Source organism: Podarcis liolepis (assembly GCF_965112155.1).
Source record: "Podarcis liolepis genome assembly, chromosome: 6".
In the NCBI taxonomy this organism is placed as follows: domain Eukaryota; kingdom Metazoa; phylum Chordata; class Lepidosauria; order Squamata; family Lacertidae; genus Podarcis; species Podarcis liolepis.
Genome location: NC_139559.1, coordinates 90286228 through 90430406, shown reverse-complemented (window position 1 = coordinate 90430406; position 144179 = coordinate 90286228). Strand labels below are relative to the sequence as shown.

The 144179-nt window shown below is 44.3% G+C and overlaps 2 protein-coding genes and 1 long non-coding RNA gene across 4 annotated transcripts; all 3 read left to right on the top strand.

Moving 5' to 3' along the window:
* Positions 1-47516: 47516 nt before the first annotated feature.
* LOC310709861 (prostaglandin G/H synthase 2) lies at positions 47517-58643 on the top strand. Its single transcript, XM_083509905.1, has 10 exons — positions 47517-47736; positions 49592-49708; positions 49800-49943; positions 50664-50807; positions 51640-51821; positions 52486-52569; positions 52917-53163; positions 53960-54246; positions 54573-54720; positions 55626-58643. Exons 1-10 carry the CDS (start codon positions 47685-47687, stop codon positions 56027-56029), a joined length of 1809 nt encoding a protein of 602 aa, XP_083366031.1. The 5' UTR covers positions 47517-47684; the 3' UTR covers positions 56030-58643.
* Positions 58644-61739: 3096 nt separating this feature from the next.
* Positions 61740-79288, top strand: LOC310708445 (prostaglandin G/H synthase 2-like; the record flags this gene model as incomplete). 2 transcript variants are annotated; one of them, XM_083506808.1, is made up of 10 exons in its annotated part: positions 61740-61791; positions 66366-66482; positions 67739-67882; positions 69108-69251; positions 70403-70584; positions 73754-73837; positions 74415-74661; positions 75237-75523; positions 76731-76878; positions 78869-79288. In XM_083506808.1, 10 exons carry the CDS (start codon positions 61740-61742, stop codon positions 79270-79272), a joined length of 1809 nt encoding a protein of 602 aa, XP_083362934.1. In that variant the 3' UTR covers positions 79273-79288. The 2 variants fall into 2 exon arrangements, with proteins under 2 accessions (XP_083362934.1, XP_083362935.1); XM_083506809.1 differs by lacking the exons at positions 61740-61791; positions 69108-69251 and having other exon boundaries at positions 66278-66482.
* An 8193-nt stretch (positions 79289-87481) lies between these two features.
* On the top strand, positions 87482-133568 carry LOC310708496. The gene is made up of 4 exons (XR_014527052.1): positions 87482-87564; positions 95075-95155; positions 118004-118083; positions 133445-133568. It is a non-coding gene; the product is annotated as an uncharacterized lncRNA (long non-coding RNA).
* Positions 133569-144179: the final 10611 nt, after the last annotated feature.

Here is a 144179-nt window from a genome sequence, read left to right as displayed (position 1 = left end):
TCTGAAGCAAAGTTCTTAACCTGAGGTACTATTTCTGGGTTAGCGGAGTCTGTAACCTGAAGCGTCTGTAACCCGAGGTACCACTGTAGTGATGTCAGGTTCGTTGCCCAAACAGAAATAAGAAGTTAGTATCAGCATCCTTGAAGGAATACATATTTTAAAATAAACCAAGAGGACAAATATCCTTATGAGAACTGAGTACTGTGAGTAGATCAGGAATTTCACATTTGAGTTCCTTGAGCTCTCTCAGAGCCCTCTGCGCCCATCAATTTTGTCAGTTTTTATTCTGTCTATTAGGCTTAGAGCTTCATCTCTCGTCACCCCGATCTGCCTCAGTTCCTCAGACTCCCTCCCTGCAAAAGTTCATTCAGGCACTGAGCTCTGCTCAATATTTTCCATTGTGGAGACAGATGCAAATAATCGATTCAGCTGCTCTGCAGTATGGAAGCTGACCTGTGCTTTTTGGCTTGGCTTGTGTTTTTGAGTGATCTGTTCTGCACATGTTTTGAGTTCCCCTTCCCAGGGCTGCTGGCAGCTCTTTGCACTAGGTTTGGCCTCGCCTTCCCTTTTGTACTGTGTCCCTCTGAACTGCCATAACAGCACAGAAAACGCTATGCATGGTACTGCTCATTGACAGCTCTGGCTCTGCTCACCATCAACTTCAGCTCCCAGTTTGATTCCCCTCCTCCCTTTCTCTTTCGTTTTTAAAAAATATTTTTATTTGCAATTTCAACATAACAACTTATCAACACATATCGTATTCATTATTTTCCCCCCTTTTCTCCCACCCCCCTCAAACCCTCCCTTCCCTCCCCCAGAGACTTCCCTCAGCTCCTCTCTCTGATTTCTCAATACATATTATTCTCTGCGTGTTATAAAATTATGCAAATCCTTACATTATCTATCTACCATGTTATCAATCAATAAATTTGTGTGTGTTTATTCAAAACCCGCCAAGGAGTCCAATTCATTTTGTTGTGTTTTTAAATAATTTGTATAAAGTCCCCATTCTTCTTTGAAGTCACAGTTGTCCTTGTCTCGCAATTTGTATGTCAATTTAGCCAGTTCTGCATAATTCATCAATTTCTCTTGCCACTGTTCTTTTATCGAGATTTCCTCATTCTTCCATCCTTGTGCTATCAAGACTCTTGCCGCTGCTGTTGCATACATCCCCCTTTCTCTTTCTCTCTGTGTGTGTTCCCTGCCTGCAAATATATCCAGCAGCCAAAATGTTTTATTTCAACAGATGATGAAGTGATTTCCTCTTTTTGTCTCAATTTCCTATCCAATCTGTTTGTTTGTTTTTTGTTTTGTTTTTTTTAAATCTCTCTTGGAATCCAGTAAGTGTCCACAAAACCCTGAGGCAGATGCTTACACAAGCATCTTTTGCACATTAGGGAAAAAGGCAAAATACAAAAAGGAAATACCGCTTTTGCTCTGTAAATTTTCAACTAACACTGACAAGGGAGACAAAAAGGTCATAATGCACCGAGGGTCTCATTTGCTCAGCATTTTAATCTCTGGACTAGCAAAAGCTAGAGAGGAAGGTTATATAAAATCCTTGCTTTCAGATAACACCATTTTCAACTACTCAACCAGAGCAAAGTTCACTGAGATAACCACATGTGAGGAAAAGCTGAAATGTTTCTGGACAAGGATGGCCTTGCCATCCTTTATCTCACTGCCACGGGCCTCCATCTAACTAACAGGTTTCCGTGGAGCGCAACCTAAAAATATTCATCTCGAAGCTACTTCAACCTGAGGTATGACTGTACTTAGTTCCTGAATCCAGGTCACAGGCTCACCCTATTCATACACAAATACGCCTTTAAGTCAGGATTTGTGAGCAATGGGGAGACTTCCCTATTTCCTTCCTCACTGAAGAGGATTATTTGAGGTCAGTGAAAGAGTCAAAGGACTCCTTAATGGTTAAGTTCTGTCAAAAGTGACTATGGGGTTGCAGCGCTCATCTCACTTTTCATGACAAGGGAGCCGGTGTTTGTCCACAGACAGCTTTCTGGGTCATGTGGCCAGCAGGGCTAAACCGCTTCTGGTGCAACAGGACACTGTAACAGAAACCAGAGCACAAGGAAACGCTGTTTACCTTCCCGCTGCAGCGGTACCTATTTATCTACTTGCACTGGTGTGCTTTCAAACTGCTAGGTTGGCAGGAACTGGGACAGAGCAATGGGAGCTCACCCCGTCGCAGGGATTTGAACTGCCGACCTTCTGATCGGAAAGCCCAAGAGGCTCAATGGTTTGGACCACAGCGCCACCCGCATCCCCAAATCCACATACAGTGCACTGGACCCTGAAAGCCCTGTTGGCACCTCTGCTCAGGGGATATTATTATTTATTGGAGCTGCTTCTACATTTAAGTATTACAGTATACTGGAGTGTCTGTGTAGCTTTCTGCAGCGAGTTCAACACTTAATGTAAAGAGAGCAAATTGCCAGTCTGCAGGGATGATTTGACCCACTAAGTTCCCCCAGCTCCCCCAAATCGATTTTCCATTAGCAATGGCACAGGTGTTGGGGTACAGCACAGGTAGGCAAACTAAGGCCCAGGGGCTGGATCCGGCCCAATCGCCTTCTAAATCTGGCCTGCAGACGGTCCAGGAATCAGCATGTTTTTACATGAGTAGAATGTGTCCTTTTATCTAAAATACGTCTCTGGGTTATTTGTGGGGCCTGTTTTTACATGAGAATAATGTGTGCTTTTATTTAAAATCCATCTCTGGGTGATTTGTGGGGGAAAGGAATTTGTTCATTCCCCCCCAAAAAAAAATAGTTTGGCCCCCCACAATGTCTGAAGGACAGTGGACTGGCCCCTTGCTGAAAAGGTTTGCTGATCCCTGGGGTAGAGGATGGGGAACCGAAGAAGACAAGCAGAGCCAGGGCAGTTTCCATCCTAAACATGTTTCTGGACTAGGCAAAGAGATTTAAAACCCTCCACCCACGCCAGCACTCTGGTGCAGATGTGCATTGACTCTCCACACTCATCAGACAGATCAACTGATGGGTGGGGAGGAGGAAATACCATATTTTTTGCTCTATAAGTCTCACTTTTCCCCTCCTAAAAAGTAAGGGGAAATGTGTGTGCGACTTATGGAGTGAATGCAGGCTGCGCAGCTGTCACAGAAGCCAAAACAACAAGAGGGATTGCTGCTTTCACTGCATAGCGATCCCTCTTGTTGTTCTGGCTTCTGAGATTCAGAATATTTTTTTTCTTGTTTTCCTCCTCCAAAAACTAGGTGTGTCTTGTGGTCTGGTGCGTCTTATAGAGCAAAAAATACGGTAATCCCCTTCCTCTCCTCAGTTGTTTTTATAATTGGCTAATATATAGTATAGCTAAACAACAACAAAATAGTATAACTTATAGCAGAGGTTTTTTAAAAAAAAAACTTAGAAGCTGGAGCTACTCAATCCCACCACCACCCGTTCTGTCTCATTGTTTAAAAAGAGTAAATAAAGGTTCCATTAGTAAAGGGAAAAAATGTTATTTCCTTACATATTTACAAGCACAGCTTCAGATCCTAAGCCCACGGGCCAGAAGCTAGTTACATGGCTGCCTCATATAGGAGGGGAAAGAGAGAGCAAGGCAAAGGGAGAGAACGTGGAAATTTAATGGAAAACCTTGAAGTGTATTTTCTCCAGAGTCCAGACTATCTGTTAGTCTCAACCCTGCCCTCTGCCGACGGGAAACATGCAAGGTTGCTTCTACCCAACACATTTTGAAGGGCATTAAAAGATTAATGGACACAGCAGAAGGAATATGCTCTGAGCTGCAAGCTAGAGATACCATTTCCCAACACTACTTTGAAACAAACTAGTCATTTCCAGAGTTATTTTTTTAAAAGAAAGAAAGAAAGAAAGAAAGAAAGAAAGAAAGAAAGAAAGAAAGAAAGAACGAACAATCCTTAAGCTTTGCCCTAGGCTGGAAACGGTTCAGTCAGACCATTAGCTGTTAAAAACACACATTTCCTGGGTATATTACTTCAGAATTTCTTAGAATGCAGGTAACAGGTGAACAAGAAAGAAATTGGTTCTCTAAGTTTATTAAAGTTATAGCATAATGGGATGCCTCTGTTTTTATCAGAGAAAGGTTGGAGGGTATGGTTTTGATACTAGTTTAAGTGCCATGGAATAAAAGATTCCTGGAACCTGTAATTTGTTATGAATGTGAAGAATTCTGTTAGGGCGGTCCAGCCTTCTCCATCAGCAATACAATTCCTAGGGTTTCCCGAAGAGTGGAAATGGCTTAAATAAGTTTACACCTGCAGATAATCCCTAAGTGAGCTTTTCTACTTGAAAAATGGGCACATTTCCAGGATGTATGTATCCAGTCTTTCCAATTTTCCTTCAGCTGGTTGCTAGTTGCAAGCAGGAGTGGCCCAGCTCCTTTTGCCACCAGAAGCTAATGGGAATATGCTGCCTTCCACCACACCCTGCCCACCCCACCGGAATGCCACCCTCTCTCTGAAACTCAGTGAGAGGGGAATGTTCCAGTGGTGGTGGAAGCAGTTGGGCGGGTGGGCAAGGTCTTCTTCTTCTTTGGCGATCACTCGTAGCCGAGTAAGATTGTCTTCCATAAGTGACAGTGGAGGCCAATTCTGGATCCACACGTCCTTCCACAGTGGGAACATAGGTTTCCAGGTGGGAGTTGATCACGGTGAGGGTTTGCCCAACATGCCTTCCTCTTAGCACATTTCTCCCTTTCGTCCTGAGTTTGAGCGTCTTCAAAGCCCATGGCACCTTTGGTAATTCCAATTCTGTGAGGGCTAAACTGATATCTAAAATGCCCTCCCCACTCCATAGCCCCCTGCTTGCTCACTTACCTGCCTGCTATTCTGTTGTCATGTTGGAGTGGCTGTCTATCAGTGGCCATGCCAACTACAGCGTGACAACAGCCTTACATTTTTATGTATATAGGAAGAAATGTCAATAATTCGGGGCTTGTACCACTCTGATAGTCACCTTCCACATCTATTGCTTACCAGTTCTAACTACTTATGACATTGACATTGAATTTTCCTCCCTTAGCAGTCATGCTGTGACATATTATCCTTCTACGTGCTCCTAATATTCCATTGGTGTTCTCTGATCTGTAAGCAGACACACGTCTGATGGCTAAAACAATTTCAGGCCGAAGGAGCTGGCGTTTGTCCACAGACAGCTTTCTGGGTCATGTGACCAGCAGAACTAAACTACTTCTGGTGCAACGGAACACCGTGACAGAAAGCAGAGCTCACGGAAACACTGTTTACCTTCCTGCCACAGTGGTACCTATTTATCTACTTGCACTGGCTAGGGTGGCAGGAGCTGGGACCGAGCAATGGGAGCTCACTCTGTCACGGGGATTTGAACCGCCAACCTTCTGATCGGCAAGCCCAAGAGGCTCAGTGGTTTAGACCATTGCGCCATCCGCGTCCCAACTTGTACTACAAGTTGGCTTTGGAGAAGGTTGTGCAAAAACTATACATACGGATCATTTTGTCCTTACCAATATTTTAGGAGCAAATTTGCGGAAGCCAGCTTCCATAACCATTGGCAGAAGGCACCAAACGTGCTTTCCCTTAGTAGACCAGAGTTCCCGGAGTAGATATTAGCTGGCGGCAAAGAAAGAGAAGAGAGTGGTAGGGTTTGGCATTTATGTCCTAAACATAGTGCACCCTCTAGTGCTAACTCAAAGGAAAATTTTTATGTTGAGGTCAACATCTATCCAGGGCCTTTTGCAACACAACTGCTTTTTCCTTGATAAAGGAACACCTGCGGGGGGGAAAATATTGTTACCAAAGCTGGGTGATTTAAATCTTTTTCTTCTTCTTTTTACAAAAGGACTCATTCTTGCTGGTATAATCGTAATACAGTGGTGCCTCGCAAGACGAAATTAATTCGTTCCGCGAGTTTTTTCGTCTAGCGAATTTTTCGTCTTCCGAAGCACGGTGTCGGGAAAGTTTTGGAAAAGCTTCAAAAATCACCAAAGTCTTCAAAAAACCTCCAAAAAGGCTACCACACCGCGTTCTATGAGTTGCTCCTCGAAGTCAAGTCGCAACTGTATTAACGGTGTTAAGAAAAAGGAAACAAACTTGCAAGACGTTTTCGTCTTGTGAAGCAAGCCCATAGGGAAATTCGTCTTGCAAAGCAGCTCAAAAAAGGCAAAACCCTTTCGTCTAGCGAATTTTTCGTTTTGCGAGGCATTCGTCTTGCGGGGCACCACTGTATTTACAACCAGATGAAGGTTTCATTTTTGGAATAATAAAATTTCAGAGTAGTTTTTACAGTTATATCAAAAATTACTGATTTGGTTATACTATTAGAAATACATAGACAGATAAGTATGAAATTATGGTGAAGTGTAATAAGTTAACTGTTTATATTTGGAAGACTTTTCTGCTGTACTTTATTGGAAGGATAAAAATGATCATTTCCTGAAGAACAATTTAAACAATTTATTTAACTAAAACAGTAACATTATAGCATATGTATCCATGTTTGTTAACTGATGTGGTTAAACAATTTTTCCAAAACAACAACAACCTTAGTCTGAGTTTTAGCACACATGAAAAAACTTAAAACAAATCTTTATTTCCTGATGAATAACCTTTGCACTATAATGCAACTTACCGGTAAATAGAAAACTATCATTAGAAAGATTTTTCCTCCAAAAGCATTTTGTTTTAAAAATCCAATTCTAATAAAAAAAATTCTGATTTAAATAAAAAAATCCAATTTTTTTATTTTTAAAAAAATCATTGATTTTTATCTACCCCACTAAAAAATTTCCTTTCCTATCACCTCACAACCTGGGAACCTTCCAAACCCCCAGTCTCTGTTCATACCCCAGGGTAGGGAGAAGGACAGTCAATGGCCCTCATTTTGTCAATGGCCCTCATTTTTTTCTTAATGACGCTAGCTTGGCCAGGTCATTCTGCATAGGCCAGCCCAGGAATTCCTCTGCAGTTTGTATTTCTCCCTTCACGTCATCAAAGTCCTGCCATTTATTAATTTCTAGCATTTGGGGGGGGGGGTCCTCCTCCCAAATCTATAACAATATATTGGAATGCAAAAAAAAATCTCTTGAGGAGGATACTCACGTCTCTTCCAATTCCTGTTTATGGACATTTTTAAAATAAAATAAAATAAAAAATCAACATGTGGATTGTCCATGGAAGAAAATGTAGAATTTCTATTGCTGTAGAATGGCCACATTACCCAGGAGTTTTTGTAGAAAACTACTCTTTTGGGGAACTTTACGGAAGCTTTTAATGTTTGATGTTTTATCTTGTTTTTAATATTATGTTGGGAGCCACCCAGAGTGGCTGGGGAAACCCAGCCAGATGGAAGGGGTAATTAATTATTATTATTATTATTATTATTATTATTATTATTATTATTATTATTATTTCAGCGGAGAATTTGCTAAGCCTGTGGTTCTCAAACTACAAAGTACCTTGGGTTAAATACGCTTCAGGTTACATACGCTTCAGGTTACAGACTCCGCTAACCCAGAAATAGTGCCTCAGGTTAAGAACTTTGCTTCAGGATGAGAACAGAAATCGTGCGGCGGGGGCGGGAGGCTCCATTAGCTAAAGTGGTGCTTCAGGTTAAGAACAGTTTCAGGTTAAGAATGGACCTCCAGGACGAATTAAGTACTTAACCCGAGGTACCACTGTAACGTGCTAAGCACCTGGAAATTGGCTTCTCTGATAACTGACATCACTTAGAAAACATCTGTTGCTGGTTTTTGCAACTTCCTGTTTAATACAGCTAATGTTTTGATTTGGGCTAGAGATCTCAAGAGCCCTCTGAAAACTTTGTTCACTTTTGTTGATATGTATGGATACGTAAATCCTAATAGCAAAGAGATATTTAACGAGAGAAGGGAGAATAACTTGAATCCCTTTACCAACAACATGGCAATCGTGTTAATTGACCCACTGGCAGCGCTCCCTCCTTATGTTAAGCAAGAATTAGTTTTACTACACTCCCCTTAGATACAGTTTCAATATCTGGGGGTAATAGCACCCCAAAAGCTTAATAAATTATATCAAGCCGACGACATCCCTTTGATGAGGAAAAAACAAAACTGAAGGATGTTAAGCAATGGAAGAAAATGTAGAATTTCTATTGCTGTAGAATGGCCACATTCCCCAGGAGTTTTTGTAGAGAACTGTTCCTTTAGGGAACTCCTGGGAAGTTTTTAATGTTTGATGTTTTTAATGTTTTTAATGTTTGAGCCGCCCAGAGTGGCTGCGGAAACCCAGCCAGATGGGTGGGGTATTATTAATAATAATAATAATAATAATAATAATAATAATAATAACTCAGAGGCTGAACCTGAGGGATCCCAGCCTGCACAGGAGTCCCCGTCTCCAGAACCAGCTGAGCTGGGGCTGGGGCTTGAGCCTGAAGGATCCTTACCTGTGCTGGATCCTCAGGTGCAGGCACCAGCTGAGTCTGCTCTGGCTCCTGAGGTGATGGGAGGACCCATTGCCTGCAGGTCTCCATTCTCAGCCCCGTCAGAGGAAACTGAAGTTGCCTCTGGGTCCAGTAATCCTCCAGCCTCTCCTGAGCTGCAGAGGCTTAGGGCAGAGAGGCAGAGGGAACTAAGTTCTCGCAGGAGGAGTGCTCACCTCCAGGCCAGGAGAGGCGAGTCACCAGAGGATTGGGGCCGCCCTATGCCTTGGGGCAGATAAAAGCTGGCCAGCCCCAGTTCCAAGTTGTGGGAGCAACATTGTTGGTAGCCTGCTCCTGCCTGCACCCTGTCCTGCTCTTCTGCCAGAGTTCCTGACGGCACCCGACTCCCTGCCTTGGACCCCGCTTTAGCTTTGACGGACAGCCTCCATACCGCACCCTCGAACTCGGACTGGACTCGGACCTCGCCGCACGGTTAGCCCTCAGGACCAGCACAGTGAGACTCAAACCCACGACCCTAGAGACCTAGAGTCTCATGCACTGCCAGTCAAAGTTAAGGGGCCTAGTTTAGTCATGCTCTGTAACTTTAGTGGGTCTATTTGGAGCAGGACTAGCACTGGATACAACACTCTAGCCCAACCTGGGAAACATTTGCAGTAGCTATCTCTTCCAAGTGGGCATTTAAAGTTTTCCCATTATAACGCCTCGGCTTTGTTTTCCTTCCCTGACATCCATCTTCATGGAAAGCCATTACAGAAGTGACAAAGGTTAAACCAGCAGAAGAATGCCCCCACAGTCTTATTCTATCGGAATCGTGCAATCCTGTTTGACTGAAGTGTGCCATAACTACCCAAAACACAATTGCACTCATGGAAATTCTAAATCTTTATGGGCTTCCTGCGGAAAAGATTCCTTGTCTAACATTTTGTCGTTCCACTGGATTAGTGAAGGACAATTAGCTCTATTATTCATGTTTCAGTCTCCGGTGGTATTTAGCACATAACGAATGTAAATAGCTGGGAGCCACAACTGTCGGAAACGATAAATAACGGCTGCGCTATGAGTTTTGCCAGAAAGTGGGCAGGTGGCAGGGAATCAAATGCATTTATAGGACTTAGCGGAGAAAGTCCACTGTTGCGTAATGCCATAATGGGGCAGAGATGTAGGTAAAGGGGCATGATATGAAACATAGATGCCATCATAAAAGTTTTCCAAGGTATGGTTGATTCCCCCCCCCCCCTTGAAGAAATATGATAAAATGGTGTCAATCTGCTGATTAACAAGCCATATGTTGTTGTTGTTTAGTCGTTTAGTCGTGTCTGACTCTTCGTGACCCCATGGACCAGAGCACGCCAGGCACTCCTGTCTTCCACTGCCTCCTGCAGTTTGGTCAAACTCATGCTGGTAGCTTCGAGAACACTGTCCAACCATCTGGTCCTCTGTCGTCCCCTTCTCCTTGTGCCCTCCATCTTTCCCAACATCAGGGTCTTTTCCAGGGAGTCTTCTCTTCTCATGAGGTGGCCAAAGTACTGGAGCCTCAGCTTCAGGATCTGTCCTTCCAGTGAGCACTCAGGGCTGATTTCCTTCAGAGTGGATAGTTTTGATCTTCTTGCAGTCCATGGGACTCTCAAGAGTCTCCTCCAGCACCATAATTCAAAAGCATCAATTCTTCGGCAATCAGCCTTCTTTATGGTCCCAAACAAGCCATAACAAGAAAAAAAAGAAAGAACACAAAACAGATATAAGAATCCATTGAAATGAATTTCGTCTTGCAACAGGATAAGGCATATTTGAATAACATTCTTTAGATCAGTGTAGTGACCCATCACAATTTCCTTCAGACGGGGGGGGGGGGAACTCTTCCATGTTCAACAATATCCTGATAGGTAAGAAAGTGAATCACAAAATGCATTACACAACAGATTCCATTCTACCAGAAACCGCACAGGAAATTTGAAGTGCACCTTCTGAAATATGCACTAAGGAAAAGGAAAATAACTCTTGCTTGCTACTGAAATTCATGCCCTGCCTTTCCCCACACGAGTGAACTTACAAAGTAGCTTACAGCAGAAGAGCGTAACACCCTAAATAAAAATATACCCACTATAAAATTACTCGAGAGCCAGTGCGGTGTATTGGTTAAGAGCGGTAGACTCGTAATCTGGGGAACCGGGTTCGCTTCCTCGCTCCTCCACATGCAGCTGCTGGGTGACCTTGGGCTAGTCACACTTCTCTGAAGTCTCTCAGCCTCTCAGAGTGTTTGTTGTGGGGGAGGAAGGGAAAGGAGAATGTTAGCTGCTTTGAGACTCCTTAAAGGGAGTGAAAGGCGGGATATCAAATCCAAACTCTTCTTCTTCTTACAAAAATAATAATAATCAAATATCACGAACATCAACCATGGAGAGATTGTACTAAAATAACACAGCCAAGAAAACAACTGACTAAAACTCTGATAAAGACGTGTTTTGGCTAGGCACCTTAAAATAAGAGACTGTCAGTGCTGTAATATGAAAAAGAAATTACTCCTTGTAGCGACCAAAAATATCTCATTTGGCAGCAGGACCTTGTGAAAGGCCTCGGCTGTTGAATGGAGTATGTGGGGAAGAACATGCAAAATATGGCTGTCTTTGGCCTACCAAGGGGCCAGGCTGTTTAAGACATTAAATGTTAAAACCAGCACTTTGAACAGAACCTGGAAACAAAAATGAGCCTGAAGGAATCCCACCTTCGTCGCCAGTGTTAAATTGTGGGTGAACATATCAGACAACACAGTGATTCTTCAAACAGCTCTTGTTTATTCACAGGCCAGAACAGAACTGAACTAAAGGGTTCAGCCCTTATATAGAGGTTATATAAGAGCTTATATAGAGCTCCACTAGAATGCAACAGTGACCATTTTCTGTAACTATCCAGTCACTGAACGGCACTTTCAATCCCTTATTTGCATATGTGGACCTGAGTGAAAACTATCTACAGTATCCCCCTGCTGGCCCAGGGCGAGAACTTCAGTACATAACACCTAACTCCAACCAGCCAGGGGCGTAGGAAGGGGGGTGGTTGGGGCAGTCCGCCCCAGGTGTCATCCCTGGGGTGGGTGACAAAATGCCCCCTGGGTGGATCACCGCACTGCCCCCCTGGGCACCAATCACTGCACCGATTGCCCCCAATGGGCGCCAATTGCCACACCAATTGCCACCCTGGGCGCCACACACCGCACCAGTTGCCCCCAATGAAGGTCAACGGAGGACCTTATGGTCTTCAAATAAAAATATCCTGGAGATCCCAGGCCGCAGGGAGATTAGGCTGGCCTCAACCAGAGCCAGGGCTTTTTCGGCCGTGGCCCCGATCTGGTGGAACGCTCTGTCACAAGAGACTAGGGCCCTGCGGGACTTGACATCTTTCTGCAGGGCCTGCAAGACAGAACTGTTCCACCAGGCCTTTGGCTAAGGCACAGTCTGACCCCCTCTCTCCTTCTGTAATCCTCATAGGACTCTAGCCCAATGGTTGCCATTAATTTGATTCTGAATTGATTTTAGAATGTATTTCAATTAATTGACTGTGATTTTATGTAAACTGTGCTATTTTTACTGTTGTTAGATGCTCTGAGCCCAACTTTGGCTGGGGAGGGCGGGATACAAATAAATAAATATTATTATTATTAACCAGCAACCTGGTGGGATATAAATAAAATATTATTATTATTATTGTTGTTGTTGTTGTTGCTGTTGTTGTTGAAGCAACCCCAGATTCTGATCCCGGAATCTCCCATTTTTGTTGTTGTTGAAGCAACCCCAGATTCTGATCCCGGAATCTCCCATTTTTCCTTAGGACGCCCCTATTTTCATCAGAGAAATGTTGGAGGGCATGGAAATAGGCTGTGGAAATGAAGGAAGTCTGGAGGGAAATAAGGAATGGATTTTTGCTTTTTATTTTATTGTGTTGTATTTAGTTGCCCTAAAGAAAGGAAGGCAGACCCTCCAGCTTTCTAGACAGGCGCTCGAGGAGTCTTGGAGAGTTGCTACCATAGCACATCTTAGCAGATCCAGAGAGTTCATATGCCTTGCTATCGCACCTTTAATAGGAGATGGGCACACACATTCATTTAGCAATTAAGCAGATGACACTTTCTCCATAATTAAAAGTTCAGGGTTTTTTTAAAAAATATATGTAGAATGCTGGCACGTGTTTAATTTGTTTGTACAGCATTTTATTGTTCATTTTATTTCCTTTTTGAATGTTTTAAATGGTTGTTTCTAACTATTTTTAGGTGTAATTTTATTCTTTGAGCAAACAACTCTTCGGTTTTTTAACACAATACAGCTGTATGCAGTGGACGCTTGCAGTGGCGTAGCGTGGGTTGTCAGCACCCGGGGCAAGGCAAGTAATTTGCGCCCCCTAACCCGTGGATTTGCGCCCCCTAACCCTACCCCCCAGATGTTGCGCCCAGTGCGGCCGGCCCCCCCTGCACCCCCACGCTACGCCACTGGACGCTTGGGCTGAGAACGTGATCCGTGCGGGATGCACGTTTGCAACCCGCAGCATCCGCAACCTGCAGCGCACGTCTGCACACGCGCGGGTTGCAATTCTGTGCATCCGCAAAGCGCGATTTAGTGCTTCTGCGCATGCACGACCGCCAAAACCTGGAAGTAATCTGTTCTGATACTTCCAGGTTTTGACGATCCTCACCCCAAAAAATGCAACCTGAAGCGTTTGTCACCCAAGGTATGACTGTATAAAGTTTATGAAATAAATAAACATCAGGAAAAGCTTCCTTTGCTCAATTTCTATGTGTCAAGCAAGGTGAGGAGCCACAAATAAGTTGACAAGTGAACTTCTACGCTTACTCAGGAGTAAGCCTCACTGCATTTAGTGGGCCTTGATCGCAAGTGCATAGGACCATATAATAATGAAATGCAAAGTGTAAGAAAGAACGAATACAATAATGGATTGTTTTTCTTTCAGCTGTATTTGCTTGCATTTGCTTAAAAGAGAGAGAGAGAGAGAGAGAGAGAGAGAGAGAGAGAATTTGGTTCGTGATCATTTGCAAAAGAAATTCTGTATGAGAACAAAGGAAGAGTTTGAATATAGCGCTCAAAATCTTGTCCTCTGCTTCTGGATAATTATTGCAGTAAAAATAGGAAATAGCAAAGAAAGCAGGTAAGTGAAGCTGGAAACCTTAGCATTAATCTTTTCTGACCTAATTTTTCCCTGCCAGGCCCCGAAAGGTAACAAACACAAATGATTAAAAAAACAACAACTTGACAGTTTGAGACCAGAGTTAAAGCTATCTCATATTGGTTCAAGCTCTACAAAGCCAGAAAAGCAGAGGCCAAGGAAAATGCCATAATAGATGTTCCCCACAATCAATAATGCTTGCTTGCAACTCAGATTTCATCCAGTGGCGTAGCGTGGGTTGTCAGCACCCGGGGCAAGGCAAGTAATTTGCGCCCCCTAACCCGTGGATTTGCGCCCCCTAACCCTAACCCCCAGATGTTGCGCCTGGTGCAGCCAGCCCCCCCTGCACCCCCCACGCTACGCCACTGATTTCATCCACTGACTCTTTCATGCCCAAATCTAGACAGGGAGGATAGTGTGTTTAGCAAAGAGGCCTCACATTGACTTGGTCCTGTATTTCCACATGAAGCATCTGTGCTGCTGTATTGCTCAAGGATTAACAATTTGTACACACAAACACAATTTAATGCCATGGGTTACATCTTTATTATTAATAATAATATTGTTAATAATAATAATTTTTATTAGTTTTCAATTACAATAATCCAATAATAGCCTCATTATAACAATGCCAGAATATAGTACAATTACTAATACCAATCATTCAGATACCAAATTACATTTGTCGATTTATTTTATTTCCGCCTTCCCAAATCTGATTAATTTCAATTACATTCCTGGCAAAATAACAATCCCTTATACAACAACTGCAATATTAACAACTTCCATTTGTGCTGACACATTAAATGATTTCTAAATCTACAGGTGAGGCACTCAAACTATATCCTATATCTTCCTGTGTGTGGTAGTTATTCTGTCTGTGACGGTTCTTCCTGTCCTTTTAAAATATTATGTCTATTTTTCCCCAGTTGTTGCTGTTCTCCATCATGCCTTGGGTGGAGCTAATATACCATTGTTGTTTCAGAAATTCTCCATTGCTCCATCCCGTGATTCACTGTTTTGCAACTTTTACAACGGCTGCAAAAATCACACTTCGTTATTCTTAATTATTCACAAATTATACTGCCTAGATAATCCTATAGTGGATAAATGATGGGCCAAAAAGCCTGGCGCAGTATCTGAGCAAGAATATTACATTCTGCTTTAATGTTTTCTTTCTAAATTTGGAATCACAGTTAGTACCTTAAGAAAGGACTCCACCGCCTTGTGGCATTGCTGAGAATGCAGGGGGGGGGAGCAGATTGTTTGTTCAGGTAAGTCAAGCAAACCATATTTGAGAATCTACTGTATTCTGACTTCTGTTCAGATTGTGAAAGTCACACCTTGGGCTCTAGCTATACCTCAAGAGGTTCTTACACATTTATGTATTGCAACAAAGGGATGGAAAAGTACAGGCTGAAGAAATATATCTGGTCATGCCCCAAAATGCCTGTAACATTAAAAGATGACGAGTCTCCGACTACAGTAAGAAGGAAATGAGAAACAATGGAAGCCTTATGTAAACCTGTGGAATTTTTTAACGCCACATTTGCAGAGCTGTCGTGAGGACAGCCAAGATGAAGACGGCAACGTATTTGGGGAAAGTAGCAGAAAATTGACGATACTGATGCAAAATTCAATGTTATCGTTCCCGTGGTATCTCACACAACAAGCTAGCATTTCCAGTTCCAGCCTGTAAGGGAGACTTAAGAGCTAAACTGAAGACAAATTCAGTCATGTATCTGCAGCTGGGAAACAAATGCTTCTGGTGAAATTCTCCATTCCATTGAGCCACTTAAATCTAAATAAATCCTCTCAGGGTTTCGACTCAGGACTTCTGCTGATTCTTCCTTGTTATGATATTGATCATATCATCTTCCTTCAAATTCAAAGTCACTTCTTCCGAAACAGAAAAAGGCTTCATCACTAATTAAGGTAGCAAAAGAGGCTCCAGGACCTTTAATAGATGCGTGGAATAGAGAATTTCTGTGGCTGTAGCTTCATGACAATTCCTTTTTCTTCTCACCTGTTAACATTGCAGGAGCCCAGCTTTCTTTTTCACCTGTTTCTCCACAAATTAAACATTCCAGATGCTGTTAAACTCCTTTTTCCATCCCCACACTTCCTTTGTTTGATTCCATCCAGGGGTCCTTTTTTTTTTTTTTTGCTTAGGGTTGGGAACCACCTTTTTTATTTGTGAAAAATGTCCATTGCCCCGATTGTAACAGCAACAAATAACCTAGACAAACAGCTTATCCTTCCCGTTCTGTAACTCCACCTGATATTTTAAATAGCACCCCTATAGTTAGCAGAATAGGGACGCGGGTGGCGCTGTGGCTTAAACCACAGAGCCTAGGGCTTGCCGATCGGAAGGTCGGCGGTTTGAATCCCCGTGATGGGGTGAGCTCCTGTTGCTCAGTCCCTGCTCCTGCCAACCTGGCAGTTCGAAAGCACATCAAAAGTGCAAGTAGATAAAAAGTACCACTCCGGAGGGAAGGTGAACGGCGTTTCCGTTCGCCAGAAGCAGCTTAGTCATGCTGGCCACATGACCCGGAAGCTGTACACCGGCCAATAAAGCGAGATGAGCGCCGCAACCCAAGAGTTGTCCATGACTGGACCTAATGGTCAGGGGTCCCTTTACCTTTTAGTAAACAGACTGAATTTTATGAAACCACATTTTGTGAAACCAGTGTGATTTTCCAGACTCACTGCAGTAGCTGTGAGGTAGATTAATCTGTGACCCGCCAGGTTAAGCGGGAAATAGGTTTGTCATTGGTTTTCATATAAAGATGCCTTATATCAATTTGGACCATTGGTCCTTATACCAGGGGTGTTGTTTTGGGGTGGCCCAGATAAGGTTTAATCCTGAGGTCTTAAAGGTAAAGGGACCCCTGACCATTAGGTCCAGTCGTAACCGACTCTGGGGTTGCGGCACTCATCTTACTTTATTGGCCGAGGGAGCCGGCGTACAGCCTCCGGGTCATGTGGCCAGCATGACTAAGCTGCTTCTGGTGAACCAGAAGTAGATAAATAGGTACCACTCCGGCGGGAAGGTAAACGGCGTTTCTGTGCACTGCTCTGGTTTTGCCAGAAGTGGCTTAGTCATGCTGGCCACATGACTGGGAAAAACTGTCTGCGGATAAACATCAGCTCCCTCGGCCAGTAAAGCGAGATGAGCGCTACAAACCCATAGTCATCCACGACTGGACCTAACGGTCAGGGGTACCTTTACCTTCATATACAGTATTATGTGCATGTAAACTTCTGCATATTTGTGTCATGGGCCAATAGACTGAGTCCTTTGTCCCTGCTGTATAGCCTAGCACTGTATTCACCAAGATTTTTCCTAGCCTACTTGGGATCCTCTGTTACTAGGACCTTTGGCATGAAAATTAAGTCCTGTGCTAGGAAGCTAACACTTCTGCTACCTAACTTCACTGTCTTCGCCCTTGCCTTCTCTTCCATGACTGCTTCCAATTAAGTATTAACAGGTGCTTTGAATAGGACTGTATTTATGGTCCCCATAAACTTCTAATCTGTTCCACATGAATGCTGTAGTGGAAATGTACAGAATTCAGACAACCACCAGAAGTGTAGAGTTGTATTTCAGCAAAGTTTATCAGCTGCGTCGGGGGGGGGGGGCGTTGGCGTGCGCAACCTTGTTTAGTTATATGTTGTCTATGACTGCATGGAAACAATGAAAAAATGTTAAATTCAGTCCCATTTTAGCTCAAAGGCTAGTTAAAACCAGGCATTCCTTTCAATGACCATCATTAAGTTTGTTATATAAGCAGGGGATTATTGGACTTTTCAGTAGCTGAGTCATCTGAAGAACAACGATGTGGCTAAAACACAGAAAATAAGTTCTGCATGAAAAAACTAACTGCCGGGTATCGCTCATGAAGACGAAGAACAGAGACATGAATTTAAATATGCATCGCTGGCGACGAGTGAATCCAGACTAAGCTAGTCACATTTCAGTCCGATGGAAATCAATAGAGCAAATTAGTAATTACTGACTTACTCTCATTTCATTGAACTCAACAGATTGCGTATGAGTAATTGTCTGGGTCCGCTCCAGCCTACGTAGAAGACATAACAAAATCTGGACCAGGAAATAGAAAAAGTGGCTTTCCACAATTACTTGCCACATCTTTACCACTCACTTCCCTAGTGGCATGTGAAGGGACCTCATTACATGGTCCAGAAGTGTTTCTGGTCTACGTTAGGACAAACCATGAGATTTCCCCCTCAGCATTCCTTAATTTAATTAAATTTAAATAATGAGAATATGGAGGGGCAAGAGAAAAGCTACGCGTAGCCAGCATGGATTTAATGTCAGACGCGAGTGGCGCTGTGGTCTAAACCACAGAGCCTAGGGCTTGCCAATCAGAAGGTCGGCGGTTCGAATCCCCGCAATGGGGTGAGCTCCCGTTGCTCGGTCCCTGCTCCTGCCAGCCTAGCAGTTTGAAAGCATGTCAAAGTGCAAGTAGATGAATAGGTGCCGCTCCAGCGGGAAGGTAAACGGTGTTTCCGTGCGCTGCTCTGGTTCGCCAGAAGCGGTTTAGTCATGCTGGCCACATGACCCGGAAGCTGTATGCCGGCTCCCTTGGCCAATAAAGCGAGATGAGCACCATTCGTGACTGGACCTAACTGTCAGGGGTCCCTTTACCTTTACCTTTAGATGAGATTTAATCTTGATGGGCTAGTTGTTTGGACTGTGGTGATGGTAATGAAGGAAAGATTATTAGACCAGGGGAGACCCAGGGGAGAGAACTTTAAAGTTTTGTAAGAACTCTGAATCTACAGAGCAAGGCAAGGTGAAAATCAGCATGAAATAGGTAAATGGCAAGTATAAAATAAATGAAGTAGTTCAGATACATAAAGGGAGGGAAGTAGCTTGAGGTAGGCAGATTGTTTTACCAAACATCTGGAAAAAATATAATATAATTATTTGGGTTCTTGAACCAATAGACTTTGGTCTGTTGCTGCTACCATTCCTGTTACCCCAGCTTGGCATTTACAATTATACAATTAATGGCCTGGCATTTATTATAGTCTCTAACACAAATGTCAAATCGAAAAGAGCCAGGTTCTATAGTGTACAAAGGAAAAGTATGCTTCAACCTTATAAGAAATGTGAGTTATATAGACAAATAAATGTAGACGATTGAACTGCAGGCACAATGGGAAATGAGTCGAAAGCAGCAACTGCTTTTTTGTTGCCATCACTTAATGCCTTGTCCAATTAAAAAAGAATAAAATAAACTACCTTAATCAGAAGGGGGCAGTAACAATCTTTGGACTGCTCTTCAACTGCAAGTTTAACCCTAAACGGAGAACAAGGATTAGGTAGCAGAAGGTCTCAAATGTCACACAGAGAATAGAAAACTCCACAGAATCTCTTTGAGACGTGATGCAATTGACAAAAAAGGGATGTTTCTGAAGAAAAACCAATGATATACTTAGTTGAATTCTTGGTTCCCCCTGGTTTTCGGAGTGGATGGACTGTTTTCATTTTAAAATTTCAAATGATATTGCCTTGTATTTTGATGGTTCAATTCTTAGTGCGTTTCTAAAGACTTTGGTCACAACCTTCACCCATGATTGAGTTTATCTGAGGTAGAGTATTGCATTTCCAGATAAAAAACAAAGCTGAGTCATCGCAGCTGAAGAGACAGCAGTCTAACTGGGACTTGGTCACATCAAGAAGAGGAACTGCTGGTGCGTGCAGACAGAGATGAATAAAATGAAATGGACATTGTCAGCATTTTGGCCATATGCTATGATCTGAATGTGGAGCATCCAGTCTATGCTGTTTTCTCACTTTGCCATCAGCCCAGCATGTTTGTGCTAGCTCTTTGATCCTGAATTCCTTCCCTGCCAGAATGATGATAATAATTTTATTATTTATACCCTGCCCATCTGGCTGGGTTTCCCCAGCCACTCTAGGCGGCTTACAGCGCGTTAAAAATTGTAAAATGTACATAGCTATCATACACAGGTGACTGCAATTACGGATCATAGATAGATAGATAGATAGATAGATAGATAGATAGATAGATAATACAGGGCTCATACACACTTCCACATGTGCTGTGCCTAGAAAGCACAAGTCCTGGCAGTTTCCTACTTGACCCACGCTTTCTAAGCATGGGTCCAAGGAGTTTTCCCCTTGCCCTGCTCCTCTCCAAGGGAAAACCCGCTCTTTAGTGATACATCAGAACAAACGGCAATCTGGGGGAAACCCAGATTCCTGTTAGCTCCAATTGAGCACCAAAGAGCAGTTTTTTTCCAGGAGGGTGACAAAAGCAGCAGAACAAGGGCAGGTGGGGGAAGGAAGACTGCTTTCATCATGGACTTCAGTCCCACTCCCTTGCCTCAGAAAACCTGGGAGGGAGCTGCTGCCTGGACCCAGACCAGGACCACAGCAGGGGCTAAAGGGCTAAAGGCCTCTTAAAAAATGGCAATGAGTCCTTCCTACTAGAAATTTGTGTTTTCTTTTCTTTTCTTTTTTTCTTTTCTTTTCTTTTGTTTTGTTAAGCAGCCTGAACTTAAAGGCACAGCTAGATAGTTAAGGCAACATGTAAATTGTCAAAAGAATTATAGAATCTTAGTGCTGAAAGGGACCCAGGGGTCATCTAGTCCAACCCCCTGCAATACAGGAATCCCAGGGAAAGCATCCATGGCAGATGGCCATCCAAGCTCTGTTTAAAAACCTCCAAGGAGGGAGAGTCCATCACCTCTTGTGGGAGTCTGTTTCGCTGCCGAACAGTTCTTCTTTAACGTGTGATATTTTACTGTATTTTTGGTTTTTATGGAAGCCGCCCAGAGTGGCTGGGGAGGCCCAGCCAGATGGGCGGGGTATAAATAATAAATTATTATTATTATTATTATTATTATTATTATTATTATTATTATTCCTGTCAGAATGTTTTTCTGAATGTTTAGTCAGAATCTCCTTTCTTGCAACTTGAAGGCATGCGAAGCACTTTCTAAGACTTCTTTATTATTATTATTATTATTATTATTATTAGATGACTTATTATTATTATTATTATTATTTGAATTTATATACCATCTTATACCTGGGACTTTCAATTCTCACCAACTGTTAACAAACGAGTGTGGCCAGAATTTCAAGGGGGGCATGTGCTTCAGTTGTGATTCAGAGATATAGTGTGTAATCATCTTCTCTCACTTTTTCTGATATTTATTGGATTTTCTTCATTTTTTTTTAATAAAAAGTGTTTAATTATAGCTGTTATTCAAACTTGTGATTTGGGGTTTGGTTTGGTTTGGTTTCCGAACATTTCAAAGGAGCTTGAGAGTTGCATCTTTCAGAAATGAGCAGGAGCATTTTAAATCCTCCTCAAACAAGTGGATGCCTGCAAAACATTCCTACCAATGGAAGCACTTAGAGATTTAGGCAAATTAGGCAGCTGTAAGAATGTCCCTGCTTGGACTACATGGAACTGGCAGAAATGACTGGCAGAATCCGAGACCTGGGAGAAGAGATAGTGGAAGAGGACTGGAAGAAATTTAAGGACTATTTGCAAAAGTATTGTAAATTGTATGAATGTTAGAACGATGCAGGATATAAAGATAATATGGCATTAGTGACTTAGCCGAAGGGAGTATGAGAACAACTGAACTATAAGAACAAAGGTGAAATTTGAATAATATTATGTCAAGCTTAAATATTTGATAACAAAGGGTAAAACTGGAGACGTAATAGTTGAAACATACAACTTAAAATAAGTCTTGAGAGAAGGTGAAGCATTGCTGAACAAGATTTTGTAAATGGGAACACAGAAAAGGGAGATGTGAGGGAGTCAGAAAAGAGGGTTATGGAAATTTTGTTTACAAAACTGAACTATTTTTCTTGTTTTTTATATGATTTTTTGTCCGTTGTCTTTTTTGTATGTCTTTTTACGTTTTTTTTTTTCTTTTTGTCTATGTGACCGATGGTGATGGTGTTTTTCCTTTTTTGGGTTGTGTATGTGAATGGTGTTTTATTGTTTAAAACTTTTAATAAATATTTTATTTAAAAAAAAAGAATGTCCCTGCTTGGCACTCAGAAGGTCCCAAATTCATCTCTACATTTAATATCACTCTATGTTCCCAATAGATTTTATCATAGTACCTGTGCACTGTTTTTATTTAAGTCAGGCAACTGAAAAAGTACCGCTCCCCACACAATCTTTTTGTATAAAATATTTTTTATGTTTTACATAACAAATTTAAATTCGAACATATCATTCCCCTTCACATTTAGGATTCTCAGAATCCCTTGACTTCCCTCCGTCCTTCCACGGTTACCATTATCGATCCCTTTTTCATTTTGCTTATGTTATTTTTTCTAATTTGTTTTTTTTTAAATCCCCATTTTCCCATTGTATTTTGTACACTACAAGCATTACTCTAATCCTGCCTAAGTTTTTAGTTGTTTACAGTGTTCTCTTAGATATATTAAAAACTTTCCCCATTCCTTCATAAAGTTCTTCTTTTCCTGGTCTCTGATTTTCTCAGTCAGTTTTGCCATTTTGGCATAGTCCATCATCTTCATCAGTCTTTCTTCTCTGGTTGGACTCTGGTTGGACCTTTGTCTTCTTTCTATCTTTGGGCCAGTAGTATCCTCACTGCTGTCGTCGCGTACATAAATCATCTTTTCTGCTCTCTCGGAATCTCTGTGCCTAAAACGCCTAACAAAAAAGCCTCTGGGTTTTTTCCGCAAATGTTATTTTTTAATATAAAAAAAAATAGTCCAGTAGCACCGTAAAGGTAAAGGGACCCCTGACCATCAGGTCCAGTCGTGACCGACTCTGGGGTTGCAGCGCTCATCTCACTTTATTGACCAAGGGAGCCGGGGTACAGCTTCTGGGTCATGTGGCCAGCATGACTAAGCTGCTTCTAGCAAACCAAAGCAGCGCATGGAAACGCCGTTTACCTTCCCACCAGAGCGGTACCTATTTATCTACTTGCACTTTGATGTGCTTTCGAACTGCTAGGTTGGCAGGAGCAGGGACCGAGCAACGGGAGCTCATCCCGTCGCGGGGATTCGAACCGCTGACCTTCTGATCAGCAAGTCCTAGGCTCTGTGGTTTAGACCACAGCGCCACCCGTGTCCCTTAGAGACCAACTAAGTTTGTTCTGGGTATAAGCTTTTGTGTGCATGCACACTTCTCCAGATACATTTTCTTTAACTCATTATAAATCATTTTCCAGAATGCTTTAATTATCTTGCCTTTCCACTGTCCCCATGTGATTTTGTCAAAATTAGTCTTTATTTTTTAAAAACAACAACTCTAAATGCAGCAAAGAAATGGAAGGTAAATGTAGAAAAGGGTTGCAGACCTACTGCAGGCATCTCCCAGACAAGTGGGGCCCTTGAGAGAAATTCCAATTGTTTGCAGACCATTCCCATTTATTTATCAGAATATCTGCAGCCCACATCAATACTGGAAGTAAATATTGGAATATGTATGAGATTTTTGTATTTGCATTGCTTCTCCTCTGTCTCTTGAGATGTGCCTGGTAAAAGTAGCAGCCATTCCCCCCCCCCCAACCTCCTGCTCACAGGAAACCCCACACAAGTGCATGACCTGCTCGCATATGAGACTCCTTTGCCATATGGTTGCCTTGTGCTGCAAAGAAGAAATGTTGAAATGAATGCAGAGAGTGTGAGCATGCTGTGAAAATACAGGAAGTTTAAGAGAGCGGGAAGTTCTGGCATAGTGCAGAAAGAGAATTACTGAATTAATATTGCATCAGAAGTGCCTTCTGGGTAAAGGGAGTGGGTAAAGGGAGCAATGGTAAATGGGAGTGGGTGGCGCTGTGGTCTAAACCACTGAGCCTCTTGGGCTTGCCAATCAGAAGGTCAGTGGTTCAAATCCCCGCGACGGGGTGAGCTCCCATTGCTCTGTCCCAGCTCCTGCCAACCTAGCAGTTCAAAAGCACGCCAGCACAAGTAGATAAATAGGTACAGCTGTGGCAGGAAGGTGAACGGCGTTTCGGTGCGCTCTGGTTTCCGTCACAGTGTTCCGTTGCATTAAAAGTGGTTTATTCCTGCTGGCCACATGACCTGGAAAGCTGTGTGTGGACAAACACCAGCTCCCTTGGCCTGAAAGCGAGATGAGCGCCGCAACCTCATAGTCGCCTTTGACTGGATTATATGCTAAGGTTCCCAGATGTCCCCATTTCCCGGGGACAGCCCCAGGATTTACAAATCAGTCCCCTTACAAAATCCATTGAAGTTGAAAAGTGTTCGCGGATTCATTGAAAAAAATCTGGTAACCTTATTATACACCATGGGGTCCTTTACCTTTTTACCTTTAATACACCAGAGAAGTGAAGAAAAGTGGCTGCAGTGGCTTCCAAGAACTGGCAAGTCTCATGAGAACACACAAGATATTGCTGGAGCCCTGGCAGGCAAGGATTTGGCAGGGGTGGCAAGGGGCTGCACACATAGGGCAGCCCTTTCCCAATTCACCTCAGGCTGCGAAACAGGATGGGCTGCTCCTGAATACGCCTTAAGTAGAAGATCAGTAGCAGGATCTTTTTTTCCTAGTGTGGTGTAGTGGTTAAGAGTGGTAGACTCATAACCTGGTGAACCGGGTTCACTTCCCCGCTCCTCCACACGCAGCTGCTGGGTGACCTTGGGCCAGTCACACTTCTCTGAAGTCTCTCTGCCCCACTCACCTCACAGAGTGTTTGTTGTGGGGGAGGAAGGGAAAGGAGATTCTTAGCCGCTTTGATACTCCGTAGGGTAGAGATAAAGCGGGATATCAAATCCAAACTCTTCTTCTTCTTCTAAACAACTGCAAATCAGACACATCTCTTCTGGAAATGACAAACCTACAGCAGCCTCTGAATTATGTGGGCATAGACTCTGGTGAAGATTAGCATTCTTTACAGCACAATCTCAGGCATGTCTACTCAGAAGGAAGTGCCACTGAGCTCAGTGGGGCTTACTCCTGGGGAGGTGAGATAGCTAAGACTACCACATAAACTGATGGAAAAGCCTTTATTAGAGCTAAGCTTTCAAGTTCACCAGAATTCTTATTCAGACTGGACGTTACTTACATAAGAAAAGAAGTGGGCGTGAAGAAACAATGTTATTTGATGTGATGTCAGATTTTGTAGTTCATACCAGTGTTTTTTCCCATCACACCCATTAACAGTCTCTGTTTTCTCATCCCCGCCCACGTTTTTTTAATAGCCAGAGTGAATGGGTGCTAATGAGTTCAAAAGCTTTCTCACTGCTTTGTGACCTGTCACTTAATTCCGCTTCTGATGGACAGAACACACCTACCTGCCATTGTTCTCCAGAACTCTAGTTCATTTCAGGGAATGTCCTAATGAACTTTGCCAACTACTGCACCAAACATTTCCAACTGAAGTCTTGTGGAACTAAATGGTTATGCAAGAAAAGGTAAAAAGGTAAAGGACTCCTGGACGGTTAAGTCCCGTCAAAGGCAACTATGGGGTTGCGGTGCTCATCTCACTTTCAGGCCGAGGGAGTCGGCGTTTGTCCACTAAACCGCTTCTTGTGCAACGGGAACACTGTGACGGAAACCAGAGGACACAGAAACGCTGTTTACCTTCCCGCCACAGCAGTACCTATTCATCTACTTGCACTGGTGTGCTTTCAAACTGCAAGGTTGGCAGGAGCTGGGACAGAGCAATGGGAGCGTCGCAGGGATTCGAACTGCCGACCTTCTGATCGGCAAGCCCAAGAGGCTCAGTGGTTTAGACCATAGCGCCACCTGCGTCTTGCAGGGATCCACAAGTATTTCAAAATGGTTTCTTCTGCTTCATAAAGGTAGCAAAACTTTCAAGTCTCATCATAACGTGGGGAGCACCCGGAGGTTTGCTGCATATTCAGTCTTGGCAGCTGTTGCACCATGTTGACCCTGTCCTCATTCAGGTAATCACAAAAGCCTTGAATGGAAAACCAGCTACTGAAATGTGGGCTTTTTGGTAGTTTCCAAGGCTGGCCCACTTGTTCTCTCCAAAGGTCAATCCAGTTATAAAAATGGATTTTGCAGGTATTTAGAAAATTCATTTCTCATGGAGCGTCCAGAAACACTCACAAGGCATTGCAGGAAGAGCAATCGCTTAGGCTAAACAGCCAGGTCCTTTGAGTATTGAAGAAAAAGTAGCAGGCCTTCTCTTTCCTAACCAGAGGTGCCTTCTAGGGGGGGCGAGGGGCCCCAAATTTTCATGGAGGGAGCCAGGTCCCCTCAATATTCCCCAGATCCCTGTTCTGGTCCGTCAAAGTTTACCGTCATTCACACATGCATAATGTTTCTCAGAAAATGCTTAATGGCCTAACGGTCCACTGCCATCAGAACCAGTTACAAAATACGTAAGATTAAAGCTATATCAAGTTTATCCACAAATTCAGTGTAAAGGGAGATTGGATAGCTAACAAGAATCATGGAAATTTTGAGACTTTCTCCAAAACTATCACAATGCACAGAGATACATAAGTATCGGTACTTCAGAAGTCACACGGAACCTGTTCCGGAAGTCTGTTTGACTTCCAAAATGTCTGGAAACCAAAGCGCGGCTTCTGATTGGCTGCAGGAAGCTCCTGCAGCCAATCAGAAGCCCTGTCGGACGTTCGGCTTCCAAAAGAACGTTTGAAAACCGAAACAGTCACTTCTGGTTTTTGATCATTCGGGAGCCAGAACGTTCGACTTCCAAGGTGTTCGGGAGCCGAGGTACGACTATATGCAGAAAGGCAGAGCTGGACTTTGGTAATCTTTTGGAATATGGTACCGAGTGTGAGGCCAAAATTTGGCGCCACAAAATGGATTGTCTCAATTTTGGATCTTCTCAATTTTGCACCCCTTTGGCCCAGTGCCCTGTGCAGTGGAACTGCCCACACCACCCAATATCTGGCACTGATACAGGTGAAGGTCCACCTGAAAGAATATATGGACAGAGAAGGCAAGGGCCTCAGTCACCAGAATGAGAATGAAGATTACCCAAGACAGCAATGCTCTCTTAACACACTTTGAAACAAGGAAAGTAATACAAAACATTGAAAAAACAGCACACCTCTGGTAAGACCATCAAGCCCAGAGTCTAAAATTACTGAACTGTGCCTCTAGCACATAGCGATGCTATGTGTGTTATTAGACTCTGCAGATTTTGTGACAGATTACAGACACACAGAAATGTTTCTAAAAATTCATAGCATCCAATCTAAAAAGTTCATTTGCCTGGAAGTAGGTCTGCTTCCTGGTTTTCTAGAGAAGTGAAGCATTTCTAGAGAAAATGATGAAAGTATTATTTCTTCTGTAATCAGCAAAATGTAATCCCATGGTGGTTTTTTTCGTTACAGAGAATATTCTCCACAGAGAAAGTGTATTGCTTTAGAATGTACAGTTAGATGGAAATCTGTATGCATGGTCAGCCTGCTCATGCAATACTTACCTTAGAAAAGAGATGGGGAAGAGGCGGAACCAGGTGGAAACTAGGGAGAGAATATTGTTATTGTGGTCTCCAACTTGCAGATCAGATAGATAGACAGACAGACAGACAGACAGATAGATAGATAGATAGATAGATAGATAGATAGATAGATGATAGACAGACAAAGACTTCAGTGGGAAAGTAAAATGAAAGAAAAGAAAGGGGGAACCCTGTAATTGTGAGGCGCTGAGGGAATTTTGGTGAAATTGTGACCCTGAAGGGTTAGCGATTTTTTCAAAAAAAAATTGTGAGCGCGCAGGTTGAGGCGTCAAGGGCTGATTTTTTTGGTCTATGATAAAACGTGCTGTTTGCATTGCCAAATGTTGCAAGGGAGAATTTGCAACAGTTTGGCACCATTTTTGAGGGAATTGGATAATGTCAGATTTTTGGTGAAATTGTGACCCTGTGGGTTAGGGACTTTTTTCAGAAAAAAAGTTTTTCTGTGGGTTAAAACACTGAGGTCTGCCTTTTTTGGTCTATGATAAAACGTGCATTTTGCACCGCCAAACCTTGCAGGGGAGAATTTGTAACTGTTTGGCACCATTTTTGAGTGAATTGGGTAACGTCAGATTTTTTTGTGAAATTGTGACCCTGTGGGTTATGGATTTTATTCGAAAAAATGTCTTTCTGCGGGTTCATGCACCGAGGGCTATTCTGTTTGATCTATGATAAAGCGTGCTTTTTGCACCGCCAAACCTTGTAGGGGAGTATTTGGCACCATTTTTGAGTCAATTGGGTAACGTCAGATTTTTGGTTAGGGATTTGGGATTTTTTCACAAAAAGGTTTTTCCACAGGTTATGGAGATGTTTTTCTGTGTCAACACCAGGTGAATAATTAAGCATACTAATAATTTGCAAGCTTTTGATTTTTGAAGGCTTTTTAAAATTTGCCACTGAATCTGATTAAAGTGTTTGTTATTGAAGATCTGATAATTTTGATTTCACGATATATTGTGAACTGCCCCAATATATTTTTTTCTGAATGAAAGGATAGTATAGAAATGTTCTCCATATACATACATGTCTCCACCTGCATTCTAAAATGTTAGCTGTAGCTTCATTTTGATGTGTGGATTGGCTCTAAAAGCATGCAATGAAAACATCTTTACTTCAGCTGCTTTTTGTTTTAAATTTCAAGAACATGCTGGTCCGGTTTTGGAAAGGTTAGCTATGTGGTTTTAAATCCTTCACGTTCCTCTTCAAATTCCTTATTGCCAGTGCATGCTGTCTTTCACTGTTTCCCCCTTGCACTGTGATATAATTAGGATGCTGAACACGGGAGGCGCTGTGGTCTAAACCACTGAGCCTCTTGGGCTTGCCGATCAAAAGGTCGGCGGTTCAAATCCCTGTGACGGGGTGAGCTCCTGTTGCTCTGTCCCAGCTCCTGCCAACCTAGCGGTTCTAAAGCACGCCAGTACAAGTAGATAGATAGGTACCGCTGTGGTGGGAAGGTAAATGGTGTTTCCATGCACTATGGTTTCCGTCACGGTGTCCCGTTGCACCAGAAGCGGTTTAGTCATGCTGGCCACACAACCCACAAAGCTGTCTGTGGACAAATGCCGGCTCCCTCAGCCTGAAAACGAGATGAGCGCTACAACGCTAAAGTCGCATTTGACTGGACTTAACCGTCCAGGGGTCCTTTACCTTTATGTTTAACTAGGATGATGTTGTTTACTGTGATAGGCCAGCCCTGGTATAGAGAAGCAATATCTCTGCAGGCTTCATGGGCTTGGCTGCCCACTGACAGTCCCTGGGGGTAGTCCCCACCCTACCTTGTGCACCCTGAAAGCTTTGCTCCCCTCGTAGTCTGGGACTTTCTCAACTTTGGGTCCCGAGATGTTGCTGAATTGCAGCTCCCATCAACGCTAGCCAGCTGTTAGGGATGGTTGGAATTGTGGTTCAAGAACATCTGGGGACCGAAGGTTGAGAAAGCCTTCTCTGGGAACTAGAGGAACAGTCAATGTCTATGAGCTCAGAAAGCTCTCTGCATCTGTGCATCTCCAATATGGCGCCCTGTTCAAAGCCAAAATTTGGCACACACACCCCCTCCAGTGGATCTTCTCAATTATGGATCAATTATGGATTTTAGCACATCCTTGGCTCATCACCCTGGGGGAGGGGGGACTACCTTGACTGCCTAAACCTGGCGCTAATCCCTGTTGGGAATTGCTCCCCACCCAATGAACCGTAATCCCCAGATTCCTAGCTTTTTTTTAAAATATATATATTTTTTAAAGTATGTTTCTAGCATTTATAGAACCTGAAATATGAAGCAAACTGTCCAAGCACCATTGTCATTTGTATTATGAGAAACTAGTTGTACAATAGGTTTAGTTCAGGGGTCAGCAAATGTTTTCAGCAGGGGGCCGGTCCACTGTCCCTCAGACCTTGTGGGGGGTGAACTGAAGGGTTCAACCAACCTGCTTATATAGAGCTCAACAACAACGCAACTGTAACATCTTTCTGTAACTATCCAATCACTGAATGTCACTTTCAATTCCTTATTTGCATATGTGGACCTGAGTGAAAACTATCTACAGTATCCCCCTGCTGGCCCAGGGTGAGAACTTCAGTATATAACAAATACCTTCCAGAGAGCAAGAAGAGGTACAACTAGAGAGAGTAGGTGAAGGTAAGGGTAAAGGATCCCTGGACAGTTAGGTCCAGTCAAAGGCGACTACGGGGTTGCAGCGCTCATCTTGGTTTCAGGCTGAGGGAGCCGGCGTTTGTCCACAGACAGCTTTCCAGGTCATGTGGCCAGCAGGACTAAAACGCTACTGGTGCATGGATGACCGTGACAAGTGCCAGAGCGCCCGGAAACACCGTTTACCTTCCTGCTACAGCAGTACCTATTTATCTACTTGCACTGGAGTGCTGTCGAACTGCTAGGTTGGCAGGAGCTGGGACAGAGCAACGGGAGCTCATCCCATCGCGGGTATTTGAACCTCCGACCTCCCAATCAGCAAGCCCAAGAGCAGGCATAGACAAACTCGGCCCTCCAGCTGTTTTTGGCCTACAACTCCCATGATCCCTAGCTAGCAGGACCAGTGGTCAGGGATGATGGGAATAGTAGTCCCAAAACATCTGGAGAGCCCAGTTTGCCTAGGCCTCCCCAAGAGGCTCAGTGGTTTAGACCACAGCGCCACCCGCGTCCCGCTAGACTTGCAGCGGTTCTCAACCTGTAGGTCCCCAGATGTTGTTGGACTACAACTCCCATCATCCCTGAGCTCTGACCTTGCTAGTGTGGGAATGTTCTAGGGTGCAGGAGAGGATATATTGACTAATTATTAAGAGAGTTTGTACTGGTCCAGTAAACACTTCCGCTGCGCCACCAGCAACAGCTCTCTTTGCAGAGTATTAATTAAGTCCAGTGCAGAGATTCTTGTTGCAGTACAAGCTTCAGAGTCTCAGCAGCAAAGAAATAACGACACAGAGAAGCCTGTCTTTCCAAAGACAGGTTTATTGCAGAAAGATAACAGAAACACCTCCGGAGCTTTCAGACATTTTTGCTTCACGCCCCACACACAGAGAAAACAAACACTCTTTATATACTGAGCAACTTAACAACTTAACGAGCTTGACTACTTAAAGTCACATGACATTGCTAACTTGCCAGCGTCTTAGGTTTCACACCCTAACACCCCCTCTCGCTGGCAATACAAAAAACAAAAATTACTTCAGACCCATTTCTTCACAAAAGTTTTCATGCCGCTGAAACCCAAGCGGTTTTGTAAAACCATCAGCTTGATTTTCATGACTGGGACAGTAATTTAATTTAACAATTCCTGCTTTTACCGTTTGACAAACATTTTGAAAGCGGATATCCAAATGTTTTGTACGACCTTTAAACTGCCCATTTTGTGCTAACTTAAGACACGGTTGATTATCACCCCATACAGTGATTGGAGTGATGGCCTTTTCATACATCTCTTGTGCCAAGCATTTGTAAAATTCTAGATCTCTACATAACTCAGATAAGGCACAGAACTCAGCTTCTGTTGACGACAAAGCAATTAGGTTCTGTTTCTTGGATCTCCACCCAATCAGAGAGTTACCAAATTTTATTACACAGCCAGACACTGATTTTCTATCCTTTAAATTTGCCCAATCACTATCTGCCCAACAAGTAATCTGTGCTTGTCCTTCCGAAGATAATTCAAGGCAAAAATCTTTGGTGTATTGTAAATATCTTAACACTCTTTGAATTCCTTTCCATGCATTTACACTAGGTTTCGAAGCTTCTCTGCTGAGTAAGTTAACAGCATAAGCAATATCTGGTCTACTCCATTGCGAAAGATGAAGTAAGCTTCCCAGTGCTGACTGAAAGATTTCAGCACGCTTGAATTCAGCACTATCCTTGAACTCATTGTCTTTTACAAAACCCATTTCCATTGGTGTTCTAACACCTGCACACTCCGCCATGTTAAACTTTTTCAACATTTGCAATATCTTGCCTTTTTGATTCAGTAGAAAACTGCCATTTTTGGTCCTATCTATCTGAACACCAAGATAGACCTTCACATCACCAAGATTCTTAACTTTGAAGTGTTTATTTAACTCTTTGGCTAGTTTTTTTACTTGTTCTTGTGTCTTTGAAGTATAAATCAGGTCATCTACATAAACAAGCAAAGATTCTTGAGCATCTCCTGAATTTCTGAAATATAAGCAATTGTCAGCCTTGCTTCTGCTAAAACCAATGCCTACCAAAACGTCATTCAAACACTCATTCCAATTATGAGCAGATTGCTTGAGTCCATAAATAGATTTATGTAGTTTCCATACCTGATTTGATTTACCAACTTTCAATCCTGGCGGTAGCTCCATATAGAGCTCTTCAGCCAAGTCTGAATGAAGATAAGCTGTAGAGACATCAAATTGATTCACTTTGAACCCTTTCTGAGCAGCAACTGCTAATAGTGCCCGTAGGGTTTCACTCCTTGAAGTGGGTGCATAGACTTCGGAATAATGTAACCTCTTTCTTTGCGTAAAACCTCGAGCTACAAGCCTTGCTTTGTACTCTGGTTTCCCCATCGCTGTTGTCTTTATCCTGTACACCCACCTACAACTTACTGCCTTGGCACCTTCTGGCAGTTTGGTGATGGAAAACACACCCAGTTCTTTCATAGAATTCAACTCCTTTTGCATGGCCTCACGCCACCTACTGGCCTCCTCCTGGGGTAATTGCTCAACCTCCTCAAAACTTTCAGGTTCACAATTTGCCAAACCAGCCCAAACACTAATAGCTTGGTACCTTTCAGGAGGTTTACCTTTGTTGGTACGCTGAGAACGCCTTAACAGTTCCTGCGATGTTCCTTCAGTTTCCCCCTCTGACCCAGAATCACTAGTCGTCACCTGTTTGTCACTAGTAGTTGAAGAACTTTCTGATTCTGACTTTACACGTCTCTCTTGCTGTACAGGTGAACTTTTAGAGCTAGAAGATTCTGACTTTACAGACTTGGGTGAACTAGGCGATTTCTCACCCTCATCCTCAGACTCAAATTTCTCAGTCTGTTCTGGAACTAATACCTGCCCTGGGGCCTGAGTTTCATTGTTACTGTTCACCACATCAAATAGTATGTCAGGATTTCCATGAATTTTATTCCAACCATCCTGTTCACAAAATTCCGCACTTCTGCTGATTGTGATTTTTGTTTGATTGCCTTCTACATTCACAAATCTCCAACCTTTTGTGTTTGCTTGATAACCACAGAAAAACATTTCTTTAGACCTAGGATCGCCTTTCCTACGTTGTGCCCTAGGCACCAGCACATAAGCACGACATCCAAAAACTCTTAGATGATCAATTTTTGGTTTTTTCCCAAATAGCATGAAGTAAGGAGTATTGCCTACTGTACTATTGTACACTCTGTTAAAAGTATAATTCGCATACAGTGCAGCCTCAGCCCAAAAACGCTGTGGAAGTCCAGAATCAAACAGCAAAGCAGCAATGGCTTCCTGTAATGTTCGAAATTTTCTTTCGGCAACTGCATTCTCCTGTGGTGAATAGGGATTGGTAAGTCTATGAACTATACCTTTCCTTTTTAACCACGTTTCCAGCGTGTGGTTCACAAATTCCCCGCCACGATCTGATTGTATTTTACGTACCCTGGTGTCAAATTTACATTCGACTTCTTCAATCCAATCCATCAGGATGGAAGCTGCTTGTAATTTTTCTTTCAGAAAGAAAACCCAACTAGCCCTTGAAAAGTCATCCACCAAAATTTGCATAAATCTCGCACCTCCAAGCGATTTGACTGGCATAGGGCCACACACGTCTGTGTGCACAAGTTCAAAGGGTTTCTTGCTTACTCTATCAGATCTAGGATAGTTACATGTCTTAACCTTAGCATGTTTACAAGCACAACAATCCAAAAAATTTGGACAGGGTTTAATGTTACACTCCTCAGCTAAATCTGGCATCTTGCTTACATACTTAAAGCATATATGAGCTAACCTTCTGTGTAGTAGATGTGCACAACCTGTATGAGGAGCCTTATTTACACACTTAGCTTGCGCTTCACCTGTTGAACATCTACCTGCTGCTAACTGCTCTTCAACCAAAACAAAAAGCCCATCCTCACAGGGAATTTTAACTAGCTCCTTCCCCTGTTTTGAAATGATGCACACATCATTTTCAAACTCAACCTTAAAACCACTTTTTACCAGGCATGACACACTCAAAAGTCCATTCTTCATTCCTGGAAGAACAAAAACAGGAAGGTTAGTTTGCAAACAGTTAACATAAATTGTGCCTTTAAGGTTCATTTCTCGTTTACTATTGTCGGCTATAGTCACAGTTTTTGCAACTGGCAATGTCTTGCAGTTCATCAAGCGGCCACTAGATGTCGCTGGAACTAAACTGTGACTTGCTCCACTGTCAATTATCCACTTCAAGGTTTGTTGGCTCCTTTTAGGACTCTTTTGTGCTGCCATTGCAGATAGCCCCTTATCAGCACCTGCTCCCCCTCTGGATCGTTGATTCTTGTAGTTCTCACATCGTCTTCCCCTGTAACTCCGGAAACTGGCCTTGGACTGTTGAAATTCCTGTTGCTTTTCTGGACACTTTGCTATCAAATGAAACCTGCTGCCACATCGAAAACATGACTTGCTGGCCATAGCAGACACTTGTGAGGCTTCCTTACAGCTCTGCCTGCTAGTTTCCCCATGCTGGGAATTATCTGAACATCCAACCCTTGGGGTATTTGAATTATCAATACGTTTTCGATGATGTTGATATTCTTGCTCACACAATCTACCAGTCACATAATTCATATTCAGCTGGTCCTCTGGCAAAACTTGTAAAGTTAGTACTAAGTTTTCAAACCCTGCATGCAGGCTGCTAAGCAGAGTATAAACTTTAATATTTTCAGGAAAATTCACACCTAAAGATGACAGTCGGTTGAAATACTCAGTCATCTGTGATGTGTGTTCAACCACACTATCCCCTGGCTTCAGTTTCAACTCATACAAAGCACGTATAATGTTCACCTTCTCTCCGGGCGTGGCTCTATGGTGAATTCGCCTAAGAGCTTCCCAAATTTCAAATGCAGACCTTAAATTTTCCACATGAGGTAATTGGGAATCGTCTATCGATACCATCAACATGCATCTAGCTTTAGTGTCCATTTTATCATGTTCCCTGTTCCGAGCATGTGCAGCAGCCTGTTGCTCTGCTGTGGCATCTGCTGCAACAGCCACAAACGGCTTTCGCCTCTGGACATAGTCAGCCCACACTTCTTTGGCTTCCAACCAGACTTGAGCCCTCTTAGACCACTGCACGTAATTAGCAGAGTTCAACTTTGTAAAGGGAACCTGGAAATTTTCCTTTGCCATTCTTGGGGTCTGCTGCTACTCCCTCTGTGTGCCCTTGCTTCTCTTTCCCCTTGGGATTTGTTTTACTCACTTTTCAGACGCCTCCAGCCTCTCAGTTCCTTTAAGAGCTGGATTTACAACCAAGCCGGTCTTCTCTCATCCGAAAGCTGCTTTCACTTTCTCTGCACACAATACAGCTGTAGAAACGTAGAAGGATCCATAACCTAAGAGAGTTTGTACTGGTCCAGTAAACACTTCCGCTGCGCCACCAGCAACAGCTCTCTTTGCAGAGTATTAATTAAGTCCAGTGCAGAGATTCTTGTTGCAGTACAAGCTTCAGAGTCTCAGCAGCAAAGAAATAACGACACAGAGAAGCCTGTCTTTCCAAAGACAGGTTTATTGCAGAAAGATAACAGAAACACCTCCGGAGCTTTCAGACATTTTTGCTTCACGCCCCACACACAGAGAAAACAAACACTCTTTATATACTGAGCAACTTAACAACTTAACGAGCTTGACTACTTAAAGTCACATGACATTGCTAACTTGCCAGCGTCTTAGGTTTCACACCCTAACAATTATATCCTTATCCAACTTGTGCTAACAAGTTCCCAAAATATCAGCAGAGTTCATATACATTCCCTTTAAGTTCGCAACGGTAATGTGTGCACAGGTAATGTGTGTACAAGACACAACACAGTCTTTATAAAAGTATAAAAGAGTTTACTCACGTTCTGTTCACAACATGATCCCAGAAGGCAGACAGGCTTAAAAAGGTTACATACACTTATAATCTATCTTGTTGCAAGATAGACCTTATCTCCTCTCTTGGCTGAGAGCCAAGAGAGCATCTTTAGATGCTTCCTCATCGAAGGAAAATGGCAGAGAGAGAGAGATGGCTGCCTGCCCTGTGCTTTTGTCATTACCTGCACAGGTGAGGCCACACCCACCTCTGGTCACATGCGGAGGAAGTCCGTCCCCAGGAAGTTTACCTGCTTGCTGGACAGACATCCCTCCCCATGTTCTAACATGTACACTCTAGGAATGTTGTCATTGACTGCTCCTGTGTTTACATCCCACAGCTAGCTAGGGGTGATGGGAGTTGTAGTTCAACAACATCTGGGGACCCACAGGTTGAGAAAGGCTGCACTAGAGAGAGAATAAAGAAGCAATAGCCAGTCACTGAGGCACATTGTCCTTGGTCCTGGATGTACATTGGGTGTTTGCAAAGAGGTGTGGGAGAATTGCGATTGGTGCCTCCTCATGCTTTTGTCAGGAGGGTGGGAACATGAGAACGAGCCTGTTCTGCGGTGGCACCTCATTTGTGGAATTCACTCCCCAGGGAGGGGGGAGAAGGGGCTCTCTCCTTCTAGCCATTGGTCAGCAGTCATGGCTATTTAACATTTGACAGGAAAGGGGAGACTATAAGTGTTAAGTCGTGGGTTGACATAGCAGCCGGCACAGCGATCTCTTCAAGTAGCTCTTTATTATGGTAAGCTGGAATAGAACTGACAGCGAACAGCTCAGCCGGCCTGTATTTATAGTCAGCCGGCTGTCAACATTGTAACCACAACAGCTCAGAGTTCCCGCCTAAAATAACGGACGCGGACCTGAGTGAAAACTATCTACAGACCTGAGTGAAAACTATATACAGTATCCCCCTGTTGGCCCAGGGTGAAACTACACTACATAACACCCCTCCCCACCGAGATAAGGCGTTAGTTACAATCGTAATGGTTTCCTTATATACAGCACTACGCGTAATGGTTCAATTAAGCACAAAAGCATATCGGTTACATTTCCCATACTTAGACCAACAGTGATACCTGTCCAACAACATAGTCCTTTAAATAAGTTGGGCGCTTGGAAACTCTGCCAGACCGCCAGGGACTGGTAGCCAAGTCCGGAGGGCCACACAGTTCTCGCTGAGGCTGTGGTGCGACCCTAGGTGGCGTTGGAACCAACTCCCCTGGATCCGCTGCTGTGGGTGGAGCCTCCGCAAGTGGAGTGGTCTGAGTCTGTTCTGAAACGGCTTGGTTCGGCTCCACGCTGGCAGTTTGCGAGGGAGGTGTAGGTGGGGCCTCGCCATCTGTACGTGTCTCTTCTGGAGCCGCAAGCGCAGTTGGGGGCACCTCGGTAGTGTCCAAGTCCCCAACCCTGCGCCTAAGCTGGTCTATGTGCCGTCGCCACAAGCGTCCGTCTTCGAGTGCCACCTGGTATGAGCGAGGTCCAGTGACTCCCACTACTGTGGCTGGCACCCAAGGGATGTCCCCCACATAGTTCCGGGCAAAGACCTGGTTTCCTGGGACAAATGACCGTGGTGCATTGGCACAGCCTGGGGGTTCAGCCACGGCAAAGTCTGGGTGTAGCCGGTCGAGCGGTGACCTGAGGCGGCGGCCCATAAGCAGTTCAGCAGGGCTCCTCCCTGTGGCCGCATGAGGGGTGATGTGTTGCACGAACAAGTATTCGGCGACCCGCTCATGCCAGTCTCCCCGGTCCAGGCGCGCCAGTGCCTCTTTTGTCGAGCGCACCATTCTTTCTGCTTGCCCGTTGCTGGATGGATGAAAAGGTGCCGTTAGGGCATGGCGGATGCCCAGTCCCAAAAGATACCGCTCAAACGTGCCTGACGTGAACTGCGGTCCGTTGTCAGAGACCAGGACATCAGGACACCCATGCGTTGCAAACAGGCCTCGCAGCACCCGGATGACAGCTTCGGTAGTGGTGGAGGGCATCAGGGCGACCTCCAGCCATTTGGAATAGGCGTCCACCACTACCATAAAGGTCCGGCCGTGAAAGGGGCCAGCCAGATCGATGTGCACCCTCGACCAGGGTGTCTTTGGCGTCTCCCAGGTGTGTCCCTTAGCTGCCGGTGGTGCAGGCCTCGACTCTTGGCACGCTTGGCAGGCGGACACCCAGGCAGTGATGGCATCGTCCATATTAGGCCACCAGACGTAACACCGAGCCAACGCCTTCATTTTGACAATTCCTGGGTGGCCAACGTGCAGAGCCTCCAGGACGCGCTGACGGAGTCCCTGGGGAATCACGACGCGGTCTCCCCACAGCAGACAGCCACGATGAGCTGAGAGTTCATGTTGTCTGGTTGCGAAGGGCTGGAACTCCGATGCAAAAGGCCCTTGTGGCCACCCCCTCCACACCCAGTTGAGCACCCGGCTGATGGTGCGATCCTGGGCAGACGCGGAGGCCACAGTGGCAGCCGATACAGGCGCTGTCGGAAGATCCTCAATCAGAAGGAGCGATGAAGCTGGAGCCGGGTCTTCCACAAATGCTGGAAGAGGGCAACGGCTGAGGGCGTCGGCATGGCCCATCGATTTCCCCGGGCGATGGATGAGCCGGTAGTGGTAGGCAGCCAGGAAAACAGTCCATCGCAGCATGCGTGGTGAGAGGACCGGTGGAGTTGGACGATCACCGGCGAGGAGGCCCAGGAGTGGCTTGTGGTCAGTGATGAGGTCAAAAGTCCTGCCATAGAGGTATTCATGGAACCTCTTCACCCCAGCCACAAGTGCCAATGCCTCCTTGTCGAGCTGGCTGTAATTCCGTTCCGTCGGAGATAGTGTCCTGGAAAAGTAGGCGAGCGGTGCTTCTCTTCCATCTGGAAAACGGTGACTAAGGACAGCACCGATGCCAAAAGGTGAGGCGTCGCAGGCAAGGACCAGCGGCCTGGATTCACTGTACTGTACCAGCACACTGTCTGAAGAAAGGAGAGCCTTGACCGCGTTGAAGGCCGCCGTCTCCCGATGACCCCAGGCCCAAGGCGTCTTAGTGCTAAGGAGTCGGTGAAGAGGCTCAGCCACTGTGGCTTTGTGGGGCAGGAACATGTTATAAAAGTTCAGCAGCCCCAGGAATGCCTGCAACTCCGTTTTGTTCTTTGGGGTGGGGGCCTGCTGGATAGCACGGATCTTGGATGTGGTTGGATGAAGGCCGGAGGCATCGATAAGATAGCCCAGGAACTCTACCTGTGAAACGGCAATCTGGCACTTCTCCCTCTTTACCTTGAGCCCGGCCTCCTGGAACCTGGTCAGCACGGCACGGAGGCGCTCGAACAGCTGCTGGTGTGAGTCTGCAGACACCAAGACGTCATCAAAATATGGTACCACGCCCGGAAGCCCTTGCAGGAGACGCTCCATAAGGCTTTGGAAGATGCCAGGAGCCACACTCACCCCGAACTGCAACCGGCGGCAACGGAATGCCCCCCGGTGGGTGACGATCGTCTGGGCCTCAGCAGTGGCATCATCGACAGGCAGTTGTTGATAGGCTTGGGCAAGGTCCAGCTTAGCGAAGACCTTACCCTCACCCAGGGAATGCAGCAGGTGGTGGACAACAGGAACCGGATAAGCGTGCTGCTGAAGTGCCTTGTTAATCGTGCACTTGTAGTCAGCGCAGATTCTCACCGACCCATCTGGCTTGACAGGTGTGACGATGGGGGTTTCCCACTTTGCGTGGTCAACCGGCTCCAAAACTCCTTGGGCGATCAGTTTGTCCAGTTGTTCGTCCACCTTAGCCTTGAGAGCAAAGGGAACCCGGCGTGGCTTTAGCTTGATGGGGGCGACTTGTGGATCAAGGCTAAAGGAGATGGGCGTACCTGTATATTGCCCCAAGGTGCCGTCAAAAACCTCGGCAAAGTCCTTGACCAGACCCTCAGTCTCTGCGTTAGAGATGCAGTTGATGCCGGTGATTTCCAGGCCGAGGGCATCAAACCAGTCTAGCCCTAGGAGGCTTGGCCGCTGACCTTCGACCACCACCAACCGGAGCAGGCCCGAAAAATCCTTGAAGGCGATCCGGAACCGGCCAACGCCTACCACGGGAATGTCGTTTCCCTGGTAGTCTCTCAGGTGTACGCGGTGAGAGTCGAGTTGCCTTTTGGACACTCTGGGTACCAGTCTTTTGAGGGTGCTCCATGACATGATGGACAGGGCAGACCCGGTGTCGATCTCCATGTCACATGGAGCTCCTTCAATGAGCACCGTGACGTTCAGCTTGCGTCGCGTCGACGAGTCGGTTTGGCCAATCGTGGTTCCAGACGGGCAGCGGCAGTGGGTGAGTGCGAAACAACTTTCCTTGGCAGACTGGAGTGAAGACTTGGACTTGCGAGTCGATGAAGGGGGGGTGTCAGACGGAGCCGATCGGCAGACCTTAGCGATGTGGCCCCTTCTGGAACACTTCCTACAGATGGCGTCTCTGAATCGACACTTGGCACGGGAATGGTTGCCTCCGCAGCCAGCACATTCTGGTTGGCCCTTGGACTTCTGTTGGAACTTCCTGCGCTCCCGCTTTGTCTGGTGCACGTCATCGTCTTCACTGGAGGATGCCTCCTCACTGCTGGCCTCTTCATGATGCACCAGAACTGGCTCCCTAGCAAGACGCGGGCTGCTGGACTTGCGGATCTCCTGGGCGGAGCGTTCAGCAGCTTCTGAGGCCACAGCCTCCTCAATGGCTTTCTGTAGCGTGAGGTCTGGCTTGGCTAGGAGGCGCCGTTGCAGATGGATGTCCCGGACCCCGCAGACGATTCGATCCATCAGGGCATCGTCTAAGTCTCGGAACTCACAGTGCATTGCAGCCTGTCGCAGGGCGGTGGTGTAGTTGTTGATTGACTCCCCCTCTGCCTGGTTCCGGTGGTAGAACGCATGGCGGGCAGCAATCTTGGACGGCTTTGGTGCGTAGTGGTTGCGGAGCTTCTCTTGGATCGTGTCCCATGGTGTTGTCTGGACTGCTTCAGGCGCAACCAACGCTCGGGCCGTCTCAAACACCTCAGGCCCACAGAGGCTGAGGAATAGGCCCCGCTTCCGATCCTTTGATACTGCTGTCAGCTCGTTGGCTTGGAGGTAGCAGTCGAACCGAGCGAGGTAGGAGTCCCATGATTCAGATGCTGGCGCAAACGGCGGTAGAGGCACAAGTGAAGCCATGATTCCGATGCCGGCGTGAAGGGCGATGGATGGAACACAGTGCTCCAGCCAGAACAGTCAGCTCTGAATTGGTTCTGCCCAGTGATTTCGCTCAGTGATTTCGCTCTGTGATTCAGCTCAGTTCAGAGGCTGGCCGCATCTGGCTGTGCTCTGATGTCCATCAATCCCACCTTCGTCGCCAGTGTTAAGTCGTGGGTTGACATAGCAGCCGGCACAGCGATCTCTTCAAGTAGCTCTTTATTATGGTAAGCTGGAATAGAACTGACAGCGAACAGCTCAGCCGGCCTGTATTTATAGTCAGCCGGCTGTCAACATTGTAACCACAACAGCTCAGAGTTCCCGCCTAAAATAACGGACGCGGACCTGAGTGAAAACTATCTACAGACCTGAGTGAAAACTATATACAGTATCCCCCTGTTGGCCCAGGGTGAAACTACACTACATAACAATAAGCACATGGAAGTATGCATGAAATATACTCGGAGTCGAGTGTGAATTTCATGCTCTTTATTCAGCTCGTAGGAGCAATGAATCAAACTTTCCCCAAAACGTCTAGCTATATATACATTATTCACACAATGGGCCCCACGTGATTGTCTAATTCCAGGCTGCTCCTGCAGGCCAATCAGGTTGCTGATTCACTTCCTCCAGGAGCCTGATTGGCTGCTCCTGCAGGCCAATCAGGTCGCTGATTCACTTACACCTGGAGCTGGATTGGGTGGCTCCTGCGGACCAATCAGACTGCTGCATGCTGGATCCTACTGTTCTAGGATTCAGCTCAGTACATAATAATGCATCTACCTTGGGGGGGGGGGGGCTGTACTGAAACACTCTGCAGTAGATGTCCGATCCCCTGCATGCCAACAGAGAATTTAGCTGCATGTGAGCATTAGTGAGTCAGACATGGTTTTCTCTTCTGTAGGAACAGAGGAGAGTGGATACCCAGTTCGGACAAAACAGATTGTGTACATACACTCTACCCTTCAAGCTCATTTGGAGCACATTCATTCCCCTCAAAGAATTGTGTGCCAAGAGATGAAGGTCATGGACTACATGGAATTGGCAGACATGACTGGCAGAATCCGTGACCAGGGAGAAGAGTTGGTGGAGGAAGATTGGAAGTTTAAAGATTACCTGCAGAAGCACTGTAAAATTAAGGAATGTTGAAATGACGTTTGATTGAAAATAAGTGGTACTGGTAAAGAGATGCTTAAGAAAATGTAAATAGGGAATGATAATTGGAAATGGATATTTATAATAATAGGTTAATATATGGAGTAAGGATAAATGCTAGAGGGTAAGGATTTGCTGAATTTAATATTTGAACTGGAATACAAAATGGGAGGTGTGAGGAGGTCAAGAAACTAGTGAAGAAAATATAAGACTTGAAAATATTAATTCATTTTTAGCTTTGTTTTTTGGCTTTTCTTCTTCTTACTCTCCATTTTTTACTTTTTTTCTCTCTCTCTCTTTCCTCTATCAACTGTTTTTCTACTGTGTATTTTTATTTGTCTTGTTTTTGTAGTTTAAAAGCTTAAACGTTTAAATGTTGGATTTTGTTTTTATTGTTTGTGAAATATTAATAAATATCATTTAAAAAAAAAAGAATTGTGTGCCAAGGCACCCTAGCCACAAAGTTCCCAGCAGAACAATAAAACACACCAACACAAAGGATTTTGGTTTATGGGTTCAAGCAGGCCACAACTTTATGGGTTACAGATGTGAGCAGTTTGGCTTAGGCATTGGGGTGAAGCCAGGCTATATCTTGACTCCTGCCCATCTGCAGGGAGTCTACTTAAGGGCAAACCACCGATAGGGGGCGCCCTATGACTTACATCAGATAGTGGCACGCCAAGGGGTCCCCGTAGAGGCTGTGACATGGCCCTAGCCCCCGTCCAGGCTTCGGACAGGATCCACACCCCAGATCCCTTCACAGCAGGGGTAGGCAACCTAAGGTCCGTGGGCCAAATGCAGCCCAATTGCCTTCTCAATCCGTCCTATGGTACGTTCCGGGAATCAGTGTGTTTTTACATGAGGAGAATGTGTCCTTTTATTTAAAATACATCTCTGGGTTATTTGAGGGGCCTGCCTGGTGTTTTTACATGAGTAGAATCGGTGCTTTTATTTAAAATGCATCTCTGGGTTATTTGTGGGGCATAGGAATTCGTTCATTTCCCCCCCCCCTTCAAAATGTACTCTGCCCCCCCCCACATGGTCTGAGGGCAGTGGACCAGCCCATGGCTGAAAAAGGTTGCTGACCCCTGCTTTACAAGTTACCCTTACTGAGGAAACTCAGTCTCCAGTATTTTCCTATTATTATTATTATTATTATTATTATTATTATTATTATTATTATTATTATTATTATTATTTCCTATTATTATTAGTATTATCATTATTATTATCCCATCCACAGGTTTTTTTTTCTTCCTGGATTCAAACTGGAGACACACTACAATCAGAAGGATATGTATGCACTTTCTCAAATTTTCCCCAAACCACAAGAGCAAACCCTCCCTGTAAATTCAGGACAGCACAGTTTAACTCTGCCCTCGCTCCCATTTCAGAAAGTTCAAGCATGTCTTGAAAATTCCTCAGCTGGTTATTTTGATTGGTGTGTAACTGGAATTTATAAGTTTCTGGAATGCAGAGTTAAAGTAAATTATCAAACCATCAATTCTAGCACTCGCCAGGACGGACGGACGGACAACAAAATAATATAATTTGGCATCTGAACAATTGGCATTACTGATTGTATTATAATTTGGTATTATGACAATGAGGCTTTTATTGGGTTATTGTACAGTGGTACCTCAGGTTAAGTACTTAATTCATTCCGGAGGTCCGTTCTTAACCTGAAACTGTTCTTAACCTGAAGCACCACTTTAGCTAATGGGGCCTCCTGCTGCCGCCGTGTTGCCAGAGCATGATTTCTGTTCTCATCCTGAAGCAAAGTTCTTAACCTGAAGCACTATTTCTGGTTAGTGGAGTCTGTAACCTGAAGCGTATGTAACCTGAAGCGTATGTAACCTGAGGTACCACTGTAATTGAAAACTAATAAAAATTATTGCACAAGAAAATTCCTCAGCTGCAGTGAGCTACATGAAGGAATCCTACTATGGATTTATTCCCTGTCTACAGTGAACACTTCTTCTTTTTTTCAAAGTTATTATTTTTAAAAGCACCTTAAAGGCTAACGCAATGCTACAGCATAAACTTTCATAGACTGGACTCCACTCCATCACATACATTAAACAGGTAGGTGAAAGGAGGATAACATCTAAAGGAGAGAGAGAGAAATGTTAATCTTGAGAACGGAGGAAAATGAAATACAGATATTAGGCAGTCGCTCCCTTTTTAAACACACCAAAGATACAGGCAGCTAAGGGAAGCTAAGCTCAGCTCCCTTCTTACCTGCTCTCACCTTACCTGGCTGCATTCCATTGCTTCAAAAACATTTTCTTCACCTTGACTCCTTTAAGTTATTGGAGCTGGGCTGGGAGAAAAGTGCTTTAAAGGAACAGCAAGCTGACGAGGACAGGGTTTGTTCCCAGCTTATGTGCTCCTCCTTTCTGAGGAGATGAGAGAGGGAAAGGAAGGAAGTAGCTGGCATGCCAGGGTATTCGTCCATTTTGCCCAGTATTGTTTAGCTGTGCTAACCAGAGCCGAGTGCAAAAATGAGGGAGCACATTTTGAGTGTAGGAATTTCTTTTCAGCACCGGTACTGAACTGAGACCACAGACCTTTCGCACAAAGGCCTGCTCCTAACTTTCTTCATTTCAGCAGCCTAATGTAGTTGGGGACAGGGTGGATAAAAATCAGTGATTTTTAAAAAGAATAATAATAAAAATCAGATTTTTTAAAATTTAAATTAGATTTTTTAAAATTTAAATTGGATTTTTTAAAATAAAATGCTTTTGCAGGAAAAAAAATCTTTATAAAGATAGTTTTCTATTTAAGTTACCTTATAGTCCAAAGGCTATTCATCAGCAAATAATGATTTGTTCTAAGTTTTTCATGTATACTAAAACACAGTGTAAGTTTTTCTTTAAAAAAAGTTTAACCACATCGGTTAACAAACATGGATACATATGCTATAATGTTATTGTTTTAGTTAAATAAATTGCTTAAATTGTTCTTAAGGAAATGATTATTTTTCTCCTTCCAATAAAGCACAGCAGAAAAGTTGTCCAAATATAAGCAATAATTTCATAATTATCTGTCTACGCATTTCTGATAGAATAACTAAATCAGTAATTTTTGATGTAACTGTAAAAGCTACTCTGAAAATTTATTATTCCAAAAACGAAACCTTCCTCTGGTTGTAAATACTAAGAGGATGCCAGCAAGATTGAACCTTTCTGTAAAAAATGATTTAAATCAAGCCTTACGGACCAGTGATTTAAATCAAGTCTTACTGATTAGTGATTTAAATTGATTTGATTTAAATCAAATCCACTCTGGTTGGGGGAAAAGCCATTTTGATGTTGGGATTGTTAAGCAATTGGTGACCCTTGCTGAACCCCAGAGATCTGTCAGCACATTCAGATCTAACTTCTGCCAGCCTCTGCCAACATGCTGCCTCTTTTAAGTGGGGATGAAACCCAGGCCATTTCCACACACAAGGCAAATGTTTGGCCACTAAGCTGTGTGATGCCCTTCCCTTTTTTCCCATGTGAACAGGGCAAACGGCTGCTCACTGCAAGCAAAACAAGTAAAACAAAGAAAGAGAAGATCAAATAAAGGGAAGATACCTACTTGTAAAGGTGGCGCTGTGGGTTAAACTACAGAGCCTAGGACTTGCCGATCAGAAGGTCAGCGGTTCAAATCCCCGCGACGGGGTGAGCTCCCGTTACTCGGTCCCTGCTCCTGCCAACCTAGCAGTTCGAAAGCACGTCAAAGTGCAAGTAGATAAATAGGTACCACTCTGGTGGGAAGGTAAATGGCCTTTCCGTGCACTGCTCTGGTTTGCCAGAAGCGGCTTAGTCATGCCAGCCACATGACCCGGAAGCTGTACGCCGGCTCCCTCGGCCAATAAAGCGAGATGAGCACTGCAACCCCAGAGTCGGTCACGACTGGACCTAATGGTCAGGGGTCCCTTTTCCTTTACCTTCTGTAAGGTCAACCTTACAAGGTTCTTGCAGTGGTAAGGCAGGTGAATTTAATACCGTATTTTTCTGTGTATAAGATGAGTGTTTTTTATCCAAAAATAATATAAAAACTTGGGGGTCGTCTTATACACGGGTGGTGCAGAGAGTAGGCGCGAGTAGGAGACACACAGCAGTGATTGGGCGTGTGATTGGTGGATGAGGCCAGGTGTGGTCCAGATTTGTTGTTGTTGTGGCAACTGGTCGGGGGATTTGTGGCTGCGTTCGGTCAGACGATTGGAGCATAGCTGTCAACATTTCCCTTTTTTAAAAGGGAAATTCCCTTATTCCGAATAGGATTCCTCGCAAGAAAAGGGAAAAGTTGACAGCTACGGATTGGTGCCTTCTGCGAGGCGTGCAATTGGCAGCTGCGGCCAGGCGGTTGAGCGATTGACGGCCACCCCCATAAAAAGCTGGACAACTCTGGGCAATTCCCCCCCCCCAAAAAAGCTTAACATCTTCCCCCAATTTCTTAATTTGGAGTCCCAAAGAATAGGGGTCATGTTATACACGAAAAAATACGGTACATCAACATCACCCTTATTCTTATCCTTCCATAGGACCCAGAAAACAATACATTGTGTAACAAATGCTATCCAACCCAAATCATGTGGCGTCCTAGGCTATATACCTGGGGCAGCAAAAATGCAACAATAATAATCTGTTCTAACCATTTGCTGTCCTTTCATGATATCCCAACTTTTCTGATTGAGCCTCACTCCCAGCGATCCAGTTTGTGAATCGGAAGTGGGGACTGGGTCACCAATAAAGTGTGTGCGTGTCTGTGTGTGATGGGGGCGGGGGGGGCGAACTTATAGGAGGCTTTGGAGAGATTTTGGAGCTGAGAGTCCACCCGGAGCATGCCGTTATTTCAAGATCCGAGTTAAGAATGTCAGAAAGGAGCGCGGTGGCGAGGAAGCGTCTGCGCTGGAAGCCAACCCAGACATTGCCTGCCGGAAGAATCACCTGTAACAGGTGAGCAGGCACAGTGATCCTCCGCAGGCTTGGGATCCACGGCAAGAAGTCGACCAACTTAAACCTAGCAAGAATCAGCATTCGCGGATCTGCTTCTGGCTTTAACTTCACGGCCCCACCTGGCGACTCTCTACGCGCAGGCTCCACCTCTGAGATCGCTCACAGAGCAGCAGGAGACTCTTGATTATGAGGGTCGTGGGTTCGAGTCGCATGTTGGGCAAGAAAAAGATCAGTGAAATGTTGGGGGCTGGCGTTCTCCCACGTTTCCACAAACCCCATCGCGCAATATCCCTCTCCTTCCCCACCTCTCTCTCTCCCTCTCTCCCTTTCCCGTGGCAAATGCTGCGAAGTTCAACGCACAAGCCCACTTCGCTCCGATTTCAAAGCGGAACGAAAGGGATCGCTCAGCTTTGGGGCGGTGAGAATCCGTGCAAACCTGCGGGGAGAAAAGTGAGTGCCAAACGTTCCTTGTCTCCGCGCCACCCCCACTTGCGTCTCCGGGGGCGGATCCTGCTCGCTTCCTGCGCGCAATCGTGAGTCACTCCGGCTGCGCATAAAGGCAGCAGGTCCGCTCCAGCTGCTCCAGACTCGGAGATCACTTCAAGAGCACAAGCTGCGGATCTTGAACGGCGCTGGGCAGCTAGTGAAAGCTCCTCCTCGGGAATATCTATTTATATAATAATATTATATTATTATTTATTTTATCATATCCGCGATTTCGGAAGCTGAGCCTGCTACTTTGTGCGCTAAAAATGATTGCACCCTGCGTGGTCTTGTTTTCTCTCTTGGCCATCAGCCAAGCAGGTGAGTGCTGCTGATCTTTCTAAAATGAAGTCTACCAAAAAATTCAGTGCTGTGTTGAGCTGGGATGGTGGGGCCACTTACCTTCGGTGCAAATCCTACTGACTTCCTAGGGTTGCGCATTGCTATCTCTTTTTGTCCTTTTCCTGGCGCTCTTCGGGTTTTTAAGAAAGGTTCCTGGCTACGCTTACCATTCAGAGTGGCGATGAAAAAAACCGAAGACCACCGATACTGTTTTGTTGCAATATATGCAGGGTTGAACTTTGAAGGAGTCTGGAAATGTTTAAGTAACCCTGAAATGAGAGGTTAACTTGTAAAAGTGCTGAAAGTTGAGGGTGTCTCACACAGCAGTCCCCCAAAAAGTATTTTTTGGGTCAGGTTAGGTTAGGGAAAAAATGTCATGTAGGGGAGAAGTCTTAGTTATGGACTATAGATAAAAGTATTTAGAGTTTTCGGGCTGTAAGAACATGAGTGGTTTTATCCTTGTATCTATGAATGTATTTTAACTGAATATAATTATTTCTGGCTTTGTCTCCTCGGCACCTATGTTGTCTGAATCAGGGTTAATTTCCTTTAACAAAAGGCAAATGTAGAGGAAAAAAACCAGTATCTCCTGGTGCTTTTCCTCCTGCCTTCCATGCACTCATTCTGAAAAGATTAATGAAGCAGTAACTAAACATTACGCCCATTCATACCCTTTCTTCTTCCTTGGCCAGGAAAAGTTATGTAAGGGAGGGCAAGGAGCTGAGAGCATCAAAAGTGTGTGATGCTGGTGTTAAGGGCAGCCTTTTTCTGTACGTCATTTGCCTAGCCTGGGGAGATGCTTCGTAACTTCTGTTTTCAAACTAGTGTATGCTTTCTTTCTTTTTTACATTCTTTTATTTATGTGTGGATAATCCATGCTGCAGAGTTAAATGTATATAAATGGTTGCCAGTGATTTTCAGAAGTGCATCCTGCTAAGTATCTTCTTAGGAGATGGTCAGAAACTTTGAGAACCGCTGGGGGGGGGGGTATGGTGGCATAGAGGAAGGATTAGACATCAATGCCGGTAGTACTCTGAGGCTTTATTAGAAGTTGCTGGTATCATTATGTTCACTTGAAAGTGAACTAAAGTTTCTTACAGCACAAACCTAATCAGAGGAGGAAGCCTAATTGGAGCTTGTTCTCAGATATAGGGGTTGTATCCTTAGATATGCAATATAATGTCCTAGATGAAAGCTTTGTTACATTTCAGGGATATGTGTTATATTTGCCTGCCTTTGTTCCTGCCAGTGGTACTAATTTCTGCTAACATGATCTAGTAAAAGTTGTACATGTTTCATAAGAAAAACTATTGCCCAAGAATTTAAATATTACGACTAGTGAAATCCATTCTTCGGGGTTTATATGGAGTAGGCAATTGCCTTCTCTTCCATCTTTGCCTAGAGCAGACTCCCCATTCAAGAAGAGGTTTTTTTCCAGCTGAAAGTTCCTATGAAATGACTCTTCGGTGTTAGTGTGTCTGCAGAAGCAGCAGCTACGGCAGAAATCATTTCCCCAGCAACAATACAGGGGTGCTAGTGATGATTCTGTAGGCAGCTGCATTTAGAACTATTTTCCAAAATTGGGGTGCTTTCCACCCAAGATAGTTAGATCTGCCTCCTGCTGCTTCTTCATGCTCTCAACAGCTACACCATAACCTCATGTGCATGATGCACTAACAAACTAGAAAGGCTGGATGCATTCTGTGGGCAAATATAATATGATGGTATCAAGTGGCAGTTGGTCTCTAGGGAACTAATCAATTAGCATTGGTCCAAGGGCCTTTATAAGACTCTAGATCTTGCTTTGACAGCATACCTCTTGATTCCTTTCCAGTTAATCCTTGCTGCTCAAATCCATGCCAAAACAGAGGAGTCTGCATGACAGCAGGATTTGACCGCTATGAATGTGACTGTACGCGGACTGGTTATTACGGGGAAAACTGCACTACACGTACGTATTCCAGAAAGTTACGCTTGCACAATTAGCATTTAGGAGCATTTAACAGTTTTTGCTAACGTTCATTGCACTTCGTTCCTTACAGCGGAATTTTTTACTTGGCTGAAAGTGACGCTGAAACCCACACCGTCCACAGTCCACTACCTTCTCACTCATTTCAAAGCAGTCTGGGATGTAATCAACAACTTCCCTTTCCTCCACAATGCCATCATGAGATACGTATTGATGTGTAAGTATCCATATCTCTTAATTCTACTTTTACACCACAGTCCCGTACGCATCTACTCAGAAGTAAGTCTCTTTGAGTTCATTGGCACTTCCTCTCGGGTAAATGAGCATTGGACTGGAGGCTTAAGCTTGGGGGTAGATATTTACCCAAGCACTATGAAGTGCTATATGTTGGTTCCAATTTATTTTGATCTAATGCAGTAACCGCACTCTAGCCACTCAGCCTTCTAATAAATGGCATTAGGCAAAGCAATGGCTAAGTCAAGCTTCTTCTTTGGGTGCCATCTGCCTCTTTTTGAAGATAAGAGCAAAAGTTCAAATGTTTCTTCAAAGTCCATGTATGGTACACACTGAAAATAGGTTTAGCCATTGTGCGTGACAGGGGTGGGGAATCTCTGTCAAAGAGTTTTGAGCACCCTTGCCAAACTCCGGTTCTTGGGAATCTGAGAGAAACCATTGATGGACATTTTAAGTGTAAGAATATTTTGGCGTAATTGTAACCAAGAGACAAAAATGTAGAGAGAGTAAAATTGAAAATGGATTTTTACGTTCCGCGTCACTTCTGAAAATGGACTTTTCAAGGTCAGATGCTTACCCCCTGTGGGGCTTAGACTGTGAAACTAGACTGTGTGGGAAATCTTATGGAGAAGGTTCTCTGTCTCCATACTGTGGTCATTTAAGCATGGTCATAATTTTCCTGGTCCTTTCTCTCCCCTTCCAGCAAGATCCCATTTAATAGAGAGCCCACCAACATATAACAGCCATTATGGATACAAAAGCTGGGAAGCCTTTTCGAACCTTTCTTACTATACTAGGACTCTTCCGCCAGTAGACCACAACTGCCCAACCCCTATGGGTGTGAAAGGTAAGAAGAGGGGGGGGGGATCTGTGCATGTGAATGTAAGAAAAAATGAAATATTATTCCTCCTGTATGTACACAAGGCCAGTGGGGGCAACGCTGTCCTCCCTTCTCAATGCAATGGTTAATTATGTTCAGTGAATGCCTGAAAACGGCTTAAACATTAGAAAATATGTCTGAAGGAGAAACACAAGATATTGAGTGTGCATTGCAGCACATATTTTCCCAGTGGAACGTTCTGTCGTCCTTTGTCAAAGGAACAGAAAACTTGCTGTGGTTGTATATCAGCCAACAGGTTGTGTGTATATTGGCAACCAAATGAATAACTAACAGGTTTAAACCAAGACAACTATATTTAGTATGATAATTAACAATCGGACAGGTTCCAAACTGCAAAGAAACTATCAACATGCATTAAGCTGGGGTTTGACATTTTTAATTCTTCCTGTCAAACTCCTGTAGAACAGACAGGAAACGGCTGCAGTTATTCAGTCTCTAGTGCATGGGTAGGCAAACTAAGGCCCGGGGGCCGGATCTGGCCCAATCGGCTTCTCAGCATACCGTGGACGGTCTGGGAATCAGCGTGTTTTTACATGAGTAGAATGTGTCCTTTTATTTAAAATGCGTCTCTAGGTTATTTGTGGGGCCTGCCTGGTGTTTTTAAATGAATAGAATGTGTGCTTTTATTTAAAATGCATCTCTGGGTTATTTGTGGGGCATAGGAATTCGCTCACAAAGTCTGAGGGACAGTGGACCAGCCCCCTGCTGAAATTGTTTGCTGACCCCTGCTCTAGTCCCTTTGGGTGTCTGAAAAATAAATGATTGCTTTGCATTCCAGGTAAGAAGGAGCTTCCTGATTCCAAGCTCATTGTAGAGAAATTTCTACTGCGGAGAAAATTTATTCCCGATCCACAAGGCACAAACATCATGTTCACATTCTTTGCGCAGCATTTCACCCACCAGTTCTTCAAGACAGATCATCACAAAGGACCAGCCTTCACCAAAGCTCTTGGACATGGGGTAAGATGGCAGAACTGTGACTTGGACTGATGAGTTATTGCAAACAACTCCTGCGGTGAGAGGGTTATCTTGCCATCCACAAAGGAGTTGCATCAATATTGCGATAGGCAGAATGTACAGCAAATCTTTCTTGCATAACCTCAGAATAGCTTGTTCCCACAATGTTATGTGCCCACTGTGTGGGAGAACCATTTGACTTTATTTGGTCAGTCTCTAAAATACATAGCAATTAGGTTCTCCTCAATTTATGGAAAAATAACTATTGCAGCCCTGAATTTGGGGTGAAAAATGCAGTTGGTGTGTGTGTGTTTATAAACCGGTTTTGTCTGAAACACAACTTTCTAAGATAACACTTTAAGCAAGGGTGGTGGTGAGTTATACTGTTGTAATAGTGGTTGTTTACAAGGGCTCCTGTTTTTTGAAGTTGTCATTGAGGACAGCGCAAAAACTTGAAAGAGCTGCGCTTCCGAAATTTTATTGGTAATGACATTTGAGAAATAACATTGTTTTCTAACACTTTTAATGAGTGGAGAGAACTCTCGCTTCCATTGGAACGTCACTTCAACATATTATGTTCTGAAACATTTAGAGGGAGAATCTAATCATTTTTCTGTCTCATCTGACAAATTAAAATTAGACTTTGATGTTCCTATTTTTTCAACAGGTTGATCTAAATCACATCTATGGAGAAACTTTGGACAGGCAGATGAAACTCAGACTATTTAAGGACGGGAAGCTGAGATTTCAGGTTAGTTTGGATTCCTTCTGAAATTCCTGCAGTGTGCTGAGAAAATGAGAGCATCACTTATGTTAACATCTTTACCAGGAAGAGAGGAGCTTTCGTGTTTCCTTTGATGCAGAGAAATGCCACAGGCATTTCAATAACTGCATCAGACACCCTATTCTTACTAGATAACTATGTGCATCTAGATCAGTGCTACAATTTACAACAACCCCCTGTACTTGAAACCCACTGGAAATTGACAAGTGTAAACATATTATATTTTCACTGGATTTTACTATTCTTGGCTGAAATTCAGTATGATAGAAGATTCTGTGTGTTGCCATGCTCATTTATTTATTTTGTAATTACAGATGATTGATGGAGAGATGTACCCACCCACGGTCAAAGAAACTCAGGCAGAAATGATTTATCCACCACACGTCCCTGAGCACCTGAAATTTTCTGTAGGGCAAGAGGTCTTTGGTTTGGTTCCAGGGCTGATGATGTACGCCACGTTATGGCTCCGGGAACACAACCGGGTCTGTGATATTCTGAAGGGCGAGCATCCGGAATGGGATGATGAGCAGCTATTCCAAACTGCCCGGCTGATCTTAACAGGTAATTCTTACAATTGCTCATGGTTAACACACAATTACTTGATTAAATTTTGCTGCTGCTAGATGTGGCGATAGCTATCATCTAAGATGGCTTTACATGGGTTGAGACAAATTCGTGGGCCAACATCATCTGTTGCCTATGTTGTCTAAGCAGAACATCCATGTATAGAGGCAATAGGTTGTATGAATACTGAATAGAAACCTGAAAGAACGGCTTATTGCCCTTTTGCCTTGATTCTGAGTTTCCCAGGGACATTTTGTTGGCCACCATTGGAACTGTGTTGCCAGTCAAAATGCATTCTTGGTCTGAATCAGGAAGGCCATTTTTGTATTCTTCAGCATTCAATATTGTTTAGGAAATATAAGAGATCAGGAGGTGCTGTGGTCTAAACCACTGAGCCTCTTGGGCTTGCCAATCAGAAGGTCGGCAGTTCAAATCTCTGCAACAGAGTGAGCTCCCGTTGCTCTGTCCCAGCTCCTGCCAACCTAGCAGTTTGAAAGCACACCAGTGCAAGGAAATAAATAGGTACTGCTGCGGTGGGAAGGCAAATGGCGTTTTTGTGCACTCTGGTCTCCATCACGGTTTCCCCTTTGCGCCAGAAGCTGTTTGGTCCTGGTGGCCACATGACCCGGAAAGCTGTTTGTAGACAAACGCCAGCTCCCTCGGCCTGAAGAGAGATGAGCGCTGCAACCCCATGGTTGCCTTTGACTGGACTTAACCGTCCAGGAGTCCTTTACCCTTTTATTGTTTAGGAAATGAAAAGACTGACTGACTTTTGTTTTCTGTGGGGAAACAGGAGAGACCATCAAGATTGTGATTGAAGACTACGTGCAGCACCTCAGTGGCTACCACTTCAAGTTGAAGTTTGACCCAGAGCTGCTCTTCAACCAGAGATTCCAGTATCAGAACAGAATAGCGGCAGAATTCAACACCCTTTACCACTGGCACCCTCTCCTCCCTGATACCTTCCAGATTCATGACCAAGAGTACACATACCAGCAGTTCATCTATAACAACTCCATCATGTTAGAACATGGTCTTTCCCACATGGTGGAATCCTTCTCCAGGCAAAGGGCTGGAAGGGTAAGAATTTATTTTCTACTAAGAAATTGCATAGCCTTCATCTCGAGGCAACAGGGTACACCTGTCCACCTGTTAAGTCACTCCAATATCTGAAAATGTTTTGAGCACGGGAAGAATGATTAGGGAAAGGGGAAATTTGTGGCACAGTTTTAGACTGCCTTCAACTTTCTCTATCGTATTTCAGACAGAGGAGTGAATAGCATGAGCAAGTTTCTCACTGTAAATCCAAGAGATGGATAAATGTTTGAGGTCCATCTGATTTCAAAGGGGCTTGAAGTTCTGATCTCCACGTGGTTTCTCATATTACTCCATTTCTTTGATAACAGGTAGCTGGTGGGCGGAATGTCCCTGCTGCGGTGGAGAAAGTAGCGAAAGCTTCCATTGATCAAAGCCGACAGATGAGATACCGCTCCTTGAATGAGTATCGGAAGCACTTTATGCTGAAACCTTTTCAGTCATTTGAAGAGCTCACAGGTAAGACTTGACCTCTACTTATAGAAAAACAAGAGCTTCGTTTTGGGGGGCAAGGCTGCACAGCGTAGAGATCAAACTTCTGCTTTGCATGGGGATGTTTGGGGTCCAATTCTTGGCATCTCCAATTAAGGGACAGCAATTAGCAGGTCCAGGACTGTGTAGGCAGCTAAAGGCTAGATGCTCCAATGGGCTGGGATAGACTAGGTCATAGTTCAGTTCTATGCTGCCTCTCATCCCAAAAGGCCCTCAAGTTGGCACTCAAATGTTCAAATCCAAGATTCAAGCAATATAACCAATAAACGAATTACTCCGTATTTCAAGAACTTGTTGTTTGGGAAAAAAAAGTGTTGAGTTCTTGTAGAAAAGCTCTGTTGTCTTTCACTGGAGATTGGGTAGTTGCAGCTCCTCTGACAAGATTCCTCACTGTCATTTCAATCTGCAATGAGAGATGTGCAAAAGGAAAACTACGTTCTAAATATGAAAAGGAAGAAAATAGACTCTATGGGGGGAGCTTCTACATTAGAGTTTTCATGAAGAAAATTCTGTGTCAATCAAAGACCTTGTGAAGATATCTTACAGAGTTGTTATTTCACTCATTCTTCTCCAAGTGCATTGATTTTTCTCCCCCTGCCGATGCAACTTTTCTCTAGAATTACAGACTTGGATATTTCTTTCTTTCTCTCTCTCTCTCTCTCTCTCTCTCTCTCTCTCTCTCTCTCCTATTATTTTCTTCTGTATTGATTTCATGGCAGCTTTTGCAACAGCTAGAAGCCTCTCCCTGTCCCCATTCTCCTTTTCAGAACCTTATAGAATAATTACTTAGTGATTTTGAACTGAATACAAAACTGTGGAGAAAAAGGCTGAAGTTTTACTACTATATGGTTTTTTTGGTCTCTCTATTCCAGGAGAAAAAGAAATGGCTGCAGAACTTGAAGAACTCTATGGGGATATTGATGCTATGGAGCTGTACCCAGCCCTCCTTGTAGAAAAACCACGTCCTGGAGCCATCTTTGGTGAGACCATGATAGAACTTGGAGCACCGTTCTCCCTGAAAGGTCTTATGGGAAATGTCATCTGCTCACCAGAGTACTGGAAGCCCAGCACCTTTGGGGGCAAAGTTGGCTTTGACATAGTGAACACAGCCTCCATCCAAAACCTTATCTGCAACAATGTAGAGGGCTGTCCTCTCGTGGCTTTCCACGTCATAAACCCCGCAACAGCAGCAACGAATAACGTCAGCACCTCCAGCACAGCAAGAGACGAGATCGGCCGAGCTGTGCTACTAAAAGAGCGCTCTGCTGAACTATAGGGAACAGCTATTTGCATATTTATTTATTTATGATATCTATTATATTGTTGTTTTTGTTGTTATTTATAGTTCAGGCAAAACACCATGGATTTTTTTTTCCTGTGCCTTGGCATCTAACCCACGATGCCAGACTTAAAGGGGGAGTTCTGCTTAGATTTGTAGGACTGGATCCCTTGGTTTTTAAGACTATCTTCTGTACCAGAAAGATGTATTCCAAAATGGATCAGGGCATTAAATCTGCTGCTTAAACTTGAACATAAACAATAGTTCTGCCTCTTCAACTTGACAGGTATGATCCTAAATACAAAACTATGTTACGTGCTGTTATCTGAGAGTCTGGAAGTGCTCAATTTTTTTAAAAAAAAAAACACAACAAAAATCCAGAACAGTTCTGGAAATCTGTGCTCATGAAAACTGTCCTTTTACAGAAATCTTTGCACTTTACAAAATGAATGTAGAATCCTTATGGTTTAGCCCAAAGTTAAGGATTTTTACCCCCTGTTTATAGTAAACTCGGTAGGGTGCACAAACACTTAAACTGAGAGGGAGCATGGATGCAAATTTGGGGGAAAGGGAAATTTATTTTCACTACCTCTCCCATGTGACACAGCAATAGGTTTTGATAATGGACTGATCTTCATTTTGTTTGTGTCTATAACTGCACTTCCCTTTTATTGCAAACAAAGTTCCTTCCTCTTCTAAGAGTAAAACCACAACTGTGTAAGACGCAACCCGGTGAAACCATTCACATGTAATTCCTCTTGAAATGTATAGGAGCTTGTAGTCTCTGCAGAATCTCAATTGCTTTTTAATGGAAAGTTTCCCCCAGTTCTATGTAATAGGTGACTGGAAGATGAAATGTTACTCTTGGGTTTTAATGCTCCAAACAAAGGCTTGGAACTGTAGATTTCTCTTTCATCATAATTAAGAAGATGTAAAAAACCAACACAAAAACAACAACCAAAAACCAGTCCTTTCTTTTTCCTCCCAAATTAATAGTTTTCAGTTATAAAGAGTGGATCCATATCATTTGAACGCAGAGACTCAAAGGCTCTATACAGAACAAGGGTGGACGACCTTTGTTGTAGAATATAACACTAAACCCATTCTTTCTGAACCTTAAAGTGCCTTCAGGTGTTTGAAACTCCATAGAGGAGCTAGTGAGATAGTTGTGCTGCCTCTTTTGAGATGCCTATGTAATGTGATGGGTGAGATATATGTCTCCCATAAGTAAGAACTGGAGTTTTGGATGTCATTTAGGACTCAAATTGATATGACTTGAGATATAGACCAGTACTGTAGGTTCCCAAGCCCCGCTTTTACACAGCACTTTATGTATACAAAGGCCATTTCAATTTTTGGATACTGACACTGCATTTCTCTTAATATTATTATACTGCAGTTTCTATATTTTTTTTAAAAAAATTCTATTCCACTTTTCAAGTTGGCTAATAAACACAATTCCTCAAGTAAACCAATAGGCACTTCAATTAATAACTTGGGTATTGTCAATTTTACACATTCAATTAGATGCTAATTAATGGACTGCTAACTTGGGAAATGCAACCTTATTGTAGGTATTAAACCTTTCATATTGCTTAAGAAATGCATGTTTAATACTATGGTTCTGAAGCCCGTACATTACTGGCCCTCTTGGTTGAAAAACCCTCTGTTATTTGTACATCGGAAATTGATATAATGATTATCTGTTAAAGCAAAGGGCTAAAGAAAAAATATTGCTGGAAAAGGAAATATTGGTGTAACCCAAGGAAATATGGACAAAAGTCACCCGGAAACTCTTGAGAAAACTCCATGATATCTGCTGTTTGTGCTTTTTGTAGCACTCAGTGGAGGTTGCTGAGGAGAACTTCTGGTGGGTTTTGCCCACAGACTATAGGGCTAATTGTCCTTTTTGAGAACACTCTATTCCATTCCTCTTTGTTCTTTTGATTAGTTCAGGCCTAGAAGTTACCTCATCTCTTTCTGATGCCTATCACTTCTCCCATTTAAGTTCTTTCTCTTTGAAATTAGGACACTAGTCCTGCCAGTTCCTGAACTTCGTGTTCACTGTTCTTTCCCCACACGCTTTTACAACCTCTCCTCTTCCATGTCTCTTGTAATTATTAGATTGTGAGCCTGTTTTTCTTGGAACCTTTCTTTAAAAAGAAAAAGAAAAACATTTTTGTACATTACTTGCAAGTGCCGTGTGTGTTCTAAATAGCTGTAGTTCACTGTATGGTGCCAGTTTTATGGAATTATGTCTTCCTCTGCATTAAGTTCACTGGATATGCATCACGCAGCCTCATTTTGTTCCTGTAATATTTCCATTTTTATAAAAAAAAAAACCAAAGTATTATTTATCCCAGCCTGCTGGTCTTGGTTGGGCATTTAGAATGATGCCAGATTATGCACAGGGAAGAATTTTGTAGTGACCGCCATCCAGATAAAGTTAAGTCACATTTGTGTTGTTGTTAACATCAATGCGATTTAAGCCTATTCTCTGGATTGTGGCCTTATTTATTACTATAATTTTAAAACTGTTTGGTGGTGTTGTTTTTTTAACGTTCCATGATGTGCAAAGTGTACTTCTGCAAATAAATTATTTGAAAGCTAATTTGGTGTCTGTTGCATTTTTCAAATCCCATCGCAATGAACACTAGTGCAAGGAGGTGGGGCGTTTTTGTAGCCACGTAGAAGTCGGGTTTCTGCACTCACTCACACATACACACACCCCAGGCATCCTGTGTTCAGGAAGGCAAAAGTTGTTGCTGCAATTCAAGGGCACATTCTCCCCAGGAAGGACTACTCAAGGTCTGGGAGAGGGATCTGATGAGAGAATCCTGAGGCCAACATTATCCTGGAATACCACATTCAACTACAGGCCCTGAACATCTCCAATATGGGTGCATGTACCCAAGATTCCTGCAGACTAAGGCTTTGTTCCCATTCCCATTTATGTGTACTCAATGCATTTTCAGTGTCAGGTTTTTACACGACAGATATCCAAAGGATATCTGTATCCTACACTTTGGTGGTCAGTCCTACTGTCTGATTCTCAAACAGGCATCACACCTGTTGGAATCCTTAAACTGTTCCTCATTTATCTCTAGCCAAGGTTTGAAAGTGATGTGAAACACACCTAGGGGAGCGAGGTGGACACAGTCCACCTTGAACAGGCCTACCATCTCTAGGCTAGGTAGACTTCAAAAAATGCAGTGAAGTGGAGATCACAAAGAGGATGGATAAATAAGAAAAGAAAAGCTTCAATAATAATAATAATAATAATAATAATTTATTATTTATACCCCGCCCATCTGGCTGGGTTTCCCCAGCCACTCTGGGCGACTTCTAACAAAACACTAAAATACAATAACCTATTACCATTAAAAGCTTTCCTAAACAGGGATGCCTTCAGATGTCTTCTAAAAGTTTGGTAGTTATTTTTCTCTTTGACATCTGGTGGGAGGGCGTTCCACAGGGCGGGTGCCACTCCTGAGAAGGCCCTCTGCCTGGTTCCCTGTAGCTTTGCTTCTCACAGCGAGGGAACCGCCAGAAGGCCCTTGGCGCTGGACCTCGGTGTCCGGGCAGAACGATGGAGGTGGAGACGCTCCTTCAGGTATACTGGACCGAGCCCATTTAGGGCTTTAAAGGTCAGCACCAACACGTTGAATTGTGCTCGGAAATGTACTGGGAGCCAGTGCAGGTCTTTCAAGACTGGTGTAATATGGTCTCAGCAGCCGCTCCCAGTCACCAGTCTAGCTGCCACATTCTGGATTAGTTGTTGTTTCCAGGTCACCTTCAAAGGTAGCCCCACGTAGAGCACATTGCAGTAGTCCAAGCAGGGGACAGGAGGCGGGCAGGTAGGGTCTCAGCCTGCGTACCAGATGGAGCTGGCAAACAGCTGCCCTGGACACAGAATTGACCTGTGCCTCCATGGACAGCTGTGAGTCCAGAATGACTCCCAGGCTGCGCACCTGGTCCTTCAGGGGCACAGTTACCCCATTCAGAACCAGGACGTCCTCCACGCCTGCCCGCCTCCTGTCCCCCAAAAACAGTACTTCTGCCTTGTCAGGATTCAACCTGAATCTGTTAGCCGCCATCCATCCTCCAACTGCCTCCAGACACTCACACAGGACCTTCGCCGCTTTCACTGGTTCCGATTTGAAAGAGAGGTAGAGCTGGGTATCATCCGCATACTGATGAACACCCAGCCCAAACCCCCTGATTATCTCTCCCAGCGGCTGCATGTAGATGTTGAAAAGCATGGGGGAGAGGACAGAACACTGAGGCACCCCACAAGTGAGAGCCCAGGGGTCTGAACACTCACCCCCCCCCCCACTTTCTGAACACGGCCCAGGAGGAAGGAGCGGAACCACTGTATGACAGTGCCCCCAGCTCCCAGCCCCTCTAGATGGTCCAGAAGGATGTTATGGTTGATGGTGTCAAAAGCTGCTGAGGGATCCAGCAGAACTAGGAAATGGCTCTCACCTTTGTCCCTAGCCCCCCGGAGATCATCAACCAGTGCGAACAAGGCAGTTTCAGTCCCATGATGAGGCCTGAATCCCGACTGGAAGGGATCCAAATGGTCTGCTTCTTCCAGGTGTGCCTGGAGTTGTTCAGCAACCACTCGCTCAATCACCTTGCCCAAGAATGGAAGATTTGAGACTGGGCAATAGTTGGGCATATTGGCAGCATCTAAAGATGGTTTTTTAAGAAGCAGTTTGATAACCGCCTCTTTCAGAGGGTCTGGGAAGACTCCCTCACAGAGAGAAGCATTCACCACCCCACGAAGCCCATCGCCCAGCCCTTCCCGGCTAGCTTTTATAAGCCAGGATGGGCAAGGATCAAGGAGACAGGTGGTTGGTTTCTCTCGTCCAAGCAGCCTGTCCACATCCTTGGAGGTAACAGATTGAAATTGATCCCACGCAACTTGACTAGACAGGACTCTAGCACTCTCCCACCCCGGCCCTGCTCCCATGGTGGAGTCTACCTCTTCCTGAATCTGAGCGACTTTATCTGCAAAAAAAACTTTGCAAAATCATTGCAGGAGATCATGTGGCCCGTTCTGGGCCCCGATGTAGCAGGTGGTTCCGCTAAATTGCGAGCCACCTGAAAAAGTCTTCTGCTGCTGTTTTCTGCAGATGCAATAGAGGCAGTGAAGAAAGTCTTCTTCGCCGTCGCTACCCCCACTTGATAGGCTCGACGTTGAGCTCTAACCCGTGTCCGGTCAGCTACAGAATGAGTTATCCACCACCGGTGCTCTAGCCATCTCAGCGATTGTTTCATTGCCCTCAGATCCATGGAAAACCACGGGGCTGATACAATTGTTTATGGAGAAAGAATAACAGAGTTGAAAGGGAACACGAGGATAATCTGTTCCAACTTTAATTGATCACCCCCCCACACACACACTCTGCCACCCTTAGTTTGTTATGAATAAGGGGTGGAGTCTGCGTGCTTCAGGTTTATAAGCCATCGCGAACTGGTCCATAAAGGCAGATGATCTGCTGGACCTACTCCAGACACAAAATTAGCACCAAGAGCAGAAATTGCTAATCCTGCAGGGGTAAACAACGAGTAGGAGTCATTGTGCCACAACTCCTCAGGAATTTATCTTTATTATAATATTATATTTATATTAATATTTATCATATCATCATATTATATACTAAATAACAGAAGCTGAGTCTGCTACTTTCTTCTCAAAGTTATGATTTTACCCTGCATTGTTTTGTTTTCTCTCTCAGCCGTCAGCCAAGCAGGTGAGCATCGTGACTCCTTTCCCTCCTTCTCTGTTGACCCATTTAAATTAGTTATAACCGTTTACAAAAGCCAGCGCTTTGTTGTGCTGCAGTTGTGTGCCCTCTTACTTCAACCTAAGTCCCGCTGAGTGCAACAGGACTTACTTCTGAGTAAGGATGGGATTGGGCTGCTAAAATGCACTCTCAAGATGTTTCTCATGGTAGTCTCTTCCTGGGTATTTAAGAACGATTTGGGGTTACAGTTATGGATCGAAGTGGCTCTTAACTGAAAACAACGGGTGGTGTTTGGAAATGTTTAACTCATCCTGAAATAAGAGGTTAACTTCTAAGTTTCCTGAAAGTTTCACACAGCTGTCCCTAAGAGGCATTTTATGGACAGGTTAGGTGGACGGTGAAGTTGAAGGGGAGAAGACGACTTAGCAGGAGCTCTACAGATAAGAGTTTAGAGCGCTCTGTTTGGACTGTAAGAGCATGAGTGGTTTTATCCTTGTATCTATGAATGTAATTTAACTGAATATAATTATTTCTGGCTTTGTCTCCTCGATACCTGTGTTGTCTGAATTAGGCTTAATTTCCTTTAACAAAAGGCAAATGTAGAAGAAGAAGAAGAAGAGTTTGGATTTGATATCCCACCTTTCACTCCCTTTAAGGAGTCTCAAAGCGGCTAACATTCTCCTTTCCCTTCCTCCCCCACAACAAACACTCTGTGAGGTGAGTGGGGCTGAGAGACTTCAGAGAAGTGTGACTAGCCCAAGGTCACCCAGTAGCTGCATGTGGAGGAGTGGAGACGCGAACCCAGAAAATGCCTGTATTCTGCCTCCAGTGCACTCATTCTGAAAAGATGAATGAAACGCTAACTAAAGATTATGCCCCCATTCATACCCTTTCCACAGTATCTCTGGCTGATTTTCTCATTGGGAAGGAAATGATATATAAGGGAGAGCAAGGGGCAGAAAGCTTTAAAAGTGTTTGATCTTGGAGCTAATAAGCCTTTCCCCCTCTACATCATTTGATAAATGGGGAGATGTATTGGGACTTCTGTTTTTAAACTACTGTACGCTTTGTCTCTTTTTTACATCCACTCATTTATATGTGAACAGTCTGTGCTGCAGAGGCAAAAGCAGGTAAATGATTTCCAGTGGTTCTGGAAGCGCTTATTGCTAATTAGATGATAAGAGATGATAATAAACTTTTAGAGCCACGTTCAGGGGTGGGGGTTTAGAAACTGCAATGTCGCTTATACAGTAGTACCTCGGGCTACATACGCTTCAGGTTACATACGCTTCAGGTTACAGACTCCGCTAACCCAGAAATAGTGCTTCAGGTTAAGAACTTTGCTTCAGGATGAGAACAGAAATCGTGCTCTGGCGGCGTGGCAGCAGCAGCAGGAGGCCCCATTAGCTAAAGTGGTGCTTCAGGTTAAGAACAGTTTCAGGTTAAGAAGGGACCTCCGGAACGAATTAAGTACTTAACCTGAGGTACCACTGTACTTTGAGTCTCTGAGACCATACATCAAATGCCATTCTGGGGCAGTGAAGACATAGAAAGTGATAGGATCAGATGAAAACCTGCTGAAATAATTAAATTCTCTTCCAGGTGCACAAGATTATACATGCCCACCCAATGGGGCTTGCTTTGGTTACGATGGAATGGGATTGCACAGAGCAGGATAAACTTGACTTTCTGATCTTCTTGCTTTAATTGCCGTTAACTGTTTAAATCGTTATGCTTTTGAAGTGGCTTGTTTCAGTGTGTATTTTAATTAAGAATGTTTTAATGCTTTGGTGGATCTGTTTTATTTTTGCATAGCTTTTATAATTTGTTTTATAGTTTCAAACCTCCTGGAAACAATTTTGGCAAGCAAGTAGCATAAAGATGAATAGCTGAATGAAAACCATAGTACATTTAGATATTGCATTACATTTGCTCCTGCAAATGAGAGTAATTTCTACCTGTAGGTTTTAGTTAAGATTATACCGTATTTTTCGGTGTATAAGACACCCCCATGTATAAGACACCCCCTCTATTTGGGGACTCAAAATTAAGAAAACACCCCTCAACACTACCCATGTATAAGACGAGCCCTAATTTTAAACCTAATTTTTTGGTTTAAAAACCTAGTCTTATACACGAAAAAATACGGTAAATCATACAGAATGACTCTTATTCAAGGATTCGAATATTTGGACTAATGAAATCCATTGTGTAAGATTTGCACGGAGAAAGCCATCACATTTTCCTCCATCTTTGCCAATAGTAGACTCCCCTTAATTTCATCCAGAGTTTTTCTACAACTGAAAGTTCAACTGGGAAGACCATTTGGTGTTAGTGTGTCTTACTACTGTAGCACCAATGGAAGAAAGCAACGTTGCCAGGTTGCTAATAATGACGCTGAATGAAGTTTCTTATTTATTATTATTGCATTTATCTCCCACCTTCCCTCCCCAAGGAGCCCAGGGCAGCAAACAACAAGCAACAGAACAACAAAAGCATCTTCAGAACATTAGCTGAAGGTGTAGATGTTCAGCAAATGTTCTTAAGAACAATTCCAATACTGATGCACACTGGGACAAAGCCTACTTCAAAGGCTTGTTTCAAAGGAAGGTCTTCAGTAGATGTCAAAAACACAACAGAGGTGGCACCTGTCTAATATTTAGGCAAAGGTAAAGGGACCCCTGACCGTTAGGTCCAGTCATGGACAACTCTGGAGTTGCAGCACTCATCTCACTTTATTGGCCGAGGGCGAACCAGAGCAGTGCACGGAAACGCCGTTTACCTTCCCGCCGGAGCAGTACCTATTTATCTACTTGCACGTTGACATGCTTTCGAACTGCTAGATTGGCAGGAGCTGGGACCGAGCAACGAGAGCTCACCCCGTCGTGGGGATTCAAACCGCCAACCTTCTGATCGGCAAGCCCTAGTCTCAGTGGTTTAGACCACAGTGCCACCCGCTGCGACAAGAAGTTTATTTTAACTCAGTAAAGCTCAGTGCAGTTCTTTCAGCAGTGGGCAATTCTTTCAGCAATATCCTGCCCTAGTGAGCAGCTGCCACATTTTACACCAACTGCCGCTTCCGGATCAGTCTTAAAGGCATCCCCACATACAGAGAATTGCAGCAATCCAGTCTGGAGGTTACCAGTGCACAGATGGCTGTGGTCAAGCTTTTCTGTGCAGAAACAGTCACAGCTATCTTAATAAATGGAAGGGGAAGAAATGGAGGCAGTGAGAGATTTTACTTTCTTGGGCTCCATGATCACTGCAGATGGTGACAGCAGTCACGAAATTAAAAGACGACTGCTTCTTGGGAGAAAAGCAATGACAAACCTAGACAGCATCTTACAAAGCAGAAACATCACCTTGCTGACAAAGGTTAAAGCTACGATTTTCCCAGTAGTGATGTATGGAAGTGAGAGCTGGACCATAAAGAAGGCTGATCACCGAAGAATTGATGCTTTTGAATTGTGCTGGAGGAGACTCTTGAGAGTCCCGTGGACTGCAAGAAGATCAAACCTCTCCATTCTGAAGGAAATCAGCCCTGAGTGCTCACTGGAAGGAAGAAAAAGAAGAAGAGTTTGGATTGATATCCCGCTTCATCACTACCCGAAGGAGTCTCAAAGCCGCTAACATTATCCTTTCCCTTCCTCCCCCACAGCAAACACTCTGTGAGGTGAGTGGGGCTGAGAGACTTCAGAGAAGTGTGACTAGCCCAAGGTCACCCAGCAGCTGCATGTGGAGGAGCAGGGAATCGAACCCGGTTCATCAGATTACGAGTCTACCGCTCTTAACCACTACACCACACTGGCTCAGATCCTGAAGCTGAGGCTCCAGTACTTTGGCCACCTTATGAGAAGAGAAGACTCCCTGGAAAAGACCCTGATGTTGGGAAAGATGGAGGGCACAAGGAGAAGGGGACGACAAAGGATGAGATGGTTGGATACTGTTCTCGAAGCAACTAACATGAGTTTGACTAAACTGTGGGAGGCAGTGGAAGACAGGAGTGCTCTGGAGTCGGACACGACAAAACGACTAAACAACAACAATGCTGAAGCACAGCAAAAAATGGAAAAGGGAAGGCACACAAAATAAAGACTGTCCCGGGCACTCCTTGCAGCTGCTGGGATCTTCTAGGCAAAGGGTATGCCTACTGCTGCCTCCCCATCCTTCTACAGCCATACCATAACATGTGAAGGATGCAGTATCAAAGTAAAAAAGGCTGAATGTAATGTGAGAGCAAATAGAATCTAATAATATCAAGCAGCAGTTAATCTATTGGGATCTAATTCATTAGCACTAGTTCGTGGATTTTTATAAGACTCTAGATCAGCCATGTCCAAAATCTGTTTTGGGGGCCTAATCCTAATCCCTGGCCCCTGTGGCAGTTTATTTTTTCCTGGGGTAAAATCCTAAAAAACCCTCAACAATGTCAATCCTTAAAAAAAGCTCGACAACTTTGGTTGGCCCTTTGGTCGGCCCGCGTGGCCCTTCACTTCATCAAATCTGGCCTTCTTTGAAAAAAGTTTGGACACCACTGCTCTAGATCTCACTTAACTGCACACCTCTCGATTCCCTTTCAGTTAATCCATGCTGCTCAAATCCATGCCAAAACAGAGGAATCTGCATGACAACAGGATTTGACCATTATGAATGCGACTGTACGCGGACTGGTTATCATGGGGAAAACTGCACTACACGTACGTATTCCAGAAAGTTACACTTGCACAATTAACATTTGGGAGAAAAGCCATAGTCCAGTGATGTAAAGAGCACATCATTTTGCACAGTGTTGGTTCAAGTTAAAAATGGGTATAAAAGAAATTCTGGGACAAGTTTGGGGCAAGTACCAAGTACTCTTTGGTGAGGGAACTCCTGTACATATTTAAAATCACAAAATTTGTAGCAAAGCATGGAAATATAGGCTATTGGACCTTTAAAATGTGCCCTTTCAAGTTCCTTCAAAAGTTCCACTTTTCCTGCAGCATAGGAAAAGACCACACGTTTTTTGGTAAGTTAAAAATGGTTTACTTACAAACTCTCCAAAGGTCAGATTCATGAGCTTCAGAAAATTGCACAGGCAATAAAACTTGGCTTAATTACAAAGTGATGAAGGTTCCTAAATTACTGTAGTGGTCTGGCACCCTCAAACTTTGTAATAGCTAACCAGTTGAACTAATTGGTATAGGAACTCAATAGTGGTTTCTGTGAGCCATGTGGTTTGAACAGGAGCAACCAACTCAGACATCCCTACACGCTGAACTTCTCAAATAGACAGAGGGTGAACAAAGGCTTGATTACCTCGTTCCTCCCAAAGTGAGGGGAAGTGGACATATTTAAGGCTGGCAGGACAGCTTGCTCTATGGTATTAACCCCTTCATGCATTAATTAGACTTAAGCATGTTAGTTATATGAGGCTGGGTATCCCACAAATAGCTGGTTCCAGGTTCAATCTCTGGTGGCACCAGGTAAGGTAGGGAAAGACTCCTGTTTGAAGCCATGGAGAGAGGCCACTAGTCAGTGAAGTTATTACTGATTATCTAGAGCAGAGTTTCCCAGACTTGGGTCTCCAGTCATTTTTTGGACTACATTTCCCATCAATCCTTACCACTGGTCCTGCTGCCTAGGGCTGATGAAAGTTGTAGTCCAGCTGGAGATACCTTCGTTTAAGGTAGCGTCAAAGGTTTTAAACAAAGGGTTGCCATATTAAAAACCAGGACACCCCAAAATTGTTGAATTTTTTAAAGACAAATCCCAGAGTTGTTGCACTCCCCGCCCCCTGCCGCAAAAGCCAAAAAAATCATAATTTTTATATTTACTTGCCTAATATCCAGGACAAACCTCCACCTTTCACAGATTCTCGCTGGACGTATGGCGGTCCAGTTTTCTTCAGTTCTTATTTGCATTTTTTTCAAGAATGTTTTTCCTAATTTTCATTGCACTTCATTCCTTGCAGCGGAATTCTTTACTTGGCTGAGAGCGATGCTGAAACCTGCTCCAGCCACAGTCTACTATCTGCTCACTCACTTCAAAGCAGTCTGGGATGTAATCAACAACATCCCTTTCCTCCGCAACACCATCATGAGATACATATTGCTGTGTAAGTAACCGTACCTTTCAATGCTGTTCTTACAGAATAGTCCTATACGCATCTACTCAGAAGTAAGTCTCACCGAGTTCAATGGAGCTTGCTGCCAGGTCAATGAGTATTGGATTAGAGGCTTAATAGTGGGGACAGGTATTTACATGTCTACTCCTTGAGAAGTAAGTCTCATTGAGTTCCATGGGCCTTATTCCCAGGTGAACGAATATAGGCTTGGAACAGGAGGTCAGCTATATATATCTGAGCTCTTTGAGGTACCATATGTTGACTACAATAGTTGTCATTTCTATACATATTGACCTAATGCAGTAACTGAATTCTACCCTCTAAGCTTTCTAATAAATGGCATTATGGAAAGCAATAGCTGAGTCAAGAGTCTTCCTTTTCATACCTTAGGTACAATTTGCTTCTTGTGGAAGATGACAGCAAAAGTGAAAACTCCTCTTGAGAAGTTTTTGTACAACACGCATTTAAAATGAGCTTTGTGGTCTGTATAGCTGTCTGTACTTCTGCGAGGGAAGTTGGGGATCTTTCTCAAAGGGTTTTGAGCACCCTCATCTGATTACAAATTTCAGGATTCTCCACGGGGTTTGACAGTGGTATGTCCTCTCACTTTCCTCAGTGGGCAGTATCACAGCCAGGCCACACAAGTGATCCAGCAAATGACAGGCCCGATCACCTGGCTGCCGGCTATTGGCCAATGCCAGCAGACCATGGATGGACATTCCCCTGGCGGTGGGCCCACCTGACCAATGGGGATAGTTGGGTCCACTCCCGGGGTAGTTTAATTGTGGCCTGCCCAGCAGACTCCCCTGCCTTGACAAGAGGTTTTTGGTGTCATAATTTTTTAGAGTTGCTATGGCCCCAAAGATACAAAAATGCAAAGAGTATAAAATTGAGAATGGGCTTATCATCTCACATCACTTCTGAAATTTGTGTTCCTGTGGTCAGATCATTAATTGGGGAGGTTTAGATCAGGCATAGGCAAATTCCGGCCAACCAGATGTTTGGGACTTCAATTCCCATCATCCCTGACCATTGGCCCTCTTAGCTAGGGATGATGGGAATTGTAGTCCCAAACATCTGGAGGGCCAGAGTTTGCCTATGCCTGGTTTAGATCCTCTGTGAAAGCAGACTATATGAGTTATCACTGCTTAGGTCACACAGTCATTAATTGCTTGCCCTGAACATAATTTCTTTTATTCATCCCTTGGCCATCTAGCAAGGTCCAATTTAATAGAAAGCCCACCAACGTATAACAGCCGTTATGGTTACAAAAGCTGGGAAGCCTATTCAAATCTTTCTTACTATACCAGAGCACTTCCGCCGGTAGAACGCAGCTGCCCAACTCCTATGGGTGTGAAAGGTAAGAAGGAGAAAAAATCTGAATACATGAAGATAAGAGAAGATGAAATATTATTCCTCCCCTATGCTCACAAGGCCAGTAGGGCAACCCTGATCTCCCCCCCTCAATGCAGTGGTCAATCATGTCCAGGGAATACCTCAGAAGGGCTGAAACATAAGAAAATGTGTCAGAAGGAGAAGCACAAGGTGTCGAGCATTTGCTACATCATAAATCTTCACATTGAAAGGTTTTGTCTTACTTTGTCAAATAAGAAGAGAGTAAGCTTTTAGTGGATGCTAGCAAGTGATGCATTTGGGTATGTAAAGGGACCCCTGACCACTAGGTCCAGTCGTGACCGACTCTGGGGTTGCACGCTCATCTCGCTTTATTGGCCAAGGGAGACGGTGTACAGCTTCCGGGTCATGTGGCCAGCATGACTAAGCCGCTTCTGGCGAACCAGAGCAGCGCACGGAAACGCCGTTTACCTTCCCGCCAGAGCGGTACCTATTTATCTACTTGCACTTTGACGTGCTTTCAAACTGCTAGGTTGGCAGGAGCAGGGACCGAGCAACAGGAGCTCACCCCGTCGCGGGGATTCGAACCGCCGACCTTCTGATCGGCAAGTCCTAGACTCTGTGGTTTAACCCACAGCACCACCTGCATCCCAATTTGGGCATATACTGGCAACCAAACTAATAACAAACTGGTTTAAACCAGAACTATATTCAGCGTACTACTTTAGAATTAGACTAGTTCCAAAACACAAAGAAGCTATCAGCATTGTACATTTGGAGTTTAACATACTGTACATTTGGAGTTTTGCATATTTACATTTTCCCTGTCAAATTCCTGGAGGAAAGACCGCTCCCCACATCAAATGGGGGTGCCTTTTGCTTGGTCGTGCACAGCCCCGTGGATCCCAGTGCGGCTCCCGGTAGTACGGCTGGTTTCACCTTCCCCAGGCTGGATACCTGGAGGTCTCCGCCTACCTCAGCCAATCACCCAATCCCACCTGGGGAGGTGTTGCCAAGGGATTGGCCAGGTAGGGGGAGGGACCGCCCTGCCCACACAACAGAAGGTGAATCTTACCTGTAGGAAGCTATTCTGCAGCAGCTATTCTGTTTCCAGTACTTACAAGTGTCAGAAAAATAAATGATTATTTTACATCCCAGGCAAGAAGGAACTCCCAGAGTCTAAACTCGTTGTGGAGAAAGTTCTACTTAGGAGAAAATTTATTCCCAGCCCTCAAGGCACAAATATCATGTTTGCGTTCTTCGCTCAACACTTCAACCACCAATACCTCCGTACAGAAAAGGACAAAGGACCAGCCTTCACAAAGGCCTTTGGGCATGGGGTAAGCTGGTTCACTATTACAAAGTAGAACTGTTATGCATTCGAGGGTGTGGGACAAATACAATCTCTAGACCTTATAAATTTTAGAATTCAACTAAGGCTTGGAGGTGCCGAGCTATGTGCTAGACACTTTTCTTTCTTTTTCATAATTTTTATTAAATTTCCTGTTTTACATTTTTCACTTAATCAACCTTAAAATATCATTGACTTCCCTTCTCTTCCCATGGTTCCTTTTGCATAATGCGCACTCATACTTGATAATGTGGGTGCCCTTTGTGGGATCGCGCGCGGTGCTACGGTTTCCAGGGAGCTTACTGGCAAACAGGGGCTGGCCTGCCTCTCAGTGTTAATTTTTGGAGGCTCATGCCCAGCCTCAGTAGACAAGTTTCTTGCTGGGAGGTGGGGCCAGCCCCATTTATAAATAGGGGGTGGAGCCGACAATAGCCAGGCAGTTGGCTCTGGAGATTCACCCTCCCTACCCTCCCTCTGTTTAATGTTTTCTTGTTTACAGGTTAACTTTTTCTTCCTGTTTAGCGGGCGCTGCAACGGTCTTTGACTGCTTGTTGTTGAAGGACAGGGAAGAAATTTTCCTGCATTTTGTCTTCCCCATAGCTGTTCGTCACAACTTTGGTGGTTATGGCCTTGGGTGGAATCCTTTAGTCTTTTCTTTGCTATGGGTGTGTGTGTGTGAAGGGGTGACTCACCCCCCTGCGGTGGCGATTCCAGGGTCCCCTCTTAAAGGGGTTATATATATGGGTGTCACTCGCCATACATTGAAAGGTTGCCAGTGAACTACCCTGCGTGTGGGGATATGGGCTGGGCTGCCTGCTACATTTACGTCTCGCAGAGCACCCCATATCCCATTTACCCTGATGAGCCCCAGTTCCCCCCGGCTGGGGGGCTGGGAGGGATACACGCCCAAGGCTAAGCCAAGGTCTTCCTACATTGGAAGTTTAATAAAGTTGTGGTCTAATTTTTAATCCCAGAGTCTTTATTCCTTTCTTATGATCCCTGGGGGCTGGGGCTGTTGCGCCTGGTCACGCAACATAAATCCCTACATATTTTATATAAACTACACCATTCAGTATCCCATTATTACATCAATCAAAGCTTATTTACACTGTTGAATTTATCTTAACGCTGCCCACATTTCCAAATATACACAATTTCCTCCATATATTCAATAATCATTTTCCAATCTTCTCTATGCTCTTCTTGTTCTCTTACTCTGTGTTAGGTCCGCAAGCTGCACACATTCCATCAGTTCAAGTTGCCATTATTTTTTAAGTTGGGACCTCGCTTGTTTTTCCATTTTGGTGCTAACAAAACACAGGGCTCAGTAGTGGTATACATAAATAACATTTTTTGACACCTGGGAATTTCAGGCTGAATTATCCCCAACAAAGAGGACTCTGGGTGGGGTTTTTTTGGAAAAGTACTTTTAAGCATTTCTTTCAATTCATTATGAATTATTTCCCAATACTCTTTTACGCTTTTACAGGTCCACCACATATGCTAGAACGTAACCTCAGCCTCATTGCATCTCCATGTGCTAGACACTTTTAATCCCCTGGAATCAGCAAGTGTTAAAAGATAATTGTATTTTAGTGTTCTGTTGGAAGCCGCCCAGAGTGGCTGGGGAAACCCAGCCAGATGGGCAGGGTATAACTATATTGTTATTATTATTATGCCAGGCTAGCCTCCTGGGTCGAGGTAAAAGCCTGGGAGATGTGTCATTAAGAAAAGAAGGATCAAAGTGTAGGTTAGAATGGTGAGAGTTAGGAATTGTGTGACCAAGACTCAAAACAGAAGGCAAAGCATGATGTCTGACATCTGTCTAAACCTAAAACTACGGCTATGGGAGAAGCAAGACTCTTTTGGGGTGTTAATCCTGTGAGACCCTCCATCATAGGCTCAGGTTGTATATATTTGTAAATAAGCCTTATATCATAAAGATGCCACAGTTTCTGCTCTGCCTCATTTCGAAAAGAAAATATGGACCCTGGAATCTTGTACCGCTGGAGACTGGGGTGGCATGCAACACAATTTCCATTAGTTTCTTCCAGCGGCGTAGCGTGGGTTGTCAGCACCCGGGGCAAGGCAAGTAATTTGCGCCCCCTAACCCCTAACCTGCCGCCGCTGCCAGCTTCTTCTTGCTGCTGCCTGGGCTGGGCTGGTGTGGTTCTCTCCCACGCTCAGCGCTGCGCTGGGCGACCGCTGCGCAGTCCCTCCCCCAGATAGTCCCTCGCTCTCTCTCCGCACCGCACGCCTGGCACCCACCCCCTCCACAGTGGGCGGCGACCCAGCGGCTCGGATCGGATTCGCACAGCCAGCACTGCAGTGAGAGAGAGTGAGTGAGCTGCGAGTGCGAGCGCCCCCCCAGATGTTGCGCCCGGTGCGGCCGGCCCCCCACGCTACGCCACTGGTTCCTTCAGAAAGCAGGAGCCCTTCTTAACAACCGTGATTACAATGATATGTATCACCACCACCCTGTGTTGTGTATCAGATAAAAACCAGTTTTATATGCCAGGGCTCATTCTATATTTAACCCAAATACAGGCATGCAATAGCAAAACAATTTTTCTATAAATTAAGAATATTCATGACGTATTTTGAGGACTGACCAAACTCTCTCCTCCATTGTACCCTCACTGCAGCATATATTGTTCTGAAACTTTTAGAGGGAGATGAAGGCACCCCTGTTTAGGGAAGTTTTTAATGTTTGATGTATTACAGTATTTTAATATTTTTTTGGAAGCCGCCCAGAGTGGCTGGGGAAGCCCAGCCAGATGGGTGGGGTATAAATAATAAATTATTATTATTATTATGACTAATTTTACTGGACGTTTATGAAGTGTTCAACTTTCTTTGGGCAACAACTAGTATATTTAAGTAGTATTCTGTCTGTTTATATATACATACATACATACATATACATATATATATATATATATATATATATATATATATATATATATATATATATAAAATTTTTAATTATTTTCTTATAAACAGCTTTTCCATCGATACAATAACCAACTTTAAAATCCTTTTTGCTCTGCCAAGCTTATTCTGTCTATTTTGTAAGGGCTTCACCCTGAATCTATTTGTTTCTCTGTCTCATCTGTCAAATTAAAAATCAGACGTTCATGTTCCTATCATTTCAACAGATCGATCTAAATCATATCTATGGAGAGAATTTGGACAGGCAGCTGAAACTCAGACTGTTTAAGGATGGGAAACTGAAATTTCAGGTTAGTTTGGACTTTTTCTGAAAATGCTACAGTGCATTGAGAAAAAGAGAGATTGTATTTATGTTAAAGTACTTACTTGGAAGAGTGGTGTGTTCCCTCTGATGCAGAGAAGCCCCACAGACATTCTAGTAACTGCACCAGCAACCATTTCCCCCCTAGATAACTATTTAAGGAGTATAGACTATCACAATGCCACAATCTCACAAAAATCTCTGTACTTGAAATCCACTGGAAATTGACAAGTACAGTGGTACCTCGGGTTACAGACACTTCAGGTTACAGACGCTTCAGGTTACAGACTCCGCTAACCCAAAAATAGTACCTCAGGTTAAGAACTTTGCTTCAGGATGAGAACAGAAATTGTGCGGCGGCAGGAGGCCCCATTAGCTAAAATGGTACCTCAGGTTAATAACAGTTTCAGGTTAAGAACGGACCTCCAAAACGAATTAAGTTCTTAACCCGAGGTACCATATAAGCATATTATATTTTCACTGGATTTTAGTATTCTTGGCTGAAATTCAGTATGATAGAAGATTCTGTGTGTTGCCATGCTCATTTATTTATTTTGTAATTACAGATGATTGATGGAGAGATGTACCCACCCACGGTCAAAGAAACTCAGGCAGAAATGATTTATCCACCACACGTCCCTGAGCACCTGAAATTTTCTGTAGGGCAAGAGGTCTTTGGTTTGGTTCCAGGGCTGATGATGTACGCCACGTTATGGCTCCGGGAACACAACCGGGTCTGTGATATTCTGAAGGGCGAGCATCCGGAATGGGATGATGAGCAGCTATTCCAAACTGCCCGGCTGATCTTAACAGGTAATTCTTACAATTGCTCATGGTTAACACACAATTACTTGATGAAATTTTGCTGCTGCTAGATGTGGCGATGGCCATCATCTAAGATGTCTTTAAAATGGCCGAGACAATTTCATGGGAGATAGCTCTGTCACCGTTTGTTGACTAGTGTTGATTCTGAGCATCTCAGGGACATTTTGTGGGCCGTCGTTGGAAATGGAGTGCCAGACAAGATGGACACTTGAATTGATCCAAGAGGACTGTTCTTCCATTATTCAATGTTGCTGTGACTTCTAACTGGGAGCATGGCATTTCATAGCAAACTTTCTGTTTGCCTGCTGGATTTTGGTTGGCCTGCTGCAGATTTGGTTAGGGACTTAACATTGCTCTGGAAACAAAACTAAAAGATTTGACTTTATTGTGGGACAACAGGAGCGACCATCAAGATTGTGATTGAAGACTACAGCCTGAAAGCGAGATGAGTGCCACACCCCATAATTGCCTTTTTCTGGACTTAACCACCCAGGGGTCCTTTACCCTTTTATTGTTTAGGAAATGAAAAGACTGACTGACTTTTGTTTTCTGTGGGGAAACAGGAGAGACCATCAAGATTGTGATTGAAGACTACGTGCAACACCTGAGTGGCTACCACTTCAAGCTGAAGTTTGACCCAGAGCTGATCTTCAACCAGAGATTCCAGTATCAGAACAGAATAGCGGCAGAATTCAACACCCTTTACCACTGGCACCCTCTCCTTCCTGATACCTTCCAGATTCATGACCAAGAGTACACATACCAGCAGTTCATCTATAACAACTCCATCATGTTAGAACATGGTCTTTCCCACATGGTGGAATCCTTCTCCAGGCAAAGGGCTGGAAGGGTAAGAATTTATTTTCTACTAAGAAATTGCATAGCCTTCATCTTGAGGCAACATGATACAACTGTCCTCCTGTATTGTAAGTCACCCTTGTGTCTGAAAAGCCTTTAAACGCAGAATGATTATCAATGGGGCCTTCTGAGATGTGGTGAACAGTTTTGCAGTATATGCAGCTTTCTCTGTGGCAGCAGCTTTTCTTGCTCTCCTGTTGTTTCATTTTCTGACAGAAGGCTGAATAGCACAAGCAATTTTACATTGTAAATCAGGAGATGAGTGTTCAGTCTTTTACAGTCTTGAAGTCTGGTTGATTTCAAAGGGGCCAGAAGTTTCTATGACCTACTATTCCATTTGATCAGTTTATAATGCAACAAATGCACAATAGACATGATTAGTTTCTCTACATATACTTATAGAAAAGTAGCTTTTATCACTGAAGTGGCAAACCTGTTCACTATTCTGCATGATGGAATGTTCCTCAGTTTTCTCTTTTAAAAAATGTTCCTTCTGTATACAAAACTAGAAGTTGTGGAGAAGAATTCAAGTCTACTATTTTCCCTGAGTTGTTTTTTTCTGTGTGAGAACTGGACTCTGAGTTTAGTCTCAGTGAGAACATACAGCTCTGTCTGAAGTAACCAAGTTTAACGCAGTCATCTGTGTTTTCTCTACTTCTCCATTCTACCCAAAGGAAGGCCAACTCCAAAAGCTCACATTCCTATTTTTGGAACCATGGTGGCAAGGCTTGTAGGTATTATGGAACGCCATGCCATACTTGTGCCAACATATACAGCATTTAAGCTCCATTTTGTTACTCACAAAAGGGACGCGGGTGGCGCTGTGGGTTAAACCACAGAGCCTAGGACTTGCCAATCAGAAGGTCGACGGTTCGAATCCCCACGACGGGGTGAGCTTCCGTTGCTCGGTCCCTGTTCCTGCCAACCTAGCAGTTTGAAAGCACGTCAAAGTGCAAGTAGATAAATAGGTACCACTCCGGCAGGAAGGTAAATGGCGTTTCCGTGTGCTGCTCTGGTTCGCCAGAAGCAGCTTAGTCATGCTGGCCACATGACCCGGAAGCTATACGCTGGCTCCCTCGGCCAATAAAGCGAGACAAGCGCCGCAACCCCAGAGTCGGCCATGACTGGACCTAATGGTCAGGGGTCCCTTTACCCTTTACCTTTTTGGTACTCACATTACTCCATTTCTTTGATAACAGGTAGCTGGTGGGAGGAACATCCCTGCTGCAATGCAGAAAGTAGCGAAAGCCTCCATTGAGCGAAGCCGACAGATGAGATACCGCTCTATGAATGAGTATCGGAAGCACTTTATGCTGAAACCCTTTCAGTCATTTGAAGAGCTCACAGGTAAGACTTGTCCTCTACTTATAGAAAAACAAGAGCTTCATTTTGGGGGGCAAGGCTGCACAGCGTAGAGATCAAACTTCTGCTTTGCATGGGAATGTTTGGGGTCCAATTCTTGGCATCTCCAATTAAGGGACAGCAATTAGCAGGTCCAGGATTGTGTAGGCAGCTAAAGGCTAGATGCTCCAATGGGCTGGGTTAGACTCATCCCAAAAGGCCCTCAAGTTGGCCTTTCATCCCAAAAGGCCCTCAAGTTGGCGCTCAAATGTTCAAATCCAAATCCAAGATTCAAGCAATATAACCAATAAATGAATTACTCAGTGTGTCGAGAACGCTACCAGACTTTTAGAAGACTTTTAGAAGACATCTGAAGGCAGCCCTGTTTAGGGAAGCTTTTAATGTTTGACGGACTATTGTATTTTAATATTTTGTTGGAAGCCACCCAGAGTGGCTGGGGAAACCCAGCCAGATGGACAAGGTATAAATAAAAAATTATTATTAGTCCTTTCACGTGGACTATCATTCTGTCCTGCCAAATCCCCACACATGATTCTGTTCTGCGGGGACTTGGAAGCATTTTTCCGCCGTTTATGCCGGAAGGAGTACTTTCAACACACACAAGAACAAGACAAAGTAGAACAAACAACATCTTCACAACACAACACCTCTCAACCTACTAGGGAACAACCACCACGCTCCCAACACATTAATGAACAGAACATTGACCACCAACTACCACTTAAAAAGAGTTACACAAAAAGGGACTCCACATGGACCCCTCCTGATGGACGCAATACCACACTAGATCTGTACATCGATTGCTTCCACCACAGAAACCAAACGGATATGACCAGAAAACACCATCGCTTACCAGCAGGTTTACTACACCTATCAGCCAATCACCCATTCCCATCACCCTTCTGAGTAATACCCCTCCCCACCCTCTCACTATATATAGGGGTCTGGTGACTTCTGTTTCAGTGTATCTGAAGAAGTGTGCATGCACACGAAAGCTCATACCAATAACAAACTTAGTTGGTCTCTAAGGTGCTACTGGAAGGAATTTTTAAAAAATATTATTATTATTAGTTTTTAAAAAGTGTTGAGTTCCTGTAGAAAAGCTCTGTTGTCTTTTATTAGAGATTGGGTAGTTGCAGCCCCTCCACTGAGAACATGTACTGTCTTTTCAAGCTGTAAGGTAAAAGGTAAAGGGACCCCTGACCATTAGGTCCAGTCGTGGGCGACTCTGGGGTTGCGGCGCTCATCTCGCTTTATTGGCCGAGGGAGCTGGTGTATAGCTTCTGGGTCATGTGGCCAGCATGACTAAGCTGCTTCTGGCGAACCAGAGCAGCACACGGAAACGCTGTTTACCTTCCCGCTGGAGCGGTACCTATTTAACTACTTGCACTTTGACATGCTTTCAAACTGCTAGGTTGGCAGGAGCTGGGACCGAGGAACGGGAGCTCACCCCGTCGCGGGGATTCGAACCGCCAACCTTCTGATCGGCAAGTCCTAGGCTCTGTGGTTTAACCCACAGCGCCACCCGCGTCCCTCAAGCTGTAAGGAGAGATGCTCAAAAGAGAAACTGCATGTTTTAAGGATGGAAAGGAAGAAAGCAGAGGTTGTGGGGAGTCCTTCTAGGAGATAGTTTTCCATAAAACTATTCTGTGTCAACCATAGCTTTCCTTGAAAAGATTTGTAATATGATTCATTCATTCTTCTCTCGCTGCATTGATTTTCTCCCTGTTGATGCAAAATTTATTCAGGATTGCAGAGCTTGGCTTCCCCACCATACTATTTCTATTTCATGGCAGCTTTTGCAACACTAATGAGTCAGGGTCTCTCCCTGTCCTCCTTTGTAAGGCAACTTCCTTTCTTATTCTCAGAACCTCAAAGAAGAACCCGCCAATGATTTACAATCATATACAAAACCATCCCCCCAACTGCTGGAGATTCCCTTCTTAACCATGATTTTTGCCTCTTGTTATCACAGGAGAAAAAGAAATGGCTGCAGAACTTGAAGAACTCTATGGGGATATTGATGCTATGGAGTTCTACCCAGCTCTTCTTGTAGAAAAACCATATCCTGGAGGTATATTTGGTGAGACCATGATAGAAATTGGGGCACCGTTCTCTTTGAAAGGTCTCTTTGGGAATGCTATTTGCTCACCAGAGTACTGGAAGCCCAGTACCTTTGGAGGCAAAGTTGGCTTTGACATAGTGAACACAGCCTCCATCCAAAACCTTATCTGCAACAATGTGCAGGGCTGTCCTCTCGTGGCTTTCCATGTCATAAACCCCGCAACAGCAGCAGCAAATAATGTCAGCACCTCCAGCACATCAAGAGACAAGACTGGCCCACCATTACGATCAAAAGAACAGTTTGCTGAACTATAGGGAACAGTATTTTGCATTTTTATTTATTTATATCATTGCTGCTGCTGCTAACAAAAACCACTTTAAAGGCATGTTCTGCTTAGATCTGCAGAACTGAACCAGAAAGATGTATTCCAAAATGGATCAGGGCATGAAATATACTGATTAGACTTGAACAGAAATGATAACTCTGCCTCTTAAACTTGACAAGAAGGACCCTAAATATGGAACCGTTTTAGGTGTCTAGAAGTGATATTTCATGGAACAATAAATCCTGTTATTAAATCATGCTAAAACCATTCCTTATTAACTATGCAGTTTGAAATGAGATCTAACAGCCAAATGGCTGCTTTCTAAACCCATAAATTGCCTTCAGCTGTTGCAAGTGGTGAGGGGCTTATGCTTCCTCTTTTCAGTAGTGAGAAGTGGAGTTCCAGATCCCATCTAGGGCTCACAAATGTGATTTGAGGTATAGAATAGCACTGTATGTTCCAGAGCTTCTTTATAACGCTGCCGCTTATATCTGGTCATTTCAACTTTTGGTTACTGACACGTTTCAAGTTGGCTGATAAACACTTATGAAAAAGAACTATAAACATAATTTGTAAAAAATAAACCAGAAAATAAACCAAATATGCACTCTGATTAATAGCTTGGTTATCGTCAGTTTTGCAAATTCAAGGCCCTTGAATCAGACCATTATTTCTCCAATTGACTGGTAACTTGGGAAATGCAACCTTATTCTCATATTGTAGGTATTAAAATTTTCATATTGCTTAAGAAATGTATTTTTAATAGTATGGTTCCGAAGTCCGTACATTACTGGCCCTCTTGGTTGAAAAACCCTCTGTTATTTGTACTCTGGCAATTGATATAATGATTATCTGTTAAACCAAAATGATAATGGAGAAAATATTGCTGGAAAAGGAAATATTGGTGTAACCCAAGGAAATATGGACAAAAGTCACCAGGAAACTCTTGAGAGAGCTCTATGAGGCCTGCTGTTTGGGCTTTTGTAGCACTCAATGGAGGTTGCTCAGGAGAACTTCTGGTGGGTTGTGCCCACAGACTATAGGGGTAATTGTCCTCTTTGTTTTGAGAACACTCTATTCCATTTCTCTTGGTTCTTTTGATTAGTTCATACCTAGAAGTTTCTTCATCTCTTTCTGGTGCCTCACCTCTCCCTTTTAAGTTCTCTTCCTTCCCCTTTGATACCAGGATACCAGAGCCCTGCCACACCCTGGACAATGGACTTCTTCTGCATTACCAGACTAATTTTTAAAATGTTTACAAAATTAACAGGAAAAAAATACATTATTTGTATGAAATAAGTTGGAAAGGTCACGAATGCTTTTGAGTCACAGCTACCTTAAAGTCTTGGATACCCGAATGGTTTTGTATGGCGCAGCGATCATTTTCCTCCACAAGGCAAGACCAGCATAAAAATAAAAAATCCTTCTCTAGAGACTAGAAAATTGGTTTTTCATTCTAGCCTTTCTTTGTCTAACTGACTAGATCTGCTTTCTTAATATCAAACGTTGTTATGACTTTATCCATTGGCTAGAAACATTGTGGTTCCTCAGGTGGTTCCTCACAAAGCTGAGCAGACTAGGGCCCTGTTTGTGTCCTGTCTGCCTCATATTTTAGGATCTATAAATGCCATAAATTTAGTTTTGAAAAAAAGATGATGACAAAAACTGGGAATCTGGGTACTGTAACTCATCTGAGGAGGCAATCACCTGCTTTCTACAGACATTCATGTTCCTGCATCTGGGCCAATTCCTATCAAAGCTGCAGTCTCAACTCTCTAGTGGAGTTGCTACCCTGTAGCATGGAGCAATGGTCCAGTCTTGCAAAACTTAGAGGTTTCTACACATACACATATCTCCTTTCTCCATCCAGGCAAAGAAGAGACTTTATTACAGTTCCATGACACCTTCCTGCCAAGCAAAAAAACACTCAAGAGAGGCATGAGATACTAGAAGAGCCTTCTGGATTTAAGTCTAATGGTCCATTTACCCCAGCATCCTCTCCTCACAGTGTGTCTGGAGGTCCTAGGCTGCCCAGACAACAAGACCCCTCTCTTGGCCTCGCTGATGTGGTCCAAAGGAAAGCAGAGCAATATGTTTGGCACCAGCTTGGCTGCAGGAGTTGCTGGAAGGAGGCATTGTTGTTTAGTCATTTAGTCATGTCTGACTCTTCGTGACCCCATGGACCAGAGCACGCCAGGCACTCCTGTCTTCCACTGCCTCCCGCAGTTTGGTCAAACTCATGCTGGTAGCTTCGAGAACACTGTCCAACCATCTTGTCCTCTGTCGTCCCCTTCTCCTTGTGCCCTCCATCTTTCCCAACATCAGGGTCTTTTCCAGGGAGTCTTCTCTTCTCATGAGGTGGCCAAAGTATTGGAGTCTCAGCTTCAGGATCTGTCCTTCCAGTGATCTTAGGGACTCCACTCTGGATTTCTGTAGGGTTTACTCTTTAGTCTTTTCTTCTCCTGAAGATACCCGCAAGGCAAAGGAGATTTAGGATCGGAGTTTTCCTTCTCCTAGAAGCCTTCCCAGGTTGACCTGCCCCACCTGCCACTCGTTTCTTCCCCAGAACATGCAGAAACCACTTTCTTGACCTGTCTGCAGTAACCCTATTAATGGGAATGGTCCTGGATACCCGAAGTTCCCCACTGCTGATCTAAGTGGCCACCTGTGTGCTCCACCCCTATGACCTGGCTCAGCAGATGGTTGGTGTTCATTCAACTATCCATCCATTCTCCAGCCCACTCCCAAACCCACTCCCCCCCACCCTTTTGGCTTTTATTGATGCCTCCCAGCTTCACACCAACAGAACCTCTGTTCATTTTCCTCTACATTTATGTGTGCATTAGTAGGAAGGTGACCAGAAACCTCACACTGAACGCATGATGAATGGATGCAGAACAGTGTGGGAGGTGACCATTGTGCATGCATTGTTGATTCAGGAAGGTAAATTGCAAAAGGCACGCCATGTACCTTGCTTGATGTTTACTTCCCTCTTTTCACATGGGGTAATTTTTCCAGAAGATCGTTAAAATAAATGCTCTTCAACAACACAAAGACTTTCATTTGTATTAGAAGGCGTGTCATGGAGAGCATTGTTGATCTTTCTAAAACCTCCAATTAACACAACATTTTTTTTAGAGCAGCAAGGCAGCATTGGGGAAATGAAAAACCCTGAACAGCTCAGTTGGTAGAGCATGAGACTTTTAATCTCAGGGTCATGGGTTTGAGCCACTTGCTGGGTGAAAGATTACCGTATTGCACGATGTTTGACTAGATGTTTGACCTCGCTGTCCCTTCCAACTCTATGATTCTTTGAAATCCCCCACTGCAGAAAAAGACAGAGATAACCCCAGCAATTGTTGTTGCTGTTGTTTAGTCATTTAGTCGTGTCCGACTCTTCGTGACCCCATGGACTAGAGCACGCCAGGCACCCCTGTCTTCCACTGCCTCCCGCAGTTTGGTCAAACTCATGCTGGTAGCTTCGAGAACACTGTCCAGCCATCTTGTCCTCTGTCGTCCCCTTCTCCTTGTGCCCTCCATCTTTCCCAACATCAGGGTCTTTTCCAGGGAGTCTTCTCTTCTCATGAGGTGGCCAAAGTATTGGAGCCTCAGCTTAAGGATCTGTCCTTCCAGTGAGCACTCAGGGCTGATTTCCTTCAGAATGGAGAGGTTTGATCTTCTTGCAGTCCATGGGATTCTCAAGAGTCTCCTCCAGCACCATAATTCAAAAGCATCAATTCTTCAGCGATCAGCCTTCTTTATGGTCCAGTTCTCACTTCCATACATCACTACTGGGAAAACCATAGCTTTAACTATACGGACCTTTGTTGGCAAGGTGATGTCTCTTCTTTTTAAGATGCTGTCTAGGTTTGTCATTGCTTTTCTCCCAAGAAGCAGGCATCTTTCAATTTCGTGGCTGCTCTCCTAAAGAATGATTATGGTCCACACAAGCCACAGTTGCTGGAATCGTAACAATTCTCTGTAGCCATAACAAATGCTGCTTAAAAACTCAGATCTGGGTAACTGAGAAGGAGGCTTGGGGATGAGAGGGGTTCACTGCCTTGTATTTCTGGTGCATCTCAGAATGATGAATGGAGATGCTATTGAAGGGACCCGCCTTTCCTTTGGGCATAGGCAGGCCTGGGATGATGCATTGGGGCAAGAATGTGCCCGTTGCATGCCCGAGAAACATATATTATGCACCAGTTATGATTACAACTCAGACGTTGTGTCAACATGAGGGTCAGGCCACGGTTTGATGAAATAAAACCTATTGTACTGTGAGAAAGTGATTTATCATGAAGCCAGAGGGTGATGTAGGACTTCAAAGTCAAACATTGGGAGCCAGACTGTAAACTCAAGTGCATAATTGTGCATTGCACCCCAACTTTCCCATTCAATAGGAACTGTCATACTGGATCATATCTGATCTACTGACTCATGTAGCTCACCTGTCTCTCTTTTGGCCCGTGCAATATGAATAATTGGAGATTTAGATTTTATCTCTGGGTACAGAAGTTAAAGCGAGGCTGGCTTTTACCATTATTCATGCTATCAGTTCTGTTTATTCCCCAACATGAGTTGCATCTGGCTGGGAACGAACAAATGACAATGGAAGTCACGATTGCTTCTTTACTGTTCAATTCAGGGACTCCTAAGGGCCAAGCCAGAGTCAGGATATATTTGGTATGGAAGTTTTTGAATAGAATTGCCATGGATGGATGGATGGATGGATGGACGGACAGACAGACACATACAGATCTGGGAGAAAGAAGCTTTAATCCTTCTCACTACCTCCATTTCCCCTTGAAGCTGTTGTTGTCTATTTTGCCATGCAGGACACAGAGGGAAGGATGCAATTTTTTGTGGAAGTGCAACAGCAGCAACCTTTCAGTTTGCAATTTAAGAGTTAACCATGTTGGTGTTAAAGACAGCCAGCCAAGAGGGTTATTTGGGACCATTGCTTAGCAACCAGTGAGGAGGTATGGTCCTTGATGAAGTAACTTGTATGTGAAATAACATTTTGGGTGGTATTCAACGAAATGAATGTGCAGGCGGAATGACGTTGGCTTGTGCAACTGGACCTCTCTTCCCACCACACCCTGTGTCATCCTCAAAACTGCTGCGGAGCGTTGTAGTAAGCAGTGTCAGGTAGACATACTTTGAAGAATCTCTAGGAGATCCTTTTAATTGGAAGCTGAATCAGGAACCTCCTCTGTACTCCCCCACCAAGACGCTACAACTCCTCCAAAAACCCTCCTTATTTGAATAGAGGGAAATCACCATTCAGCCAAGCCCAGAGGTGTTTTCTCTTTGTTTTCCTTGTGAGTTCTCCTGGTAACCAGGTGTATACCTTTATTTTGGACATCAGGAGACAGGAATCATAGGTGTGCCTTCTTTGTTCAGACCTGTCCTGCTAGCTAATCATTTTTTAACACCCATTCATTTTCATTTTATTGTGGGTTTCTTTTTTCGCATTCCTTTGAGTGAACGCTCCACCCTTTCATCACTACTGCAGGGGAATCAGCGCTCCGAGCAGCGACTTGCGAAAGTGAAAGGTGACTTCAGCCTGATGCCTTACCTCTGAGCGATTTATGGAGCCCTCGTCTCGCCACAATTCCACATTGGATGGGACAGGCGGGCAGTGGCATTCGCTGTTCCACCTCAGGCTTGTCTCTTGCAGCCGACCAACATGCTTGCTCCTCTAGAGACTGAATCAAGCCGTTGAAACGACATGCATTTTAACATTCCCAGGACAACACTGTGTTTGCCCCTTAAGGAACAAGCATTTAAGTGAACAGCCATTGGGGAGGGGGACACAGTTAGAATGAGCTGAATGCAGCTGTTCTTTTTAAGGTTGTCTTAAGCATACCCAGAATCAATCCAGAATGCGGCAGCTAGACTGGTGACTGGGAGTGGCCGCCGGGACCACATAACACCGGTCCTGAGAGATCTGCATTGGCTCCCAGTACGTTTCCAAGCACAATTCAATGTGTTGGTGCTGACCTTTAAAGCCCTAAACAGCCTCGGTCCTGTATACCTGAAGGAGCATCTCTACCTCCATCATTCTGCCCGGACACTGAGGTCCAGCGCCGAGGGCCTTCTGGCAGTTCCCTCGCTGTGAGAAGTGAGGTTATAGGGAACCAGACAGAGGGCCTTCTCGGTAGTGGCGCCCACCCTGTGGAACGCCCTCCCACCAGATGTCAAAGAGAAAAATAACTACCAAACTTTGCGAGAAGTGAGGTTACAGGGAACCAGAAAGAGGGCCTTCTCGGTAGTGGCACCCACCCTGTGGAATGCCCTCCCTTCAGATGTGAAGGAAATAAGCAGCTATCTTATCTTTAAAAGATATCTGAAGGCAGCCCTGTTTAGGGAAGTTTTTAATATTTAATGCTGTATTGTTTTTAAAGCCGCCCAGAGTGGCTGGGGAAACTCAGCCAGATGGGCGGGGTATAAATAATAAATTATTATTATTATTATTATTATTATTATTATTATTATTATTATTGTTATTATTATTATTATTATATTATCCGGCACCATGGTGTAAAGCTCCCTCCAGCACCCCCAGCACCCCCCCCCTGTTTCCCAGATTTTTTAAGGGAGGATGGCGCTGCTGATGGGGCTGGAGGAGGCGGGCAGCGGCTGGAGGGTGGCTCCTCTGGCAGGGAAGAGGCGGGGACTGGAGGCAGCGCCTCCTGGCTCAGGTGGCCGCTTTGTGCCGCGGTGGCCACGGCAGACAGAGCCTCCAGGCACAGCGCTGCTTCGGCATGGAATGGTGGAGGCGGGCAAAGGCGGTGAGCTGATGCTGGGAGGTGCCGTGTCCAGGCTCTGCCTCTTCCCTGGCGCCCTCCAGAACATGGTGCCCTGGTGCCCCGCGCCACTAGCCTCTATGGGCAAGACGCCCCCGGGTCTTCCTTTGCTGGGATTGCATTGTGGATAGAGAATGAGACTCTTGATTTCAGGGTTGTGACTTCAAGCCCCACTTTGGGCAAAAAAAATTCCTGCACTGCAACTCTTCAATCCTACAGTTCTATGATTATTCCTGTTCTGAATGTGAAATGTGCTCCAGTTAATAAGAACCTAAGAATCGCCCTGCTGGTTCAGGTCAAAGGTCCATCTATCTTTCTTTTCTTTTTGGGTTTTTTAAAAGTTTTTTATTTATACGTTTCAAATTTCAACATTTCAAATTGTTTTACAATTTAATATTTCAAAATTGGACTTTCTTCCTTCTCCCTCTTTATGCGGTTCCTAAAATTATATATATATATATCATCTGCATAGCCAGGTTCATTTAACTTGCTCATTTAATTATCTAATGTAAATATATACTCTTATGAAACTGCAGGTTATTACAATAATCCTGCCAATGTTTTATCTGTTTATAATTTATCTGTAAATATTCAATAAACCACTTCCATTCTTTTATAAAAAAATGTTTGTTATCTTGGTTTCGTATTCTTCCGGTAAGTTCCACCATTTCTGCATATTCCATAAAATTTGGAATCTATTCCTCTTTCCCTCGGACTTCTTCTTTCTATTATTGGACAAGTAACCCAAGAAACCACACTGGAGACTTGTGGTGTTTTTTAAATATATATATATTTATTTATATAATTGGGGAAACTGGGTTTGGGGGGGGGGAGAGAACTGTCTTGGAGCTCCAGTTTCTCCCCAAAATGTTTTCCCTTACTGACTTCGGAGGAGTGCGGATGTCAGTTCTGTCCCTGGGCGGGGACAGATAGTCGCAACCAGTGCCTAAGCTACCACTCGCATTTTGTATTTTAATAAAGTTGTGGCCAAAATTATGCCAAAAAACCTTAAACAAAAATTCCTGTGCGAAGTGTGAATTAATTTGGGGGGTGGCTTGGGGACCTTGACACGCAATGAATTCTGCACGGAAAGAAGCACTTTCATTTGTCTGGTGGGAATCATTGAACCTTCAGCATGATCGGATGTCCCCAAGTCTTAATGTTATGGGAGAGGGTGAAAATGGATGCTCACCGCTTCCCTGATGGGCGTCGGTTGCAAACCTTCGCTCTCCGCCTCCTTCCCAGCCAGCCACATCCACCCGGTCACCGGATGAGTGGAAATGCCATTACAGCCATAGGGGTGTTACCTCCCGACCAGTAGCTGGGTTCAAATGAGCCAATCAGGACTCAGGGCTTTGAGAATTCCTTTACTGCTCATGGCCAAGACCAGCTGAGCAGCAACACCTAAAAGGGCCAGTTGTGCTAAAATCCTGGCTCGACCTGCAGTGGTTTCAGCCCCCCCCCCAAAGGTAAAGGACCCCTGGACAGTTAAGTCCAGTCAAAGGCGACTATGGGGTTGCGGCACTCATCTCGCTTTCAGGCTGAGGGAGTCGGCGTTTGTCCAGAGACAGCTTTCTGGGTCATGTGGCCAGAAGGACTAAACCGCTTCTGGTGCAACAGGACACTGTGACAGAAACCAGAGCGTACGGAAATGCTGTTTACCTTGCCGCCACAGTGGTACCTATTTATCTACTTGCACTGGCGTGCTTTCGAACTGCTAGGTTGGCAGGAACTGGGACAGAGCAAGAGGAGCTCACTGTTAGGATATTTCCGTTCCACCTTAAAAGGGAGCAGGCTTTTGTAAGCAACAGAGTCTGCGCATGTCCTATTCACAGGATGTTTATGCTTGCTGTTTTTTCCTTTCGTTTTCTCAGTCGGCTCAGACACGCTGACAGAATGGACGTGTTTTCTTTTGTTCTGTTAAACGCTAAATAAAGTCTGTAAATTATGCTTTTCTGCTCTTCTGTGATGCAAGCTTTCGGCTGTGTTTCTGCTGATAAAGAGGGTGCACCAGCCTAGGAACGATGCTAAGAATATCCAAAGGCTTTGTGCCCCTAACTGTTGGATCTGCGTGAGTACGGGAGGCCGATGGACGTCCAGAACTCCAGCTTGGGGGCTCATGGTGGACACTATCTCCCTGGCAGTTTCCCAACAACAAGGTTTCGGGCCCAGATTCACGGCACCTACAGGAGAGTAAAGCTGCAACAGACTGCGTTAAAGAGGTATGGTGGGAAAAGCGAAAGAAAAAAAGGGAGGTTTTTGGCTTTTCTGTTTTACCTCGTCTTTGATCTCCGGCAAGGCAGATTAATTGGCCTGGGAGCCGAGCCAAAGAGTTCGTGATTAATGGGCTGCCAAGATAAGGAGTCTTTGAAGGCATAAGACTCACGGCTAATGCCAAAAGCTGGAATGGAATTTTTCCAAGCTTCTGAAACTGCTCCGTGCCCTAAGTTGGATGGGCAGAATTATGAACCCTGGGCAAACTGGTGTGAGAGTTTACTGCGTCAGTTTGGGGTGTGGCATGTTGTTTGTGAACCCCCCCAGTTCCTCTGACAGAGAAATGGAGATCAGCTGATTCGAGGGCGATTGACATAATAGTCCTATCCGTATCTCTTGAGGAAATTAAGACGCTGGCTGGCAACACCACTGCACGTGGAATGTGGTCTGCTTTAAAAAAAGCTCACAAGCCAATAATCCCAGCCCAGAGTTTGACTGCATCGGAGGTCCTAGCTGTTTCCCAGAATGCGAATGAATGCAGGGATGCTGAGGGCACCAGTTGCAAGCTGCAGGGGGAGCTGACCGTCACGTCATCCCAGGCAGCATTCCAGCCTCCAGGGGGAGCCAAGGAGTCGGCAGCTGAGAGCTCTGTTTCTCGTGAGAACCAAGGTCATCGCCTTTGCAGAGGCCGGAAAGGCAAAGGTAAACAGAGCCACAGGCAGACACCTGCAGATGGCCAGGAGCAGAGGGAGGGTGAAGAGCCCGCGCAAGGGGAAAACAAAGCATTGTTTGCTGGCACGGCTTCACCAAAGGCTAAAGGCACGTCTGCTGACCAGAAGCAGGGGGGCAAGCTGCAAAAGCCCACGCCAGTGGAAAGCAAGGTTTTGCTTGCTGGCACAGCTTCACCAAAGGCTAAAGGCAAGTCTGCTGGCCAGGAGCAGCAGGGGGGCAAGCTGCAAAAGCCCAAACCACTGGAAAACAAGGGTTTGCTTGCTGTAAAGACTGCTCCAACAGCCAAAGGCGACTTTGTTGTGGATTCAGGCTGCACGCGCCACATCTCCAAGGACAGGCATCTCTTTATCTCCTTCAAGCCACAGGAAGGTGAGATCCACCTGGCTGATTGAAGGACGTTGCAAATTGCTGGAGAAGGGACTGTGAGACTTGCAAGTTTGCACACAACCATCAGCGGTGTACTATATGTTCCAGGCGCTGCAAGCAACTTGTTGAGCGTCCCACAGCTTACTGGGCGTGGTTTTCAGATTTCCTTCAAGAGGAGCGTCTGTGTCATCAGTAAAGGCAAAGAGGACTATTTGCATGCAAAGTTTATGGATGGTTTGTTCCATATAACTTATGATGACACTGTTGCTGTATCTAATGCTGATTCTTGTTGTGTTGCACAAACTAACAAAGTTCTTCATGCAGGTTGCATTAATGATGCACATCGAAGATTTTGTCACCTCTCTTGGAAGGCACTGGCCAAGATGCCAGAGGTGGTTGAAGGTTTGAACATCAAACCCTGTAAATTTCACATGAAATGTGTATCTTGTGCAGAGAACAAGGTGAAGGTTGCTCCAAAAGGCAAGGAGTCTAGCAGGCAGGCTTCCAAACCCTACCAGCTAGTACATGCGGACCTGGTTGGGCCACTTGCGCCCTCTATAGGAGGAGCAAGGTACTTCATGATTCTGATTGATTCCTTTTCCAGGTACATTCATGTGTATTTGCTCAAACAGAAATCGCAAGCGTTTCCGAAGTTTAAGGAATTCTGTGCTTGGTTGGAAAATGTGCACGGTAAACGCATTTCTTCTTTGTTTACTGATCGGGGCGGGGAGTTTACTTCTCAGCAGTTTGAAGCTTTCCTGACTGAGAAGGGAATCCAGCATGACATGTCAACGCCCAGATCGCCATGGATGAATGGGCTTGCGGAGAGAGCAAATCAGACATTGCTGCAAGGAATCAAGACCTTGTTGCATGATGCCAATCTCCCTGATAAGTTTTGGGGGGAGGCTTTGGGGAATTTGGTTTACAGTTATAATCGCAGATTGTCATCACCCATTGGTTGTACCCCCTATGAGAAGATGTTTGGTAAGAAACCCAACACCAAACACATGAAAATCTTTGGTTCGGACATGTGGGTACGCACACAACAAACCAACAAGCTTGGGAAGCTTGGGGCACATGGTTTGTTCATGGGGTACGAAAAAGGTGCATACAGGGTGTGGATGACTAACTCTAAGTCCATTAAGTTCACAAGGAGTGTTGAGTACAATCCTAAGTGGGGGGAAAATGTGGGAATTTTCCAGAGTTACCCAGAGGAGGATGAAGGTGATGTCAAGCAAGCAGCTAAAGCTGAGGAAGCTGCTGAGAATGATGATGATGATGAGGATGATGATGATGATGATGATGATCAGAGTTCGGATTCCAGTTCAGTGGGCGGCGCGGCTGCTGGTGTCAGTGACAGTGATGACACAGCAGACTACAAGAGCGCACAGGCCTCAGTCAGACCATCTGATGCGTCTGACAATGAACTGGAAGAACCACTGTTCACCATTGGTCACTTTTCTCCTAAGAAAGAGGAGATGAGTCCAGAAGACTTGCGTCTAGTACGCAGATCTGAAAGGGCGACCAAAGGCAGACCTCCAAAGAGGTATGCTGATGAGTTTGCTAAGACAGCAACTGCTGTTCTTGGTAGCTCAGAGAAGGTATGGGAACCTTCAAGCTTCAAAGAGGTTCAGGAGTTAACCTCTAAAGATGCTGAGCCTTGGCTTAATGCCATGAAGGCTGAAGTTGATTCCTTGAACAGGAACCAAACTTGGGAACTGGTACCGGTAGTCCCAGGAATGAGACTGGTTGGCAGCAAATGGGTCTTCAAGGCCAAGACAGACCAGAATGGCAAGGTAGTCAGACACAAAGCCAGATTGGTTGCCAGAGGTTTTTCACAGGTACCAGGACAGGATTACCACGAGACCTACTCTCCCACAGTCAAATATGAGAGCATTCGGCTGATGCTCAAGGTCGCTGCGGAGGAGAAACTGCATGTTTCCCACCACGACATTAATACAGCTTTTTTGTATGGGATTTTGAATGAACAGCTGTTCATGCTTCCACCTGATGGGATGGAGATACAGAAGGGTATGGTCTGTAAACTGCGGAAATCCTTATATGGTCTCAAGCAGAGTGCCAGGTGTTGGAACACAAAACTCACTGAGACATTGCTTTCTCTAGGTTTTCAACAGGGCAAAGCTGATCCATGTGTGTTTGTCAAGGAGGAGGGGCAAAACAAACTGTATTGTTTATGTTTTGTTGATGATCTTCTGATGTTTTGGAAGAATCAGGCTTTTTACCAAAGCACCCTAGCTCAACTGAAGGAGCACTTTGACATGAAGGATCTTGGTGAGGTATCCAACTATCTTTCTCTGCAGGTGGAGAGGGACCAAGCAGGTAATTTTCTGGTACACCAAACACAGAAAATTGCTGATGTGTTAACCAGGTTGAATTTGGTTGATGCAAACCCAGCAGACACACCGATGGTGACAGGTTACCAGGTAGACAGTACTGCTGAAGCGTTTTCTGACACAACGCTGTACAGATGCATTCTAGGCAAGATGAATTTCATTGCCAGATGTTCAAGACCTGACATAGCTGTAAGCTGTAATCTGCTTAGCAGACATGCCAACAATCCTACGGTTCAGGATTGGAAAGCTCTGAAGCACATAGCCCGCTATTTGAAAGGGACTATGCACTACAGGCTGAGGTTCACCAGTCAGAAGACTGGAGGTCTTGAAATCTTTGCTGATGCAAGTTTTGGAAGTGACACCACAGATGGTACAAGCACTTCTGGAGTATGCTACATGTACAACCACTGCCTGTTTGACTGGTTGTGCAAGAAGCAGACAACAGTGAGCCTAAGTTCCTGTGAAGCAGAACTCAATGCTCTGTCATTTTCACTCATGGATTGTGAATGGTTGATGCAACTGTTTAAGGACATCGGGGTTTCTGTGAAATGTCCTATACAAGTGTATCAAGACAATAGATCGTGTTTGGCTTTGCTGAACTCCGAGAGTTGCAAGCAGAGAACCAAGTACTTGCAGATTAAGTTACATCGTGCAAGAGAGTGTATCCAGAAAGGACTGATTCAGGTGTCCTACATGGCAGGAAATGAAATTCCTGCTGATCTGTTGTCTAAGGTTGTTAACAAAGAACAACTAAAGGTTTATGTTCAAAAGTTGCAATTGGGTGAACCACAGGTACAACAGGTTACACGGAAAGGGGGAGGATGTTAGGATATTTCCGTTCCACCTTAAAAGGGAGCAGGCTTTTGTAAGCAACAGAGTCTGCGCATGTCCTATTCACAGGATGTTTATGCTTGCTGTTTTTTCCTTTCGTTTTCTCAGTCGGCTCAGACACGCTGACAGAATGGACGTGTTTTCTTTTGTTCTGTTAAACGCTAAATAAAGTCTGTAAATTATGCTTTTCTGCTCTTCTGTGATGCAAGCTTTCGGCTGTGTTTCTGCTGATAAAGAGGGTGCACCAGCCTAGGAACGATGCTAAGAATATCCAAAGGCTTTGTGCCCCTAACTGTTGGATCTGCGTGAGTACGGGAGGCCGATGGACGTCCAGAACTCCAGCTTGGGGGCTCATGGTGGACACTATCTCCCTGGCAGTTTCCCGCATCTCGGGGATTCGAACTGCCGACCTTCTGATCAGCAAGTCCAAGAGGCTCAGTGGTTTAGACCACAGCACCACCAGAGTCCCTTCAGCCCTCCAGCAGGAGGCTGAAATGGATATACACCCAATGCCTGAGCCAAAGATCCACCTACATCTGTAATCAATAAGGTTGTGGCCATTTTCAATCCCATCGGTTGTCTACCTGAGTCTGTTCTGCCACAGGTCAGCTAGTCACTGACTTGAGGGTGGGGAGGATAGCTCTGTGACTGGGCCTGCAAACTTTCCCTCACTTTATTCACACCATGAGTAAATTTACACACCTCTATAACATCCCCACTTACTTGCCTTTTCTCTGAACCAAAAAGCCCTAACTGTTGCAACCTTTCCTCACAGCGGAGTTGCTTCATCCCCTCGATCTTTTTGCTTCCTCATTTCTGAACCTTTTCCAGCTCTTACAATACCCTTTTTGAGGTGACCATACCAGAACAGTTCACAGTACAATATTCCAAGTGTAATCACACCATAAGGTAAAGGTAAAGGGACACCTGACAGTTCAGTCCGGTTGCAAACGATTCTGGGGTTGTGGCGCTCATCTCGTTTTACAGGCCGAGGCAGCCGGTGTTTGTCCGCTTCCGCAGACAGTTTTTCTGGGTCATGTGGCCAGCATGACTAAGCTACTTCTGGCGAACCAGAGCAGCGCACGGAAACGCCGTTTACCTTCCTGCCGGAGCGGTACCTATTTATCTACTTTCACTTTGACGTGCTTTCAAACTGCCAGGTTGGCAGGAGCTGGGACTGAGCAACGGGAGCTCACCCCATCGCGGGGATTCGAACCACCCACCTTTTGATCAGCAAGCCCAAGAGACTCAGTGGTTTAGACTACAGCTCCACCCGCGTCCCATAATCACACCATAGGTTTGTATTAATAGCATTGTGATAATGGCAGGGTTATTCTCAATCTATGTCCTAAGGATTCCTAGCATGGCATTCACCTATTTCACAGCTGCCACATGCTTGTTTGACATCTTCATCAAGCTATCTGCTACAAGCCCAAGGTCTCATTCCTGGACAGCCATTATGAGTTAACCCACCCCATGTGAATATATATGAAATATAATTTTTCCCCCATTGTGCATCACTTTGCAGTTGCATTTACCATTTTACTGTTTTAACCACCCTGTTAAGAAGCAGTTCTTTTGTTTCTGGTTCTAACATGTAATTAAGAACTGTGTTTCCTGTTACTGAGGCAACACTAACTTCCTCTGTTTAGCAATAAAAACGAGAGTTGCTAAGTGTCTGGACATGAGTAATTAATTAAGACACATAATTATACAATGTTCCGCTAATAAAATTCTAGTTCTTTCATAAAACTGAATTATCCAACAATACAATTCAGAGGTCTTTGAAATAAATATAAAACTATGAAATATTAGTTCTTTGTATACTGAGCCAACCAGAAATGGAGTAACCACCCATTTTCACTTGTAATAATTTCAAAGTACAGTGGTACCTCAGGTTACGTACGCTTCAGGTTACAGACTCCACTAACCCAGAAATATTACCTCGGGTTAAGAACTTTGCTTCAGGATGAGAACACGGCGACAGCAGGAGGCCCCATTAGCTAAAGTGGTGCTTCAGGTTAAGAACAGTTTCAGTTTAAGAACAGACCTCCGGAACGAATTAAATACTTAACTCGAGGTACCACTGTATATACTTAACATTTATTCAGGGAAAATGTGTTTTATAGGATGGTGAATTTGTGGCTCTCCAGATTCTGGACTACAACTTCCATCAGACATTGTGGCCAACAGCAAAGTTGATGGGAGTGGTAGTCCCAACAACTGAAGGAACACAGATGAATATCTCTGCCTATGATCTCCCTAAACTACGAAGCTCTTCCAGCAAGTTGAATTAAGAAGAAAGTGGTGGCAGAACAGGGACTTCCCCTGCACACGAGACCAATAGTGGGCCAGAGGTTGAGAAGGTGTTTTCTGCATGTGCTGTAGAGGAAAGTGGGGGGCAGATGGGGCTCGTCAACCTGGGAAGATTGTTCATCTAGGAGAAGGAAAACTCTGATCCTAAGCCTTCTCTGCCTTACAGGATATCTTCGGGAGAAGAAAAGGCCAAGGGGTTCCCAGACTGTGGTCAGGTGACCACCAGTATCCTGTGAACTTCATTCAGGTGAATTTCAATCTGTTTCAGTATTTTAACTTTCTGTACGTTCTGAAGCATTGTTGTCACTCTTTCGTGATTTTATTGTTTTATCTCAACCAAGTGGCATATACATTTTATGAAATAAAAACGGACAAATAAATGTATTTTGCTCTTTTTCTTTCTCATGTTGCATTACTCTTTGGATTCTGGGGAATGCAAACTGTGATGCAATGAAATACAATATAAGAAGGAAAAGAAGCAACAAAAGTACAACGGTAAATCATACAGCATGCAGCACACTGCATTCCAATTGCTGTAAGCAGCAGAAAAATATTAGCTGGTCTGCCAAGACCAGCAGCAATTTTCAAGTAGTCCATGGTGGGAGGTGGGGAGTGGAGTTTGAGAACTAGTGCTTTAGGCCAATAATTTCTGTAAAGTGTTCTGTGAGTCCACCAAATCTACTTGTGTTTGTTATGTAATAACCTTTTATGTTATATATAGGTTAGGTTAATTGCATACACCTATGATACACATAATTTTAACAGCAGTGCTGCAGGTCAGGAGTCATGTGTAATTTGCCTAAGTGCTCATTAAAGACACTATATAATTATATTCTTATAAAGGAAGTTCAGAGACGTTTACAGGTCTTCTTGTGGAGGAACCCTGTCAGAAAGAGGACATGCCAGTATCCAACACAATTTGGCCACAGTCTGGAAAACATCTCCGATGTTGGAGGCTGTGGAGTGTCACGATTATCATCGTTGCATCAGTACAGACCTCTACGCAAATCCTCAGATGCAGACGTCATTGCTGAAACTTCCAAACCTGACCAGAATCCCTTTGGTTAAGCAAGTTCGCGGGATGAGCCAGGTAAACGACACCTGAAATAAGAGATTGGCGTGCACTCCAGAAAAAATCCGAACTACAAAATTGCACTCCTCTCTAGAGCAGAGCAAACGAGGTCCACCCATTCACAGTGCTGAAAGCAAATTCTATCTCATACTTTATGGGGCCATTTTTGCTTCCTGTTATATATTCTCAGTCTTCAGGTCTTTGTTTTTCAAACAGAAGTGCTGAAATCATTTGTGGGTTCGGAAATTAGGAAGAGAGATGGATTGTGTCATATGTTTCATCCTCCCATGCAGTCAGGATTATACCGGTTTGTATAATCTTAGTGGTTTGCTCAGGCTAGCAACAATGTGACTCAAACAAAGGGACTTACAAAATTTCCTTAGGACTACTTTTTTTAAAAAAAATACAACTATGTAATGACTCCATCCATTAACCCTTTATATGGCTGCTAAATGGAGAAAAGAAATGGAAGCAGTGAGAGATTTTACTTTCTTGGGCTCCATGATCACTGCAGATGGTGGCAGCAGCCAAAAATTAAATGACGCCTGCTTCTTGGGAGAAAAGCAATGACAAACCTAGACAGCATCTTAAAAAGCAGAGACATCACCTTGCCAACAAAGGTCCATATAGTTAAAGCTATGGTTTCCCCAGTAGTGATGTATGGAAGTGAGAGCTGGACCATAAAGAAGGCTGATCGCCGAAGAATTGATGCTTTTGAATTATGGTGCTGGAGGAGACTCTTGAGAGTCCCATGGACTGCAAGAAGATCAAACCTATCCATTCTTAAGGAAATCAGCCCTGAGTGCTCACTGGAAGCACAGACCGTGAAGCTGAGGCTCCAATACTTTGGCCACCTCATGAGAAGAGAAGACTCCCTGGAAAAGACCCTGATGTTGGGAAAGATGGAGGGCACAAGGAGAAGGGGACGACAGAGGACGAGATGGCTGGATAGTGTTCTCGAAGCTACCAGCATGAGTTTGACCAAACTGTGGGAGGCAGTGGAAGACAGGAGTGCCTGGCGTGCTCTGGTCCATGGGGTCACGAAGAGTCGGACACGACTGAGTGACTAACCACAACATGTAATGACTCCATCCATTAACCCTTTCTATGGCTGCTAAATGCTCCTTTCTTAATTACAATGAACCACTCCTATTTCTTAACAACCCAAGGGCCCCTTCATATATCACCATAGCAGTGCAAGACCTGCTTTCCTGTAGGTTTGTCCCACACCACTAAACTAATGTTTGAAGGTCCATAGCCACATGGCTGGAGCCACTCATGTAGGCACCTTCCATACAGACAGGTGGCAACTGGGTGAGAAGGAGTCATTTCGTCATCTTCCAGATGTTACGGTGAGGGCACAGAAAAAGGTCACAGCGGTAAGCCTTCTGCACTACTCTTTTTATATATATATATACATTTTTATTAAAGTTTCACAAATTTTTAAACAAACACAAAAACACAAACAAACACAACACAAATAACAAGTATAGTTTCGGATCCTTATTTTCTTAACATCTTTCCCTGACTTCCCCACACCTCCCCTTTTGTATTCCAATTCCAATAGTTAGCTCAGCAAGTTCTTGTCCCCAACTTCTGCCTTATTATTATTATACTTAATTCATCTTAATTAACCAATTTTAACTTATAGACCTCAATTTAAACAAGAATACTCATTCTTTACACCCTTTTCTATGGTCGACCCAAATTCCCTTCCACAAATTTCCCAATTTTATATTAATTACAAAACAAAAAAAACAAAGAGACAACATATAATTATACACCCTTTGGATTCCAAAACTCTCACCCCCCCTTCCCAGTTTCGATCCCCAAAAAATGTCCATCAGTCTATCAACTATCAGCCTGGAGATCTCACGTCCGAGGCCCTCAAATCTCTCTCAGTCCCTCTCTGCCGGTTTTTTTGGTAGTCCTTTATATTAAACATCAAGTCTCGGAGAAGCTCTGTCCCAATAGGGTCTATGCTTCTTCCGACCAGACCTCCATATTCAAAAGTGGAGCCCAAATCTTGTTTCTTATTCCTTTTAAGTCCAAATGTCCCAGATGTCCCAAAAGCTCCAACTTTCACCTTGATCAGATTTGTAATCCACAGGTCTTCAGATCTCCCCATAGGGAGATCCCTCCCTTCTTCATTCTCCGATTCAAACCAAATTCTCATCATCCAGGTCTTGTTTTTCTTTGTATCCATCTTAACAGGCCTCTGGCTCTCCTTTGTTGTCTGCGGCATTTCAGCTCCTCCTTCCCACTCCTCTGAAACAGCACATATCTCTTCTTGTTCAGCTGCATAGGTTTCTTTAGTCAAGTCCTTGAAACTTCAGCAAGTTTGTTTACTTTTAAATTCAAAGTTGTAGCATTTGTAGCCAAAGCTTCACTCTGACCTTGTAACTTTCCCAAGAGAAAAAACATTCTGTCCAGCTCAGCCTGTATTTTTCCACCTGCAGCCATTGTAATGACTCAGAACCCCCTCTAGAGGGATTCTGGTTACTTAATATTCCTTCCAACTCCAATCCAACAGTCAAGTTAATTTGTTAATTTGTTTCTATTCTTCTTTGTTTTCAACAGTTTAAAATCAAATTGTAACAAAAATAACCAGCAAAGATAACAGAAGCCAAATTTTCTTTTTTTCCAACTTTGACAGCTAATTTGACAGCTGTCAAACTCTTTATGTCTCCTCAACAGGCTCTCTCGCGGATCGCTCCCGGGTCCCGGGGGGTTGCACTTCAGCTCTTAAAATCGACTCTTATCCTCCAGCAAAATTACTTATACTGCCAAGTCGTGAAATTCGTAGCTTTTATCCAATAAAGAGAAGAATGTTCTCTCGACCTTAGTTATCTAATTCTTGCTTTAATTTATCTACAAGACGGGGAGACGGACTTCCTTTTAGCACCTCCCCCGATCGTGCCTAATTCAGAAAAAAAGATTTTTAGTTCCAATTTCTGTACTACTCACGGGTTGTTACTTTTAAAGTCCAAATGTTCAAAGAAAGAAGTCAGCGCTCTCTGGCCATGGCATGCGGCTTCGCTCCGTAGGAGAAGCGGTCTACTCTCAGCACCACGCCACTCCCCGTCCCCCGCTCCGCAGCCTTTAAAAAGGCTCCTTCGCGGTTGGGGGGCGCAAATGGTGCCCGCCAAGTCACCAAGTCCACAGGCTACAGCGCCTGTGGTTTCTGAGGGTCCCCGTGTCGTCGCCGCAGCAAGACCCGTCTTCTACGGAGCTGATTCCCTCCGGAGCTCGGAGGGAGTCCGCCATTAGTCGATGGCGCTGACCCGGAAGTAAGCCTTCTGCACTACTCACGTAAGGCATAAAGTGGCCCTAGATGACCTATATTTCTTCAGAAGTCAACAAAACCATGCTGGATTTCTCCACTTCTGCACTAGAACTTGTATTTGTCTTGACATTCAGCTTCCTGGACATCACTACATTGAGAGTACCAACTACTGGTAGTAGAAGCAGGGAAACACCCAGAACTGTGATGTTAGAACATTATTATTATTATTATTATTATTATTATTATTATTACCCCGCCCTCCCCAGCCAAGTCCGGGCTCAGGGCGGCTAACAAGCAATAATAAAAACAAGTTGAATGAATACAACTTAAAAACAAGATTAAAATACAACTTTAAAATATTGAAACATTAAAATATTAAAATGCAGCCTCATCACAGGAGGAGAAAGGAAAAAGAAAAAAGAAAGAGGGGGAGGGAATCAAATTGGCTCCAGGCCAAAGGCCAGGCGGAACAACTCTGTCTTACAGGCCCTGCAGAAAGAAATCAGATCCTGCAGGGCCCTGGTTTCATGGGCAAGTTGTACTAGACCAGGTCTGCTCACCAAGCACAATGCACCCAACTAGTCAAGCAATGTAGCTTCCCAAGTGCTTGGCAACTCTATGATTCTGCAATGCCACACAAGGTGGTGGAGATCCTGGTAGTCCACCCTACAGGTTCAGTGGGTTGCATTGGGCTTGATGAATCAAAAGTTGTGCTGGCCTGTTATTAGAAGAGCCGTAGCTCAGAGGCAGAGAATTTGCTTCGCATGCAAAAGGTTCCAGGTTCAATCCCTGGCATCTCTAGATAGTCAGGGGAAAATAACTTTTATTATTATTATTATTATTATTATTATTATTATTATTATTATTATATATATATATTAATTCATTTTTTAATATATCATTTTCAATAGTCATTCAACATAGGCTACATCTTATACAGTTTTTTTGGACTTCCATCAACCACATCTGAAAACTTTCCAGTTTTTTCACTTAATTTACATTTCTTAATTTCACTGTTGCTTTTAATGATCTTATCTATTGACTCTCTCATCATAGCACCACTTTAGCTAATGGGGCCTCCTGCTGCCGCCACGCCGCCGGAGCCCGATTTCTGTTCTTCTCCTGAAGCAAAGTTCTTAACCTGAAGCACTATTTCTGGGTTAGCAGAGTCTGTAACCTGAAGCGTATGTAACCTGAAGCATATGTAACCCGAGGTACTACTGTATAGCCACTGCTTAAAAAAAATAAAACCCCAGAAAATCAACATTCTGGGCAATCAACCACTGCTTTAACCCATCTGTGTCAGAGTGCAAAAGCTTAAAGATATTACAAGGGAAATGTCATATTGGTGGTTTGTGGTTTTTATAGGGACTTAAGACTTAACACAGCCTTTTTCTAGGTGATTTGAACAGGTATTCCATTGAAACAACAGCCAAGAGGATAACCTTTGATTATGAAACTTCAAAGGATGAGCAAACATTAGCGGCGTTACAAAATAATGTCTTTAGTTGCTATATATGGCTGTGAGATTTCTCTTCTCCTAGACCACCGGGGATATATCAAACATGACTCAAGGTCTATTCTAAGGGTAATCTGGGGGCATAGTAGCCACAGAGGAATCTCCTGTATGTTGGTGTCATGACATAATTACCCCGTGGCCAGTAAATTGCACGCAAAGAGCTAAGAATGACATTTAGCCCCCTTCTGGCTTCCAGTTGAAACAGCCATTTATGGAGCAGATACCCGGTACAAACAGACGATGCTCTATACCTGTGCCTCCATGCTGCTTTGCCCTATGTGTCAGTCCTTGTTGTTGTTGTTGTTTAGTCGTGTCCGACTCTTTGTGACCCCATGGACCACAGCACACCAGGCACTCCTGTCTTCCACTGCCTCCCGCAGTTTGGTCAAACTCATGCTGGTAGCTTCGAGAACACTGTCCAACCATCTCATCCTCTGTCGTCCCCTTCTCCTTGTGCCCTCCATCTTTCCCAACATCAGGGTCCTTTCCAGGGAGTCTTCTCTTCTCATGAGGTGGCCAAAGTATTGGAGCCTCAGCTTCAAGATCTGTCCTTCCCGTGAGCACTCAGGGCTGATTTCCTTAAGAATGGATAGGTTTGATCTTCTTGCAGTCCATGGGACTCTCAAGAGTCTCCTCCAGCACCATAATTTAAAAGCATCAATTCTTTGGTGACCAGCCTTCTTTATGGTCCAACTTTCACTTCCATACTTACCCCTTATTTACCCCTTAAATTGGCAGTAGTCAGGTTGTGACTAGCAGAGCACACTAATAGAAATATGAAAGAGAAAGGCAGCTACAGTGAACCAATCTAATTTGTACTTCCTGAATCAATATGCGGACATGCAGCTATTCTTTGAAATTTGCGCTTTATGAATTTTGCAAATCAGTGCTCCAACACCCCCCCCCCAAACGTGCACATAATATTTGAAGGACAATTGTAAACAGTTAACAACACTAGCAGGGTTGATTTAAAAAGACTTGTAAAATTAAAGATTATTGCCTTTTTATATTTATTTAAAACTTGTGATAACAGAAATGAGTGAAATGTAAAATTGGAAGAGGTACAAATGCTATGACATCGAAATGAAATATGAAAACCATGAGGCGGGAGGGAGGGAAGTCCATTAGCTCACACGAGCAAAAAAAAATAAGATAACAATAAGGATGTATTTAAATATTACAAAACAGAAAACAATAAAAATATTATTTTAAAAAATGTGCACATTGTGAGAAACAATGCGTATGTTGGTGAAAATAAAATACAAAAATGCATTAGACAGTGGTACCTCGGGTTACATATGCTTCAGGTTACAGACACTTCAGGTTGCAGACTCTGCTAACCCAGAAATAGTACCTTGGGTTAAGAACTTTGCTTCAGGATGAGAACAGAAATTGTGCTCTGGCGGTGCGGCGGCAGGAGGAGGCCCCATTAGCGAAAGTGGTGCTTCAGGTTAAGAACAGTTTCAGGTTAAGAACAGACCTCCGGAACGAATTAAGTACTTAACCTGAGGTACCACTGTATAAGGGGAAATTATTATAGTAGGAAAAATATTTCTTATTTTCACAATAATTCATTTTGATACAGTTGCTTTTTTAATGTATCTTCTCCATATGTACGCATATAAATATAGAAACATAGAACTGCAGAGCTGGAAAGGACTCTGATGATCATTATTATTATTATTATTATTTTAAGTCATATTTATTAAAGTTTCATAAACAATCAAAAACTTCAAAATTTAAACATAGAATACAAAAACCAAAAAAAGCTACAAAAATGAGAAAATACAAAACAAAACACATAGAGGTACACAATAGAGAACAGTTAACAGAATAGAAAAAAGAATAAAAAACACCAAAAAACAAAACAGAGAAAAAATTAGTATTTTGATATCTTATACTTCATTCACTAGTTTCTTGACCTCCTCACACCTCCCTTTTTGTATTCCAGTTCAGATATTTAGTTCAGCAAATCCTTACCCTCTATCATTTATCCTTACTCAACATCTTAACCTATAATAAATATATATTTTCCACCATTATCAATCCATATTTACATATTCATATTAATCTTTTAACCAACACCACTTGTTTTCAGTCCAACATCCCTTTAACATTCATTAATTTTACAGTATTTCTGTAGATAGTCTTTAAATTTCTTCCATTCTTCTTCCACCGCCTCTTCTCCCTGGTCTCGGATTCTGCCAGTCATTTCTGCAGGACTCTGATGATCATTAGTCCAACTCCTTGCAATGCAGGAATATGCAGCTGTTCCATCTGGTGATTGAGGCTTTGGTGTTATCAGCACCATGCTCTAATCACCTGAGCTATCCAGGCTCACCCAGGTATGATGATGGCCTCTCGCCTCAGTTCCCTGTGCCACTCATGCCACCTTAAATCCGATCCTAGTGAGCACACTGCACCTTTAATGTGTGTTTGTCTTTGTTTGTGTGTGTTAGCGTGTTCATGTGTGCACATGCAAGACTGTGTGCAAGAGAGACCGTGCCTAAAGGTAAAGTTAAAGGACCCCTGGGTGGTTAATCACTTTATAATTACCGTATTTTTTGCTCTATAAGACTCACTTTTCCCCTCCTAAAAAGTAAGGGAAAATGTGTGTGCGTCTTATGGAGCGAATGCAGGCTGCGCAGCTATCCCAGAAGCCAAAACAGCAAGAGGGATTGCTGCTTTCACTGTGTAGCGATCCCTCTTGCTGTTTTGGCTTCTGAGATTCAGAATATTTTTTTTTCTTGTTTTCCTCCTCCAAAAACTAGGTGCGTCTTGTGGTCTGGTGCGTCTTATAGAGCGAAAAATATGGTACTCTCAGTGGAGAGAAGTGGGGTTTATCAACTGGTTGAGGAGGTGTTTCCACCTTTTGACAGGGAGAGTTAGACAAATCCAGAGACTCCAGCAGAGGGTGCCTGGCTGGTTTGGTTCTGGGAACATAGGTTTAAAAAAAGGGTAAAGGACCCCTGGACGGTTAAGTCCAGTCAAAGGTGACTATTGGGTTGCAGCGCTCATCTTGCTTTCAGGCCAAGGGAGCCGGCGTTTGTCCACAGACAGCTTTCCTGGTCATGTGGCCAGCAGGACTGAGCCGCTTCTGGTGCAATGGGACACCGTGACAGAAACCAGAGCGGACAGAAACACTGTTTACCTTCCTGCTATAGCAGTACCTATTTATCTACTTGCACTGGTGTGCTTTCGAACAGCTAGATTGGCAGGAGCAGGGACAGAGCAACGGGAGCTCACCCTGTTGCAGGGATTCGACCTGCCAACCTTCTGATTGGCAAGCCCAAGAGGCTCAGTGTTTTAGACCACAGCGCCACCCACGTCCCTGTGACCATGCCTAGTATCAGTATGTGGCCCCTGGAGGTCTGACCATAGCTGTCAACTTACAGATTTGAAAATAAGGGACCAGCAGCCTCAAAAATAAGGGATCAGCAGCCAAAATAAGGGATTTTCAGAGCACAGGTATGTTCAACTTCTGAGCCCCTCCAAGCCAAAGGCAGAAAACCCAGCCAGCAGCCAAACGAAGCCTCAAGCGGTGGTTCCCACAGCGCAGCAACCTGGCAAAGGGGATGCAGCAAGGAAAACCACCGTCACCTCTCCGCTGGGAAGCGCTGAGCAAAGGCGAGTCCCCAGGCAACACGGCCGATTTGATGGGCGCAAGGCATGCAAGCTCCACCTCCCAGTCGTTCTTAGACTCCTTATTGGGTGAGCAACGCAGCCAAGCAACACAGTTGGAGCCTCCCTCCTCCCTGGCCGGCAGGGAGGGAGGGAGAGGAGCTGCTTCCTTTGAAACCCGGGAAAGTTAAGGGACATCATCAATCCGGGACAGCAGCGGGACACAGCGCTGGGATAAGGGACTTTCCCTCTAAATAAGGGACACTTGACAGCTATGGGTCTGACCAAGGGCAACTATGGCCCTCAGACCAAGCCAATCAGCCACTCATCCTTTAAGAGCAAGTTGGTGCAGCATAATCCTATGGATGCAAAAAATCTAGACACCCCATAGTGCCTTAAAAAAGGTAGGAGCGTTGCAGCAGCACCTGGGATGCCAACAGCAATGACTTATATTTCAGCATCAGCTTCCTTGCACCTCTCTGTTAACCATTGCCTGGCAGGGAGGCTTAATATGTGGAGGGAGCAAACCAGAATGCGCCAACCAGAACAGGTATGCTCAGTTTTCCCCTCTCTCCCTGCAGCCGGGCTCCCAGAAAACGCTGCTGGAGACTTTTGCACAGAAACTTAATGGAGCTGCCCGAGCCTGCGTCAGCTAAGCGTTTATCACTGCAGTCTTCATTCATTAAAACTACTCATGTGTAGAATACTGTAGCTGTTGCAAATATCAGGGAGGCGATCAGTTCTCAACTATTAATGTGTAACTCAGGGACACGAATATCACCTGTGGAATTTAGACAGCTGTATGGAAAGACGAATGTCTTCCTCAATAAAGTGCACAAATCTCTGCCCCTTTATGTGAGGTATGTCGTCAGCGGCCCCTTCCCACTTCAGCCATATTTTCATTGCTCCGTTTCACACTCGCATTCTGATTATCCGGCGGCAAAGGCTCTGTCGGGCTTACTGTGCACCTGAAAAGAAAGTATCAGAAACATTAGCTTTTTGTAATTCGGTAATAACGCATGCTCTTTGGACCTTAACTGTTCAGCGAATACTACTGTTGAATTATCTGAGTGGCTTGAGATATTCAGCATAAATAAAAAGTCAAGATGCACTTTAGGCAAATATTCATACAAGTAGCGAATAGAAAGCGCTGTAAAATCTACATTAAACTCAAGAATTTGTTCATTCTTGCTTTTGCTTTTAAAATGAGTAGTCTACCTCCTTGCACACAAAGTCCAAGCACTTAGGATGCCTTTACAAAACAGCAAAACCAAAAGCATTTTTTAAATTTAATTAGATGTCAAAGAGAACAACAACTACCAGACTTTTAGAAGACATCTGAAGGCAGCCCTGTTTAGGGAAGCTTTTAATGTTTGATGTATCATTGTATTTTAATATTCTTTTGGAAGCTGCCCAGAGTGGCTGGGGAAACCCAGCCAGATGGGCGGGGTATAAATAATAAATTATTATTATTATTATTATTATTATTATTATTATTATTATTATTATTATTATTATTATTATTCAAAACAGTTCTGTACTACCTTTCATCCAGGGCTTTTTCCCCCCAGCCGGGACACACCAGAACTCAGTTCCAGCACCTCTTAGGTGGGCGCCACTGCTATTATAATACGAGAACAAGGTTCATGGTGAGTTATGGCACCTCTTTTTCTAGAAAAATAGCACTGCTTTCATGTGTGTGTAGCAGCGGTTCTCAACCTGTGGGTCCCCAGATGTTGTTGGACTACAACTCCCATCATCTCTGAGCTCTGGCCTTGCTAGCTAGGGGTGATGGGAGTTGTAGTTCAACAACATCTGGGGACCCACAGGTTGAGAAAGGCTGGTCTATGGCATGGGTAGGCAAACTAAGGCCCAGGGGCCGGATCTGGCCCAATTGCCTTCTAAATCCGGCCCTCGGACGGTCTGGGAATCGGCGTGTTTTTACATGAGTAGAATGTGTCCTTTTATTTAAAATGTATCTCTGGGTTATTTGTGGGGCCTGCCTGGTGTTTTTACATGAGTAGAATGTGTGCTTCTATTTAAAATGCATCTCTGGGTTATTTGTGGGGCATAGGAATTCATATTTTTTTTCAAAATATAGTCCAGCCCCCCGCAAGGACTGAGGGACAGTAGACTGAAAAGGTTTGCTGAAAAGGTTTGCTGACCCCTGGTCTAGGGTATGTCCCACCAAGGCTAGTGTTTTTGAAGGAGGTTATCTGGATGAGTTAATTTCTTAAAGGACAGCTTTTTTACAAGCAAGGAAAGCACCGTAGCTTTTCCACCTTCATACAAAACAAGGCATCATACATTATATTCTGTGGCACTCTGTTCCTACAACCACCGTCGGAGTTTCCTGTGTTTCGCTCACTGATGCAATGGTAACTTCTGATGCGGCGGGATGCCAGGAAACAAAACTGAGATTTCAGTAACGGAATATTATTTTTGGAGGCAACGTGTTCATGGAGTGAATGCAGGTCAGCTTTTACTCATTTACTGAAAAAATCCGTTGAACCTTCTAACTAGGTTATTTCATATTGAATTTCCTGCGGCGATGCTGACTTTCTTTGCTGGGAAGGGAAGCACTGAACCAATACTTGTTTTTAAGAGAGGTAGTGGGTTTTGCAGGGAGGGGAGAGTTTCGAAGAATATTTTGGTGCCTTCCAGAACCACAGCCTTAGCCCTGCAAAGTCCTCCTTCATATTTAGTTTTTTGACAGGCGTAAGTAGCAAGTGATTGCGTTCTTCACCCTTGAAAGATAACTTTTTTTTTTTTTACTGGGTATATGTGTATTTCTAAAGAATTCTATGTAATAGTGGAAGCACCACTGCTTCTTTGCAGATATTTTTTATAAAACAATTCTGGAAATATTGAAAGTTGATGGATATTATCTCTGTCTTTTGACACCAGTCTTTTAACACATAAAGAGGGACACTCTTCTCATTTTGGTTTGCGATAGCTCAAGTTGTACCTTTAACGCCATCCCACCTTTCGTGCCAATCATTCAACAAACCGAAAAGAAAAAGAAAAGAAAATGGATGAAAAAGGGACAGTTTTGTTAAATCTTACATATTATTAAGGGAAAATAAAAAAATTCCTTCCAGTAGCACCTTAAAGACCAACTAAGTTAGTTCTTGGTATGAGCTTTCGTGTGCATGCACACTTCTTCAGATACACACTTCAGATATATATATACTTCAGATATATTATTAAGGGAATGATTATAGAACAGTCATGGGAAGGAGTGACATAGCATGGGGGACACATGGGTGGTTTAGGGGAGTTTTTAATGTTTGTGTTTTTAATATACTGTTGGAAGCCACCCAGAGTGGCTGGGGAGGCCCAGCCAAATGGGCGGGTTGTAAGTAATAAATTCTTCTTCTTCTTCTTCTTCTTCTTCTTCTTCTTCTTCTTCTTCTTCTTGCGCAAAATTGTTAGGGGCCCGAGATTTCAACAGCCGGTGCCACCTCAGTACAGCTTCATGCTTTCGTCTCTGGGCTCTGATGAAAACGGCTTCTCCCTGAGAACCTGGAAGTGACCTGGGAGGTTGAATGGTTTAACTTGGTACAAGGCAGAGCCAAATATAGCTGACCTAGTGAAAGGTTGCATGGGAGTCATCCTGCAGATCATTAAAAACCGAGTTCTCCCTGGAACAGTTCTTGGAAGTGCAAGCCCAAGACAAAGAGCAGGAGCCAACACACATTCCATAGCGTGTCAGCTTAAGAACCAGCAATGCTTCATTGTTTACATTGGATTGTTTGGATTACACCTGATTGGAATGTGCACTAATTAGATCTACCCTAGATAGGTTTCAGCACACGGAAAGGATGTCACCTCTTAGAGACTTTACAGACTGAGGAGAAACTCCCCTTACTTTCTCAAGTCATGATTACTGCCTGAATCACTACATTTCTTGGCTGGATTCCCCCCCCACCCCACCCTCTCAAGCAGCAATTGACGTCAACATTGCCAATCATTAATTCGTCAAGTTACAAGTTTGTAATTTGCACAAGTGCCTAAACGCTGAATACAAGCCCCATTAATCAAACATTCCAGAGTCTGTTGCTGCTACATAACAGTATCGCAGTGTTATTTTAAACAGTAATGAGGCTATTTATTTATTTTAAGAGTGAAAAAAAAAGATTAGGAAAAGGAGTGAAATGCTCAGATCATGGATTGTGAAAGAGCCATTTTGGGAGGTAGAGTTTTCCAAGGTGGGTTTCCCTTCTCTAGGGGTGAATGAGAGGTCAGCAGACATCCTGGGCATCTTCTGGCACGCAGGTCATCAGAATGACAGAACTGCAAAACCAATGGGCCATTGAAGACCACATTATGCACAGCTCCATCCTATACATAGCAAACATTTATTTTAACACCACATATCATGTGTGTATCTGCTTCTTAAAATGCCATTAGTGTAAAAGCATCTGGGAAGTGAATTGGCGTGGGGTGCCCATAGAAGCATAGAAGAGTAGTTCAAGATCTGTGCATATGTTTTTATGTTATCAACACTTGCTGTGGGCGACATAACAACAAACACATTCACGACACAACAGCAACACAACACAACACAACAGCAAACGGCCAAGGCCATTTAGGGCAGGCTTCCTCAAGCTTGGCCCCCCAGATGTTTTTGGCCTACAACTCCCATGATCCCTAGCTAGCAGGACCAGTGGTCAGGGATGATGGGAACTGTAGTCTCAAAACATCTGGAGGGCCGAGGTTGAGGAAGCTTGGTTTAGGGCTTTAAAGGTTTGAACCAACACTTTGAATTGCGCTCAGAAGCGTACTGGGGGCCAATGTAGGTCTTTCAGAACCGGTGTTATATGGTCTCGGCGACCACTCCCAGTCACCAGTCTAACTGCCGCATTCTGGATTAATTGTAGTTTCCAGGTCACTTTCAAAGGTAGCCCCACGTAGAGCACATTGCAGTAGTCCAAGCGGGAGATAACTAGAGCATGCACCACTCTGGCGAGACAGTCTGCGGGCAGGTAGGGTCTCTGCCTGCATACCAGATGGAGCTGGTAGACAGCAGCCCTGGACACAACTTGCTCCAACAGTGCCTGAAACCCACATGCATCCTTCTATACTTCTCAGTTCACATTACCGCATCTCATTCTCTTCCCTTGAGAAAGGTGAACTTAAAAAGCCAGCCTTCTTATCTGGCGTCTAGCCCTACATCTATTCTCCATTATTTCTTTCCTCCTCGCCTGTGCCAGCAATATTCCAGGAAAGGGTCCTAGAGGAGGCAGTGGTTAGTTCCTTGGGAGTGTCAGAGGTGTAGTCTCACTGATACCTGCTCAGGGTCCTCTTGGCAGGGCCAGAGTTAGGGCTTGCACCTGAATCTAGCCCTTCCATGGCTTTCAGTGTTGATTCTTTGAACCTGGCTAGCGCCATCACATTAGATTGGAGTCAGAGCTACTGTCCAAGATGGGGATCATGAATACTAATCTAATGGGTGTACATGTACATTTATAAAATTTCCTTCCTTGTGAGCAGGGACACGATGAATAAATCTGAACTCTGTTTCTATTTCTTCTACACTGCAAGTGGCTGTGACATATGATTTTATGTTCAGCAACCAATCACTGGATTAGTTAGCTTTTTAAAGTTGCTGGTACTGTCATCTAATACAGTGTTCCCCAACCTTGGGCCTCCAGCTATTTTTGGACTACAACTCCCATCATCCCTCGCTAGCAAGACCAGTGGTCAAGGATGATGGGAATTGTAGTCCAAAAACAGCTGGAGGCCCAAGGTTGGGGAACACTGATCTAATAGGTGTAATCTAAAGGCATGTAATGCAGCAGCCTTGCAAAGTAGTTCTGGGTCTGGCGGGTGGCGCTGTGATCTAAAGCACTGAGCCTCTTGGGCTTGCCAATCGGAAGGTTGGCAGTTCGAATCTGCGCAACAAGGTGAGCTCCCATTGCTCGGTCCCAGCTCCTGCCAACCTAGCAGTTCGAAAGCACGCCAGTGCGAGGAGATAAATAGGTACCACTGCAGCGGGAAGGCAAATGGCATTTCCATGCATTCTGGTTTCCATCACAAGTGCCAAAAGTGGTTTAGTCCTGGTGGACACATGACCCACAAAGCTGTCAGTGGACAAACACCGGCTCCCTCGGCCTGAAGAGAGATGAGTGCTTCATCCCATAGTCTCCTTTGACTGGACTAAACTATCCAGGGGTGTTCTACCCTTTTATTGTTTAGGAAATGCAAAGACTGACCGACTTTTGTTTTCTGTGGGGAAACAGTAGAGACCATCAAGATTGTGATTGAAGACTATGTGCAGCACCTGAGTGGCTACCACTTCAAGTTGAAGTTTGACCCAGAGCTTGATCCGTCACGGGGTTTCTGTTGTGCCAGAAGCGGTTCAGTCCTGCTGGCCACATGACCCGGAAAGCTGTCTGTGGACAAACGCCGGCTCCTTCGGCCTGAAAGTGAGACGAGCGCCGCAACCCCATATTTACCTTTGACTGGATTTAACCATCCAGCGGTCCTTTACCTTTTACCTTTGCCTAGACTGTAGATAGGCAACCACCTACAAGTCGATCATATACCTCCTTGACCTCCATAAATGAAAATAGGGGTGTGTGTTGTGCACACGTGGGTAGGTTTGGGGTGGAGTCTAGCCTACCAGTGCTGTGACCCGGTGGACAACAGTGGGCAAACACAATCAATGAGCCTCAACTAGAAAGTGGGAACTCAAAGTGCATGCACACAAATGGTGGCAAAAACATGGGGGCAAGTAACATGCCACAAATTGTGCAAATTTATTACGTTGCATTTCTGCTAGACATAATAATGGGTATCTAGGATGACAACCACAGGCTACAGCCTGTTTCAAACCCCTGCCCTTTGGCCTCGGAGGCTTCTTCTAAATTGCCAGCTGTAGGCTATTATGAATTCGTTTTTGAAGTGGGAAAAGCTCGTTATTAAGACATTATCTAACTGAAGCAACCGAAATAGCTGCATTGATCATTATCTTAGGGCAATTAAGCTCAGAAATGTGACTGCTGTAAGAACAAAGTACGCTTATTTGTTGCTTCAACTCCCCACCCCCAAATACTACACAAGACCCAAAATAGCCTTACAATAATAATTATTCTCTCTGCAAACTATCATAAGACTGGGAGGATGGAAACGTATTTTCCAACCTGGGAGGTCTTGCTTTTGGGTTCATTCACTGGCTGATGTAAAACATTGTAGGATTTGCAGCAAAGCTTTCTTAGCAGCAACACTGCAGCTTGTAAACCCACCTGGCTTTTCTATACAGTGCAAGTCAAACAGTTGCATAAGCATCCCTATGTCAGCTTAGCAGGATCAGGGGATACATACTGTCCCGACATTGTACCAGTTATTCCCATGTGCCTTTTGAAGAGCCTAAGATCAAACCTCTCCATTCTGAAGGAAATCAGCCCTGAGTGCTCACTGGTAGGACAGAACCTGAAGCTGAGGATCCAATACTTTGGCCACCTCATGAGAAGAGGAGACTCCCTAGAAAAGACCCTGATGTTGGGAAAGATGGAGGGCACAAGGAGAAGGGGACGACAGAGGACGAGATGGTTGGACAGTGTTCTCGAAGCTACCAGTATGAGTTTGACCAAACTGCGGGAGGCAGTGGAAGACAGGAGGGCCTGGCATGCTCTGGTCCATGAGGTCACAAAGAGTCGGACACAACTAAACAACCAAACAACAACAAGAAGAAGATGCTCAAATTTAGCAAGTGAGTTCCCCATTTGTTTTTGGGTTTTTTAAGGAAAAGACTCATCCGCTTTCCCCCCATGAGACAAGCTAAAGACATGAGAGCTGGGCCACTAAAAGAAAAGATGGCAACCCTAGTGGTGCTGTGTTTCATATGGTTTGACATACTTTGACATTGCAGAGTGAAACATGCTGTTGCTTACAGTCAGATCAATCTATTTCAGTATTGTCTAGGCTTGGGAACTCCAAATGCTAATGGTCTCCAACTCCCATCAGCTCCAGAAGCATGGCCAACAGCCTGGGATGATGGGAGTTGTAGTCCGACAACATTTGGTGTGCCACAGGTTTTATACCTAGTCGATTCTGACTGGCAGCAGCTCTCCAGAGTTTCAAATAGGAATCATTCTCAGCCCGGCCTGTAGATGCTAAGGGCTGAAGTTTGGACCTTCCATGTGTTCATAGAATCATAGAATTGTAGCGTTGGAAGGGACCCTGAGGATCATTTATTCCAACTCATTGCAATGCAGGAATATGCAGCTGTCCCATACAGGGATTGAACCTGCAACCTTGGCATTATCTGTTAGAATTCCTGCTCCATGATTGCAGTCATGGGATTGTTGTCTATCACATGACGGTATATGTTTTGACTCCACAGAGCGGGAAGTGACGGAGACAGGATGTTTGTGTTACTGTGTTCTGTGAAGTGGGACTATTGTCCTTTGTTCTTTTTGTGTTTGCTGTCTGATGCTAGAGAGAGAGGGAGCCATGTTGCAGTGCTCCGTGTGTGTTTATATGTAAATAAAGTAGATTAGTCAAAATGCTGAGTTGCTGAGGGCTGTTACGCAAGCTGCGCAAACTCTGTGGATCCCTAAGTGTGCCGATGTCTGTTGGCATTGGTCGCTGTGACGTTTGGGCAGAAGAAAGCTTTTAAAGCTCCTGAACGATCGACCAGGAGGGAGAGAACATGCCAGTTGGGCGTGTGTCTCTGCCGGGGTCCTACTCGAGTGTAGGATGAGCTCCTGACATTATCAACATCACGCTCTAACCAACTGAGTTAAACATGTGCTGTACAATTGAGCCACATTCATTTCTGTGCAGGGTAGTTTTTCAGGCTATATGTATAACGTGTTTTCCAATTATTCCCTAAGCAGGCAACATGAATTAAAACACAAGCTTAGTGAAAGTTTACCCTAAAAAAAACAACACCACAGGTGCAACCAGGTGACTGACTGTAGAGCAGAAGTGAAGCAAAGGCTCCATGACCTACAATGTTTGGCAGGGAAGAGAGGGGATTATATCTATGTTTGCATGGATAAAGTCACCCACACACACTGGAAAGAATTTTAGAGCAAATGTTCACCAGGAACCATCTGAGAAATATTTTCCCTTTCGTCTGAAATGCCAGTACTTGATCACTGGTGGATAATTCAACTGACTTTTACAACTGTAAACATATAGTAATCCCAGACATTAAAATGCATGCAAATGGTGAAGTTCCTTTGGCTTTGCCATAAAATACAGCAGCTGAAGGCCATCTCCTTTGTAGAGAAAATATTTGGAGATCCACCCATGCTTGCCTAACATTGCTGTCGTAGAAGTAAAGGATAGGAAAAGCACTTTTTCAAAATAAATATAAAGTGAATACTCTATTGTGAACAAGTCTGAAAAATATGTACCGTATATTTTCCTGCCCTCCTTTCTACAAATATTAGTGGCTGAAAGAAACTTTCTAGTTTAAGACCTGCAAAGGTCTGCCAAATTTAGACTGGACAAGGAGGGGACAACAGAGGACGAGATGGTGGGACAGTGTTCTCGAAGCTACCAGCATGAGTTTGACCAAATTGCGGGAGGCAGTGGAAGGTACTATCTGCCTCTGAGTTTTTTGTTCTATTAGAGTGGCACCTCGGGTTGCATACGCTTCAGGTTACATACGCTTCAGGTTACAGACTCTGCTAACCCAGAAATAGTAGGTCGGGTTAAGAACTTTGCTTTAGGATGAGAACAGAAATCGTGCTCCGGCGGTGCGGCAGCAGCAGGAGGCCCCATTAATTAAAGTGGTGCTTCAGGTTAAGAACGGACCTCCGGAACGAATTAAGTACTTAACCTGAGGTACCACAGTACTCTCAAGGCTAGTTTCTCCCCTTTGCAGCCTCTGAAGTATTACCTTCTGCAAACCACTATTCTAAATCTATATTGTCCTCCTCTTCTCTGGAAGGTGCAGGAAGAGGGGGGCCAGTTCCAGGGCCAGATTTAGGTTTGATGAGGCCCTAAGCTTGTGAAGGTAATGGGGACCTTTATATGTCCAGCTGTCCTTTGTCAACAACAAATTGTCGCTGTTTTTTTGGGTTGAATATTTGATATATGGTAATTTATGGACCTAATAGGTCTCTAAAGCCATTTGCACATAACAAATAGGAGCCTACACAACACAAAACACTGTTGCTGTTTGTAGGTTTTATTTTATTTGTTTTTCATCTTATATTTCGAAAATGTTTTTTTTCTTTAAATTTTTTTGGGAGTACCAAGAGAGTGGGGCCCTAAGCTATAGCTTGTTTAGCTTATACGTAAATCTGGCACTGGCCGGTTCCCACCATTTCTCCTCAGTCCAGCCCCTGACATCTGTTTGTTTCATTCAGTTTGAGAACAATGGTAGGAAAATTGTGTTTTTAGAAAGCGAGAGAAAGATGGAAGAGAGCAAGAGGATTCCTTCACCTGTTTAGCGTCCAGCAGGGTACTGGAAATGATGGGTGAAATTGCACACAGATACACACACACACCACAGCAAACTTTAGGACTGTCATCTAAATTCTTCAAAGTTTGCAACTCTAACTCTAACCATTAGCATCATCCACACAAAGCTGATATATTTGAAACGCAACCGAGTTTGGAATGTTTAATATTGACTGGATTTTGATAAATGATAACCCACAGAGAACATAAAGAAGTGAAACTGAAGCAGGTTTGGGTCTTGGCCATAAAAAATAGGCGTGGGTAAAAAGCATTCCTTCCTTGAGGTGTTCTAATAATACTTCCTAGTTTAAAAAAAGCTTCTATGAAAGCATTTAGAGCTAATCGGCCAGGCCATTTTTATTGGTGCAGTAGTATTTTGTTTTTTGCTTTGTTTATTTTGCATTCCTTGGACGTGCCTTGCCAGATTCAACAAATTCTCTGGAGGCATTTCTAATAAAGATATAATCACCAGGCTTGCTATTTATGGATTACTTTACAACCGTGTTCAGGGAGATTTGGAATACACTAATTACAGCTCCAGCTGCTGCTGGAATGGAAGCTGGTTTTTTTATTACATCTAAAGATACAAATGAAATCAACAAGCAAATGGTTGACCTATTTCGCACATTGCGGCAGCAAAAGCAGTCACATTTTATATCAGCAGTTTGTAGAAACAAACAAAAAAAAAATTAATATGGGGAGGGGAGAGATATCAACTGAAAACCATTACAGTGGTACCTTGGGTTACATACGCTTCGGGTTACACACTCCACTAACCTAGAAATGGTGCTTCAGGATAAGAACAGAAATTGTGCTCCGGCGGCGCAGAAGCAGCAGGAGGCCCCATTAGCTTAAGTGGTGCTTCAGGTTAAGAACAGTTTCAGGTTAAGAACGGACCTCCAGAACGAATTAAGTTCTTAACCCAAGGTACCACTGTACTGTAATACTATCCCAGTAAATTTGACTATTACATAGTTACTGGCAGGACTGACACTTACATTTATATATGCTTTTCATTACGATTTTGTCTGCCTATTTTGTTTCTGGAAGCAATAATATGGCATACAAAAATTAACTATTAACCTGCCATCTTATGGCCCTGTGGTCTAAACCACGGAGCCTCTTGCCGATTGGAAGGTCTGCGGTTCAAATCCCCTCGACGGAGTGAGCTCCCGTTCCTCTGCCCCAGCTGCTGCCAACCTAGCAGTTCGAAAGCACACCAGTGCAAGTAGATAAATAGGTATTGCTGTGGTGGGAAGGTAAACGGCGTTTCCGGGCGCTCTGGCGCATGTCATGGTCCTGCCTGCACCACAAGCAGTTTAGTCCTGCTGGGCACATGACCCAGAAAACTGTCTGTGGACAAACGCCAGCTTCTTTGGCCTGAAAGCGAGATGAGCGCCGCAACCTCATAGTCTCCTTTGACTGGACTTAACCGTCCTGGGGTCCTTTACCTTTTAACCTTATGGTCCCTTAGGTAAAGGACCCCTGACCATTGGGTCCAGTCATGACCGACTCTGGGGTTGCGGTGCTCATCTTGCTTTATTGGCCGAGGGAGCCGGCATACAGCTTCCGGGTCATGTGGCCAGCATGAGTAAGCGTTTCTGGCGAAACCAGAGCAGCGCACAGAAACACAGTTTACCTTCCCGCCGGAGCAGTACCTATTTATCTACTTGCACTTTGATGTGCTTTCGAACTGCTAGGTGGGCAGGAGCAGGGACCGAGCAACGGGAGCTCACCCCGTCACGGGGATTCGAACAGCTGACCTTCTGATCGGCAAGTCCTAGGCTCTGTGGTCTAACTCACAGGAGGGCATCCTATAGGCAATATCAGATTTCCTTCTCTGAGGACACGGAGAAAGAGAGAAATCTCTTTTTGGATTGGAATGCCAGACATTGGCATAAATTGGGTTTTTTTTGTTTGTTTGTTTTGCATAGGTTCAACCATCTCTTGAGATAACATTAAAAAAAACAACTCACCACAAGAGTTCCCAAGGTGGGGCAGCAGACTTTGCACCCACTCAGACGCTGGGTGCCAGTTTGAATCAAGATGGTGCTCTGAAATGCAACTTTGGTGTGACTTTATTGGCACACAGTAGGTTTGACTGCCCCTTGAGATAGCGTTTCCAAACTCAGCTTGAGGTTTCCTGGGGTCGGAGTGGTTGTTTTCATTGAGGTTTGGGTCCCGGGTGCCATTGAGATTCAAGATAGCAGAACCGAAATGTAACTTTGGAATGGCTTCATCCATTTTTGGTGTCGCAGGTCCAAACTCACAAATTGCACTATTGAAAAAATCACATTTTTTTTAATTTTATTTTTTTAGTTTCTACAAATTCTGGGCAGTGCCAGGCACTCCCCACTAGTCTGATGTAAAAGTAGCCGGCCTATTTCACTATAGAAGCACACACTTCTTGCTTGGCTCATATACTTCAGGAGTAGAGCTGAGGTGAATCTCCCCTCCAAATTCACTATCACAGATTTTTATATCAAGTACTCTGAGCATTCACTACTGTTATTTATTTATCAGTTGGCATGCAATGGTATTTAGTATTTAAGGGCAGATAAGCTGGCATCAAATAGTATTTAGCAGTGCACCTTATTTGATTGTTTCCATGCAATGGCATTTAAAGCCATATAATATAATATAATATAATATAATATAATATAATATAATATAATATAATATAATATAATATAATATAATATAATATAATATAATATAATATAATATAATATAATATAATAATTATACCCCGCCCATCTGCCTGGGTTTCCCCAGCCACTCTGGGTGGCTCCCAACAGAATAAAAATGTGATAAAATAGCAAACATTTAAATCTTCCTTAAACACGGCTGCCTTCTGTTATGGCATTTTTCATTTGATACTAGCCAAAAAAAAAAAAAAAATCAAACCATAATGACCAATCAAAAATCAAATTCCTAATATTGAAGTAAAATCCTCCATTTACATTTCATGTTTGAAAATTTAGGCAAATTTCAAAGTTGTGAGATCCTTTGAATTCTAGAATCTTGGTTTTTTAAAAAAAGAGTTTTGAATTTGGTGGTTACTAAAAATATAAATCAGTGTGACCTTAAATGGTTAGTGTTTCCAGCCTTCCTTTGACCTTTTATTCAATGACAACTCATGATGATGTTCCTTTGTTTACTCCTTTGTCAGAAAACAGAGAGTGATGTAAGCAGCAGACCCGAAGCAAAGTTAGGCAACGGTCTGCTATTGTGGCTTTCCCTTATAGGGAGGTGAGTGTTCCTTCTATCGGTTCTGTCCTATTTGAATCTCTAACATGCAGCCAACCACTATCAGCTTTCTTGAACAATAAGCAACAAGTACTTAAAATTCCAAGGGAACGGGTCATGTATGACAGACAAATCTAATCAGAGTCATGTGTGGCTTTCAATTCTTTCGCAGTGAGATGGAACATCACCCACTTTAAAATGAAACTAGTTTAACCAGGTAGTCTCAAACCCACATACAGTAACCCTCTTAGTTTCAACTTTGGAGGTAGTAGAAGACAAGAACTTGCTTGCTATATTGCAAATAGGCAATATAGTTCCATCACAAGTGGTTTCTCTCTCTCTCTCTCTCTCTCTCTCTCTCTCTCTCTCACACACACACACACACACACTGTTTAAATTATTCTAAATGGTAAAACAGAAAATGTTTGTGTATATAGATATAATTTTATGTTTTACAATTTAGAATCAAGGAAATCATTGATATTTGAAGGATGTTTAAATGAGTATTCTAAATTGTAAAACAGAAAATGCAATTATATATAAAATATATTCTGTTTTACAATTTAGAATACTCATTTAAAAATCCTTCAAATATCAATGATAATGATTTCCTTTCTTCTCTTTCCCTGGTTCATTTTGCATAACATAAATCCCTGCCTATTTTACATAAACTACACCATTCAGTAGTCCATTATTACATTCATCAAAACTTATTCACACTGTTGAATTTATCTTAATGCTGCCAACGTTTTCAAGTGTACACAATTATTTCCCATATATTCAAGAAACATTTCCCAATCTTCTCTAAACATACGTTCTTCTTGTTCTCTTATTCTGTATGTTAAGTCCGCAAGCTGCAAATATTCCGTCAGCTTAAGTTGCCATTCTTCTTTAGTTGGGACCTTGCTCGTTCTCCATTTTAGGGCTACCACAAGTGATTTCCACTCCTCTGTCTTTTTTATCCATACTTCAAAGTTTTGGAGCATGCTGTCATCTCTGTCTGATGACACCCAGTTTCATTTTGCCTTTTCTTTAGCCTCGGGATAGCCTGAGGTTATGCAATTGTGCAATTGTGTGGGTGAATGACCTGCCAGAGATCAGTCGTGAACTGAATGGAGAAGATTGCTACCATCCTGATAAGGCAAAGATGTTCACGACAAGTTAAAGCTCCAGTCAGATAGGCTGTTGCTATTTTGCAGGTAGGATTCAAGCACAAACAAATTCAGGTCGTGCAGTTGAAGTGGTTTTGGTGCTTTTGCGCAACAAACCCATTTTCAAAACAAATAGGCCTTTTTGGAAACACAGTGGGAAGTGTGGAAGAACAACTGCCTGTTTCAACATCCTATAACATCCTTAGAAATAAATCAGAATGAAAGCCCAGTCAAGAGTCAGTGATGTACAACCTCCCTGAATACATTGCACAAACAAATCAAGACGAATGCTTAATAAATGCAAATTCACATTCAGAGGTTTGGCTGTTTTCTTGCATGCTCTGGGTAACCTGATTGCTGCAATGAACCGAGAGGGAGGGCTGAATTTATGAAACTTCAGCTGGATGCAGCAACTTCCTCAAACTAAGCTCAGGATATAAACAACATGGATTCTTTATTATCTAAGTTGTTTCCCAGTTTGTTTATGAGTACAGAACACAAGTTCTAAAAACAATAAACAGCAACAACTTATTTATACCCCTCCCATCTGGCTGGGTTTCCCCAGCCATTTATGGTGGCTTCTAACAAAAGATTAAAAATACATTAAAACACCAGACATTAAAAACTTCCCTAAACAGGGCTGCCTTCAGTTGTCTTCTAAACGTCAGATAGTTGTTTATTTCTTTCACATTTGATGGGAGGGCATTCCACAGGGTGGGCGCCACCACCGAGAAGGCCCTCTGCCTGGCTCCCTGTCGCTTCACTTCTCGCAGTGAGGGAACCGCCAGAAGGCCTTCGCCGCTGGACCTCAGTATCCAGGCAGAATGATGGGGGTGGAGACGCTCCTTCAGGTATACTGGGCCGAGGCCATTTAGGGCTTTAAAGGTCAGCACCAACACTTTGAATTGTGCTCGGAAACGTACTGGGAGTCAATAAAATCAATTCTACAAACCTAAAAAGCAAAAACAAAACCCAATTTCAGCTGATATAAAGCTGATATTTCATAAATTTCTGTGTTACACCTTAAAGAAAGCCTTCCTAAGCAAAAAAACAAAACAAAAAAAAGCTGACGGGTGGCATGCCGAGCGACCATAGAAAATATCATCCCCCCCCCATGACAAACAATTGGAGAATAACGATTAAAAGAAGCAAACAAAACAAACAAAAGCCTGTGAAAAAAAAATCAGGAATGCACAAGAAAGCTACTCTGCCCTCACTTCTCCCCTGGCTTGGCTGTTCATTCCAGCAGCTCCCTCCTGGTCCTCGTAGCATAGGATCGCTCTCTTCATGGAGTCAGTACCTTTGAACAAACCGGGACTTACTTCCGAGTAAAAATGCACAGAATCAGTTTGCAGGTAGTGACGGATCTATTTGGAATAAACTCTCGCTGCACAGGAATGACACAGACCTGCCTGGAAAGTCAACTGCTACCTCCCCACCAGCCACCCCAAATGCATAACTGGGGATATGAAAAAAAAAGCACCTTACGTCTGGGTGAGCGACAATGGCCACACAAAACATTATAAAATAGCAGCCAGTCATGGAAAGGTTTGTTTCTGTAAAAGACACCCGAAAAGCTGCTGACCTGAGCTATTTGGAGGAAGGTGTTTTGTTTTGTTTTTTAAAAAAGAAAGATCTACACAGTTCACATGTTTCGTTTCCTCTAACGAGGAACCAAAACACTGGATTGGCAGTGCTTTAATGGAGCAGAACAAACACTTTGTTTTATATGAACATGTTGTTCCAAATTGTGGTATTTGTGGGTGGCTGCATGCTGCACGAGAATCTTGTTTCAGATAAAAGGGAAGTGTTATAGAAAGCACTTGAGATCTTATGTATGTGTGGGCTTGGAAAGCAGAGTTGTCCCATTGTGGCAAGTTCAGGATCACTCCCGCTATTTGTATAGTGTAGGTTGTATAAAGGTAAAGGTACCCCTGACAGTCGGGACGCGGGTGGCGCTGTCAGTTAAACCACAGAGCCTAGGACTTGCCGATCAGAAGGGCGGCGGTTTGAATCCCCACAACGGGATGAGCTCCTGTTGCTCGGTCCCTGCTCCTGCCAACCTAGCAGTTCGAAAGCATGTCAAAGTGCAAGTAGATAAATAGGTACCACTCCAGCGGGAAGGTAAACGGCGTTTCCATGCGCTGCTCTGGTTCTCCAGAAGCGGCTTAGTCATGCTGTCCATATGACCCGGAAGCTGTATGACGGCTCCCTTGGCCAATAAAGTGAGATGAACGCCGCAACCCCAGAGTCGGTCACGACTGGACCTAATGGTCAGGGATCCCTTTACCTTTACCTTTACCCCTGACAGTTAGGGCCAGTCGCGGACGACTCTGGGGTTGTGCGCTCATCTCGCTCTATAGGCCGAGGGAGCCGGCGTTTGTCCGCAGACAGCTTCTGGGTCATGTGGCCAGCATGACTAAGCCCCTTCTGGCGAACCAGAGCAGCACATGGAAACACCGTTTACCTTCCCGCCGGAGCGGTACCTATTTATCTATTTGTACTTTGATGTGCTTTCTAACTGCTAGGTGGGCAGGAGCAGGGACCGAACAACGGGAGCTCACCCCATTGCGGGGAATCAAACTGCCAACCTTCTGATCAGCAAGCCCTAGGCTCTCTGGTTTAGACCACAGCGCCACCCGCTGTCCCTGTATGTTGTATACTGGGCAACAAAACCTTGGATTGCTCGATTTATTTTCTCTGTGCAATGATCACATCTCTAACAGGGAACAGAAAAACAAAACAAACAGCAGCTTCAGAATGAGCCACAAAGTCCCTTCAAAGCAAACCAGGCAGTTCTTTCTCCACTCCAAGTCTAGAGAAAATAACATGCAGCAAGGAAGACCCAAACAGATGAAAAATGAAGCAGGTCCTCTACGTTGATTGTCTAGAGCAGTGTTTCCCAACCGGTGTTCCGCGGCACACTACTGTGCCGTGAGACATTGGCTGGTGTGCCGTGGGAGGGAGGCGGGCGAGTCGGGCGGTGAGAGGCGGCGGTGGCGAGGATCCGCGTCGAGCCGGGGGCGGCTCCGCGGTGGTGGTGCCGAGCGGCGGGGCAGCGCGTGCAAAAGGGAGGAGCGCGAGACAGCGGAGGAGGAGGAGGCCGGCATGTCCGGGCAGCAGCAGCAACAACAGCAGCAGCAACTCCCGGCGACGGCTCCTCAAGCCCCGCCGCCGCCCCCTCCTCCGCCCGCCACCACCACAACAGCCGCCGCCGCCTCAATTGCCGCCGTCCCTCAGTCCCTCGCTCTGCTGCCTCCTCCCACCCCCAAAGCTTGGAGGTTCCCCGGCAAGGGGGAGGGAAAAAACTTTCACTTTCGTGCGTCCCTCCCGGCGTGACGCTGCGCGCTGACGTCACGGGGCGGGGCTTTAATGGTGGTGTGCCGCGAGATTTTTTTTCAGTAAACAGGTGTGCCGTTGCCCAAAAAAGTTTGGGAAACACTGGTCTAGAGAAGGGACATTAAAGGACATTAAAGGTAAAGGGACCCCTGACCATTAGGTCCAGTCGTGACCGACTCTGGGATTGCAGCACTCATCTTGCTTTATTGGCCGAGGGAGCCGGCGTACAGCTTCCGGGTCATGTGGTCAGCATGACTAAGCTGCTTCTGGCGAACCAGAGCAGCGCACGGAAATGCTGTTGACCTTCCTGCCAGAGCAGTACCTATTTATCTGCTTGCACTTTGACATGCTTTCGAACTGCTAGGTTGGCAGGAGCTGGGACTGAGCAACGGGAGCTCACCCCCTCACGGGGATTCGAACCACCGACCTTCTGATTGGCAAGTCCTAGGCTCTGTGGTTTATCCCACAGCGTCACCTGCATTCCTTCAAGGGCATTAGCATCCCTGAAATGTGTGCAACTCTAAATTTCTCCATAGAACCCATCAATCATACCTGTGACATTAATCATTGGCTAAACACACTGAAAGGTGCTCGTATTTCATAAAGCAATTTCATCAAATGGTGCCAACACATTTTGCTTCATAATTTTTGTTCTATAGGAGCTGGAAACTTACATTTTTAAAATAAAAAATAGAGCTCAAAGTCTGGCCCCTTTCTGCCTTCGGGCCCAATACAGAATTACTTTCTGTAGCCCCTTCTTGTCTGCAAGCAGTGGTGTAGCGTGGGTTGTCAGCACCCGGGGCAAGGCAAGTAATTTGCGCCCCCTAACCCGTGGATTTTGCGCCCCCTAACCCGTGGAGCGCGGCCCCCCAAATGTTGCGCCCGGTGTGGCCGGCCCAGCCTGCACCCCCCACACTACGCCACTGTAGCACAGAACACCATCCCTAATCCTGCAACTGCAAAAAGTTCTGCAACACAGCACAACAGACCGTGCAAAAGGATCGTTGTTGATGCTTTTATTAAAAAATGTAAACAACAGCCATCTTTATTTACACTATGAGCTAACTGTCTGAGATGGGTAAAACCAATCCCAAAGGGCCCTTACAAACAGTAGATTATGCTACATTTTCCTTGTTTAAATCCACAATGTTTTGGTTTTTTAAATGCACTCTACCTCCCCACCCTTATACCCTTTCCACCCAAGACGTACACCTGATGCCTTTGTCACACATTACATGCACCCAACCCCTTCCCTGCAGTCAGCTAGATTTCCCTCGCAATAAACGTGGGTGGGTAGGTACCGGAGAAGGGAAACCTGAAAAGAGGAAGTGGCTGCTTTCCTGCATTCTGCCTCAGGGTCTTACTGCCCACCCTGCTCTGTTTCGTTGCTGTGTTTGCTCAAACGGAACAAAGAGCAGGGAAAGCCCCTCCCCTCCAGGCAGAGAGAGAGAGAGAGAGAGAGAGAGGCGCCCACGAGTTGTCGAGCTTGGGCAACGGCTGCGCCGCCAACGGCGAGGCGCTAAGGCGCCGGCTCCCCAGGCTGCAGCGCTTGGCCAGGCGCTGCGCTTGCATGCCTGGCCGCGCCCAGCTCGCCTCAGCGCAGCGGAAAACAGAAGCAGTGGCGGAGACGACGACCCCCCACCCCAACCAAGCCTCGATTGCTTGTCCCTTCCCTCTTGACTCGCGCGCCCCCAAATGTTGCGCCCGGTGCGGCTGGCACCCCTGGCACCCCCCACGCTACGCCACTGTCTGCAAGCACGAACCCCACAGGGCAACCTTGGAAGTACCAATGTTTCTCAGTCTGCCACACAGCCATGAGGATAACATGGGGAGGATCATGTACAGGATAGAAACTTAATAGATTAACAAATCTTGATGTCTGTTCATATTTAATCTCCATTCACATTTAAGACGATAAAAATAGGGTTTAACAGATTTTCGGCCTACTGTTACTGCCATTTTCTTGCATACCATATTCAAGAAGGTTAGCATTTGCCGAATTGCAGCCCTTTTGCTTAACTATCTTAAGTAAAGGAAATAATTAGGCACATGATTGCAGTAAAAGGGAGGGAGGAAGTGGTTATGTAACAGCAGTCAGTTTTTCCATCATGGATGTCTTGGTCTTCCTTTTCCTTTGTTAAGAATCAGTGGCGTAGCGTGGGGGGTGCAAGGGGGGCCGGCCGCACCGGGCGCAACATCTGGGGGGGGCGCGCTCGCTGCCTCCGGAGTCGCCGAAGAGCCTCGGGCGCAGGCTGTAGCAGAGCCGCATGTCTCGCGGAACCGACGAGCTGTGCGTGCGTCCGGGCTGAAGGCGCCCGGCAGGCAGCGGCTCTCAGCGCTCGCCGCGGAGGACGCGCCAGGCAGCCCCTCCTCACAGCCCCGCCTCCGCCGCTGCTGCTGCAGCTGCTGGGCCATGTTGCATTTTCCTCGCCTCTCTGCCCCCCTCCTCCTCTGGGCAAGCGGCGTCGTTTGGGCGGCAGCGCCAGTGGCAACTCGCAGGTTAGGGGTTAGGGGGGGCGCAAATTACTTGCCTTGCCCCGGGTTAGGGGGCGCAAATTACTTGCGTTGCCCTGGGTGCTGACAACTCACGCTACGCCGCTGTTAAGAATTCAATTTGCTTTGAAGGAAGGGGGCGGGGAAGACTAACCAAGAATGTTCAAGATCTAAGTCATCATCAGAAGATACGCACACTCGAAACATGAAATTGACTTACCCTTGTAGGCTTTTGAAAGCATAAAATTGACCACAGAGGGCCGTAAAAACATTTCACATCTATGTCACATCACACTGCATGTAATAGTATCTTGCAGTCAGGCTTCTGATTGTTCTGCAGTGCCTCAATTCTCACCACCAACACAGATATAGGTTTCGTTTTGTTAATTAATCAATTGATTAATTTGAAGGGTTTAATTCAAATAACATTGGGACGGTTGAATCTCATTACAGTGAAGGTGTAGAGTACAGTGGTACCTCAGGTTACATACGCTTCAGGTTACAGACTCCACTAACCCAGAAATAATGCTTCAGTTTAAGAACTTTGCTTCAGGATAAGAACAGAAATCGTGCTCCGGCGGCGCAGTGGCAGCAGGAGGCCCCATTAGCTAAAGTGGTGCTTCAACTTAAGAACAGTTTCAGGTTAAGAACGGACCTCCGGAACGAATTAAGTACTTAACCCGAGGTACCACTGTATGGGAGGAATGAAACACTGTGTCTACAAGACACCAACACTGTACAAACCCATTTAATGGAGTAATTAAGATGCAGATGTGTTAACCACTCACTATTTTAAAAAAATTCATACCTCCAGAAAACTTTCATTTGAAAGGAAAAGGACATGAGCAAGGTTTAAGGGGTCTCTGAAATTTAATAGGAATCAGTGCAGGGTGGTTTGTTACAGACACCAGAAACAACTCTGTATAGTTTCATTTCATTTTTTAATCATCAATACATTTCAGTTTAGAGCACATTTGGACTACTTGGTTGCTGTTATTATCTGAATCATTTTATTTTCTAATTTTATTAAATCATCATTATTATTTTGCTACTGTTCTAGTTTTATGCTTATATTTTACTATGAAACGGTACACCATCAAAGAGAAGTACAATATCATGCACTAAGGGACTGCTAGGGTATTCAACCATGGATCTAGAAGGCAAAGAAAACCTTGAGAGTCATGCAGTATGGTAAGTTGAGTCAGCACTTTAGTGCCATTGCAAAAGGCCATGAATAATACTCTGGGTGGCATGACTAGGGGAATTTCAAGAGACATAGGAAGTAATCCTACCAGTGACCTTAGCACTTATCAGATATTTGCATCTTAACTGTATTTCCTTCTGGTTACCACAGTTCAAGAAACGCCTAAACAAGCTGGTTTGGTATGGTGGCTATTGGGTGAAGAACAACAAGATTTAGGTCTCTAGGAAAGACCAAGGGTATTTCTTTTATTTTAGAAAAGTGTTGACTGAGGACAGATCTACACATCATCATCATTATTATTTTTTTAAAAAAATTATTTATATTTTTCAAATTTATACATTTTCATTAGTTTTACATTCAATTTAACATTTCAAAATTGGACTTCCTTCCTTCTCCCTCTTTCTGCGGTTCCTTAAATTTATTTTTTAATATCTTCTACATATCCAAATTCATTTAACTTACTCATTTGATTATCTACTCTAAATATATACTCTTATAAAACTGCAGATTATTACAATAATCCTGCAAATATTTTAATCTGTTTCCAATTGATCTGCAAATATTCAATAAACCATTTCCATTCTTTTATATATCTTGATTTCTTATTCTTCCGGTAAGTTTCGCCATTTCTGAATATTCCATAAGTTTTTCTATCTATTCTTCCGCTACTGGGACTTCTGCTTCTTTACGTTTTAGGGCAAGTAACATTCTTGCTGCTGTAGTAGCCTACATGAATAAATTTCTATACAGTTTAGGTAGTTCTGTCCCTATAATTCCCCCCAAAAACCTACACATTATGATAAGCACACAACGGCCACTGAAAACAGCAGTCTGGTTCCAAGTTCTCCCTGTGCCATTTAATACATCTTATCCATATTCTGTCATAACAGATATCAGGGCATAGCTAAGCTTCATCACCCATTATCTATGGGCTGGGAGGATACCTAGCACAGAGCTGCTCTGAATTATTGTTAACATGCTTTTCCAGCAGAGGGGATGCTTCACTCCAGCGAATGGGAAAAACTTTGGACGATGCATTGTGTCAGTCACGAAAAGTGCACTTACTTGCGGACCCTTTCTGAGGTCCTGAGGTGCCTGGGCTGCGTACTTTTGAAGCTCCTAGGTATAATAAAAATGTAAAAAGACAGCACACAAAAACTATAGTAAGGTACAGTGGTGCCTCGCAAGACGAAAAGAATCCATTCTGTGATTCTCTTCGTTGGACTCGTTGCGAAGCAAGCCCATTGATGGATTAGTGGATTAGCGCTATTAGCGGCTTTTAGCGGCTTTTAGCGGCTTATCTGCTGATCGGATCAGCTGATAAGCGGCTTAGCGGCTTAGAAAAAGGGGGGGAGGGAAAAAAACAGCAGGAACTCGCAAGACATTGTCGTCTTGCGAAGCAAGTACATAGGAAATTCGTTTTGCGAAGCACCTCCAAAACGGAAAACTCTTTCGTCTAGCGAGTTTTCCGTCTTGCGAGGCATTCGTCTTGCGGGGCACCACTGTAAAGGGGTAAAGGGACTGCTGACCATTAGGTCCAGTTGTGGCTGACTCATAGAATCATAGAATCATAGAGTTGGAAGAGACCACAAGGGCCATCGAGTCCAACCCCCTGCACTCTGACTCTGGGGTTGTGGCGCTCATCTCGCTTTATTGGCCGAGGGAGCAGGCATACAGCTTCCGGGTCATGTGGCCAGCATGACTAAGCCGCTTCTGGCAAACCAGAGCAGCACATGGAAATGCCGTTTACGTTCCCGCCGGAGCGGTACCTATTTATCTACTTGCACTTTGACGTGCTTTCGAACTGCTAGGTTGGCAAGAGCAGGGACTGAGCAATGGGAGTTCACTCCGTAACAGGGAATTGAACTGCCAACCTTTTGATCGGCGTGTCCTAGGCTCTGTGGTTTAACCCACAGCGTCACCCGCGTCCCTCACAAAAACTATATAGGCAAACAAATTAAAAAGTGAGGGTGTTTACTTACTCTGCGTCCAAGGTGCTCCTTCCGCAGGTTTGGGAAGAAGTGTACACACCAATGTTACATCTATTATTTATCTATCCTGTTACTTTTTACAAAAAGCTATGCTCTGAGAGTTTCCCCACAAACCAGCTTTGATCCAAAACTGGAAGGTGAGAGGACAACCTAGCTGCACTTTAAGTCAGTAATGTGTACATACCTGGGCAGTTCATTTGTTATAAACAGCTGATCTGAGAGGACACATTCATCATGGCCTAATATTGTTCCATCAGACCCAACTTATTCATATTTGTGGACATTTTAGACTCTTTAAGATGACAAATTCTATATTGGTTATCCAAAAGATGGCGACTTTTACTAAATCACATTTTTATTTGTTTAAATTTGCAGCTCTGAGCTCGGTCCCTGCTCCTGCCAACCTAGCAGTTCAAAAGCATGTCAAAGTGCAAGTAGATAAATAGGTACCGCTCCGGCGGGAAGGTAAACGGCATTTCCGTGTGCTGCTCTGGTTCGCCAGAAGCGGCATAGTCATACTGTCCACATGACCCGGAAGCTGTATGCCGGCTCCCTTGGCCAATAAAGCGAGATGAGCGCCGCAACCCCAGAGTCGACAACGACTGGACCTAATGGTCAGGGGTCCCTTTACCTTTACCTATAAGGATGAAAGAGGGGCTGACCCAAACTTGCTGCTCATTCATCCAATGTTCAGTGATAACAGCATCAGTTATAGTGTTAAGTTTATCCCAAAATTTTCCTTGGTGACTGTGTGTGAAGACTTCTCCGATTGCATTAACGACCCTTGTGGTTGCAATGATAAATGCGCAGACCTCGCATAATTCCTTGGATATTCACACCCTAAGTTGAGGCAAACGATTGCTCCGTAAATTTGCTGAATCCAACAACTGATCAAACCAAACATAAACCAAAGGACAGATCTCATCACCCTCTTTGGAATGTTTTTGGTGGGGCCTTATCTTAACTCCCTGTTCTTGGCACAAAATACTTTCCTTGTACCAGGCGACCAAAGCACGGCCTGTATGTAATGCCCTTGCTTGCATGAAAGGGTTGCTTAAGAACAATGTCAAATTCTATACAGAGGTTAACAAGCCTCAGGGCTGCCACCTTGTGGTATGGCTGACTAACAGCTTTGTCACCGACTGCGGTTTTTTAAAATGCACCCCTAAAATGTTTACAAAGATTATACCAAAAAAGTGTGTTTTCACGATGAGCCTGAATCAAATTTTATTTTTTATTAATTAAGGTCATATAAACCAGACATTACCAGATTGAAGTATGTGGCATATGATACACTGCCCTGGACCCCTTAAAGGATAGTATAGAATGAAGATGGCGCTATGGTCTAAACCACTGAGTCTCTTGGGCTTGCTGATCAAAAGGTCAGCGGTTCGAATCCCCATGATGGGTTGAGCTCCCATTGCTCTGTCTCATCTCCTGCCAACCTAGAATTTTGAAAGCACACCAGTGCAAGTAGATAAATAGGTACCGCTGCGGTGGGAAGGTAAATGGCATTGGCGTGTGCTCTGGTTTCCATCACGGTGTTCCGTTGCACCAGAAATGGTTTAGTCCTGCTGGCCACATGACCCGGAAACCTGTTTGTGGACAAACGCCGGCTCCCTTGGCCAGAAAGCGAGATGAACGCTGCAACCCCATAGTCACCTTGGACTGGACTTAACCGTCCAGGGGTCCTTTACCTTTACCTTTAGTATAGAAACACAATACAGACAGCTCCCGGTTTAGACACGTCCAAATGAGGTATGATTGGCCGACCAGGTGAACTAGCAGGATGGGGTGGCGGTGGATTGGTGGACCAAATGGGTGACAGCTGCTTGCAGCACTCCTCTGATTGGCTCAGCAGTGCATGTGGAGGGGAGCTCATCCCGTTTTTTGAACGAAGAGTCCTTTTCTGGATCTAAACTGGGGACCCCGTGCCAATAAACTCTGAGCTTCTCTGTGATGCCAGGACTCCTACTGCTCTTGATGCAGACTAGGTTCAGAGGCTGGGTGCTTGTGAGCAGTGTGTTAGGATTGGGCTAAGGAACTTCTCTTCACAAGTGTGACCCCCCTCCCCAAACCAGATTTTGCTATGAGCATAGTAGCCTGTACCTGAGAAGGGAAGCACACATCAGTGAAAGTCTTAGTAAAATATTCTGAGCACGGAGCTGAACTTGTTAAAAGTAACCAAAATCTTTTTGCTGCCATTCTGATATCCTATATCCAATAAACCTTTAAGATGCTGAAGAGTAATGCATATTATTAATGCCCAGTGCATTTTTGCCAATAAGTAGAGGATCTTCAGCTTGAACTTTTATATTTTGAATTGATGCTCACATTTTCAGTCCCAGCCTGGATGTATTTCAAATGCTATTTAAAACAGATTACAGTCTCACTTTTTAAAACAAAAAACAAAAAAACCCACAACTTTAGTTGACTTTGGATTGTATCCTTGTTTCTGGGGAAACTAAAGGAAATGCCTAAGGAGAAACGACAAAAATATCCCTTCTTTTTGCAATACGATTTTCTCGCTATGTGAAGTCATAGGTGAGTTTTCTTTTCTTTTCAGTGACTCACTACAAAAAGGGATAGTAGTGGATAAAGCGTTAACACATAATTCATACCACAGGAGGAGAGGTATACATAACGTTTTGAAGGAAGTGCTATCATCATTTGTTCATTTCCCTTCTCGGGAAACCACCCAAATGATTTTGTTTTAGTAACACACTTAGTTGTAATACGATTTTCGATGTAATCCAGATCCCACTGAGGTCAAGAGGGAAGAACCCACAGTGATGTTCATGGTTGTGTCACGTATTTGCTAACTGACAGGGGCGGCCATTTTGTGCGCTAGTATCCAGGAATAAGTCCTACTGGATTTATTGAGACTTATTTTAAAAAAACATTTCAAGCTTTTCCAGGAGATGTTTTTCATGCTTTTGCTGATAGTCTTTCTTATTTTTCTTTAACGCCACTTCACATCTAGAAATTATGAACCTCCCTTCTCTGTTGCTATGTATAGATTTTGCCCAGGCTGCAAAAGGGGGTCAGGAGAGAGAATCAAAGTAAAGAGTGCTCTATGTGCTTGCTCATCTATACCACCATTGCTCCTGGCAAAACAGCTTTTGCAGGTGTTTGTGTGGCTTAAGCGACTTCCAAATATAGATGGTGTCGGGGGGGGGTTGGAGGGGGGAAGCTAAGACTAACGACAAAGTGTCTTCTCCTCCATGGAGAGCATGTGTTGCAGTGGGGGCCGACAGGACACTCCAAAGTTGTGGGGCGGGCTAATTGATTGTTGGCCACTGTTGTGATTGGGCTTCCCTTGTTGCTGGGAAGAAGTTAATGTTGCCATTTGTTGATTGACAGCCAGAAATGCTAAAACTCCCTGCACGAGGCGTAGAGCTTCCTCTTTTCACCCGTGCATAGGATTGCCCGTCTCCCCCCCCCCCATATTTAGGGTTGTTCGCTTTGACCTTGCTATGCCTGTCATGGGGTCGCCTGCTTTTGGGGCAGGGGCCCGGTAGGAATTTTGTCCATCTGGCTGATTGGCTGGGGCCATTTGGTTTTCGCCTACTGCGTAGCAAATCGTCACAACTTGTAAGGTTACGGTTAGGCATTGGTTTGGGAATTGGTTGGTTGAGGGGCATGGATTGGCTGTGCCTGCCCCTCTAATGCTGCTGCTGCAGCAACGGATTCCGTTAAAGGAATACAGGGGCTCACCATTGCTTTTGTCCAAACCCTGTCAAGGGGCTAGGGCCACGCAAGAGCCCCTGGTTGCATTTGAGGAGGGCTGAGGGCAGGTTCCCTGCTCCATCGCTACCCCCAAAATGTATTCCCCTTTTCTGACTTTCGCAGGCTTGCGGAATGTCAGTCTGTCCCCCACTGGGGGGCAGATAGTCGCAACCAATGCCTAAGCAACCACTCACATTTTTTTGTATTTTAATAAAGTTGTGGCCAAAATTATGCCAAAAACCTTAAACAAAATTTCTGTGTGATGTGTGAGTTATTTGGAGTGGCCCTGGGGACCTTGACGCGCAAAAAGTAAAACTGGATAAAAGCTATTGCTTTTCTTCAGTCTGTGTCATAGACATGACTGCACACAAGCAAGAGGAGCAGTCTGAGTGGGGGCACAGTTAGGCAGAAGGGCAAGAGGGAGGCTTGCCTTTTTCTCAGACAGCTGAAAGCCGTGGGCTGCAGCCAGGGGCATAGTGTTACCGGAAAAATCCGAGGGCTCCCTTGGACAAAAACAAAGACACCAACCAGGATAACTTGGAGCAAAACAGCAGCCTGTAGGCTTGGCCTTTATTGAACTGTTGCAACAGGGTGCTTCCCTCACTTGCAGGAGAGAGAAAGGACACAGAAAAAATGGTGTGCAAGGTCTTATAAAGACTTTTGAAATTCCCATCCTGTAGATCAAGACCACCCCCAGAAACATCATACATACATCACAGAAAGGAGGGGTTGAGGGAGGAGTTGTGGTGGTAACCTGAGTGTCCTGTCACCTGGCTGGTTCCCCCTTTCCCCCTCCCCATGAGTACTTTCCAGGTGACAGAGGGGAGTTTGCAGTTTCCTGCCCCCAGAGGGAAGAGCTGATTATTGTCCTTTGTTCCAGTCTGTGCTGAATCCACTCCCATATGCAAGTTCTTTGTGATCTTGATGGTCTTCTGTCTAGGACCATCAGGGTTGGCATAGCAACTGGGCAGGGCTCCTGTGGATGTGCTGGTATGCTGAAGGGATTATGGCTGCCCTGTATCAAACCTTCCCCATTTTGTAGTCCTTCCTTCATGGAGTAAAATAAAAGTGCAACAGTGCAAATCCGATGTATGGTTGATTTTCTATGAATTTATAACAGAAGCATAGTGTATGTAGTGTGTGAGTGTGTGTGAAGTTTGTACAAACTGAATGATTGGGGGGGGGCTTCCTGCTACAGTAGGAAGGGGGGTGCGGTGGTATGAAATTTTATTCTTCAAAATCAGAGACAACAAATTCAGTAGCATCATTTGCGTTTTCTGCTAGCTGGAATATGTCTGAGAATCAACAGCTTAAAATATAAAGAGTGTGGAAAAGCTTTCAGTGATGCGGTTAAGTCTTCTTGCTTTGGTTGCATGTTAGATCTTAAAAGGCATTTTTTTAAAAAATGCCAGTGGTTTTGTTTATGAAAAATAATAACAAACATCTTTGCTTTTCAGCTTAAAACTGAATCTATTCCAAGGCTTTATTTCAAAGAGATCCAAGATTCCGGAACAGGAGGTCATGCAAGTTCAGTTTTTTGTATACAGTATGCCCAGCAAAACATGTTGAATCTTTTGAGAATATTCTGAGGTTTAGTATTTCATTTCCTGGGCGGAATACAAGAAAAGCAGTCTGCTAGATTACTTTCACAAAGCTGATATTGGCTGGCAAAAGGAAAGCTAATTTTAAAGCAGATAATGGTGAAAATAACAAATCTGTGCAACTGCCTCTCAGAAATTGCCTAAATGAAATTTTATTCTGTTTTAACCATCTCTCCCCCCCTTGTCTCCACACCCATTGTTCTTGTTTTTGTATACATTCTTCTTTCGCTGGGACTACTTCTTCTTCTTCTTCTTCTTCTTCTTCTTCTTCTTCTTCTTCTTCTTCTTCTTCTTCTTCTTCTTTCCACTTTTGGGCAAGAAACATTCTTGCTGCTGTTGATGCACCTAGACGGTTGGAGGAAACCGCCAGGGGTAAAAAAATGACCAAAGACTAGCATATTTTCAAAAAAAAATCTTTATTAGAATAAAAAAATCAATTGGGGAAGGGGGAAACTGGGCCTTGGTTGAGAGAGCTGCTGGCCTCACTGTTGCCGCTGCCTGGAAGAGAAAAGAACAGAAAAGATTCTTAATATTTCCATTGATTATTACTGCAAGGATCTCCCAGTGGCCCATATTATTCTCCCTTCCTCATCCAATCCCTAAACTCTTCTTAAATCAGGGAGCTGCCTCCCCCCCCCCCCCAGCCAGCCAGATTCTCTCTGGCCTCCCTGTTCTTCGTGAACAAAGATCAAAACTCACCACTGGTGGAATCACTGGTAGCATCCATCCCCTGGTCCTTGGGCCTCACATAGATGGTTCTTAGTTTGATTTTCCTCCCGTCCACGATTACAATTTCTTGCCTCATACAGTCCAGGGGATGGATTTTTATGGAGCGGCAACAGGAGGCCAGCAGCTCTCTCAACCTTCGCAGACCGGAACATCTAGGGAAGAAAAGGAAGACGGTCATGAAATGGATTATTTCCTCGCTACTCTCTATCCCCGCACTGCAAGCTATTTCCCTCAAAGCATCTAAGGGGCCCTGAGGACAATCTTTAAAAATTAATCTAGCCATGACCCTATGTGTCTAAATCTTAAGGAATAGCTAAAGAAATAGTGGGGAAATAAAAGATTCTACTTACAAGCGAGATGACTGAACCTTCATTATGTCAACAACCAAAAGCACTGTGGCATCTGAATATAGACTGCATTTTAATCAAGGCATATATTGGCTTATATCTTGATCAGGTAAATGGGCTTAGACTTTCAAAAGTTTCATGCCATGCAGAAACCAGCTGGCTAAGTACTTTGGCAGTTGTTTATCTTCCTGCTCTCCTGAACAAGGGCCTCCCTGATTTATAGCAGTAGCAGGAGACAAGTTTCTCAAAGTCGTAAAAGCTGGAAATACAGGCTGAAGAGCAAGGTTACGGACCCAACATAATTAAGAGTTTGGTAAACAGTAAAATAAAACTGTGTGCCTTAAACTTGAGCCTAAGGTCAAAAGGCCAAGAGCACATGGAAAACAAACCGGCTGGAGAAGGGGGGGAAGTGTGAAGAGGGGAAGAGGCTTTTTTCCTATTTTATTTTGAGGCTGTAAACTGTTCCTTCCTTGTTACTTTTAGGAAGTTTATCCTTCTAAAAAGCTATCTATGATAATGTATGAAATATCCTGGCTTAAATGTAATTATGCAAAGGATTTAACAAATGCTAGAAGAGTTGTATTTATCCTGGAATTAAGTCAGCCACCAGTCCAGCCCCCCTGTCAGACAAGAAGACGCCATCCGAGCAATTCTGATATATAAGTTGTCAGATATTTGTTTAGAAACCTTCAAATGAAGGAGATCTTTCAATATTGATGTGAAACTCAAGATCCTTGACATATGTTTAAGATAAAAATTTAAGATTAACCATTTGTTTTAGAAGGCAAATAGGGCAAGGAGGGCAAGAGGTGAGCTGGTAATTAAGATTCCTTGTTGAGACGCATGTAAGATATATTAATACTTATTTGTCATTTATAGATGTAACAATATATAGCTCTTTGTGTTCCATATAAGGACAGTAGGATATGAGTGTATTTTTGTGATTGGTTATACCAATCAGCCAATAGGAATTTCAACCAGGCTGATGGGACAGAGGCAGCCATAGGAGGAGCAAAGGGGGCTGGATTAAGGAAATATAAGTGCTGGCCATAATGGCAGGAGGCCAGGCCAGAGCTTGGTAACCATATACCACTGTGCCTCTTATTTATTTGTCTGACAAATAAATTATTTTTTTAATTTCTCTGTTGCTGCGTTGAATATTTCATTCCAGCTAAGCGTTAACCACAAGCAGGGTGCTACATTTTATGGTGCCTGCGACTCGGATCAGTGGTCTGCTGGAACGCAGCTCCTTCGCCTACTGAGCAGGGTACAAGAGAGAGGACCACTTACTGCCTACCTCGCGCGCACTGGAAAATTTTTTCCAGGGGAACGCAGCAGTCTCGTCTGTCTGATACCCTGCCCACTGACGGCGACGGACCGGGGGGGACCAGAGAAATAAACAGGGAACCAGCTAAGGGTAAGTGCACTAAGGGGTTTTGGCCCTCCAATTAATTGGGAGGAAGAGAAGTCCTGATCAAACTTCTGCGTCTCAGTAAAGGGGAACTGAGTACGCTAGGTGGCTGGGTATATCAGATGGTGGTCTGGTGGGGGAAAGGGAAGAATGGGAGGTAGTGTGTGGTGAAGTATCTGGCGCATTGCATGTGTGAGAAAGTACAATGTGTAGCTGACCTAAGTGTGGAGTGAGTACTACTTCGTTTACCAGTAAGGTGTGTGTGTGAGTGACTGAGTGGATACTTCACAGGGCCATACAATGGGAGTTGGGGGTTCAAAGGGGGGAAATACACCTTTTGAATGTATGTTAAATAATTTTAAGAAAGCCTTCTCAGGGGCATATGGAGTCAAAATGACGCCAGAACGCTTGAGAACGTTATGTGAACTAGAATGGCCAAAACAAAATATTGGATGGCCATCTCAAGGAACCTTTGATATAAATTTAGTAAGCGTGCCCAGAACAATTTTCATACATAGATTCTTGGCTGAGCACATTAAATAAAAATCCTCCATGGATAAGGGAATGCAAAGTCCAACGATGCAAATTATTGGCTGTAAAAGCCAAAGCTAGGAAAGGAATCTTGCCAAATAAATCCAAACACTCCACCAGTTGTAACCCCAAGGCAAGAAAGTGGAATGAATAATGGGGGTGGAGTCACAGAACTTGATTCCTTGATAGATTATGATAAATATCTTCAGGAGGCATTGGAGTCCTATAATGAAGCCCAAGCAGAAGTGGTTATTCCACCTGTGAGTCCCAGTAGAACTCCATCTACAGTCTCCTTTAGTGGAACAACTGATTGCCTACCCCAAACCCCTGTACATCCAAGTCCTAGAGAATTATTACAGAAGTTACAGGGAGACCTTGATCGGTCAGCAAGCAATACAGCCACCTCAGGCTATGATGGACTTGGTGACTTCAATAGTAAATACTAATAGTCCTACTTGGACAGGTTGTCGCCAGCTCCTGAATACTCTCTTCACCACTGAGGAAAGGAGAGACATAATTGAAAAGGCACAGATATATTTGCGTGAGCAGGCCAGAGTGGGAAATATTTATAATATTGACTGTCATCTCCAGGACAACTTTCCCTTGGAAGATCCTAATTGGGATCCAAACAATGCAATTCACCTGGCCAGGCTTACCACCTATCGCCAGACGCTTGTGCAAGGTATCGGCAGGGCATGCCAGAAGCCCACTAATATGTCTAAAGTCTCAGGAGGGTAGACGTGTTACCCATAACACTGTTTCGTGTTCGGTGCACACCCACAAAAAGACTTAAGTTGTCACCTTTTGAGCTCCTGTATGGGAGGCCGCCCTCCTTTGTTCAGGATATTCCAACTGACCTCAAACAAATAGGAGAACATGTGACACAGGGACAAGTGCAATCTCTCTCCCGTGTTTTTGTCTCTCTCCCGTGTTTGTTTGTTTTGTTTTGTTTTTTTATCTTAACAGGTGGGCCCTCGAGCGCACGCCGTGCAGCATTGCCAAGCCGATTCATTAGCTCCAGGCTGGCATAGCATATGGGTGAAAGAGTGGAAACGTGATCCACTTGCACCTAAGTGGCGTGGACCTTACACCGTCTTGCTCTCTACTCCAACAGCGGTGAAGGTAGCTGAGGTGACCCCCTGGATTCATCACTCCCGTTTGAAGAAGTCCGAAGGCAGTTGGACGTGCAAAGGTGACCCCTCTAATCCTTTAAAATTGACTCTCTCCAAAAACCCCTGTATCTAGCCCTACCGGGAACGGCTAGGTCACGGGCAACATTAGACGACCGGCCTGCTGCAGCCACAAACCTGGAAGCTGGCTGACCTGCGCACGCCTGAAGCTTGAGGAGCGTCTGAACCAGCGACTGTGAAAGGGAAGATTCTCTTATACAATTGATTGACTGCCCCCTTGTGGAACAATTATCAGGGATATTACACATTGGGGATCCTTGGGATATATGTTTTGGCCTTGGTGGTTCCCCATTCCTGTCACTGGGGGAATTATATTGGGACTAATATTTATGCTATCACAATAAGGTAATCTTTTGTGGAAGGAATGCATATGCTAGACATCAACATGATTTTATTATTAATCCTGATCCCTTGGGAAGGGAAGGGTCTTTGAATCTGACCAAATTTGCTAAATATGGATTCCGCTATGACCACAATATGTGGGTAGGTTTAGCTGAGATGGTAGCCAATGTGCAAATAGGACTAATTGCCTTGTTTGCTCTCTTGGGCCAGATGATTCAGAGGGAGGTATGCCCTTATTACCAATACCATTAAATGCCATTGGTATGGTAAGCGAAATGCCACACCAAGCAGAAGCACAGAATTTCCCCGGATGGAACTCAACTAAACATTACGAGTTATACCTGTGCAAGGGGAATTCTGTGTACATAAATCATCAGATGCAGCTGATTCTACCATGGTAGGCTCTTCTCATTGTCACTATACTTGGGATAATATTAAGAATACCTGGGCACACGGTACTACCTATCGAACTCGGAATACCTTGCCCTGTGCACTTCCTTTTATTCATGCATGGAAAGTGGTATGGAACATAACTGTGACAGAAGAAAGGCAATCTAACATACTGCACTGTGAACTCTATACCTCTTGTGATATTTCGCCTTATGCACTCCACATACCAAAAACCTCAGACCCGATGGTTGTGGTGGATATGTGAAGAATGGGCATACAAGAAACTCCCTTCCAAATGGAGTGGGACTTGTTTCCTGGGATGGGTATTACCACCAATGTGGATTTTGCCCACTAGTATATTTCTCATATAGCAGGAGGAAGTACCCAAAGTTGGAGCGGTACTGATGATTGGCCACCAGAGCGCATTATAGCCTATTATGATCCTGCCTCCTGGAATCCTGGTGAGCTCATACAAGGGGCACGGGATCCTATTTATAATCTAAACAGAATAATTCGATTGCAAGCAGTAGTGGAACTTGTAACCAATGTAACGGCCCAGAGTTTGAGACGTATTGCACAACAGTTGGATGAAAGTAGAGCCGTCATTTTGCAGCTGAAAATGGGAATGGATTATGTACTTGCCAAGCAGGGAGGCCTATGTGGAGTCTTGAACTTGACAGGGAATGCCTGTTGCTTTAACATTTCAGATAATGGTGAGGCAATCCGTGTGTTGGCCACATGTCTTGCTTGTTTTTCTTGACGGTAGTAGTGATGGTTTTATGTATGATGCCATGTATCATCTCATGTTTTAGAAGTACAATTAGCAAGATGATTTCGAATGAAACTCTACCTCATATCATGGCCCTATACAGAGCTTTAACTCAGGAATATGATGAAGATCAAGCTATCAAGGACGCTTGGTAGCAAGGTCCTTGAGCTTGAAAGGGGGGATTGTGGCATCTGAATATAGACTGCATTTTAATCAAGGCATATATTGGCTTATATCTTGATCAGGTAAATGGGCTTAGACTTTCAAAAGTTTCATGCCATGCAGAAACCAGCTGGCTAAGTACTTTGGCAGTTGTTTATCTTCCTGCTCTCCTGAACAAGGGCCTCCCTGATTTATAGCAGTAGCAGGAGACAAGTTTCTCAAAGTCGTAAAAGCTGGAAATACAGGCTGAAGAGCAAGGTTACGGACCCAACATAATTAAGAGTTTGGTAAACAGTAAAATAAAACTGTGTGCCTTAAACTTGAGCCTAAGGTCAAAAGGCCAAGAGCACATGGAAAACAAACCGGCTGGAGAAGGGGGGGAAGTGTGAAGAGGGGAAGAGGCTTTTTTCCTATTTTATTTTGAGGCTGTAAACTGTTCCTTCCTTGTTACTTTTAGGAAGTTTATCCTTCTAAAAAGCTATCTATGATAATGTATGAAATATCCTGGCTTAAATGTAATTATGCAAAGGATTTAACAAATGCTAGAAGAGTTGTATTTATCCTGGAATTAAGTCAGCCACCAGTCCAGCCCCCCTGTCAGACAAGAAGACGCCATCCGAGCAATTCTGATATATAAGTTGTCAGATATTTGTTTAGAAACCTTCAAATGAAGGAGATCTTTCAATATTGATGTGAAACTCAAGATCCTTGACATATGTTTAAGATAAAAATTTAAGATTAACCATTTGTTTTAGAAGGCAAATAGGGCAAGGAGGGCAAGAGGTGAGCTGGTAATTAAGATTCCTTGTTGAGACGCATGTAAGATATATTAATACTTATTTGTCATTTATAGATGTAACAATATATAGCTCTTTGTGTTCCATATAAGGACAGTAGGATATGAGTGTATTTTTGTGATTGGTTATACCAATCAGCCAATAGGAATTTCAACCAGGCTGATGGGACAGAGGCAGCCATAGGAGGAGCAAAGGGGGCTGGATTAAGGAAATATAAGTGCTGGCCATAATGGCAGGAGGCCAGGCCAGAGCTTGGTAACCATATACCACTGTGCCTCTTATTTATTTGTCTGACAAATAAATTATTTTTTTAATTTCTCTGTTGCTGCGTTGAATATTTCATTCCAGCTAAGCGTTAACCACAAGCAGGGTGCTACAGCACTCTCTCTAAATACAATCATTAAATTCAAATAGTTGCTCTTCCCAAAGTTCTCAGCCAAGTCACTCAGCAGGGGGACGTGTCACAATGGAGGACATGACATCATCACTCTATCTACCTCGCCTAACAATGGGCATCACTCCTCTTAATATTATTTTTCAAATATATCTTTCAGTGGGTTAAGTGGTTTTATTTAATTAATTTAGAATATGGTTACCAGATTTTTTTCAATGAATCCGGGGACACTTTCCCCCCCTTTTTTTTAGCTGAGTAGCAACAGGGAGCCCGTAGTGGGGATGGTGAAGCAAAAGATCCTGGGCCCAAGCACACATCCATATTGTATAAAGGTGCAAAGTCCTTCTTTTGCACCCTGTGGAACATAAATGCACAGAGTTTTTTAAAAAAAACTGGGCAATGCCCACCCGCCCACAACTCCCAAGCCATCCCCGATCAGTCAAAACAAAGGGGGAAGGGGGCAGGAGATCTGTACCACCAGACGTCCCCGGTTCCCCTTCAGAAGTGGCAGCAGCAGTAGCAGTCAGCAGCCCGGAGCCAGCCTGGTAGCGCAGTTGGCTCTGGCTGGCTTCTGTGGCACCCGCCAGTTTGCTTCCCGGAAATCCCCATATGATGTGTCTTGTGCACAACACATCATATGGGGACTTCCAGCAAGGAAAAATGACAGGCGCCATGGCAGCGAACAGCAAGCAGCTCCTGAAGCCAGCCAGAGCCAGCTGCGCTACCAAGTTGGCTCCGGGCTGCTGACTGCTACTGCTGCCACATTTCCCGGGGACAGATTTGCAAATCCGGGGACTGTCCATGGGAACCGGGGACGTCTAGTAACCCTAATTTAGAAAAGATCCACAGCTGGCTTCATGCAGCACAGTGCATTTCTGGACAGGACAGGAAACACCTTGCAAACACACACACTTCTCAACATGGCGGGGTCACCAAGGGACAACACTTCCGGCCTAGACTATGGCTGCTGTTTCTCACCTAGGAGTTAAAAATAACCCCTCTCAACACCCTGTAGTAATCTGTCCAGGATTACGATGAACAGGAGCAGGACTTCACCCTTAGACCTCCTCATCCCCCTGTTTATTTCCGTTTCTGCCCAGTGTGTTCTGCCAATAAACAGCTTTCCTTAGGCTGCAAGGAAGTGAAATGTTATGAGTTGGTGGGTGCCAGGATCCCCTTTGCCATGAGTTTCTGGGTGCCAGGCACTGAAGCCCAGGACACTGAACATCTGGGGAGTTGATCTAAGCCTTGTTTCAATGCACCCCAAGCTCTACATTTGATTCTTGGTTATTAAAAACTGTTTGAACCCATTTTATTTCATTCACAAAAGAAAATCTGACATGTGATTATCATAAGGGTTTGTAGACAATGGGTAACAGGTTTATTAATCCTTTTCATAAGTTATTATTTGTCTACTTTAATGTATTCTTTATATATAGTAATCATTTAGAGGTTGGGGTGGGAAGCAGTTTTGAATATGAAAGTGGTGGATGGCTGTTATTAATTCAGATCCATTCCATAGAATCATAGAATCTTACGAGTTGGAAGGGAACCAAGGGTTATCTAGTCTAACCCTCTGCAATGGAGGAATCTCAGCAAAAGCATCCATGACAGATGGCCATCTAGTCTTTGTTTAAAAACCTCCAAGGAATAAGAGTCCACCACCTTCCAAGGGAGTCTCTTTGTTTAATCAGAATCTCCTTTCTTGTAACCTGAAGCCATGGGTTCGAGTCCTACCCTCCAGAACAGGAGAAAACAAGCATCCTCCCTCTTCCGTGTGACAGCCCTTCAGATATTTGAAGATGGCTATCAGATCTCCTCTCAGTCTCCCCTTTCCAGGCTAAACATACCCAATTCCTTCAACATCCTCCTTAAATTGTGGCTCCCAGAATTGGACACAGTACTCCAGGTGTGGTCTGACCAAGGCAGAATAGAGCGGTACTATTACTTCCCACGATCTGGACACTATACTTCTGTTAACGCAGAATAGCATTAGCTTTTTTGCTTCTGCATCACACTGTTGACTCATGTTAAGCCTGTGGTCCATCAAGACCCTTAGATCCTTTCCATAGGTACTGCTAGGAAGCCAAGTGAACAGCAGGAGAGAACGTGTCCAGAGGAGGGCAACCAAAATGGTCAAAGGCCTGGAAACGATGCCTTATGAGGAACGGCTAAGGGAGCTGGGCATGTTTAGCCTGGAGAAGAGGAGGTTAAGGGGTGATATGATAGCCATGTTCAAATATATAAAAGGATGTCACATAGAGGAGGGAGAAAGGTTGTTTTCTGCTGCTCCAGAGAAGCGGACACGGAGCAATGGATCCAAACTACAAGAAAGAAGATTCCACCTAAACATTAGGAAGAACTTCCTGACTGTAAGAGCTGTTCGACAGTGGAATTTGCTGCCAAGGAGTGTGGTGGAGTCTCCTCCTTTGGAGGTCTTTAAGCAGAGGCTTGACAACCATATGTCAGGAGTGCTCTGATGGTGTTTCCTGCTTGGCAGGGGGTTGGACTCGATGGCCCTTGTGGTCTATTCCAACTCTATGATTCTAGGATTCTAAGTGTCCCCCAGCCTATACTAGTGAATCTGGTTCTTCCTGCCTAAGTGCAGAACCTTACATTTGTCCCTATTGACATTCATTTTGTTGGCTTTCGTCCAGTTCTCCAACCTGTTAATGTCATTTTCAATTCTGATTCTGTTTTCTGCAGCATTAGCTAGCCCTCGCAGTTTGGTGTCCTCAGCCGATTTGATGAGCATCCCCTCAATTCTTTCATCCAAGTTGAACAACAATGGGCCCAGGACAGAACCTTGCGGCACCCCACTTGTCACTTTTTTCCAGGAGGCTGAGAAAGCATTAATGGCTGCTCATCATTTCACAGTGGTGGGCAATGTTTGCAGCCCAGCGCACTGCACCACCATCTTCTCAGAGCCTTGCTGCTGCTGTGGCCATTGCGCATCTGCTGGGGTCACAACGGAGGCCTCTGGGTTCCCGCCAGAACCCAGCCATTTCAATCGGCCAATCTGCAGTGGGCACAGCTAGGAAGAACGGACCGTCCCGACGCATGCTTCCCTCTGGTCTGCTCCTCAGATTTAAAGGAGACCGGAGCTGATGTCAGTTGTGCAGTTGGCCCTGGAGCATCAAGGAGGAAAGTCAGCAGGACACGAAGACCCAGAGAGAGGTAGAGCGAAGGACAAGGAAGTAGTGAAGATGAGGAAGCAGAGAACCGCTGGAGTTACCTGGTTGTTGGACGAACCCCTCCCTCTTTTTTGCACATGGCCAGCGCCATATTTCCACACACGAGTTGTGCTTCCACATGGGGAGTAAGGTAAGTACCCATTGCTTTTCATGGCGGTACTGGATAACCAAATTGCAGTGCGTTAGTGCCTAATTTGAAGAACAGATAGTTGGCGTTGTTTCTCATTTGATGTGCTGTTTTCCCCCTAAGTTTTGGGGTGTATCATATACGAGGCCCTAGCGGTGGAAGTATGGGGACTTGACTTGTAACATATTGCAGCCTTAAGAAATTTTCC

Bases quoted from the DNA above. Each gene is read 5' to 3' on its own strand.
- LOC310709861 (XM_083509905.1), top strand. From the start codon at position 47,685: ATGATTGCACCCTGCGTGGTCTTGTTTTCTCTCTTGGCCATCAGCCAA. The intron at 49,709-49,799 runs GTACGTATTCCA...CGTTCCTTACAG, and splicing joins CGGGGAAAACTGCACTACAC to CGGAATTTTTTACTTGGCTG. The intron at 53,164-53,959 runs GTAATTCTTACA...GTGGGGAAACAG, and splicing joins TGCCCGGCTGATCTTAACAG to GAGAGACCATCAAGATTGTG.